The following is a 113,287-nucleotide window of genomic DNA, read 5'->3' on the forward strand; positions in this document are numbered from 1 at the left end:
TTACCGAGGGAACAAGGGGTAATATTAGTCACAAGGTCAGGAGACAATCCATATCTCAAGAAAGGGGATCAAGACTAAGCAGTTTTGTCCTAAAGAGAATGCTTACTAAAGGAGACCCAAGCCTGCCTCACACAATGACCTCAGTCCCTGGGAGCAGCGTGCTGTTCCGCTTGAAGAGGGACAAAGGACTCATGAGACAGCATATAGGAATCCTCCCGTCAAACATTCTCTGACATTGGAGAAGACTCTTGAGAGGCCCTTGGACTGCAAGGAGATCCAACCAGTCCATCCTAAACGAGATCAGTCCTGGGTGTTCACTGGAAGGATTGATGTTGAAGCTGAAACTCCAATACTTTGGCCACCTCATGTGAAGAGTTGACTCTGGAAAAGACCCTGATTCTGGGAGGGATTGGGGGGCAGGAGGAGAAGGGGACGACCGAGGATTAGACAGCTGGATGGCATCACCGACTCGATGGACTTGAGTTTGAGTAAACTCCGGGAGTTGGTGATGGACAGCGAGGCCTGGCGTGCTGTGATTCATGGGGTTGCAAAGAGTCGGACACAATTGAGCGACTGAACTGAACTGCTAAAAAACTATCTTGGAGCAACATATTTAATAGATTATCACTATGTAAGGGGTGTACACTCACAGATATGTACTTCAACTACATTCAAGGTGGCAAAAACTGCAAAAATAAATCAATAAAGAAGTTGCTGAAACAGAATTTAAAATATATCTGTATTTTTTAAATAATGAATAATTTGAAAAATTAAAAGTAGCACATTATTACAGAGAAGGCAATGGCAACCCACTCCAGTACTCTTGCCTGGAAAATCCTATGGACGGAGGAGCTGGTAGGCTGCAGTCCATGGGGTCACTAAGTATCAGACATAACTGAGCGACTTCACTTTCACTTTTCACTTTCATGCTTTGGAGAAGGAAATGACAACTCACTCCAGTGTTCTTGCCTGGAGAATCCCAGGGACGGGGGAGCCTCATGGGCTGCCGTCTATGGGGTCGCACAGAGTCAGACATGACTGAAGCGACTTAGCAGCAGCAGCAGCACATTACTAATCTTAGATTTCTAAGAGGAGTGCTAAGTGAGAAAAATAAAATGCAGAAACTTGTATGATCCTATTTTTCTAAAACGTAACAAAGATGTGTACATTGTATTTCTATGCTAACATCATTAAATTCACTCAAGCACTGATTATATGCACATGGAGAAAATCTAGGCTTTTATGACCTAACTCAGCAGAGATGGAAGAGTTATATAAACAGAAATTATATAAATCATAAGAATAGAACAGAGAAAAGAGGAAGGAGAATCTAAGCAAATGAGAGGGGAAAAAAGTGCAAGACATTACTATACCTAAAAGTGAGTGATATCTTGATTCGCTTATGTTAAATTATATATGTATCATATATATATATATATATATATGGTATATGTATAATATCAAGTAGCTTCAAAAAAAATCTACCATTACTTTAGGCACCTGAAATATTTTTCCTTAAAAAAGAAAAAAACAAGCTTAAAAACTAAGAGAAGATAATTATGGGAAAATGGGATAATTAATGGGAAAATGAGTAGAAATAAAGAAAACTAAAAGGAATTTAAGTCATATAGGACTAACCGCCACTAGATGGCAGTAAAACCCTCCGAAAATTATAGAAACATTTTTCTTAACTGCTAAGCATCTTTCTTTACCTCATTAAAAACATTCAAATTAGATGATTACCAGGAATGAAGTTCCTTAAAAGACAGACTATAACCTTTATTAATAAAGCAGTTAATGTGTGTGTTAGTCACTCAGTCATGTCCGACTCTGTGACCCCACGGACTGTAACCTGCCAGACTTCTCTGTCCATGGAATTCTCCAGGCAAGAATACTGGAGTGGATTGCCCTTCACTTCTCCAGAGGAACTTCCTAACCCAGGGACTGAACCCTGGTCTACTGTATCACAGGCAGATTCTCTACAGTTCTGAGCTACAGGGAAGTCCTAAAGGAGTTAATAGTCATATATAACTCTCCATTTCCTAAGTCATCTGAAACATTCACATTTTTTTAAAACTTATGAATTATGTCCTCTGAAAAGATGAGACACTTAGTATTTAATCAATATGCATTTATCTCAAATCTATTATGTAAAAAATAATGAGACAAACTGAAAGAATCATTTATTGAATTTTTAATCAAGCAGAACAAAATGAAAACTGAATAGAATGTTTACAAATAAACCAGTACACACTAATGCACAACAGCACAAGAATCATCTAGAACTCAGACAGAGGCACATGACGTAGTATCCTAAAACCAAATAACTGAATAAATGAGCCATCAGGCAGCTATGTGTGTGTCATTAACATTTTCACGGAAACTCATACATTACTAAGCATCTTTACCACATCTATACACCAAAAGGTCTTAATGATTCTTATAACGTATTTAAGTTATCCAGTTGTTCTAGTTACTACTTCAGAGTTTAATACATAAAACTACTGTTTTATCAAGTTCATGCATCCTGCAGCTTAGAAATCTGGGCATGATGGAGTTGACTTGTCTCTGCACAATGCCCATGGCCTCAGCAGGAACAACTCAAATGCCTGGGGTCTGGAACTGCTGACAGGAATCTTTGTGTAGCTTGGGTTTCCTCCCAGCCTAGATGCTAAAATGTAGATTTCTTTCATGATGGTCCAGGGCACCAGGTACAAATGTTTCAAAAAGTAAGGTGAAAGTTGCATCGCTGTTTACAACCCAGTCTTCTAAGGTCACACTGCATCACTGCTACCCTATGCTTCGATCAAAGCATTCACAAGCCTGTCCAGATACAAATGGTAAAGAATGACAAGGGGCACACCGGATAAAAGCAGGTAAGAATGGTAATATTACATGTGACAATATTAAATGTTAAATGGGAAATATTACATGTGACAATTTTTGGATAATACAATGTAACACAGCCTTCACTCTGGCCACAATTCACATCATTCCCACCCTCCCCAAGACCTGCAAAGTCTCAATCCACTATGGCATCAGGACAATCTTGAACCTCATTATCTAAATCAGGTCCAAGGGTAGATTAAGCTCCCAAGAAGTGGTTCTTTAAGTACAGCTCCTCTCGACCTGAAGATCTACAAAACAAAGCGGCAAGTTACCCCACATACATTTAACATACAACTACGGAACAAGCACAGGTTAACTTCTGTATGCACTCTCATTCAAAGGGAGGAGAGCCAGCAGGAATACAGTGATTGCTTAGAAATCTCTTTAACCTTGCTAGCCAGATTCCTCAAGTTTGTTAGCTACATTTTCAGTTTTCCATATTGTGGCAGTAACCATTTTGCTAAATTTTCTTGACTATATCTAACAAAGATTTCCAGTCTCCTTTCTTTCAGCTTCCAACATTTTCCTCAACTTCCTCAAAGCCCTCATGACAGTCTCCTTGAAGCCTGGTCATGTTTCCTCTCTTCAAGACCCTTCCAGCTTCTGTCCACTGCTCAATCCAAAAGTTAGGTCAGCCTCTCACTTCTGGTATCAAAATCTGTTCCAGTTATCATTTCAACTTACCCCAAAGCCTAGTGATAAAAATAATGGTATTATCATGCTCACAGATCCTGTGATGCAGAAATTCAGACAGGGTGGAGCACTGCTTCATAATGTCTGAGCCTTATACAGGGATATTAAAATAATCAAAAGCGGAAACTATCAAAAATGTACCTAAACATTTCTTCTCCTTGTAGCATGGGTTTCCTCAGAGTGGCTAGCTCAAGGTAACTGGCCTCCTTACATGGCAGCTCAGCATTAAGCACAAGTATTCCAGTGAACAAGTTAGAGAAACACAGCTTTCATGACCAAGCCTTGGAAGTCACACAGCATCATTTTCTACAGTCTTTGAAGAAGAGAATAAGGACAGGAAACCGCACTGTGGCCATTTTTGGAAAATCCCCTATACCAACTTATCAAGAAATAAATGGTGAAGAAGACCAAAGTACTATTGTCAACCATGCATAATGACAGAAGGAAGAACTAATGGCTGCAACACATTATCTGTGCTGCCTCTTAAAGCCCTATTAGAATAACAGAAAAAATAAAAAAGATAAATCCAAAGGACAAAAATAAAAACAGCAATGGAAAGAGAAAATTAGTTGATACCTATTCGAACAGTCAAATAGTCTGACCTAGACAGATTTTACTAAGAGACGGCTGTGGAGATAAAGACACACTGTCTCGTTCTAGCTAATAGTTTGTCTGCCATCTTGTTCCAACTTTCCCTTCCTCTCCAATTCCAAGATAATAACTTTGGCTCAACTGCTCTGAAAAAAGAATCGTGGTAGAGGATGAGAGTCAATCACTTAATATCTGAAACAGCATTTCCAAGGACATACCTTACAGCAGAGCTTTATTTTTATGAAGGGGGAGGTAAGCAGGTAAAGCTCAAAAACAAAAGGATTTACTGAGATTTTGTATAGAAGAATTAAACCAATGACCTCAGGCCAACCCCAAATGCCTAGGTGATTACCTCTCTACTACTCAGTAAAAGGTATATTTATTTATTCTCTAAAGCAGCAGTTCTCGAACTGTGGTCTGGGTGCTACTACTGGGGCCCTGAAACCCCTTCTTACCTTACAGTCGATAAAGATAAGAACTATTTTCATTATTATACTAAGATGTGCTTTGCGTTTTTCATTCTCATTCTCTCATGAGTACAGAATGGAATTTTCCAAGAACTATATGACACATGATATAGAAACAGACTAAATACAAAAGCAAGTATGAAAATCCAGCCATCCTCCATGAAGGCAGGCATTAAATTTATGAAAATTTAGAACAATGACATTGTTCTAACTGATTTTTTTAATTTCAGAAGTATCTTCAAAGAATTAGGCTAATCTTAAAATCACAATATAAAATTAAAATATAATTAGATTGCTATTTTTCAATGAATTATTTTTAATCTTCAATTTTTAACATAGTGAATTTTGATAGATATAATCCACATAAACAAAAGCTCTTTGGGATCTGCACTAGTTTTTAAGATTATAAGGAGAACTTGAGAATAAAAGTTTGCAATCTACTGCTCTAGAGAATTTATACCGGAAATAATAGAGGCTCCTAATTTGGTGATGCCAAGCGCAACAGAAGGCATGGGTAACATATTTTGCTCAAAATTTAGAGACAAAATGAAATACTATACATAGAATTCACCAACCTGTTTCCTAATATAGCTTCCAGATTGACAACCTGGCATATACCCACCAAGTAGTAGATAAGAGGACTGTTAGCAGGGAAAATGAAAGAAAGAGAAGCCAACATAACAAAACGCTTTGCTCCTGTCAGATCACACCTCAGCATATGAACAGAGAAGTTCCAATCATTATTTTAAGTCTCTTCACTAACCAACATGAGTGGACCAAAAAAAAAAAAAAAATATTTGAGGAAAATCTAGGAGAACAAAACCAACAGTGCAAAGAGCAAAATAAAACTTAAAAACATTTTTGCATCACTAAAACAGAACACAGATCTATAAAAAAAAAATAACCCCAGGGATACGAAAGATTCTCTCTCAGATGAGTATGTGGCTCTCCTAAGTCAAAGGGATCTCACATGTTTTCTGATGGGTCACAATTTAAGTACAAAGCAAGTCCTGGGTGACAGAGAAAAGTTTTCATATGTTAGCCTTTGCTTACTTTCTCCTGTCACACTGTATCTCCAACCTTCATTAAAGTATTTTATGAGTATACAAGAGTCTTGTGAACCCTTTCAATTATCTCATCATGTTGTCACTGTTGCAATGTGCTAAGTAGCTGAGAACGGTTCCAACAGCTTGCTCACCTGGCTGAGTAAAATGTGGACTCAATGGTGTTACACATGAAAATCGAGATGTCCAGAATTCTATTTGAAAGTGAAAGTTCCTGTCTGACTCTTCACAACCCTGCTGATTGTAGCCCGCCAGGGTCCTGTGTCCATGGAATTCCCTAGGCACGAATACAGGAGTGGGCTGCCATTTCATTCTCCAGAGGATATTCCCAACCCAGGCTTCTCCAGGGTTCTATTTGTATAATGTAAAACAATTCTCAAATGATGGCCCCCCCAGACCAGCAACACCACCATTATCTAGGGATTGTTTAAAATGAAAATTCTCAGGCCTCCTTCAGAGCTACTAAATCAGAAATTTTGGCACCAGGACCCAGAAATCCCTGTTTTAACAATCCTCCAAGAGACAGGATATATGCACTTTGAAAACCTTTGATATAGAAGAAATTCATAGGGATATAACAATGCAAGTGTATTTATTATGTGACTTGTTCACTAATTCCCTAGTTCCCAAGGAACATTCAAAGAATGTTTTCTTCACAACTGATTTAACAAATACATTGGGATAACTCAGGGAACTCACACCAGGGCTCTGTAACAACTTAGAAGGGTGGGAGGGCTTAGTGGGTGGCAGGGAGGGGACATATGTGTACCTATGACTGATTTATGCTGAGGTATGGTAGAAACCAACACAATACTGTAAAGCAATCATCCCTCAACTAAAAGGAAAAAAAAATACACTGGGGCAAAGGCTCTGTAGTGACTATTATCAGCATGCCAGGAATTAAAGCGAAACATGGGACTTCCCTGGTGGCTCAGACGGTGAAGAATCTGCCTGCAATGTGGGAGACCTGATTCAATCCCTGGTTTGGGAAGATCCCCTGGAAAAGGGAACAGCTACCGCCAATACTCTGACTCGGAGAATTCCATGGACAGAGGAGACTGGCAGACTACAATCCATGGAGTCGCAAAGAGTTGGACATGACTGAGCGACTTTCACTTTCAATTTTCATGCTACCTTTATTATGGGTTCACTATAATCAGTAAGAATGATGGGCATTTGTTGAGGACAGGTAGCTAAGATGGCAGGGCAGGAAGACACTGAATACCCTCCTTCCATAGACACGCCACAATTACAACTACTTACAGGAACAACCATCTATGATATCTATGATACCATATGATAGGATATCAACTAAAAGACAAGCAGAAAATATTTTCAACAACTAAAGACATATAGGCAGAAACATAATAATACAGGGCAGGAGGAGTGGAGAAACAGTGTAGTCAGGACCCACATCCCCATTTCAGCAACAAACAAGCAGAGGAATATTGCAATATTTTGCATTTGGGGCCAAAGTAGAGCATAAGGACCCCAAAAAACAACCTTGGCATTCAGTTCAGACCCAAGAAAACTTATGCCATAGAAGTGGGGGCCATGAACAAAGTGGAGAAACAAAACTGAAATAGATCTTTCCTTAAAACAAAACTGAAATAGATCTTTCCTTAAACTAAATCTTGATAGGATTCACGTGATGCATTTGCAGTTTATCTACCTATCAGAAAAAAAACTTTAAAATGTTAAGAAGAAAATAACATAACCCCAAAGCTACTACAATATATATTCACACCATCCATCATGTAATTTTTTTAAAAAGGCAGGAAACACTGATCAATAACCAAGAGAAAATAATTAGTTAAATCTGGCATCTGTTCATGATGAAATTCTCAATAAACTCAGAATAGAAAGGATGTGCACAACATGATTAGAAGTTAAGATACCTACCACAAATATCATACCTAATGGTGAGAAGACAGAAGGCCTTTCCTCTATGATAGACTACAAAGTCTGGATGCATGCCCTCACAACTTTTCAACATTATATTGAAAGTTCTACCTCATGTAATCTGATAAGCAAGGCATCTAAACTCAAAAGGGAAGATTATTTAGTTGTAAATGACAATATCTTCTATACAGAAAATCCAAAGGCACACACATACGCATATAGGCACATGTACAAATTAGAACCAATGAAAAAGACAGAAAGGTGACCAGACACAAGATCAAAATTCAAAATCAACTGTATTTCTATAGATCAACAATGAATAACTGGAAAAATAACTTAAAATTAGTATTAAAATATTTAGAAACAAAATAAGTTCAAGACTTTTGCACTAAAAATTGCAAACACTGCTGAGGGAAATTAAGTAACAAATGGAGAGATACTCCCTGTTCACAAATTGGAAGCGAAAATACTGCTAAGAAAGCAATTCTCTCCAAACTAATCTACAGATTCAACCAAATGCTTATAAAAATTCTGGCTGGATTTTTGTGGAAATTTACAAGATGATCCTCAAATTCAAATAAAAATGCAATATACCAAATGGAGCCAAAAAATTGGAAAAACAAAAAAACTATGGAGACTTACCTTTCTAACATTAAAAATACTCCAAACCTGTAATAATCAAAGCACTGAGGTACCAGCATGAAACTAGTCATATAGATCAGTGGAATAGAATTAAAAGTACCCAAATAAATCCTTACATTTTTGGTCAACTGATTCTGACAAAATTTCCTCAACAACTCAAAGAATAGTCTTTTCTCAATAAATAGTGCTATAAAAACTGGAAATCCATCTGCAAAAAAAAATGCAGACCCTACTTTACACCATAATAAAGTTAACTTAAAATAGATCAAAGATCTAAACATAAGAGCTAAAATTCTAACTCTTAGGAAAAATGTGTAAATCTTCATGATCCTGGATTAGACAATGATTTGTTATATATGACACTGAAAGCAAAAGTGACAACAGAAAAAACAGGTACACTGAACTCCAAAATTAAAAACTCTTATGCTTCAAAAGAGCATCAATCAAGAAGTAAGAAGATAACCTACAGAACAGGGAAAAATATTTGTAAACCATATATAGGATAAGGGGCTTGTATCCAGAATATATTAAGAACTTTAATTATTTAACAGTAAAAAGACAAAACTATTTTTATGGTGAAAAAGTTTGGACATATTTATACAAAAAAGATATAAAAATGACTAATAACCATATGAAAAAAACACCCAATATCATTAGTCATTAGTGAAATGCAAATTAAAACCAGAAAACAGCATTTCACATAATGTGGCAAGAATAAAAATGGCAGTAACAAATATTGACAAACATACAGAGAATCAGGTGCATACATATAACTAATAGAAATTTAAGAATGGTGCAACCACTGAGGAAAACAGTTCAGTGCTTCTTTAAATGTTAAACATAAATTTACCATATGATCCAGTAATTCTACTCAGATATATGATCCAGTAATTCTACTCAGATATATAGCCAAGAGAAAGAACACATATATTCACATAAATGTTGATAAACATATCTTTTTAGCAGCACTAATCATAATAGCTGAAACTTAGGAACAGCTAAAACTTAAGTGTAGTCACACAATGAAATGCGGGGATTAATGTGTAGCAGAAATGATAGTGGATGAGAAAAATGTTATAAAAATTATTTCTGATGACAGTTCACAATTTTTTAATTACCAAAAAAACACTGAATTCTACACTTGAAAAGGGTGTATGATATGAAAACACGCCTCTAATTAGTTTTTAAAGTAGCAAAATAAAAAGTCACAGAAAGACAAAAACTGAAAAAATTCATTGTTATTAAGAGCCAAATTAATATAAATTAAAATATATTTTTAAAATAACTTCAAAAATGAAAACAAAACAAAACAAAAAACACTTCAAAATTTATAAGATGCAGCTGAAGAATACTTAAAACAAGTTACAGTATTAAATACTTCTATTACAGAAAGATTTAAAATAATCTAAGTTGCTTACAATTGCCAAGCAAAAATTTTGAATAGGGGGTGAACTGCAGTTAACAGCAGTCAATTTCAGCTCTTAGCACAGAAGTTCTATCCACTCTCCACAGGCCCTGGAAAGGAGCCCCTACAGTATTTCCTAGAGCAAATTTATGTAAACAAACTAGATAATGTGGATGAAATGAACAAATTCCTAGAATGACACAAATAACCAAAACTGACTGAGAAAGTAAAAAAAAATACATATATATATATATATATATATCTGAACACACCTATAACAAGCAAAGAAACTGAAGTAGGAATTAGCACTTCTTATAAAGAAAAGCCAGGTTCAAAGACCTTTATTGGTAAATTCTGTCAAATTTTAAAGGAAGAAATAATACCAATCCTACATAAAATTCTTCATACAATAGAGGAGGAAATATTTCCCAAGTCATTTTTTTACCCTGATGGCATATCCAAACTAGACATCACAAGGAAGGGGGAAAAAAAAAAAAAACCTACAGACCAAAACTCCCTATTAACAAAATTAATCAAAAACAGCATGGTACAAAAACCATGGTACATGGACTTCCCTGGTAGCTCAGCTGGTAAAGAAGGAGACCTCAGTTCAATTCCTGGGTCAGGAAGATCCACTGGAGAAGGGTTAGGCTACCCACTCCAGTATTCTTGAGTTTTCCTGATAGCTCAACTGGCAAAGAATACACCTCCAATGTGGGAGACCAGGGTTTGATCCCTGGGTTGGGAAGATACCCTGGAGAAAGGAATGGCTACCCACTCCAGTATTCTGGTCTGGAGAATTCCATGGACTGTATAGTCAGGTGGTCTTAGAGAGTCAGAAAGAACTGAGCAACTTTCACTTTCTTTTGTATGGTACTGGCACAAAAAGACAACACAGATCAATGGAACAGAAAGGAGTTCAGAAATAAACGAAAGCACTAATGGTCAATCCATCTATGACAAAGAAGGCAAGAACATACAATGAAGACAGCTTCTCTTGAACAAGCCGGAAAACTGGGCAGCTACATGTAAAGAAGGAAATTTGAACATTTTATCACACCATATTCAAAAATAAACCCAAACTGACTAAAGACCCAAATATAATAAGACACTGTGGCATAAATTGTCACACTATTTTTAAAAATCTGTCTCCCAAAACAAAGAAGGGCTTCCCCAGTAGCTCAGCTGGTAAAGAATCCACCAGCAATGCAGGAGACCCCAGTTTAATTCCTGGGTCAGGAAGATCCCCTGGAGAAGGGATAGGTTACCCACTCCAGTATTCTTGGGTTTCCCCGGGGCTCAGACAGTAAAGAATCCACCTGCAATGAAGTAGACCTGGGTTCAATCCCTGGGTTGGGAAGATCCCCTGGAAGAGGGCATGGCAACCCACTCCAGTATTCTTGCCTGAAGAATGGACAGAGGAGCCTGGCAGCTTACAGTCCATGGGGTGGCAAAGAGTTGGACATGACTGAGCGACAAAGCACAGCACAGCAAGACAAAGAAAACAAAAGCAAAAATAAACAAATGGGACCTGACTAAACGTAAAAGCTTCTTCACATAAAGTTATTAGCAAAAAGACAAGCTATGGAATAGGAGAAATATTTGCAAATGATATGACTGATAAAGGGTTAATATCCAAAATAAACAGCCCATTCTACTCAACATGAGGAAAGCAAACATGATTAAAAACGTGCAGACGACCTGAACAGCCACTTTTTCCAAAAATATACAGATGGCCAACAAGTACATGAAAAAATGCTCAACACTGCTAATCAGAGAAATGCAAATCAAAATGACAGTGAGATCACACTACAACTGTCAAAATGGCTATCATCACAAATACAAACAACAAACATCGGTGAGGATGTAGAGAAAAAAGAACCCTTGTGCACTACTGCTGGGAAGGTAAACTGGCAGAATTTCTATGGAGGGTCCTCAAAAAACTAAAAATAGAACTACCACATGATCCAGGAATTCCACTGCTAGGTATATATCTGAAAAAATAAATATAGTTCAAAAAGATATATGTACTCCAATGTCCACAGCACCATTATTCACAATATTCAAGATTAGAAAGCAACCCAAGTGTCCACCAACAGAATAACAAATAAAGAAACAGTGGTATGTACACACATACACACACAAAAAAACCAAAATATGGAATATTACTCATTCATTAAAAGGAATTAAAATTCTGTCATTTGCAAAAACGTGGATGAACCTAGAGAGTATTATGCTTAGTGAACTAAGTCAGAGAAAGACAAATACTTTATTTCTTCTATGTTGAATCTAAAAATTAACACAAATGAATGTGATGACAAAACAGAAACAGACTCACAGATACAGAGAACTAGTGGTTACAATGATGGGGGGGGGGAGATAGGGGTTGGGGATTAAGAGGTACAAATTACAATGTATAAAAGTATGCAAATATAGCCATTATTCTGTAATAACTTTAAATATAATCTATAAAAATACTGAATCACTATATCGCAAAACTGAAACTTAATATTGTAAATTAACTACAATAAAAATTGCTCTGAAAACAAATTTGAAAAAGAAAATGAATGAACCATAGCTATACACGAAATGGATGAATCTTAACATCTAAAAAACTGCAAAAGCAAACTACAGATACAAAAACAGACCATGATTTCCATACATAACCATTAAAAGAAAAAAAGCAACATTACTTCCTTATTGTTGGCAATATTAGGTGGTAAAACTTTTTAAAACATAAAAAGTAAGAAGGGAAATACACAATAGTCAAGATAGCAGTTCAGTTGGAAAAGGCATAAATATCAAAAAGGAGAGGGAAAGAACTTCTGAAGTTTTGGCAATGTTCTATTCTTAAATATGTAGTAGTTACATCAGAGTTCAATCAGAAGTAATCCTTCGAACTGCATAATTCTGTTTGGTGCAGTTTTCTTTATGCTACATTTTAAAATAACAAAAGTTTAAAAATGCATTATATGCCAATAACTAATGATGACACGCAAAGAATGCTCTTGGTTCAGGATGCTGTGTTCCCTCTCCTGGGTCTTAAAAAAAAAAAAAAACACCTTGAGGTTTGATATTTCATTTAATTTTGAAATCCTTGCAACAGATAATCAGAACTATTCATTACATTTCTTTCTTCAACAGTTTCAAAGGATAGCTTACTTAATTCATAAGCTATACATATGTATTATACACGTAATTTAAGCAGTTTACCTAAGATTTCACTTGTCATAAAATTTACCTTCTTTAAAGTGTAAAATTCAATGAATTTCAGTATATTCAGAGTAGTGCAACTGCTATCATCAATGAACTTCAGAACATTTTTCATCATCCCAAAGAGAAACCCCATACCCATCAGCTACCTCCCCTCAGGCCTTGGGAATCAAACCAAAAGTAGTGTGTTTGTAGTGAGTCAGCGTTACTTGGCTGTACTATGCTTTCTAAAATTTCCTTCCCTGTACTCCTGCCCAAGTTCCCTAGCAAATTATACCACACCTTTTAAGAATCAGGCTCACACATTATACTTCTCTAAGTCTTTTAACTTGTTCCTCAACCCTAGGCAGCTAGATACACCATCCTCTGTGGATGTAAAACACATCTTATATACCTTTATTGAATTCTACATATCAATCTTTATAATAAATGTTTATAAATTCGTTTCCACCACTGTAATAGACATATCTTTAAGAAGTAGAATTTGACTTATTTTTCTATCTCCTATATCTAATAGAGTGACTTTCAAAACTTTTGATGAATGAAGGCACCATAAGAAGAATATAATGAGTTTAAAAAGGATGATGATTTAGTAATGAGAAGATATTCAAAGATCATTATGTTCAAGGACATAAAGACATAAATAAATACACTGTGCTACACAAAAGCATTATGACAAAAGTAGCTTTAGTCAGCAACTGATCACTTTATGATTGCTAAAAAATTATGACAAAACTAAGGAAATATATTAAAACTATTACTTAGGGTTCACACGAATATGTTAATGCATCACAGCCAAAGGGGAATGACTATTAGAATCTTAAACAAATCTAGGTTATATTATGATATCCATATAAAGAAAAATTATTCTAAAAGTCAAATAGAGATAAAAATACAATGCTGGAGACTTCTGAAAATGGATGAGAATTATATTCAGAGTAGAAACCAAAAAATGTTTTAAAAGAGAGCTTCAATTTTAAAAAGCCAGCATTCCCCTTAAAAGTGAAAAGGATGAAGAATATTTTTAAAAGTCTGTTTTCTGAGAAGACAAAACTATTTTTAAACACATGAAACTATAATGTGTTTGAGTAAGAGCTATTTTTGTAAATAAAATTAAATGAATTAAATTTTTCATCACAGTATGCATATGGCATGATTTTGTTAAAACATATACACACACATATACTGTTTAGGAAGTACCACAACTATTTTACAGTGAAAAAATTAAACTCAAAACATTCAATACACAAAACAAAAATAATTTTTTTGGGTGTACGCAAATAATATTCATTAATAATGTGAGAAAGTTTTATTATTTAAAATATTAGAGCTCAATATTTTTATTAAAATCAGAAAAAGTTATGAAGTTAATAACACATAGACAACTTAGCACTATTTATCTTAAAAAAAAAAGGAAACTTGATTTTAATCATATCTTCAGTTACTTTCTGTATTGGGAAGTAAAAATGAAAGTTGCTCAGTCATGTCCAACTCTTTACGATCCCACGGACTATGTATATATGGACTATGTATATATACATTCTCCAGGCCAGAATATTGGAGTGGGTAGCTGTTTCCTTCTCCAGGGGATCTTCCCAACCCAGGGATCGAACCCAGGTCTCCCGCATTGCAGGTGGATTCTTTACCAGCTGAGCCACAAGGGAAGCCCAAGAATACTGGAGTGGGTAGCCTATCCCTTCTCCAGTGGATCTTCCCAACCCAGGAATCAAACTGGGGTCTCTTGCATTGCAGGCGGACTCTTTACCACCTAAGCTATCAGGGACTTCTGTCCAAATAGAAAAGCAATCAATTAGGAATTAACTGAAATGCAGACTTGAAAAAATATTTTCTACAGGATTTATTAATTTAAATTCTGTGAATAAGTCTGTTCATTTCTGATCATTTCCAAACATAAAATACTATACAGTAAGACATAAATGAAGTTAAAAGAATTCTAAAAATCTAAAGGAGTATGCAGCCCTTCGTGATTAAATTAGTACCCCAAAATTCATTATTACTACTTTATCTTACTTTAGCATTCAAATTCTTTAAAACTAATCAAATCATTAAAAAAAAAATACACACAAGAACAAAAGCAACCCAGAGATACAACAGTCATAGAAGTTATGTAGAGTGAATTACTTTTCCAATAGAAGCACTCTTCTAAACTGTAGTAAATAATCTTTAAGATCTGGTGAGGTTTGAGGGCAAGTAATACAAAATTATTTTAAAAAAATTAGGTATGAATGAGTAAATGTTAAGACTCTAAAATAATCACTAGATATTAACTCATAATGTAAAAATATATACATAATGTCTGCCTGCCTTGAATAAACTAACTTTCAGGATACCAAATTTAAATGCCAATATATTCATAAATAGTATTTCTGGAAATTATTTCCTAGTCTCAAAAAATAATATCAACACATATTCAACACTCAATATATATGTACAAATGACAAAGTTTATTGTCCTTAGCCAGTTTTGAAAATTTAAATTTTTCACAAAATTCTTTGTATCCCTAGATCTCTAGTTTTTCAAAACTATTTGATTTACACTGACTCTTAAGCACACTTTTATAATTTTAAGGTTCTATCTTTGCACCAAAACACTGAATTTGCCTAATAAATATTTGAACTGAACATAGTCATACAGCTGTGTCTGACTCTGCAATCCCATGGACTGTAGCCCGCTAGGCTCCTCTGTCCATGGAATTCTCCAGACAAGAGAAATGGAGTGGGTTGCCATTTCCTTCTCCAGGGGATCTTCCCAACCAAGGGATTGAACCCAGGTCTCCTGCACTGCAGGCAGATTCTTTACCAACTGAGCAACAATATTTACTTGCAAAATAAATTCCAATTCACACGTGAATACTCTGACAATATCTATACTCCTACCACTAGAGAAGGATGTTCTTTAATGTCACAAATACCCACACATCACAAATATCCACAATCAATAAACCAAACCCAAACTAAAAATAGATATAATGATAAAATGAAAGGAAGCAAAACACCATAATAATAGCTAAAAAGATGGGAGGATAGGATTAACTCTGACTTTCTTATAAATGTCAGTCCTATAAGCACCTCTACTTCCCACCGAATACAGTTACACAGCATTAACTCTGCATATAACCCAGGACTGCAATTAGGACCCTACAAAGTAGCAGCTGAAACACAGACAGCAGTCAGGCAAAGACAGCTGAAAAATATTGAAGTGATATTATCTAAAGACTGTAAAAGCATGTGTAAAAATTATTTCTCAAAAAAGATTTTTTCAAGATACTTTAGAGGTGAACCACATTTCCTAAGTAACACTTTTTACATAAAATAACAATTCTTGCTGTCAAAAAATTTCTCTAACATTCTAGTTACTGTCTCCTGAGAAAATAATCTGAACAATCTAGATTATTTTAACAGTTTTAATATATTAGAAATTGTTCTACACTTACAACTTTTAAAATATATCTGGAACATCTAAGTATAGCAATTACTGTGTATCTTATGTATCATCTGTTGCCAAACTGATGCATAAACCATCTGAACTTTCTTCTCCCTCTACTGAAAAAGCAAACAAAACATGAACATGATGAATACAATTTTCAAAGCATTATGGGTTCTGTTAATAGTTACTCAAGATTTGACATAAATAGAATTTCTACATAATTCCTAAAAGTCCCAATATAAAAAGGAAAGATATGAAATACAGCAAAAAAAAAAATTATGCATACACCAAAAGGTAAACAAATAACCACACATATATAAACTTAAAATAGCTTTCTTAAACAATTATAATCACTGTGAAATATGTACAGCCTATTCCAATGCTTATTTAAAACAATAATTATCTCTTAATCCTAAATCCTACCTTCAAAAAGAAATTTAACCATCAACCTATTAAACACTACCATTAATCTCACACTGTTAAGTATGATGTGTGCACATGCATACATTGTCCTAAACATTTCTTACAGAGTAGCATCAGAATTTTTTCAAAGTTACCATTTCCCGATATATTTTCAAAGTAAGTATAGTAGCTTTATTATAATGATCACTGGCTAACAATAAGCATTTACTATGAACCAGGTAATAGTGATGCTGAAGAAGCTGAAGCTGAACAGTTCTATGAAGACCTACAAGACCTTTTAGAACTAACACCCAAAAAAGATGTCCTTTTCATTATAGGGGACTGGAATGCAAAAGTAGGAAGTCAAGAAACACCTGGAGTAACAGGCAAATTTGGCCTTGGAGTACAAAATGAAGCAGGGCAAAGGCCAATAGAGTTTTGCCAAGAGAATGCACTGGTCATAGAAAAACACTCTCTTCCAATAACACAAGAAAAGACTCTACACATGGACATCACCAGATGGCCAACACCAAAATCAGACTGATTATATTCTTTCTAGCCAACGATGGAGAAGCTCTACACAGTCAGCAAAAATAAGATCGGAGGCAGGCTGTGGCTCAGATCATGAACTCCTTATTGCCAAATTCAGACCTAAGCTGAAGAAAGTAGGGAAAACCACTAGACCATTCAGATATGACCTAAATCAAATTCCTTATGATTATGCAGTGGAAGTGAGAAATAGACTTAAGGGACTAGATCTGATAGAGTCCTGATGAACTATGGATGGAGGTTTGTGGCATTGTACAGGAGAAAGGGATCAAGACCATCCCCAAGAAAAAGAAATACAAAAAACCAAAATGGCTGTCTAAGGAGGCCTTACAAATAGCTGTGAAAAGAAGGGAAGCAAAAAGCAAAGGAGAAAAAGAAAGATATACCCATTTGAATGCAGAGTTCCAAAGAATAGCAAGGAGATAAGAAACCCTCCTCAGCAATAACTGCAAAGAAATAGAGGAAAACAATAGAATGGGAAAGACTAGAGATCTCTTCAAGAAAATCAGAGATACCAAGTGAACATTTCATGGAAGATGGGCTCAATAAAGGACAGAAATGGTATGGATCTAACAGAAGCAGTAGATAGTAAGAAGAGGTGACAAGAATACACAGAAGAACTGTACAAAAAAACATCTTCATGACCCAGAAAATCATGATGGTGTGATCACTCACCTAGAGCCAGACATCCTGGAATGTGAAGTCAAGTGGGCCTTAGGAAGCATCACTACAAACAAAGCTAGTGGAGGTGATGGAATTCCAGCTGAGTTACTTCAAATCCTAATAGATGATGCTGTGAAAGTGCTGCACTCAATATGCCAGCAAATTTGGAAAACTCAGCAGTGGCCACAGGACTGGAAAAGGTCAGTTTTCATTTCAATCCCAAAGAAAGGCAATGCCAAAGAATGCTCAAACGACCGCACAATTGCACTCATCTCACACACTAGTAAAGTAATGCTCAAAATTCTCCAAGCAAGGCTTCAACAGTACATGAACCGTGAACTTCCAGATGTTCAAGCTGGGTTTAGAAAAGGCAGAGGAACCAGAGTTCAAATTGCCAACATCCACTGGATCATCAAAAAAGCAAGAGAGTTCCAGAAAAACATCTATCTCTGCTTTATTGACTATGCCAAAGCCTTTGACTGTGTGGATCACAACAAACTGTGGAAAATTCTGAAAGACATGGGAATACCTGACCTGCCTCTTGAGAAACCTGTATGCAGGTCAGGAAGCAACCATTAGAACTGGACATGCAACAACAGACTGGTTCCAAATAGGAAAAGGAGTACGTCAAGGCTGTGTATTGTCACCCCGTTTATTTAATTTATATGCAGAGTACATTATGAGAAATGCTGGGCTGGATGAAGCACAAACTGGAATCAAGATTGCCAGGAGAAATATCAATAACCTCAGATACACAGTTGACACCATCCTTATGGCAGAAAGTGAAGAACTAAAGAACCTCTTGATGAAAGTGTGAGAGTGGAAAAGTTGCCTTAAAGCTCAACATTCAGAAAACTAAGATCATGGCATCCGGTCCCATCACTCCATGGCAAATAGATGGATAAACAGTGGAAACAGTGGCTGACTTTATTTTAGGAGGCTCCAAAATCACTGCAGATGGTGACTGCAGCCATGAAACTAAAAGATGCTTACTCCTTGGAAGGAAAGTTATGACCAGCCTAGACAGCATATTAAAAAGCAGACACATTACTTTACCAACAAAGGTCCATCTAGTCCAGGTTATTGTTTCTCCAGTAATCATATATGGATGTGAGAGTTGGACTATAAAGAAAACTGAGTACCAAAGAATTGATGCTTTTGAACTGTGATGTTGGAGAAGACTTTTGAGAGTCCCTTGAACTGCAAGGAGATCCCACCAGTCCATCCAAAAGAAGATCAGTCCTGAGTGTTCATTGGAAGGACTGATTTTGAAGGTGAAACTCCAATACTCTGGCCACCTGATGCGAATAGCTGACTCATTTGAAAAGATCCTGATGCTGGGAAAGACTGAGGGCAGGAGGAGAAGGGGACGACAGAGAATGAGATGGTTGGATGGCATCACCGACTCAATGGATGTGAGTTTGGATCAACTCCGGGATTTGGTGACAGCCACGGAGGATTGCATGCTGTGGTCCATGGGGTCACAAAGAGTCAGACATGATTGAACAACTGATCTGAACTGAGGTACTAGTGAAAACACTTTGTGTTCTATTTAATCCTCCACCAGGCAATGGAGTAATTATCATGATCTCCATTTTACAGATGAAGAAGCTGAGGAACAGAGCAGTTAAAAGCTTACCTACATTTTCAATTAGAAAAGGATGGAAAAGGATATCAAACTCAGGGAATTTGGCCTCAATGCCCATATTTTTCACTACCATGCTAGATTTAATGCAAGTGATTTATGAATATATATCACTTATTAGTGTTATATTTTCAAAATTCCATCTGACATTTTGCATGCCTGTCAGCCACTCCCCTTTGGATGTCCAGATACAATCTCAAATGTAAAATGTCAGATGATATTCTTCTCTAAAGCTGGGTTGCCATTCCATATTTCTTTCAAAGATGTCTTCCAGGTAAATAAATAAACTGTACAAGACATACTCATTGGCAAACAGCTGAAAGCATTTCCTATAAGATCAGAAGCAAGAAATGAATGTTCACTCTTGACAATTTTATTCAACACAGTTTTAGAAATCCTAGCCATGGCAATCAGAGAAGAAAAAGATAAGTAAAAGAAGAAGCAAAACTGTCACTGCTTGCAGATGACATGATACAATATATAGATAATCCTAAAGATGGTACCAGAAAGCTATTAGAGTTCATCAATGAATTCAGTAAAGTTGCAGGATACAAAATTAATATACAGAAATCTGTTGTATTTCTATACACTGACAACAAAATATTAGAAAAAAATTAAAGAAACAACCTCATTTACCATCACATCAAAAAGAATAAACTACCTAGGAATAAACCTACCTAAGAAAACAAAAGACATGTACTCTGAAAACTACAAGATGCTGATGAAAGAAATCGAAGAGTACATAAACAGATGGAAATATACACTATGTTCTTGGACTGGAAGAATCAGTATTTTCAAAATGACTATACTACCAAAGCAAACTACAGATTCAATGCAATCCCTATCAAATAATGAAAGGCATTTTTCACAGAATTAAAACAAGAAAACCTTAAAATCTGTATGGACACACAAAAGATATCCAATAACCATAGCAATTTTAAGAGAAACTGAGCTGAAGGAACCAGGTGCCCTGACTTAAGACTACACTACAAAGCTACAGTCATCAAAACAACAGGTACTGGTACAAAACCGGAAATATCATTGTAACAAATATCACTGTTTTTCTTAGAGTAAAACATAGGCAGAACACTCCCTGACAGAAATCACAGCAATAGCTTCTTCAAGCCATCTGCTAGAGAAATGGAAATAAAAGCAGAAAAACTAATGGGACCTATTTAAACTCAAAAGCTTTTGCACCACAAAGGAAACCACACACATGAAAAGATCCTTAACATCACTAATTATTAGAGAAATGCAAACCAAAATCCCATGAGATATCACCTCACACTTATAATGGCCATCATCAAAAAAAAAAAAAAAAAAAGTCCTACAAACAGTAAATGCTAGAAAGGATACAGAGAAAAGAGAAACTTCCTACACTGTTGGTAAGAATGCAAATTGATACAGTTACAGATGAATGGATAAAGATGTAGTAATATATACAATGGGCTATTTCTCAGTCATTAAAAAGAATGAAATAATGCCATTTACAGCAACAGGAATTAACTGAAATTTACCATAAGTAAGTGAAGTAAGTCAGAGAAAGACAAGTATCATAAGGTAAAGCTTACATGCAGGACCACAGGTGACGCCAGTGGTAAAGAATCTTCCTGCCAAAGCAAGAGACACCAGAGATGCAGGTTCGATCCCTGGGTCTGAAATATCCCCTGGAGAAGGAAATGGCAACCACTACAGTATTCTTTTCTAGAAAATTCAACAGGCAGAGGAGTCTGGTGGGTTACAGTCCATGGTGGTGGCAGTTGGGGTGAGGAGGGGTGGTATCACAGAGTCAGACAAGATTGAGCACTTTTTACTTCAGAATCTACTATATAGCATAGGGAACTCTACTCAATATTCTGTAATAACCTAAATGAGAAAAGAATCTGGCTCAGCAGTAAAGAATCTGCCTACAATGCAGGAGCCACAGGAGATGTGGATTCGATCCCAGGATCAGGAGATTCCCCTGGAGGAGGGCAAGGCAACCCATTCCAGTATTCCTGCCTGGAGAATCCCATGGACACAAAGAGTTGGACATGACTGAAGCAATTTAGCACGCATGCATGCACAGTTTTCATGAAGATTCTTTTTGAAATAACTGTTACAGGACTCCCAGAGAAAAATAAACAAGTAACCAACCAACCAACCAACCACAGCAATAAAACAAAAACAAAAGAACTCTGTAAAAACATCCTGGAGAAGGACTAGTAATTTTTATTTTGGAGAAAACAATCTTTAAATAAAAACAACTGCCTTGCATATTTAAATATTCATATGTTATAGTAGGCTAAATCTATGACTAAGTTAAGACAATTGTCTAAAAGGCAGCAACTTCTATAAGCTAATGGCGGAAAGTAAACAGGAACTAAAGAGCCTCTTGATGAAGAGGAGAGTGAAAAAGCTGGCTTAAAACTCAACATTCAAAAAACTAAGAGCATGGCATCTGGTCCCATGACTTCACAGCAAATATATGGTGAAAAAGTGGGAAAAGTAAGATTTCATTTTCTTGGGCTCCAAAATCACTGCAGATGGTGACTGTAGCCATGAAATTAAGAGATTTGCTCCTTGAAAGAAAACCTATGGCAAACCTAGATAGTGTATTAAAAAGCAGAGACATCACTTTGCCAACAAAGGTCTGTATTGTCAAAGCTATGGTTTTTCTAGTGCTCATGTATGGATGTGAGAGTTGGACTACAAAGACGGCTGAGTGTTGAAGAATTGCTGCTTTCGAACTGTGGTGCTGGAGAAGACTCTTGAGCGTCCCCTGGACTGCAAGATCACACCACTCAATCCTAAAGAAAAGCAACCCTGAATATTCACCAGAAGAACTAATGCTGAAGCTGATGCTCCAATATTTTGGCCACCTGATGCAAAGAGCTGACTCAGTGGAAAAGACCTTGATGCTGAGAAAGATTAAGGGAAGGAGGAGAAGGGGCTGAAAAAGGATGAGATGGTTGGATGGTATCACCAACTCAATGAACATGAGTTTGAGCAAATCCAGGAGATGGTGAAGAACAGGGAAGCCTGGTGCTCTGCAGTTCATGGGATCGCGAAGAGTTGAACACGACTTAGCAACTGAACAACAACAAACTTCTATTAACTAAAACAATACCTGAGCGAGATGAAATAAATGCTTTATATACTTATAGGCCATTTCTAATACAATGTCCATTACTTTAAATTAAGTTTAGCAGAGGATTACTGTGACTTATTATGTATAGTCTGGACTCCAAATACAAAAACAAGTCTAAACATTTTCCCCACATAAAAATACAAAATTACTATTTTCTCCCACAATATAATTCAAGAAGCTATCCATAGTAATTTCTAGAATAGTGATTCTGTTCCTTGGCTATACATCAGAATCATTTGGGGAGCTTTAAAATCCTAATGGCAAGGCCACAGTTTGACCAATTAAAACAATCTACAATCTGTAAAACTGACACACAGGCATCAGAATTTAAAAAAAAAAAATCCTTTCTTAACGCCAATGCAAAGCCTACTTGAAAAGCATGAATGTTAAGAGTCCCTCTGCTAACATTTTTAATAGTCAAGAAAGTTTCTCAAGTATTGATTATCTTAAAATAAGAACTACTAAAACTATTTTGCTCTAGACTCAGACAAGCTACAGCCAATAATAGCAGCAAACAGCAGTGGTTACTATTGCCCTTGCACAGGTAATATAGGTAGAAGGAACCCAGATGGCATTCAAGGCAATGAAATCAGTTTGTGTTGTTTTCTCATTTTTGTTTTAAAACTATGATGATAGCAAATTTATCACCCTATTCTTTGTCCATAAAACCATATATTTTTGTCTCACTGAAGTTATGACCTTTCCTTAAAAAGGGCTTCAAATTTTTTAGAAGTATAATTTAATGTTTGATTCTCTAACTCCTTTTATAACTGTTGCTTTCAACACTTTAAGTTTTTTACTCACTGTGTGCTAAGGATACAGGAGGTGGGATAGACATAGTGACCAAAAGTGGGATCTTAAAGAATCTGATGAGCAAAACAAAAAAGGCAAAAATGTGCACAGGTAAAGGAACAATAAAAGATATGTAAGTGCCAAAATGAATGATGGTCAGGAGTTTTATAGAAAAACTCTTTCTAAAATAAACTGTTTTTTAAAGTATAAATAATGGACAAAAGTAGACTCTACTTTTGGAGAAATCTTAATTTAAAAGTTCAGTTCCTCAATTACCAGCTCTATGTCCATGGGCAATTTACTTGTTTCCCTGAGTCTGAGTGTAAAATATTTATAATAACTCTGGGGGAGAAAGACACTCCTAGATTAACAACCCTCTGGTCTCATTCCACCCTTACTCATACACGAGAAGTCGAGGCAACCTGTTTCATTTACAGTGAGAAAGATCTATGTTTTATTAGTCTCTTCCTCCTCCCTCTCTCCCTTTATAGATATGGCTACCTCAAGCTGTAAATTTTACATGGGTAAGCCCCCATGGAGAAACTCTCCTCTGTGACTATATGGGTTAAGCCTAGATTACAGGTTCGAGTATTGGTAAACCCGTACACCCATGTGTGTAAGCCACATTCATCAAATATTGTTTTGTTTTTAATAAATGTAGTATGTTGCTCAATTGTCTTTCTGCTTGTCTCTATAAAGTGGTTCTGAATTCAGGCAAAGAAGTAGGATACTAGTTACTAGTTTACATTTTAATAGAGTTGTGGAAAGCTTTAAATAAGCTAATACATATAAAACTCCACCTAGTACCTGGGAACATAATAAGCATTCTACCATTACTGCCACTACAATAAAAGAATGATTCAAAAATTAGGGGAAAAGGGCCCATATTAAAGCATTTATCAATTCACTATAAAACATCTAATGTTAATTCAAATGAAATATTCTTCCTAAAATATATTAATTAAAAACAAGATACCTCCATTAATTGAAACAATGTAACCTGTTATACTAGTCAGAATATGGAATAATGTACAAGTTGGAGCATTCATTATGCATAGAACATTCTTTATAACCTATAAATCCTCACTAGTTCATACATAAAATGAAATATAACACACATAAGCAAAAAAAGACAATACTCCACACAGAGAATATTAAAATTTTAACTCCAGCACATAGGCTATTAAAAATTTAATGTTTATAAACAGCTTGAAGTCTAAAAGTTTTCAGATGAATATGCTAGAGTCAGTTAATTCTACAAGTTTAATTACATTGTCAATATGCTAAAAATCACACTCAAAAAAACCTCAAGATTATATTTAATCTGATAAGAATCAAAGTATAATAGAAAATTGATTCTTCAAAGTGCACCCAGGAAGCTCTCTAATAGTAGCAAGATCAATCTGAGATCTATGGACCTTCAGGAGTTTTGTGAAACCCCTGAAGTTTGCAAAATGTCATGCACGTGTTCATGCATATGTGGTTCAAATCCTCTACTTTCATTACATTCACAAAGCATTCATAAAAGGTAAAAATAGCAAAGCATCATTTTATAATTCAAGTGATCTCTTCTAGTTATCCACTTATTCAAATTTTTAGTAAAATCTTGCAGGGTATTTTCAACTTGAATAATTTTAGTAAATAACAAACCTTTAAATAATCAAAAATAGAATCTACAAAATCTACAGAAAAGAATTATTTCTTTAAAAATGTCCACTTACCTTTCAAATGTTTTGATACATTACTTCATTAACATGCAATGCTTTTCTTGTTGTTCTTAAGTCCACTGTATTATTTTCCTGTAATCCTTCACTTAGCTTTGCAAAAATGTTTTCAATGCAATTGGTGTTATTCTTCAAACTATTAGGTAGTTCCCCAAATGAAGCTGTTGCACATGTATCAAATGTAATGGTACTTCGGGGATTATATTTTCCAGTATCAACCTTCTTCCTCCTCAGTACTGAGTTTCCAGACTGTAATCTTCTACTAATATGGCTTTTCCTTAAGAGGTGTTTATAGACATCTTTCCTCTTTATAGTTTTCTGATTTTTTAGCACTTGCTTCTCAGTGCATGTACAATTTATATTTTCTATTTTGTAATTATTTCGATCTAACAATTGGCAAATAGGCTTACCCTCTGACTTATATTGGACTTCAACAGATCCAGTAGTAGTAACTGCGTCGAGATGAACTGAATCTTTAGAATAAATTGCAAGACCAGAAGCAACTAACATGTCTGCCAAATTGTTTTTCTCATGAATGATGTCTACCTTCAGTTTTGTTTCAAAACTGTATCCCCTAAACTGAAAAACTAAGCCCGGTTTACTCAGGAAATCTTGAAAAAATCTTTTGGCTTCTTCATTCCAATGTGTGCCTTCAGCAGGTAAGACACCATGTAAGACGCAAGAATAACTTAGCCTCGGCAAATTCAGAAGTTCTTCAGAAACAACTTTAAGAATTTTTATATCTGAATAAGGTATGTAAACAGAAAATCCATAGTCAATCAATGTAAGAAGTAAATTCTGATCAGAGACTTTGGAAATTTCTACTCTATCCCACTGATCTTCCGATTCACATTTGAACAAACAACTAGAACCGGGAATTATATCATCCTGAGGCACTGTTTGTAAGTCTTCTGGTAGATCAGAAAGCAACATAAAGAGAGATTTCATTGTGTCAAAGAAATCTTCTAACTGAACACAGAAGTCTGATGGATCAGAAACAGCAGTGGCAATACCAGAATATTGCCTACCATTTTGAAGCTGTGTCCAAGTAAATGATCTTATGGTACATGGTGATACAGGAGTCTTAGATTCAACACTACAAGTAATTCCTGAAGATCTAAATTTGTTTTCTTCAATATGAACTGTATTTAAGTTTAAATATTCCAAAAGTAACAGACCATCTATCAAAATGTCTACTTTCCAAGCAGAGTCTAAATATTTCAGGAAAAGGATGTTTATTTCCAAATGAGCAAACAAATCCACAACAGACTCAAACGGCATCTTCCTAAAATTTTCAAACCAAATCCACTCACAAGGCACAGCTTGTCTTGGAATATTTCTGATTTCATTACTAAGCACCTTAGTATTACATAAAGGCACTATTTCATACCTACCACAATCTACTAAAAAAACAAGCACTTTCTCATCAACATACTTATCTACTTTTGATCGATACCACTCAAAAGTGTTTTTAGATTTTGCCAAGCATTCCAAGCCTTTCTCAATATTTTCCACTGATAAAAAAGCAGGGTTTCTTACTTCTTCAGTAATTAATACCGTTAAATCTGATAAAATTTTTTTATTTTTAGATAACTTCACATAAAATGTTCCATTTTTGGAAACATGAAGTATTTCAGCCTTTTCAAGTTGTCCAGGTTTTAACTCTTCAAAAGGAATACTAACCAGTTGTTGGTAGGATGGCTGAAGGATCACAGAACCTTCATATCCATTTGATCCTCCTTTCTTCATTTCACTATCAACAGGGCCCACCTTTTGAGAGACAACCTGAGGCATCTGTAATACTGTTCTCTGTAGTTTCGAGCACGCTGTCCATTTCACTAGTTCATTAATGACACATTTTTCATCACAAATTACATCTACTTCCCATTTCTGTTCATGCCTTTTCAAAAACTCACAGGAAATTGCTTTGTTACTTACTCTTGAAGCAAAATAATCCACAGTTTTTCTGTCCCATATTTCATTAGGTTCATTCCACTTGACTCCACTAAGGAAAGAATGAACTCCTAGCTGAGGAATGGTTAAGAACTCCTCCTTAATTTCAAACATTTTAGATGCGTTTACTACTGCAGTATTACCATAGTCAATAAATTCCACTTCATAAGAATTTCTTGACAAAATTTTCTTAATAACTGCTCTGTAAATGGCATTGTCACCAGAGTATTCTGCAACTACAAGATCTCCCACCATGGGTTTAACTGATTTTCTCTCTCTCACTATACTGGCTCTTCTTGCATTTAGAGCAGCCGCTAGTCTGATGATTACATTTTCATGCTCAGCAAGCTGAATATGGAAACTCGCTGGATTCCTTATATTAGAAACATATCCTCTAACTTTGGCATTCAAGTAAATCTTGGGTTGAGGAAGGTCTTTAATTTGTGGTCTGGCATGACTATGTATGTTTTTTGAGGTTTCTTGATTTAATTCTCTAATAGAAGACTGTGATACAACCCTTACTGATTTTTGGCCCACATTATGTTCATCAAGAATATATGTAAGTCCAGGGACAATTTTTACACCTTTATTTTTAAGTTCATTTTGCAAAGACTTCTTCACCTTGTTTTTTGACACAGGTTCCACTTTACAGCAAACTGATGGTTTCAAAACCCCGGCATATATACTTCTGGGATTCATTGGCTGATCTGTTTTGCTTTCAGAATGTGTTATTAGACTAGTTTTACTTACATTATGGTGATAGTTGTTTTCTATTTTGCCTTTCAAGGAAACAGCATTTTTTTTATTCCCATTTGTTTTATGATCCTTTTTCAAACACTGCGCTTGGTCACAATGCTTTTTTCCATAAGCATGAAGTAACATTTTAATTTTCTGATTTATATGTTGATATCCATCATATAAGTCCACACCAAACTGGCCATCTGGCTCCCTGGACAGTATTTTTGCCCTTAATGGTTTTCCAAAAAATTTACCTGCAAACCAGTTATTGATTTCTGCTGGAATATCTACATCGCTAAGATCTGACAAAAAACATTTAATAGCTTGCATAGGTGTAAACAGCAACTCTGGAAACTCATCTGAAACAGCCCTCAACATACTTTCTTCTACTAATTGCTTATTTCCAAAGTCCACAAAATACACCAGGAAGTCAGATAATGAATCTGTCGGCATTGATAAAGCTCTATAAGAGAGACCATCCTCCACATACTTAGATATACATAATCTCATTTTACTAAAATTATATTTGGGGCAATCACTGGGGTAACTAATTTCCCTGATTTTTGTTGCTATCATCTCTAGGTCTTTACTATTTCTACTAAGTTGACAATAAAACTCTTGAGGACTATATATGTGAGAGATATATATTTCTTCCTCACTTCCAATTTTTATGTTGAAGGAAGAGTAACAGTAACTGTAAAGACTAACTGAAGATGGAAATGGCTTTGATACTGTACAATATTGTGCAGAGCCATGACGAATAAGAAATTCTTTTGCACTAGTAAATGAAGACTGTAAATCCACTAAATTACTTAAACAGTTTGGATATATAAGAACTATGGCACAGATGACACAAGTCAATAACCCTCTAGATGAAGAAATAAAATTCTCAAAGTCTCTGCATGCTTCTATCGACCAACTGAATATTCTACAACTAATGGGTTCAACTAAATGGTTAAGACTACATCTGAAGGCCTGGGCTTCCAAAGAAAGAAAATGTGGCTTAATAGCACAAAGATCTCTAATTAAAACTCTTTCCTGGTAACCATAATCAACCAGTATTATATCAAATTCTTTTTCTGATATTTGAGTCAAAATAGCAGCTCTATACCACTTTCCATCTTTAGAGGATTTAGCAACACAAGCCATCTGCCCAACCTGATAAGGATCAGAATGAACACTATAATAATGCTGAAGTTGTTCCATTAGTAATTTTAAGTCTTCTAACTTACATTGCAGCTGGCATAAGAAGTCACCTGGGCCACAAGAATAAGAACACTTAACTTCAAGGACTGTTCCTGGTTTAAACACATATTCTTTATAACGCCATGGTGACTCAGGTCCCACAGACAAGGTGAAAGGGTTTTCAAATTCAGAGAAATTAACAGGTGGGGACTTTAACAGAGACAAGTTACTTTCTTTTAGCTTACTTGAATGGTACCTTTTAGATTGAGGTCCTTCAAGAAGGGCAGATATGACTTTCTTGCTTTTAGATTTTAAATTTAACACTGAATATTCATTTACAAATTTTGGACAACATTCTGGTTCTACTTCCCAATATTCTGCATATCCAGCTTGTAACATAAGAGAGACAACATCATTATCTTCTGAGGCTTCAATACTCTGAATATTTACAGTATACTTGTCATCTTTTTTTGCTATAACCTGAAGCAAAACTGCTTTGTTCAGGACAATTTTTTTAAAATAATCAACAGCAGCCTTCACCCATAGATCTTCAACAGGAAATACATGTGCAAGTGAACAGCACATGGCTAAAGCAGGCAACTCACAGAACTCTGGAAGCAAAATTTTTACATCAAAAAATGGTATGGAATCAGTATTTCCATAATCTAAAAAATAAACATTAACTTTATAACCATTAATTTCAGTGATGACAGCTCTATAAAAATGTCTATCCTTGCTATATCTAGCACAACAAAATAATCCAGGTTCTGGATTTCTTAGAATCAATTCATCATTTTCACACAAATCATAATATTTGTTTATATTTTTAATTGTATCTTGAAATTCATTCTGATGTTCATTAGTACGTACCCAGAAATTTGATGGGTTTAATACATACACAACGAAACCTATGTAGGCAGCTTCTATCTTCATTTCTACAGTTTTAACAGGAAAATCTATTTTTAAAGTATCTTTTTTACTTAGAGAGTCTATCGGCTGCTCAGTGTTTGCAATAAAACTCTCAACTGCAAAGCTGTTTACCTCAGAAGCTCTAGTTGCCCTCAGCCTATTATAAATTTTTGAATCAGACACTGGACAAAGTACTTGTGTGCCTACAGTCTTCAGCAGACACTTAGAACTAATTGTAGACTCTTGAGTTTCTAAGGTTACATAATACAAATGCTCATCCTTATTGAACCGATCAAGGTGTGCATATACTACCTGTCCTAACAAGGCTTGTTTAAATATACTCAGTTGAAATTTTCTTATATCTCTGTCTGGACTGTGTAAACATGTTAGAGAACATGGAAATGAAAATAATGGTACTAAGACAAAATCTTGTTTAAGTTTCTTTACATGAACTGAAGGTATAGTCTCACTACTGCCATAATCCATAAACCAAATTCTCACTTGATTATTAGGCAAAAGCTGCTGAAGAATTCCTCTATGCCACTGTCCATTTATTCTTCTGGCAACACAAAGTAGTCCAAAATTATCACATGTGGGAATACTTCCTTGGCTGGTAATATCATAATGCAAAGTCATACATGTTGTAAAGTTTTCCAACTCTGGAATCCATTTAATTAATTGGCAATAAAATTTACTTGGGCTCAAGGCAGATGATACTTTTACACTTTCAGTACTGCCCACTGACAAAGATGGTTGCAAATTATCCAGAATATGCTGAATATCAAGTAAAGTATCGTTATTAATTAAAGATGATTCAGGTCTTTTATGGTGTAATGAATCTGGCATTTGTTTGGGGAATCCTTTTACCATTTCCACAATAAGACGAAATGAATCTCCATCAATGAGTCTCCCTAATTGTAATTCGAGAACCTGGGATATAATGTTTGGCACTTCAAGAACAATCATCTGAAGAGGCAAAACAGCTTGCACACAACCTTTCACTTGTAGTCCTACTAATGACTTGAAATAATTCAAAGCCTTGGGAGACCATTTTTCCCCAGCTGGTAGTATGTTGGCCAAAATGCCAAATGTTACCCGTGGTGGTAGCTCAAATAGGTTGCCACAGGCTGAAGCAACCTGCGTACTGTCTACTCTCAGTTCCTCTCCACGGTCTATGAGGAGCACAGTATAGAGTTCATTTTTCTTTTCCACAACTCTTCCTCTCTGCCATTCTCCTGATACTCTTTCTTCTACCAAACAAAAGTCATTGATGTCTACATTATTGTTTCCTTTTTGAACATGCTGTATTTCCCTCTGCAATATGTGGTAGTCAAACTCACATTCAATATTATTTCTGCCTTGAAATTTCACCAGAATGTCCTTAGGAAGACATTCTATATGTGATATTGTCAGATCCACATTTAAAAGGGTTGGTAACAGAGATGTAGAATCCATTTTCTAAAAAGCAAATAATAAGAACCTATTAGTTTCTGGACAGACAGTCGTCAAAATTAAATGAAATTAGTCTTATATGTATGTAAACATAGACCAAACTAGCCTTAAAAGTATGTAAACATATATTAAATATCAAAATAATTCCATGTCTGTATTTACCAAACTGAACATGTTGGTAAAAATTATATATATTAGACAAGATGAAGAAATAAATAAAATGCATCTGACCATTCACTGCCTTTCACACTTTCAAAAAATTCTACTGAAATAACCAAGAGAGCATTTAAAAATAGGGAGAATGAATATAATCACTGGAAAACAGAAAAAAAGAAAAAGGCAGTATTTTTCAAGAGACTAACGAATTTCTAGTAGATATTGGACTAATAGTGTGTAATGGAAGAAAGCCAAATAAAGCCTACTGGAGAACTACACTCCTTCATGCAGACTTCTTCCAGTACCTATAATTCCAAGGGGTGAGTGCTAGAAGCAAGGGTGGATGATTACCCAACAGGGGACTCACTGTTTATAGTCCCTACTCTGTGTCAATTAGCAGTATGTGGTCCCTATCAGCATCATTATACAACTCCAGGTTCCTCCTCTGAGGGCAACAAGTTGAGACAATAGGTTGGGACAACAGAAAGGAGAGCCAGGCATGGAAAGACCCTTAGACAGGTTAAGTACATCCACGCTTGTCGCTAGCATGTGTGTGTGTCAAATCGCTTAGTCATGTCTGACTCTCCACAACCCTATGGACTGTAGCCTGCCAGGCTCCTCTACCCATAGGGATTCTCTAGGCAAGAATACTGGAGTGGGTCACCACACCTCCTTCAGGGGATCTTGACAACCCAGAGATCAAACCTACATCTCTGTTTCCTGCATTGGCAGGCGGGTTCTTTACCACTAGCACCATCTGGGAAGCCTCTGTCACTGGCACGCGTACCCACAAAAAGTGTGGAGGGAGGGGGAGAGGAAAATAAATCTTTAGCAGAGAGGCAAAGCTCTCTACTCTAACTATGGCTCCACCTAAGTTTCTCTGGATTGTTAGAATTCTAAAAACTGTAAGTCAAATATTCAAGAAGCATAAAACAGCCCCCAAATTCAGGTAAGAACCAACATCTATTGTAGTAGGATACAGCCTAACTCCAGCTTGATTCTAATAGTTGACAATTTTTTTTCTATTAGAATGAGAAAGAAACAGAGAGAAAAAAACACTGGAGCTAAAAAAAATGAGGGAACCACTTAAAATAAACCAAGGAAACCCTCACATCAGGAATAAACATTGCATTGAAGGAATAGCAAAATATTGTTTTTCAACAGTTCGATTCCTCTTTTTAAAAAGTCCAAAAGAGGATAATGCATTTTTATATGACTAAGTATTCATTAAGATGCAACAGCTGAAATCAGGGAACCACACATAAGAGTCAATGGGAATGTCCCTACTGCAATGAGGAAAGCCAATGCAAAACACAGATGAACGGAAGATGAGAAAATTTTGAGAAAATACCCCCAAAACTCAGAAGGATAAAAAGATGAAAAAGAAGCATGAAGAACAGGAATATAAAATCTTACCAAAGTATAAATGTTATCTCAGAGATAAAATAAGAGAAGAGAAGCCCTTTCTTAGACTTAAGACCCAAGTCCACACAGTGAAACAGGCCACTGGAAAGCTAGAGGAATGATTTAGGGTCATCTGGGTGCTGAGTATGATTCTTATTTCCTCCCAGATAATTAACTTGGTGTGATAATCAGCATGGCTTGATCTACAGAGATTCTAGGCAATGCTCACTTGACCCTGATGTCCTTAAGAATAAAAATCAATGAGCAATACATTAAAGACTCTCATTAGACTAAGCTGCCTTTAATTAAAGTCACAGGCCTCTACTCAATTACCAGACTTTAGTCAGTTTATAAATCTATAATACCTTACATGAAGAGAAGACCAAGTATTATTAAGAAAGGATCCTGTGTTTGATTATACCAAGAACATTCCTCTTGGTATTCACCCAAAGGGTTACCTGAGAAGATAGGAAAAGGAAAAAAATACTTAAGTCTTCCAGGAATCACACACACTTTAGATATAAAAAGCAGAAGCAGCCAGAAGGATTCCTTGATGAAGCGAATATAGTATATACAAAATAGACCAAAGAAAAGCCCAAAGGAAGTTATGCAATGAGGTTACCCCAAATACCAGAAGCCTGCTCCTCCACACTGCTGTCCCTCCTTCAAACAAAACAAATGGCCTCATGGAGAATTTCACAGAGAAAGGGGGAAAAAATTCTGAGCTTGATCTGCACATGTTCTCTCACCTAATGCCAGTAACTTCCAGAAATGGACTGCAAAAGTACTGCATCCCAACCCAGGACAGTCCTTGCCAAAGAAACAAAAGGAGATATTCAAGTTGACAGGACTACCAGTACATCTACTTTGCCTGAAGAAAAAACTGTTTCAGTTAAGAAACTGTGCATATTAGTAGGCCACAGCTAATAGTTTCTGCAGGATGATTAGCAATTCTAAAGGAACAAGACTGGAGGATTTGTTACAAAATAAATCTAAAGAAGAGGCATATGGATGAGCCTCTCAGATTTGGCACATGAAGAAAACTTGTAGGTCGCATGTGATGTGCATTGAAGGGCTCACTATGGAAAAGATTCTTAATCAGGTAGACAGAACTACTTATTCAATGACTATGAATCAGCCTCCTTCACCTGCCTCTCCAATGCTTGCTCAGCAGGATCATGAAGCAGGTTCACTGGGTTATGGATAAAGCTCCTACCCTTGTCTATCTGAAGATCATCAAACTATAACAATTCAGAGAAAATTAGGGGAAAAAAATCAACAGGAAATTTAAAACTAAACCATATACAAGGGACAATTATTTAAGGATATAACTTAAAGATGTTCTAGATCCAAACTCTATTCAGTATTATATTCCTTATAATATTACTACACTGACAGAAAGTACTTACACTTTGTACACAAGTTTAGGAGATCAAGAAACTTGAGTTTTACTTGAGACTCAATTAACAGTATGAAGTTTGGAGAACTGTTTTCTCAGAATCAGATTCCAAATCTGTAAAATGAGAGGGCTGAATTAAATTTGGGTTTTTCAAACGTGGGTTTTTTGGTTTTTTTTTTTTTTTTTTTGCAATAGCAGAAATCCTTCTTAATCTAAGGTGCAAAAAGTAAATAGAAAACTTCAAATATCTATCAGTTAGATTCATAAATGGTAGTCTAATAATTACACGTGCTGTGCTGAGTTGCTCAGTCATGTCCAACTCTTTGCCACCTCATGGAGTCCACCAGGCTCCTCTGTCCATGGGGATTCTCCAGGCAAAAATACTGGAGTGGGCTGCCATGCCCTCCCCTCCAGTGGATCTTCCCAACCCAGGAATCGAACCCAGGTTTCCTGCATTGCAGGCAGATTCTTTACCTTCTGGGCCACCAGGGAAGCCCCAATAATTTCATAAATTTATACAATTATAAAACCAGTAAATGAGAATACTAAAATCATTCTGATGAACACAGTCTTATAGCAGCTCCATCATTTAATTTGCCTTAATACTGTATTTGGTAACAGTACTGGGGAAAAAATCAGGCTCAAACATTTGTAACAGTTTCACAATTGTACATGATCAGATACAGGTAAGTTCAAACAAAAATAGAGCAGATAGTTACCAAAGGGGAAGGCAGGAGTGGGATAAATTAGGAGTATGAGATTAACAGATACAAACTCCTATACTTAAAATAGATCAAGCAACACATGTTTGCTGTGTATGACGAGGAACTATATTTGATATCTTATAACAACCTAAAATGGAAAATAATCTGAATATAAATAAACAACTTAATGATTTTGCTGCATACCTGAAACACAGTAAGTCAATTATATGTCAATTAAGAAACACACATCCATCTTATTTTGGATTCAAGGATGACACTAGGAATTATTTAAATATGAAGATCACTTAACCCATATAGTGTTTTTTTGGGTCATGCTATCTGCCTCTTAATGAGACTATTAGGAAGTTATCCAAGCATTTGTTGTCACCTCCCCATTTCTTGCTGTTTTCAATTTATCAGTTCAATAAATCTTTTTTCTTAATCTTAAAAAAAAAAGATGCAGTAGAGCCTCAATTTAAACAAATTAATCGTATGGCACCAATCAGTGCTCATTACTGCTTTTAAGTTTAATATATCATATTGAACAATTTTATTTCTTCTTTAAAAAGTAGACTATTTTTAAAAATTAAATTCAAAGTTCACAAACTCATGAATTAAATTTAAGTCAAAAATTCAAAGTATCGCTGTTTCCCTAAGGTTTGTGAAAATACAATCTACAACACTATTAAAATTGATATGGAAACCCCTTCCTACACTAAAATCCCCTGATTCTACAGAATACATATTAGAGATGATGCCACTCTTAATGAGTCATGTAACTTAAATTTTTGTAAATTTTCTAACAGAAATTTGAATTTCTTTCCTTACATTAAGAGCTTCTTATAACGCTTTACATTTTTTTAAAAAAGTTTTCTGCACATTACTTTAACTGATCTTTGCAATAAGATTTCCATTTTTCAAATGAAAATAACTTAAGATAAAGGAAATACAGGAGCGAGCTTGAATTTTCATTTTCTGATTCAGTCCAGTTCTCCTAGTTCTCCTCCCACATTACTCCCAGTGTTTCACACTGCTCTTTCAACTAACCCATGTAATCATGGACAAGAAATAAAAAGTGAAAGATACAAATCGAAAACCAAAAATCTAAACAAACCAACCAAAAAAAAAAAAAAAAATAGGGAAAGCACCCTTATGGGATAGAATCAGCTTATTCTTCCTTTTTCAAAATTTAAAATAATTCTGGTTAAACTCTGACTAGCATTCTGGCAAGGTTACCATGTGCTAGAAGACTGGATCAAGTTAGGCATCTGTGCTTTGGTTTTCTCCTCCTATATTCTCCATATATTCAAAATGGTTTCTAGGTTTAGGTCTTTAAGGATACTGATAGAGAAGAAATCAAACAGCATAGAGTACTTTTAAAATTGCATATTTCAAAATCAGTGCTTCAATTTTGCTAACATTCTTTACCGAAGTAGTTCCTTAATCAAGGACAATGTTGTCCCATAGGGGACATTTGCTACGTATGGAGATATATTTGCTTATCATAACTGGGCCAGGGTCGAGGTTCCCACTGGCATATACAAAGCATATGCCAGTTCTTTGTTAGTCACTAAGTTGTGGCCGACTCTTTTGCAACCCAATGGACTGTAGCCCTAGGCTCCTCTGTCCATGGGATTTCCCAGGCAAGAATACTGGAGTGGTTGCCATTTCCTCCTCCAGGGGAATCTTCCTGAACCTAGGACTGGATTTGCCTCTCTTGTTTAGCAGGCAGATTCTTTACCTGAACCACCTGGGAAGCCCAGTATATGCCAGAGATGCTGCTAAATATCCTATAATGGACAGAATAACCTCCCACAAAAAAAAAAAAAAAAAGCGATCATCCATACCAAAATGCTGGCTGAGAAAATGCTTCACTGAAAGTAAAAACAAACCCCAGGGAGATAAAAGAATTCTTTAAAATCATCTAAAGAATTAGTCGGAGAAGGCAATGGCACCCCACTCCAGTACTCTTGCCAGGAAAATCCCATGGGCAGAGGAGCCTGGTAGGCTGCAGTCCATGGGGTCACGAAGAGTCGGACACGACTTTGCGACTTCACTTTCACTTTTCACTTTCATGCATTGGAGAAGGAAATGGCAACCCACTCCAGTGTTCTTGCCTGGAGAATCCCAGGGACGGGGGAGCCTGGTGGGCTGCACAGGGGTTGCAGCAGAGCAACAACTAACATCTATGGAGATGCACAGAGTCAGCCACGACTTAGCAGTAGCAGCAAAGAATTAGTAGAAAACAATCTAATCTTAAAGCTTTCCTCATGAGACAAAAGAGGCTACCAGTGTTTTTTAAATTTAAAATATTACAAGAAATAAAGCTGTAACAAAATTGAAATCAATTAAAAAATATATAAAAATCAATGTAATTTATCACAGTTTAAAAAAATGATTTTCCCAGTCCAAATATCTTCTGTCACCTTTGACTCCACCTTTTTCCAACTGGAAGCCATCCAGTTTCCCTGATGGCTCAGCTGGTAAAGAATGCGCCTGCAATGGGTAAGACCAGGGTTCAATCTCTGGGTTGGGAAAGATCCCCTGGAGAAGGAAAAGCTCCTCACTCCAGTATTCTGGCCTGGAGATCCCATGGACTGTATAGTCCATGGGGTTACAAAGAGACGGACACAACTGAGCGACTGCGACTTTCACGTTCACACACAATCTATCAAGGAATCTTACTAGATTCATCTCCAGAGTACAAAAAAACTCCGACATTTCTTCCATCTCTGCTGCTACAACCCTGGCCCAAACTCCTATCATCTGTAAAACTGAGTCCCTAACTTATCTTCCTGCTGTATCTTTAACCCTACCCTACTCTCAGTCCCAAAGAATGCTCAAACTACTGCACAATTGCACTCATCTCACACACTAGTAAAGTAATGCTCAAAATTCTCCTAGCCAGGCTTCAGCAATATGTGAACCGTGAACTTCCAGATGTTCAAGCTGGTTTTAGAAAAGGCAGAGGAACCAGAGATCAAACTGCCAACAACTGCTGGATCATCAAAAAAGCAAGAGAGTTCCAGAAAAACATCTATTTCTGCTTTATTGATTATGCCAAAGCCTTTGACTCTGTGGATCACAATAAACTGTGGAAAATTCTGAAAGACATGGGAATACCAGATCACCTGACCTGCCTCTTGAGAAACCTATATGTAGGTCAGAAAGCAACAATTATAACCGGACATGGAGATGAAAACCAAAGATGGCAGAGGAATAGGACGGGGAGACCACTTTCTCCCCTACAAATTCATCGAAAGAACATTTTAACGCTGAGCAAATTTCACAAAATTCATCGAAAGAACATTTTAACGCTGAGCAAATTTCACAAAACAACTTCTGATCGCTAGCAGAGGACATCAGGCGCCCAGAAAAGCAGCCCATTGTCTTCAAAGGGAGGTAGGACAAAATATAAAAGATAAAAAGGGAGTCAAAAGAGCTACGGACGGAGACCCGTCCCGGGAAGGGAGTCTTAAGAGAGGAAGTTTCCAATCACCAGGAAACCCTCTCACTGGCGGGACTGGGGGAAGTTTTCGGCAATCTAACTGGGAGGAAAAATCAAACAAGGCCCACAGATTACGTGCCTAAAAGCAACTCCCAGCAGAAAAGTACCCCAGACGCCCGTACCCGCCAGCAACAAGCAGAGAGGGCGGCATTGCTTAGGGTAAGGACCGCCCGAAGACCCTGAGAGCAATCGGAGGGAGCTTTTTTAAACTGTGGGATAGCAAGGGTCAAAATTAACCGGCCCGAACACACTGCTGGCGGTTCGCAAAACAAAGGGACTGAGAAACTCCAGAGAAGAGCCGGCCCATCCCCGATGGAGGTAGGAGGCAGGGGAGAAGCCACCCCCTCCCACACTGCAAACAGGCCCCCGGTTCCTATTTAAAGACTTCCTGAGACCCGACTGGCAGCGCGCGCTGGGGCCGCGGTGGGAGAAAGCGCGCCGTACCCGGGGAGAGTGGGCCCAAGCCTCTAGCTGCCTGAACCGCTCAGGCCGGGGAAGGCACAAAATGCAGGCGCTACCGAATCCGCGCTTTTGTGGAGTACCTGAAAACTGGAACTGCACTCAACGCAGGGCCCGCTCCATATAGAGCAGCCGGGAGCCTGAGCAGTGTAGACGGGAAAAGCACAGACACCCCTGTACGGGGCAAACCCAGTGTGACCGGAACATGGTGAGCGCTATCCACACTGAGCGGTATCTGTCTGCAGCGCCCCGCCCTCCCCGTAGCAGGACTGAACTGAACTAGCGAACCTAAATAAGAGATCACCTCCGCCCGCCTGTGTCAGGGCGGAAATTAGATACCGAAGAGACGGCAAACAGAAGCCAAATAAACAAAGGGAACCGCTTCAGAAAGGACCGGTGAAACAGATTAAAATCCCTGAAGGTAACACCGACTACACCGGAAGGGGCCTATAGATATCGAGAAGTGTTAAGCTGGAAAGATGAGCTATCTGAAATTGAACTGAACCTACACTGACCGCAACAACTCCAGAGAAATTCCTAGATTTATATGTATATATACATTTTTTAATTTAAAAAAAAAATTTTTTTCTTTCCTTTTTTTTTTAATTTTTTCTCTTTTATTTTCTTTTAAAATTCCCTATTACTCCCCCATTACCCCTCAACTTTCATTTTCATATATTTTTACGATTTTTTTAATTAGGGGAAAAAATTTTTTTCTTTTTTTTTCTTTTTCTTGTTTTTCTCTCCTATTTCCTTTTAAAGTCCTCTAATACTCCTCTATTATGCCTTAATTTTCATTTTCATTTCACTATAACCTTGCCAAAAAAAAAGAGAGAGAAACCCTATTTTTCAACTGAACTTCATATACATGTCTAAATTTTTTGTGTTTTTGTTTTTAAATATTGTATTTCAAAGAGTCTAACCTCTACACTAGATTTTTAATCTTTTTTTTCAGTATGTGATATAAATTTTGGACATTTAAGAATCCAATATTCAGTTCCCATTTCTATTCAGGAGTGTGGTGATTACTCTCCCACTTTTGACTCTCTGTTTTCTACCTCAGAACACCTCTATTTCCTCCTTTCCCCTTCTCTTCCCAATCCAACTCTGTGAATCTTTGTGGGTGTCTGGGCTACAGAGAACACTTTGGGAACTGAGAACTGCGTAGATCTGTCTCTTTCCTCTTGAGTCCCCTTTTTCTCCTCCTGCTCACCTCTATCTCCTTCCTCCCTCTCCTATTCATGTAACTCTGTGAACCTCTCTGGTTGTCTCTCACGGTGGAGAATCTTTTCACCATTAACCTAGAAGTTTTATTATCAGTGCTGTATAGTTGGAGAAGTCTTGAGACTATTGGAAGAATAAAACTGAAATCCAGAGGCAGCAGACTTAAGCCCAAAACCTGAGAAAACCAGAAAACTCCTGACTACACAGAACATTAAGGAATAAGAGACCATCCAAAAGCCTCCATACCTATACCAAAACCAACCACCACCCAAGAGCCAATAAGCTCCAGTACAAGACGTACCACGCAAATTCTTTAGCAACGCAGGAACATAGACCTGAGTGTCAACATACAGGCTGTCCAAAGTCACACCTAACACATAGACCCATCGCAAAACTCATTACTGGACACTCCATTGCACTCCAGAGAGAAGAAATCCAATTCCACGCACCAGAACGCTGACACAAGCTTCCCTAACCAGGAAACCTTGACAAACCAATCGTCCAACCCCACCCACTGGGTGAAACAGCCACAATAAAAAGGAACCACAGACCACAAGAATACAGAAAGCCCACTCCAGACACAGCAATCTAAACAAGATGAAAAGGCAGAGAAATACCCAACAGGTAAGGGAACATGAAAAAAGCCCACCAAGTCAAACAAAAGAGGAGGAAATAGGGAATCTACCTGAAAAAGAATTTAGAATAATGATAATAAAAATGATCCAAATCTTGAAAACAAAATGGAGTTACAAATAAATAGCCTGGAGACAAAGATTGAGAAGATGCAAGAAATGTTTAACAAGGACCTAGAAGAAGTAAAAAAAAAAAGTCAATTAAAAATTAATAATGAAATAAATGATATCAAAAACACTCTGGAGGGAACCATGAGTAGAATAACAGAGACAGAAGATAGGATAAGTGAGTTAGAAGATAAAATGGTGGAAATAAATGAAGCAGAGAGGAAAAAAGAAAAAAGAATCAAAAGAAATGAGGACAACCTCAGGGACCTCTGGGACAATGTGAAATGCCCCAACATTCAAATCATAGGAGTCCCAGAAGAAGAAGACAAAAACAAAGGCCATGAGAAGTTACTCGAGGAGATAATAGCTGAAAACTTCCCTAAAATGGGGAAGGAAATAGCCACCCAAGTCCAAGAAACCCAGAGTGTCCCAAACAGGATAAACCCAAGGCGAAACACCCCAAGACACATATTAGTCAAATTAACAAAGATCAAACACAAAGAACAAATATTAAAAGCAGCAAGGGAGAAACAACAAATAACACACAAAGGGATTCCCATAAGGATAACAGCTGATCTATCAATAGAAACCCTTCAGGCCAGAAGGGAATGGCAGGACATACTTAAAGTAATGAAAGAGAATAACCTACAACCTAGATTACTCTACCCAGCAAAGATCTCATTGAGATATGAAGGAGAACTCAAAAGCTTTACAGACAAACAAAAGCTGAGAGAATTCACCACCACCAAACCAGCTCTCCAACAAATACTAAAGGATCTTCTCTAGACAGGAAACACAGAAAGGTTGTATAAACATGAACCCCAAACAACAAAATAAATGGCAACAGGACCATACCTATCAATAATTACCTTAAATGTAAATGGGTTGAATGCCCCAAACAAAAGACAAAGGCTGGCTGAATAGATACAAAAGCAAGACCCCTATATATGCTGTCTAAAAGAGACCCACCTCAAAACAAGGGACACATACAGACTAAAAGTGAAGGGCTGGAAAAAAATATTCCACGCAAACGGAGACCAAAAGAAAGCAGGAGTTGCAATACTCATATCAGATAAAATAGAATTTCAAATAAAGGCTGTGAAAAGAGACAAAGATAATGATCAAAGGATCAATCCAAGAAGAAGATATAACAATTATATATGCACCCAACATAGGAGCACTGCAATATGTAAGGCAAACGCTAACGAGTATGAAAGAGGAAATTAATAGTAACACAATAATAGTAGGAGACTTTAATACCCCACTCACAACTATGGATAGATCAACTAAACAGAAAATGAACAAGGAAACACAAACTTTAAAGGACACAATGGACCAGCTAGACCTAACTGACATCTATAGGACATTTCACCCCAAAACAATCAACTTCACCTTTTTCTCAAGTGCACACGGAACCTTCTTCAGAATAGATCACATCCTGGGCCATAAATCTAGTCTTGGTAAATTCAAAAACACTGAAATCATTCCAGTCATCTTTTCTGACCACAGTGCAGTAAGATTAGATCGCAATTACAGGAAAAAAATTATTAAAAATTCAAACATATGGAGGCTAAACAACACGCTTCTGAATAACCAAAAAATCATAGAAGAAATCAAAAAAGAAATCAAAATATGCATAGAAATGAATGAAAATGAAAACACAACAACCCAAAACCTATGGGACACTGTAAAAGCAGTGCTAAGGGGAAGATTCATAGCATTACAGGCCTACCTCAAGAAACAAGAAAAAAGTCAAATAAATAACTTAACTCTACACCTAAAGCAACTAGAGGAGGAAGAAATGAAGAACCCTAGGGTTAGTAGAAGGAAAGAAATCTTAAAAATTAGGGCAGAAATAGATGCAAAAGAAACTAAAGAGACCATAGCAAAAATCAACAAAGCTAAAAGCTGGTTTTTTGAAAAAATAAACAAAATTGACAAACCATTAGCAAGACTCATTAAGAAACAAAGGGAGAAGAACCAAATTAACAAAATTAAAAACAAAAATGAAAAGATCACAACAGACAACACTGAAATACAAAGGATCATAAGAGACTACTACCAGCAGCTCTATGCCAATAAAATGGACAACTTGGAAGAAATGGACAAGTTCTTAGAGAAGTATAACTTTCCAAAACTGAACCAGGAAGAAATAGAAGATCTTAACAAACCCATCACAAGCAAGGAAATCGAAACTGTAATCAGAAATCTTCCAGCAAACAAAAGCCCAGGACCAGATGGCTTCATAGCTGAATTCTACCAAAAATTTAGAGAAGAGCTAACACCTATCTTACTCAAACTATCCCAGAAAACTGCAGAAGAAGGTAAACTTCCAAACTCATTCTATGAGGCTACCATCACCCTAATTCCAAAACCAGACAAAAATGCCACAAAAAAAGAAAACTACAGGCCAATGTCACTGATGAACATAGATGCAAAAATCCTTAACAAAATTCTAGCAAACAGAATCCAACAACATATTAAAAAAATCATACACCATGACCAAGTGGGCTTTATCCCAGGAATGCAAGGATTCTTTAATATCCACAAATCAATCAATGTAATACACCACATTAACAAATTGAAAGATAAAAACCATATGATTATCTCAATAGATGCAGAAAAAGCCTTTGACAAAATTCAACATCCATTTATGATTAAAACTCTCCAGAAAGCAGGAATAGAAGGAACATACCTCAACATAATAAAAGCTATATATGACAAACCCACAGCAAGCATCACCCTCAATGGTGAAAAATTGAAAGCATTTCCCCTGAAATCAGGAACAAGACAAGGGTGCCCACTCTCACCACTCCTATTCAACATAGTTTTGGAAGTGTTGGCCACAGCAATCAGGGCAGAAAAAGAAGTAAAAGGAATCCAGATAGGAAAAGAAGAAGTGAAACTCTGTTTGCATATGACATGATCCTCTACATAGAAAACCCTAAAGACTCTACCAGAAAATTACTAGAGCTAATCAACGAATACAATAAAGTTGCAGGATATAAAATTAACACACAGAAATCTCTTGCATTCCTATACACTAACAATGAGAAAACAGAAAGAGAAATTAAGGAAACAATACCATTCACCATTGCAACAAAAAGAATAAAATACTTAGGAGTATATCTACCTAAAGAAACAAAAGACCTATACATAGAAAACTATAAAACACTGATGAAAGAAATCAAAGAGGACACAAACAGATGGAGAAATATACCCTGTTCATGGATTGGAAGAATCAATATTGTCAAAATGGCTATACTACCCAAAGCAATCTATAGATTCAATGCAATCCCTATCAAACTACCAACGGTATTTTTCACAGAACTAGAACAAATAATTTCACAATTTGTATGGAAATACAAAAAACCTCGAATAGCCAAAGTAATCTTGAGAAAGAAGAATGGAACTGGAGGAATCAACCTGCCTGACTTCAGACTATACTACAAAGCCACAGTCATCAAGACAGTATGATACTGGCACAAAGACAGAAATATAGATCAATGGAATAGAATAGAAAGCCCAGAGATAAATCCTTGAACCTATGGTCACCTTATCTTCGACAAAGGAGGCAAGGATATACAATGGAAAAAAGACAACCTCTTTAACAAGTGGTGCAGGGAAAACTGGTCAACCACCTGTAAAAGAATGAAACTAGAACACTTCCTAACACCATACACAAAAATAAACTCAAAATGGTTTAAAGATCTAAATGTAAGACCAGAAACTATAAAACTCCTAGAGGAGAACATAGGCAAAACACTCTCTGACATAAATCACAGCAGGATCCTCTATGACCCACATCCCCGAATTTTAGAAACAAAAGCAAAAATAAACAAATGGGACCTAATGAAACTTAAAAGCTTTTGCACAACAAAGGAAACTGTAAGCAAGGTGAAAAGACAGCCCTCAGATTGGGAGAAAATAATAGTAAATGAAGCAACAGACAAAGGATTAATCTCAAAAATATACAAGCAACTCCTGAAGCTCAATTCCAGAAAAATAAACGACCCAATCAAAAAATGGGCCAAAGAACTAAACAGACATTTCTCCAAGGAAGACATACAGATGGCTAACAAACACATGAAAAGATGCTCAACATCACTCATTATCAGAGAAATGCAAATCAAACCCACAATGAGGTACCATTACACGCCAGTCAGGATGGCTGCTATCCAAAAGTCTACAAGCAATAAATGCTGGAGAGGGTGTGGAGAAAAGGGAACCCTCTTACGCTGTTGGTGGGAATGCAAATTAGTACAGCCACTATGGAAAACAGTGTGGAGATCTCTTAAAAAGCTGGAAATAGAACTGCCATATGACCCAGCAATACCACTTCTGGGCATACACACTGAGGAAACCAGATCTGAAAGAGACACGTGCACCCCAATGTTCATCACAGCACTGTTTATCATAGCCAGGACATGGAAGCAACGTAGATGCCCATCAGCAGACGCATGGATGAGGAAGCTGTGGTACATATATACCATGGAATATTACTCAGCGGTAAAAAGAATTCACTTGAATCAGTTCTAATGAGATGGATGAAACGAGCCCATTATACAGAGCGAAGTAAGCCAGAAAGATAAAGACCATTACAGTATACTAACACATATATAAGGAATTTAGAAAGATGGAAACGATAACCCTATATGCAAAACAGAAAAAGAGACTCAGATGTATAGAACAGACTTGTGGACTCTGGGAGAAGGCAAGGGTGGGAATGTTTCAAGAGAACAGCATTGAAACATGTATATTATCTAGGGTGAAACAGATCATCAGCCCAGGTTGGGTGCACGAGACAAGTGCTTGGGCCTGGTGCACTGGGAAGACCCAGAGGGATCGGGTGGAGAGGGAGGTGGGAAGGGGGACCGGGATGGGGAATACATGTAAATCCATGGCTAATTCATTTCAATGTATGACAAAAACCACTGCAATGATGTAAATTAGCCTCCAACTAATAAAAATAAATGGGAAAAAAAAACTCAAATGTGAAAAAAAAAATGAAAACCAAAAAAAAAGAACTAGACATGGAACAACAGACTGATTCCAAATAGGAAAAGGAGAACATCAAGGCTGTATATTGTCACCCTGCTTATTTAACTTCTATGCACAGTACATTAAGAGAAACGCTGGGCTGGAAGAAGCACAAGCTGGAATCAAGACTGCTGGGAGAAATATCAAGAACCTCAGATATGCAGCTGACACCACCCTTATGGCAGAAAGTGAAGAGGAACTAAAAAGCCTCTTGATGAAAGTGAAAGAGGAGGGTGAAAACGTGGGCTTAAAGCTCACATTCAGAAAACTAAGATCATGGCATCTGGTCCCATCACTTCATGGGAAATAAATGGGGAAACAGTGGCTGACTTTATTTTTCTGGGCTCCCAAATCACTGCAGATGGTGATTGCAGCCATGAAATTAAAAGATGCTTACTCTTTGAAAGGAAAGTTATGACCAACCTAGATAGCATATTAAAAAGCAGTGACATTACTTTTTCAACAAAGGTTCGTCTAGTCAAGGCTATGGTTTTTCCAGTGGTCATGTATGTATATGAGTTGGACTGTGAAGAAAGCTGAGCACCAAAAAATTGATGCTTTTGAACTGTGGTGTTGGAGAAGACTCTTGAGAGTCCCTTGGACTGCAAAGAGATCCAACCAGTCCATCCTAAAGGAGTTCAGTCCTGGGTGTTCATTGGAAGGGCTGATGCTGAAGCTGAAACTCCAATACTTTGGCTACCTCATGCAAAGAGTTGACTCATTGGAAAAGACCCTGATGCTGGGAGGGATTGGGGGCAGGGGGAGAAGGGGACGACAGAAGATGAGATGGCTGGATGGTATCACCAACTCGATGAACATGAGTTTAAGTAAACTCTGGGAGTTGTTGATGGCAGAGAGGCCTGGTGTGCTGCAATTCATGGGATGGCAGAGTCGGTCACGACTGAGTGACTGAACTGAACTCAATCATGATGATTCTCAGCACTGTAACCAGAATGATCTTTTTTTTAAATATAATACACAACGTGCATTACTGGTTCTCGAATATTTGGCCTCAGGACCCTTTTATACACCTATAAGTTAAAGAAGACTGAGGTGTGTCCTCTCCCCCTAAATTCATATGTTGAAACTGTATCTCCCAATGATGGGATAAGACTATCTCATGAGAATTGAGCTCTCATGAATGTGATCAGTGAAACAATGAAAACACAGCAATTATCCATACCAAAATACTGGTCGAGAAAATGCTTTGCTGAAAACAAAAACAAATCTCAGGGAGATAAAAGAATTCTTTAAAACCATCTAAAGAATTAGTAGAAAACAATCTAATCTTAAAGCTTTCTTCATGAGACAGAAGAGGCAAAACATAAATATCAATGAAAAAGTGTAAACCAGGAAGCAGGCTCTCACCAGATATTAAATCAGTAAGAACCTTGATCTTGGACTTCTCAGCCTGCAGAACTATGAGAAATAGATTTCTATTGTTTATAGGCCATTCAGTTTAAGGTATTTTGTTATAGCAGTCCAAGCTAAGACAGACCCCAAAGAACATATACATGGCTTCTGTCAACATTTACCATATTATAAATAATAGCAAATTTTAAAATACTCAGTAATTCACTTTCAAATAACAATAAACCCATTAAATGTTGATATTTTCATGAAGATTATTTTTCAGAACCAAAAAATTACCATTTTTGAAAACCTCAATGTCTGCTTAATGAAAATAGCTGTATTCTCACAGCTGCTTCTGCATTCAGTATGCAATAGGTTGTTCTGGGTAAAGTATGTGAATAAAAACTGACCACATACAGATAATGTAGTTAGAGAAGGGAGGAGCACTTTAACAGCTTTTTCATATAACTGAGGAATTTTTAATTTTCACAAAAGCTCTATGAGAAGTCATTTCTCAGAAATTATTTACAAAATGGAATATTAAACCATATTAATAAATTTTTGTACTCCCTTACCCTAAACTCCCTTGGTCTATCATACACCTTGAATGAGATTTTCAAACATAATGATTTTAAAGATACATTGATTTGAAAATATTGATTCAGTTATACAAACTTCCATACATAACACATTAACCAACATCAAGTTAAATTAATATCACCATCAACTTTATTAGAAAATCCAAATACTGGTAAGGCATCAAGCTTGCATTGACAGTCCACATATATTCCAACTTTTCAATTTTGGCTTTAAAGCTTAAATTTTATCACTGACAAATGCCATCAGGTGTTTTCCTTAAAGTGTCAAGCTCACTTTACTCATTCTCAGGTAAATGTCTGCAAAATACCCAAACCTGAAGGACCATAGTTTGTTCTTGAAGTAAAAATGGAATCATACAATGACTATATGCCACACAATGAAAACTAAACAGCAATATAAAGGAGCAAAGTATTGGTACACAGCACAACAAAGACAGATCTCAAAAATAATTACCCTGAGTGAAAGAAAGCTGAGACAACATTTCATTGTTTACACAAAACTTCTAGAAAATGTAAACTATAGTGACAGAAAGTTGATCAGTGTTGGGGGGGGGCAGAAGAAACTTCTGGGGGTGTCCAATGTATTTATTATCTTGATTATAATCATTTCATGGTCACACACATTCTGTCAGGTGTCAAACTACACACTTTACATGCAAGTTTGTAGTACCTGAATTATACTTCAGCAAAGCTGTCAAACACACACACCCTACAAACACACAGCCTAAAGTTTATTAATGGGGGAAGAGTAAAATTATGGCGTCTCTATTATTTTAGTTACTACTAAAAAGCAATAAAGTCAATCTATTTTTATTGACTGGGACAGGTCTTAGGAATACTGTTAAGTTGGGGTGGGGGGAGGGGCTCAGAGTAACATAAAAAACAAAAATAATATCCTATATATGTACAGGAATGTGTCTCTCTGCAAACAGTTAAAGAGAAGGATAAATTAGGAGATGGGACTGGTAAAATGGGGTGGGGGTGGACGGGGGGATGAACTTCTATTTAGCTGCTATTCTGCAAAAGGCTTGCACTTCTTTTTCTGAATTCCAAAAGGTAACACGTTATTTTTGAATGTGTATTAAACTGTTACAACAATGGGGTGACTCAGCAAAGCTCAATCTCTTCAAAAGAGCAACGTCACACTCAGACTTGGTATCTTTTGACCTCTGCAGGAAAAAAAACGCCTCAGCAATACTAAACCAACCTGGAGGGTACACCTTCTCTGAAAATGGCATTTTTCAGGGCAAGGACACGGACGCCCACGAAGTGGCCGAGTAGCGAACACCTCTAGGAAGTCGGGAGGTCACAGAGCTGAGGGGATCCCGACGCGGATCGAAGGCTGTGGGCCGGCGCCCGGGTCCTCTGGAGCAAAACCACAATGGTCAAGGAACAAAGCGGAAAGGGGGCTGCAAAGGCATCACCTTCAAAAACAATACCGCCTACCGAGAGCTGACCATTTTATAGATAGCGACTTACGGAGCCCTCAGAGGAGGTCCATTTCTTCCTGACGCCAAGTCAGTTTCTTCCCGACGCTCTAGCCACAGCCCAAGATGGCGGCAAACTTGAAGCGGGTTCTCGCCCCTCGTGCGCTGCGGGGCGCAGGCGCAGGGCGTGGAGGCCGGGGCATCACGGGAAGCTCGCGGCTGCAAGCTGTTCCTCCAGCCTGAGAACGCCAGCCACCGGGGTCCTGGGAAGCGCGCTGTTCAATCTGAGGTACCCACTCCAGGTGGGCCCCCTCCCAGCCTGGTCTTTTAGGGCCTGGCTAACACCTGGGTTAGAGCCTTGTAGGAGGCCTCTGGGGAAGGGGGCAGGGCTAGGGTGCTGTAAAGGATGTTGCTTGCCTGGTGGATGTGGCGCATGGGGTGCAGTCACCCCTCGTATCTGGTTGTGCAAAGCCTTCAGAGCACGCAGACGATCCCCGTTGTGGCTCCCCAGGAAAGAAACCCGGGCGCCCCTAGTCTGTAGACTTTACAGACCAGTGAAAGTAACAGCCACTTACTGAGCCCCAATGAATCAGGTCTTTCTGTACCTTATTGCGTTTTCTTCTGTTTCTCTGTGTTGCAGAAACTTGAATCGGATCCCTGCAACAGATAGTGGTCATTTGTAAAATATTATTAAAGATCTCATTGCTACCAGCGTCTTTTTGTTAAAAAGCCATTGACCTGTACGCTTGAGTACACTTTAGCTTATACCTCAATGAAAAAAAGAAAAACACAAACTTTGAAAAAATATAGGAATTAATAATATTTTTCTTGAGTTTATCTGTTAAGTGAGTCGCATCTAAGAAAAAGAATAACACATGTAATTCGGCAATTTTTGATAAGGCCTTTTTATGAAACTTCCCAGACACTAAGAAAGATGATTCAAGTCAAGTGGTCTCTAATTTTAGCACTTAAAAAAAAGAGAGAGAGAAATTAAGATTGAAGAATTTAGTCAATTCCTCAATCATTCAGTCATTAGAGATACAGGTGCTTTAACAGCATGATAGCAAGAAGGTTTAGGAACCACTGAACTATTTTATTTTCTCATAGCAAGCTGGACTTTCCCCTTAATAATTATAGTGTGTAAATACGTGGTTCAGTTCAGTTACTCAGTTGTGCCCGACTCTTTGAAACCCCATGAAACGCAGCACGCCAGGCCTCCCTGTCCATCACCAACTCGCAGAGTCCACCCAAACCCGTGTTCATTGAGTCAGTGATGCCATCCAACCATCTCATCCTCTGTCATCCTCTTTTCCTCCTGCCCTCAATCTTTCCCAGCATCAGGGTCTTTTCAAATGAGTCAGCTCTTTGAATCAGGTGGCCAAAGTATTGGAGTTTCAGCTTCAGCATCAGTCCTTCCAGTGAACACCCAGGGCTGATCTCCTTTAGGATGGACTGGTTGGATCTCCTTGCAGTCCAAGGGACTCTCAAGCGTCTTCTCCAACACCACTATTCAAAAGCATCAATTCTTCAGTGCTCAGCTTTCTTTATAGTCCAACTCTCACATCCATACATGACTACTGGAAAAACCATAGCCTTGACTAGATGGTCCTTTGTTGAAAAAGTAATGTCACTGCTTTTTAATATGCTGTCTGGGTTGGTCATAACTTTCCTTCCAAGGAGCAAGCGTCTTTTAATTTCATGGCTGCAATCACCATCTGCAGTGATTTTAGAGCCCCCAAAACTAAAGTCAGCCACTGTTCCCACTGTTTCCCCATCTTTTTGCCATGAAGTGATGGGACCAGATGCCATGACCTTAGTTTTCTGAATGCTGAGCTTTAAGCCAACTTTTTCACTCTCCTCTTTCACTTTCATCAAGAGGCTCTTTAGTTCTTCTTCACTTTCTGCTATAAGGATGGTGTCATCTGCATAATTATATGATTATTAGTGTCTGTTTCTCCTGCAACATCAAGTCTCATAGAAATAACACTGAGCATATTATTTTTCCTCAGTGAATCTTTAAGTGAAAAGTTGAATGAACAAATACATTACTGTCCAGGTGGTAGCCGCAGTCTGGGAGTTAGATGAGATTACCTCGAACATGTGAGCAAAGCAGAGGATGGAACCCTTGAAAAGAGCAGTGTATTAACAATTCTGGTTAGGACCACAACTGTGTCATTTGTTTTTGCACCTTTTTTCCTTTCCACTTTTTTCCTGAGTAAGGAGCACAGTGTCTTGCACACAGGAAACATACAAGAGTAAAAGTAACCATGCTATTCCAAACCAGTCTAAGATCCAAAATACTCAACTGCTATTATGCTTGCATGCTAAGTTGTGTCCAACTCTGTCCAACCCTATGAATTGCAGCCTGCCAGACTCCTCTGTCCATGGGATTCTCTGAGCAAGAATACTTGAGCGGCTTGCTGTGCCCTCCTCCAGGGGATCTTCCTGACCCAGGGATCGAACCCGTGTCTGTTACATCTCCTGCAATGGCAGGCAGGTTCGTTGCCACTAATGTCACCTGGGAAGCCAGGGTGTTCTTTTCAGTGAAACACTTAACTCTAGAAGACTGTAAACTGGGCAAGTCTCTTAAATTTTTGTGCCTCCTGGCCTTTACCATCTTATAGGAAAGCAGATATAAAATATAGTCATTTCCATCACCCCTTTTCATGGAAGCTGCACATGATCCATCCTCAGAACATGCCATTTAAACATTCTTTTATTCAGTTTAATCATTTCTGAGTATAGCATGCCATGTATGATACTTCTGGGTAAGAATATTTTTCCTCTAGTTCCCATATCCTCCAATATCCTAAAGTTAGCTCCACTTTTTTTCTATACTTCTACTGCCCATTTTCTAGAACTTTAGCATGAAATAAATTAAGCTTGATGACTTGGGATAATCTCCTTTCTGGTTAACTGGATTTTCTGTCGTGTTGGTTTCTTAGGTGCCACCAGGAGGCAGCACAAATTTGGTTTGTGATCTCACGCTATCTCACCCTTGATGCCTATACATCTGCAGTCATTCTGTCACTTCCTTAAGGTGAGAAGTCTTTTCTACTTAAGATGCAATTAAAACTGACCAATTTTTCCCCCTAAATATACAGTGTTAATGAGGATGTGGTGTAACAAGTACCATCATATACTTGTGGTAGAAGTGTTAATTGAAGCAATTTGAAAACTATCCATCCAAAGCCTTCAAAGGGTGTATACCACTTACCCTGGCACTCCTTCCCACAACCACTCTCCCACCCCTAGTCACTTCTCTTAAAGAAATAATTGTGACTCTGAGCAAAAATACAGCTACAGAGATAATCCATACGACTTTGCTTATAATAATGTGAACTAGAAGCAAAGTAAGGATTCAGCAATAAGAAATTCAGAAATTTGTAGCTGTTAAAAAACAATAGTGTTGAAATGTTTTCCCAAAATGGAATACGTATCACAAGCTCTGTTACACTAGACAATTTTAATTACTACATAGACGAGCACCATTTGCTTCCATTTCCCTAAATCTGCTCCCAGGTCCCAGAAACTTCCCACATAAGTTTTCCACTTCCCATAAGAAAGTTCCCAAAAAGACTTCCCACATAAGTCTTCATTTTCCCCATCCTCCTTACGAGCTCCCTGTCCTATTCCTTTTCCAATGCCCAGGCTTCATCCTGTCATCACAGCCCCAGCACCCTTTCTGTTCAACCCAGCCCTTTGCCATTTGTCAACACAGCTTTCCTTCATTCTGACCTCCAGCTCCATCCTCGTAGCTTTCAAGTCCCTTTCCGTAGTATTTCCTATAACCTCTGTTTTAGGAAATTTCCTAAACAATTCTGTTTCTTCTCCTAAATTCCAGGAGGTGACACTGAATTAAGCCTTTAAGGATGAGGAGGATTTGGCAAGGCAAAGACCAAAGACTTAGTGGCTTGTCAGGATAATATAGACCAAGGCAGAGAGGAGAAAAATAGCATGAAATGCACAGAGCCTAAACTCAGGGCGGTGATACACGGTGGTAAATTGAGAAGCTTGTTCAGAGACATAGCCTAAGGGTAGCAGAAACCTGACTACAGAGGACCTAGCATGATATTTTATAGACAGTGAACCTCATCCTAGAATTGATGGATGAGCCAATTAAGTTCAAGATGTGATTAAATCAAATCACAGAGTGTTGTGTAAAAATGAATTTGTGGGGAGAGGGGTTTTTTCAGTAACAGATGTGAGACATGATAAGGACTTGAGCCAGAACAGAGGTAGAACACAGCTAGAAGATGGATCATATTCAAGATTACTTAGAATGTCAAATTAACAGGACCTTGTGACTATGGACTCTAGACCTAAGGTAAGTTAGATAAGGACCAGAATCACATCTGTCTTACTCACTGCTAATATCTCTTACACCTAGTACAGTGTATTGAACACAGATACTCAGTAGTTTTTAATGAAGGATTAATGTGTGAGTGAGCTAAACTGGCATTACTGTATATGTAGCAAATCCACTTCTAAGAAGCCATCAATTTTAAGGCACACCATTGATTTCATAGTAGTCTTTTCTGAGGGTGGTTAGGTATCAGAAAGGTTAAAATGCAGAATGACTCTGCAGATCTTACAAATGAATAGATGAATTTATTTCCTTTCCCTTGATGGGCTGGCCTTGTGGTTTGATTTGCTTTAGCCAGCAGAGTTTGTGATCAGAAGAGTTAAAATGAAAAGGAAATCTCTCCTAATTAAGCAATTAGCAAAAATTTAAATAATTGCTGATGCTGCATCTGTTAAGTAATTGAAGAGTCCTCAAAATAAAAGTGGAAAAAACAAATTTAATGATTATGTAGAATTAAAATTGTTAGCGATATAAACATAAAAGAAGAGGGGCATAGGTAAAAATAAAGTTGAAACCTACTAAAAGAATTATTGTTTTTTCCATTTTTTAAAATTTTTTATCCATTTTTAAAAAGTACTTCCCATTTACTGATATTACATAATATTAGACATATTCCGCATGTTGTACTTCACTGAGCCTATCTTACACCCAATAGTTTGTGTCTCCCACTCTCTCACTCCTGTATTACTCCCCCTCCACACTGATAACCACTAGTTTGTTCTGTATATCTGTAAGTCTGCTGCTTTTTTGTAATATTCACTAGTTGCATTTTTTAGAATCCACATTTAAGTGATATCATTCAGTATTTGTCTTTTTGTCTGACATTTCATTTAGCATAATGACCTCCGAGTCCATCCATGTTACTGCAAATGGCAGAATTTTATTCTTTTTTATGACCAAGTTGTATTCCATTTTACAAATATGTATCTTCTTTATCCATTAATCTGTTGGTAGACACTTGGGTTGCTTCCATACCTTGGCAGTTTTAAATAGTACTACTGTGAACATCAGGGTGCATGTATCTTTTGAATCAGCGTTTGTGTTTTTTTTCAAATATATACCTAGCAGTGGAATTGCTGGGTCATGCTAGTTCTACTTTTAGTTTTTTGAGACCTCTCCATTCTGCTTTTACAGTGGCTGCACTAATTTACATTCCCACCAATAGTGTAAGAGGGTTCCCTTTTCTCCATTTCATCACCAACATTCGTTCCTCGTGTTTTTGTTTTTGTTTTTATGATAGCCATTCAGATAGGTGTGAGGTGATATCTCTATGTGGTTTTGATTTGCACTTCCCAATGGTTAGTGATGTTGAGCATTTTTTCACGTGTTGTTGGCCATCTGCATTCCCTCTTTGGAAAAAATGTCTATTCGGTTCTTCTGCTCATTTTTTTATTGGGTTTTTTGGTTTTATTTCAATGTCGAGTTGTAGGAGCTGTTTACATATGTCAGATATGGTGAACCTAGCATGAGGTAGGGCCAGCAAACACTTATTGAGTGAATGAAAATGCTTCTACTTCCTTGAAAATTTTCCCAGATCTCTCCAGTCAGAATGATTTCTTCCTCTCAAATTTATATCCTCTCAAAATATTTAACATCTTTTTTCTTTCATATACTTGTGTTTATGTCTCATTTTCCACTACGACCTTTTAAGTTTTTTAAGAGCAAGAACTATTCCCTTTTTGTAATTTATTACAGATTGATAGAAAATGGAAAAGGAAAAAAGTGTCTTAAAGCTAAAATTAATTCATTTATATACTTTTCTAAGTTTAGAAGAATTGTATTGACCTTAAACTATGCAACTTCAAACCACTTAAAATGAATTCTGCTTCTATGTATTAAGTTAGTCAGTAGCAAAGGAATGAATATTAATATGCCATGCCAGACTACCTACAGGGCTGGTATGCATGTTTGCTCATCTGTATCTCATCAAACACCAGTGAACAGAGACAGCTGCCAGACTTTTTCTAGGTCTTTTGTTCTGTTTGTAAACAGAAAGTGTACAATAATTAATGAGATGTAATCATTTGCAAACTAGATTTACACAGAATAAAAGAATTTTTTAAAGAAGAGAGACATTAATGCAACTCTTAAGTGCTTAATGACCCCATTAATTGAGAAATAAGTAATTGGAGAAATTAAACAGAAGAGGTAATAGCCTTGGAGCCATTAATCTATTCTTGGAGTACTGCTCATATTTACCAGGTGATATTCCTCTGAATTAAGAGCTGAGAGTCAGTCGCTTTCACATGATAGTTCTTGAATCTTCTCGGTCATTAGAATCACTTGGAAAGCTTTTGAACAACACAAATTCCTGGATTCTCTTCGGACTTCCTTAATCAGAATCTTAGGGGTGGGACTCAGGTATATGAATTATTAAAAAGAGGACCACTTGATTCTTCTGATGTTTTTGATAAAAAGCTACCCAGGTTTGGACATCCTTGCTTCAGAACAGAGTTTCTCAGTCCTGCAGCTATTGACATTTGGGGATGGCTAGTTGTTGTGGAGACTGCCCTGTGCATTATAGGATGTTTGGCAGCATCCCTGGCCTCTACCCACTAGACACAGAAGCACCCTTCCTTCCCTAAGTTGAAAAAATCAAAATGTCTTCACACATTGCCAGATTTCTTTGAAAGGGGATTAAATCACCACCATTTTAGGAGCTCTGCTTCACAACAACCCTGTCTGATAGAACTTTATGCAATGAGGGAAATTCCCAACATAGTAGCCACAAGTCACATGTGGGTATTAAGCACTTGCAAAGTGGCCAGTACAACTGAGGATATGACTGTTAAATATTATTTTATTTTGATTAACTTAATTGCCAAAGCCACAAAGAACCAGTGGCCATTATATTTCTTATACATCTTTATAGGATTCAGATATGACTCTAGGCAGTGAAGTCTACACAGCTTCTCCTGAAGTACTTCTAAGACATGCCATGTAGAAATAATTTACAGGAATAGAAAATCTATCTACCTTCCTGTTTGAATCTAAAACAAACAAACAAAAATCTTGGGATATTAGGACTACTGGAAAGTTTGCTTGCAGTTTTGCTTTCTGGGTTACCCATGAAGTACTTTTTGTTACTGCCCTTGATATACAGATGATAGACTTAGAGCAGTCTGGCTTGAGGATAGCCTCTTTCAATCACAACCTTGATCTCCTTTTATGGCCAGTCCTTCACATTTTCTTAGGAAAAAAATCCCATTGTTTTCTGGTTTTCTCAATTCCTAACAGGTTAAACATAGAATTACAATAGAGACCCAGCAATTCTACTCGTAGATGTATAACCAAGAGAGTTGAAAAACATATGTCCATGCAAATACTTGAGCATGAATGTTCATAGTGTTGGAGAAGACTCTTGAGAGTCCCTTGGACTGCAAGGAGATCCATCAAGTCAATCCTAAAGGAAATCAGTCCTGAATATTCATTGGAAGGACTGATGCTGAAGCTGAAACTCCAATACTTCAGCCACCTGATTTAAAGAACTGACTCATTGGAAAAGGCCCTGATGCTGGAAGGTTTGAAGGCAGAAGGAGAAGGAGACAACAGAAGATGAGATGGTTGGATGGCATCACCAACTCAATGGACATGAGTTTGAGCAAGCTCTGGGAGTTGGTGATGAACAGGGAAGCCTGGCATGCTGCAGTCCATGGGTCGCAAAGAGTCAGACACAACTGAGCAACTGAAATGAGCTGAGCTGAGCTGCATTTTTTCCATTTTTATTGTGGTGTAATTAACGTGTGTGTGTGTGTGTGTGTGTGTGTGTGTGTTAGTCACTCAGTCATGTCCAACTCTGTGCCCCCATGGACTGTAGCCCACCAAACTCCTCTGTCCATGGAATTCTCCAGGAAAGAATACTGGAGTGGGTAGCCATTCCCTTCTCCAGGGGATATTCTGACCCAGGGATTGAACCCAGGTTTCCTGCATTGCAGTCAGATTCTTTACCATCTGAACCACCAGGGAAGCCCATAATTAACATATTTTATAAGTTTTTACTTATACAATTAATTAACTGCATTGTATAAGTTTAAGGTATACAGCGTAATGATTTGACTTACAGGCATTGTGAAGTGATTACCACAATTGTTTAGTTAGCATCCATCATCTCATACAGATACCAAAGACAAGAAAAAGAGGAAGAAAAAGTTTTTCCTTATGATAAGAACTCTTAGGAGTTATTCTCTTAACTTTCATACATATCACATAGCAATGTAACTATCATCATGTTTTAGATCACATCCCTAGTATTTATTTATCTTATAACTGAAAGTTTGTACCTTTTGACCACCTTCATCCAATCTCCCCCAACCCCACCTCTGGAAACCACAAATATGACCTCTATTTCTATAAGTTTGTTTGTTTTTTAGGTTCTACATATAAGTTAGATCATATGGTACTTGTTTTTGTCTGCCTTATTTCACTTAACATAATGTTCTCAAGGTCCATTTATGTTGTTACTATTGGTAGGATTTCCTCTTTTTTAAGGTTGAATGATATTCCACATCTTCTTTTAAGGTTGAATGATAGTCCACATCTTCTTTATCTGTTGATAGATACTTGGTCATCCATTGATAAATACTTACATTTTCCCCATGTCTTAGCTATAGTACTGCATAGCCACATTATTCATAGTAGCCAAACAGTGGAAATAATCTAAGTGTCCAACCAATGATAACTCAATAAAACAAAGGGTATTATAGTCATACAAAGGAACTTTTTTGGCAATAACAAAGAATGAGCCCTTGTTAGATGCCACAACAGGATGAACCTTGAAAACACTGTGATAAATTAAAGAAGCCAGTCACAAAATATCATAATATTATATAATTCTATTTATATGAAATGTCTGTAGTAGGCAGATCAATCGAGACAGAAAGTAGATTAGTGATTTCTTAAGGTGTGAAATGGGGACATTGGATGGTGATAGCTAACAGATACAAGGTTTCTTTCTGGTATGATGAAAATATTCTAAAATTAGATTGTGGTGATGGCTACACAATTATGTGACTGTGCTAAAAGTTATTGAATCATATCCTTTAATTGGGTGAATTGTATAGTATGTGAATTATATCTCAGCAGAGCTATTAAAAACTATTTCATTTACTACATTAGCAGGTCTGATGAGAAAATCTGCATGATCCTATCAGTTGGTGCATATTTATTTATCTACAAACCGGAAGTGACTTTAGATAATGTTACTGTCTTACTCCAAAAGAGTCTCTCCACTGGCTACCACCACTTTCATTTCCAAGATAACTGAAGTGATCCTGCACTGTGTCCAAACTCAGGGTAAAATCCTAAAGTGTGGCCCTTACTGAACAACAAATCATGCCTCTCTTAAGAAACCCACTATAAGACATCCAGAGGATACACTTGGCATAACCCCAGCCTGCAGTTTGTCTTTTCTGGGCTTATTTTCCCTCTTGAGCCCAGAGCAATAATTGACCCATTAATATTTCCAATTAGAAAAGAAAGAAGGATAAGAAGTTTGTAATACACAACTGAGTTTTTTCATGATTTAGTCAGACCCTGTCCTGGATATAAAGTACTAACCCATGAAAGATAAACAGCTTTACCAGGCAGTTAGAAGATGACATTTAAGAACTTACCTTGTGGTCCAGTGGTTAAGACTCCACACTCCCAATGCCAGAGTCCTGGGTTCAATCCCTGGTTAGGGAACCAGATCCCATGTGCCACAACTAACAGTTCACATGTGACAACTAAAGACTGAAAGATCCCATTAGCCATAACTAAGACCCAGCAAAGCCAAATAAATAAATAAATATATAAAAAAGAAAATGACAGCACACACTTTTATGGCCTTGAGCTCTTCAAGCAGCCAGATAGAGCCCATTCTCCAACGTTCAGCTCACCCAACTCAGATGACTTTATGGGAAATGTAAATGTAAATGTAAAAATGTAAATGTTTCTGTGTATGTACATGCTGTCTTTCAGTCATGTCCAACTCTTTGAGACCCCATGGACTGTGGCCTGCCAGACTCCTCTACCATGGGATTCTCCAGGCAGGAGTACTGAAGTGGGTTGCCGTGCCATGAAAGAGGATATAGAGGAAAACAAAAGAATGGGAAAAACTAGAGATCTCTTCAGGAAAATTAGAGAGACCAAGGGAACACTTTGTGCAAAGATGGGCACAAATGGTATGGACCTAACAGAAGCAGAAGATACCAAGAAGAGGTGGCAAGAATACACAGAAGAACTATTCAAAAAAGATTTTAATGACCCAGATAACCGTGATGCTGTGGTCACTCACCTAGAGCCAGACATCTTGGAGTGTGAGGTCAAGTGGGCCTTAGGAAGCATCACTACAAACCAAGCTAGTCGAGGTGATGGAATTCCAGTTGACCTATTTCAAATTCTAAAAACTGATGTTGTGAAAGTGCCGCCCTCAATAGGCCAGCAAATTTGGAAAATTCAGCAGCGGCCACAGGACTGGAAAAGTCAGTTTTCATTCCAATATCAAAGAAAGTAAATGCCAAATAATGTTCCAACTATGGCACAATTGCACTCATCTCACACACTAGCAAAGTAATGTTCAAAATCCTCCAAGGTAGGCTTCAACAGTACATGAACCAAGAATTTCCAGATGTTCAAGCTGCATTTAGAAAAGGCAGAGGAACCAGAGATCAAACTATGAACATCCATTGGATCATAGAAAAAGCAAGAGAATTCCAGAAAAATATTTACGTCAGCTTCATTGACTATGCTAAAGCTTTTAACTGTATGAATCACAACAGATGGCGAGAAATTCTTCAAGAGATGGGAATACCAAACTACCTTACCTGCCTCCTGAGAAATCTGTGTGCAGGTCAAAAAGCAACAATTAGAACCAGACATGGAACAGACTGGTTCCAGATTGGGAAAGGAGTATGTCAAGGCTGTATATTGTCACCCTGTTTATTTAATTTATATGCAGAGTACATCATGTGAAATACTGGGCTGAATGAAGCACAAGCTGGAGTCAAGATTGCAAGGGAAAAATATCAACAACCTCAGATACATAGATGACACCACCCTTATGGCAGAAAGTAAAGGGGAACTAAAGAACCTTTTGATGAGGAGAGTGAAAAAGTTGGCTTAAAGCTCAGCATTCAGAAAACGAAGATCATGGCATGTGGTCCCATCATTTGATGGCAAATAGGTGGAGAACCGGTGGAAACAGTGACAGACTTTATACTCTTGGACTCCAAAATCACTGAAGATGGTGACTATATGCAATTAATTAAAAGATGCTTGCTCCTCGGAAGAAAAGCTATGACAAACCTAGACACTGTATTAAAGAGCAGAGACATCACCTTGCCAACAAAGGTCTGTATAGTGAAAGCTGTGGTTTTTCCAGTAGTCATGTGTGGATGTGAGAGTTGAACCATAAAGAAAGCTGAGCACTGAAGAACTGATGCTTTCAAACTGTGATATTGGAGACAACACTTGGGAGTCCCTTGGACAGCAAGGAGATCAAACAGGTCAAACCTAAAGGAGGTCAATCCTGAATATTCATTGGAAGGACTGATGCTGAAGCTGAAGCACCAATACTTTGGCCACCTGATGCGAAAAGCCCACAAATTGGAAAAGACCCTGATGCTGGGAAAGACTGAAGGCAGGAGGAGAAGGGAATGTCAGAGGACAAGATGGTTGGACGGCATTACCAACTCAATGCACATGAGTTTGAGCAAGCGCTGGGAGTTGATGGACAGAGAAGCCCTATGTTCTACAGTCCATGGGGTTGCAGAGTCAGACACTACTGAACAACAAAAATAACATTAAAAAAATTTTTTTTTAATTTATTTGGCTGCACTGGGTCTGCCTTGCTACACACAGGCTTTTTCTACTTCTGATTCCTGGGCTTCTCCTTGTGGTGGCCTCTCTTGTTATGGAGCACAGGCTCTAGAAACACAGGCTTCAGTAGTTCTAACAGATGAGGTTAGTTCTCTTGAGGCATGCAGAATCTTCCCAGAATATGGATTGAACCCATGTCCCCTGCATTGGCAGGTAGATTCTTAATCACTGGGCCTCCAGGGAAGTCCCAAAATTTTTATATTTTATCTCCTTTTCCCACTAAACAAGGAACTTCTCAAGAGCTATAGTATTGGCGTTTTTGTGGTTTTCCATTTTCAAGGGCCTCTTATCAGAGTTACTTAGGCAGACGTACTTTCCCACCTATGATGGGTAGTGTTTCATTTTCAGGAGTTCTACAGGCCAGTTGGCTCCTTCCCAAGACTGGGTAATCCAAAGGTTAACACCATACCAGGACTCTGCTGTAAGACCTTGTGGTAAAGTCAGATTGTCATTCTTACTACTGAGTTTCACTCGTATCTGGCCTGGGCTCCAAAATGGATGCCTTTTACAGAACTGCTCATTAGAGTGAGTTTAGTATTATTGCATTGGGTTCATGTCAAATATTTTTCAGATAGTATTGTCACATGGACTTTGGACGTTAGAAGTACATTCCTCCGATTGGACACCTGGGTGAGTTTTACTTGTTATTTCAGCCATGTTCATGGGAGATGCCTAAGAAACAAATTGCTCAGTGACGGCCATAGGACATGAAGAAATTCAAGTTCCTCCCTATTGCCTGTCTTCATGGAAGAGGTGGATGGGGAAGCATAATATAGCCTTTGAAGATTCTGATTTACATCCCAGGTCATGTACCCAGGTCGCCAATATCAGAAGTTTTGTCTTCATCCTTGTGTGTTTAAGACCATCAAACCTAACCCCTGGATCTTGTTGTCTTTTGTGTGTGTGTTTGAACCCATTCTCCTTCTCTGAGTGAAACTCTGCAATTGAAACATTACAGTGGACTGTCTGGATAAGGAGCATGTTTTCACCACATCTTTGGGTTATGATCTTTTCATTTACAATAGACAAATTTTAGATCTTTCATTTACAATAGTTTATTTTTTCTGGGCTGTGTTGGTGTAGACACTATGTCAGTTTGAAAAAAGAGCAATAAATTGCATGAACACCCCTACACAGCACCAGCCTGTGTGAGCCATCTCTGTCTCCAGAGTTTTAGGAACTCATCCTGCCTCGGCTGCCAAGGCTCCTGGGATTAGAGACTAGCAGACAATCACACACTGCTCTGTATTTCAGGCAATACACATAGATGGACTTTGGAGTGAAGGAATCATATTTGTTGAAACCTTTGCCCAGCGTTATAAATCTGTGTGCCGCGTGGCAGGGATGTCTCTGAGTCTGGAACAAAGAACAAAGAGCATTTTGGTTAGTCACACTGAGGAAAGCACAGAAGCAGCAGAAATCACAGGAGTGTTAATAACAATAAGGTGCCCCTGCCCCCTCTCCTCCTGAAGGACGGCCTGCCTTTTATTCACCTCCTCAAGTGGATTGCTAAAGCATTCCGATTCCAGATCTGGACTTTCAAAACAATAAAACTAATGTTGGAATCATGCCCCAGGCCTTGGCGATCCATTTTTAATTATGAGTTTAGAGCTTGCAAAGAATCATAAAACCTCAAGGTGGCCCCAAACCTGGAAGTCAGTGTTTCCTGTCATCACTGGGCTCAGGGGGTGCCCTACAATCCAGTGTCACAAAGCCTCTCAGAGGCCCAGTAAGCCCCACAACATTCAGTGGGATCCTTTAAAACACTGACATGATTCAGAAATATAATTTTTTTTCTTTGTAGAAACATTCTAAGTTATATAAAAGTATTAAAACATTTTCATAATTCCACAACAGCACATTTTGTTCACTATCCTCTTCTGTGATTAAGCTTATAATTGATGTGTTAAATCTTACAGAATAAAAAAGAAAAATGTATATTTCTACTTTTGATGCTTAAATCCTGAATGCTGCCATTTATTCCAGTAAAACATCAAAGCATGCTTGGACAGGGACCTTGTTGGAGATAGCAGTATTTTACAATAGGGTGTAAAAAATTGCAAAATCAAGCCAGCTCCATGAGAATGTGCACAGCATGACGTTCTCTGTGAAGATCCTGGCAGGGCCAGAAAATCCTGCACTCATAATTGCCTAAATCCTACTGTCATCACTTGCTGGGCACAGTCCATAATCAATGGAAGGATTCCGGAGGTGTGTGATATGACCCTTGATTTCTTATCACAGACACTAAAATTCAGACAATTAAATCTGAAAGAAAGCAATCTAGAGTAGGTGAAAACAGAGTGATTGAGGTGTGTGGATTTGTGTTGATCTTGCGCTGATTAGAGCTGCCAACAGAAGGCTCCTGCTGCCCTGAAGAGGTAGAGAGGCAGATCTTTGGAGGGAAGATTCTAATGTTATGTGATGTTATCTGGGCTTAGAAGAGAGTTCTGCCAAGAACGGGGATCTGCTAAGTGTGAAGTTAAACTCTGTTGGCCTTAACCCCACGTACTTACTGAGATGATACTTGGTATGCAGTGATCTTTCATTTTTCTGTAGACTCTGCAGACATGGTGGGCTATCTGAAGGCACATCTGCTTACAAACAGTCACACCCTGAATGTGGGATACATGGATACACCCTTGACTTTTTCACCTTGCTTTTCATTGCATTCTTCAATGAAGAATTTAACTCTGAAATTTAAAAGAGAAAAAAAAAAAACCTGGCTTATGTCTTGGCTTCAGTTTTGTTATCTGCACAGTAACAGGAGTGGTTGAACAGCATCATCACTGAGTACCCCTCCCCAGCTCTGCATTCTCTTCTGTGGACTTCCAGAAGCTAAATGTTCCAGGTTAGGCAGGAGCAGTGTGATCGCTGCTCCAGATTCACAGTGTGGGCCTGTTGGAAAAGCTGGGCTCTTTGCTAAAACTGTGTTTTGGTGACTGCCCCTCTAAACCCAGTTCTTCACTTGTCAGCTACATTATTGGAAGTCAGGGCTCCCAATGAGGGGAGTTCAAAGACACAGGAAAGAAAGGATATGTGGGTGAGAAGCAGTGCTTTTTTTTACAAAATGATTCTCTTTTTTATCTTTTTGAGTTTCAGATGCACATTACTTATGAATTGATTACCACTTTTGTTTGCATATAATGCATTACCTTAATTTTTAGGAAGTATTTTGTTAGATGAGTTCTACAATAGTTTTTCCTTAATTTCGATATTCTCTTGAAAGGGTCTTTAAAGTGGAATGCATGACACCCTTCAGAAAGCTCCATCACTTAACTCTGTAACACTGTGAGGTGGGAAATTTTAATTCTTCTTTTTGAATAAAGAGGAAACTAAAACAGGTAGATTTAAACACATCAGGGAAATGGAATTAGTTTCCTGGTGACTCAGACAGTAACAAATATGCCTGCAATGCAGGAGACCTGGTCAGAAAGATCTGGTCAGACCTGATCAGAAAGACCTGGTTAGACATGAATCAGAAAGATCCACTGGAGAAAGGAATGGCTACCCACTCCAGTATTCTTGCCTTGAGAATTCCATAGACAGAGGAGCCTGATAGGCTACAGTCCTTGGAGTCACAAAGATTCGGACATGACTGAACAACTAACACAAATTGTACAGGGTCATTTGAGCACTAATGGTAAACAGAGTTCAAGAAAAACATCTATTTCTGCTTTATTGACTACGCCAAAGCCTTTGAATGTGTGGATCACAATAAACTGTGGAAAATTCTGAAAGAGATGGGAATACCAGACCGCCTGACCTGCCTCTTGAGAAATCTGTATGCAGGTCAGGAAGGAACAGTTAGAACTGGACATGGAACAACGGACTGGTTCCAAATAGGAAAAGGAGAACATCAAGGCTGTATATTGTCACCCTGCTTATTTAACTTATATGTAGAGTACATCATTAGAAACACTGGGCTGGAAGAAGCACAAGCTGGAATCAAGATTGCCGGGAGAAATATCAAGAACCTCAGATATGCAGATGACACCACCCTTATGGCAGAAAGTGAAGATGAACTAAAAAGCCTCTTGATGAAAGTGAAAGAGAAGAATGAAAACATTGGCTCAAACTCAACATTCAGAAAGCTAAGATCATGGCATCTGGGCCCAATACTTCATGGCAAATAGATGGGGAAACAGTGGAAACAGTGGCTGATTTTATTTTTCTGGGCTCCCAAATCACTGCAGATGGTGATTGCAGCCATGAAATTAAAAGATGCTTCTTATTCCTTGGAGGAAAGCTATAACCAACCAGATAGCATATTAAAAAGCAGAGACATTACTTTGCCAACAAAGATCCATCTAATCAAGGCTATGGTTTTTCCAGTAGTCATGTATGGATGTGAGAGTTGGACTAGAAAGAAAGCTGAGCACGAAGAATTGATGATTTTGAACTGTGGTGTTGGAGAAGACTCTTGAGAGTCCCTTGGACTGCAAGGAAATCCAACCAGTCCATCCTAAGGGAGATCAGTTCTGAGTGTTCATTGGAAGGACTGATGCTGAAGCTGAAACTCCAATATTTTGGACACCTGATGCAAAGAGCTGACTCATTTGACAAGACCCTGATGCTGGGAAAGATTGAAGGCAGGAGGAGAAGGGGATGACAGAGGATGATTTGGTTGGATGGCATCACCAACTCTATGGATATGAGTTTGGGTAAACTCCGCGAGTTGGTGGTGGGCAGGGAGGCCTGGCATGCATGGTTGATGGGGTCGCAAAGAGTTGGATGCGAATGAACTGAACTGAGCTGAACTGACTGGTAAAGAAGCTCCCCTGGCAGTGCAGGAGGCATAGAAGGTATGGGTTTGATCCTTGGGTTGGGAATATCCCCTGGAGGAGGGCATGGCAACCCATTCCAGTATTCTTGCCTGGATAGTCCCATGGACAGAGGAGCCTGGCAGGCTGCAGTCCGTGGGGTCGCAAGAGTCAGACATGACTGACGCAACTTAGCATGCACAGGATCAATTTAAGATATACAGATGACACTTCTGTTGAGGAGAGAAGGGACTTTCCAGCATGAATGAAATCACATGGATTTAATACCCTATAGATGCTGCTCTAAGGCAGGTATCTGATTGTGGCAGCATCTGGATAAATACCAGATAATTTTATTTTTCCCACTAGGTGTCTTTCTTTTAGGCTTACTGTCTTAAGCCAGCTACCTTATCCTTTCTTTATGCTTCAGCACTGACATCCCATAAGTTCAGTTCAGTTCAGTTTAGTCGCTCAGTCGTGTCCAACTCTTTGCAACCCCATGAGCTACAGCACGCCAGGCCTCCCTGTCCATCGCCAAGGCCTGGAGCCTACCCAAACTCATGTCCATTGAGTCAGTGATGCCATCCAACCATCTCATCCTCTGTCATCCCCTTCTCCTTCTGCCCCCAATCTTTCCCAGCATCAGGGGCTTTTCAAATGAGTCAGCTCTTCGCATCAGGTGGCCAAAGTATTGGAGTTTCAGCTTCAGCATCAGTCCTTCCAATGAACACCCAGGGCTGATCTCCTTTAGGATAGACTGGTTGGATTTCCTTGCAGTCCAAGGGACTCTCAAGAGTCTTCTCCAACACCACAGTTCAAAATCATCAATTCTTCGTGCTCAGCTTTCTTTATAGTCCAACTCTCACATCCATACATGACTCCTGGAAAAATCAGCCTTGACTAGATGGACCTTTGTTGACAAAGTAATATCTCTGCTTTTTAATATGCTGCCTAGGTTGGTCATAACTTTCCTTCCAAGGAGTAAGCATCTTTTAATTTCATGGCTGCCGTCACCATCTGCAGTGATTTTGGAGCCCAAAAAAATAAAGTCAGCCACTGTTTCCACTGTTTCCCCATCTATTTGCCATGAAGTGATGGGACTGGATGCCATGATCTTACATGATCTGACATCCGATAAAGGTTGGAAATTGAACCACACTCAGGCCAAAATTGTATCTCCTTAAAATCTCCCTGGGGTGCGGAGTGAAATCAAATCAACAGTGGTATGGAAAGCTATCTGCCCAGGAAGCAGCTCAGGACCCCAAGTAAGTTAGGTCATCTCTGACCTCTTCCCTGAGGCCTTAACCCTGAGGGTATGAAATGGAATTGAATAAGGGGATCTGTATTCTCCAGAGATCACAGATGAAGGTGTCAAGAAAACAAGACCCATCCCCATACACCAGACAGCAACTTTCAGTAGTATAAATCCATTTGGTAGAATATTTGTTATAGAATCAGAGAACTTAAAGAAACTCCATTAAATCATCCAATTTATAAACTGCTTTCAAATAATTCACACGTATTCATTGAATTACTTCTTGCACCCCCAGGCATGTACTGGAATGGAATCCAACCCGTACTGTTTTTTCAAGACCGATTATCTCAAAGTATCCTTTGGTCATCTTTTCTAGTCTCATCAGCATCAGTCACCCAGTTAATATCTAACCTAAATCACTCCTGCTACTTATTTAAGCCTTTATTTTCTTTGATACCTATGAGATATGGGAAAACAGCAAGTATCCTTTTCTGGAAACTTCTCAGTGCTGTGATTCAGAGTGAATAGAGCATGTAGGGAAGAATCTCAAAGAACATAGATTGTTTAATTCTCCCATTAAGAACTGGGAGTAAATTAATGTATTTTACTTTCCCATTGATTAGCTTTGTGGTCTTGGGCAAGTGATATACCACCCTTAAGCTTCAATTTTTTCTCTCATAATAAAAATATAACTTTTAAGCTGAAGATTATTATAATGGATTAAAGGGGTAATTTATGCAGAAAAAATGTATCAACTGTGAAGTGTAATCCAGATGCCAGATAGAGTAAAAATTGTTCATTTGTCTTCTTTGGAGAAATGTCTATTTAGGTCTTATGCTAATTTTTTTATTGTGGTTTTTTGGTTGGTTTTTTTTTTTTTTTTTTTTTTGATGCTGAGTTGTATGAGCTTTGTGTGTTTTGGAAATTAAACCCTTGTTTGTTGCATTATTTACAAGCATTTTCTCCCATTTCATAGAATGTACTTTCATTTTGTTGATGGTTTCGTTTGCTGTGCAAAACCTTCTAAGTTTCATTAGGTCCCATTTGTTTATTTTTGCTTTTATTTATTTCACCTTAAGAGACTGATCTAAGAAAATGTTGGTATGATTTATGTCCAGGAATGTTTTGCCTCTATTCTCTTCCAGGATATTTATGGTAATATCATATATTTAGGTCTTCAAACCATTGTGAGTTCATTCTTGTATGTGGTATATGAGAGTGTTCTAATTTCATTGATTTACATGTAGCTGTCCAGCTTTCCCAGCACCATTTATTGAAGAGACTGTCTTTTTTCTGTTGTGTATTTTTGCTGCCTTTGTTGAAGATCAATTGACCTTAGGTGTGCGGGTTTATTTCTGGACTCTATTCTGTTCCATTGAGCTATATGTCTGTTTTTATGTCAGAACCATGCTGTTTTGATTACAGTAGCCTTTTAGTGTTGTCTGAGTAGACAGCATCCTTAAACACCTGTTTGAAACTGGAAGCTGAGATGCATGGCGTAGAGAAAACCAAAGACTGAGTATTGATTGACACATTATCTGGGGTAAGCTGAGAGAAGCAAGAATAAATCATTATGTCATCAGATACCAACAGTTTAATGTCAATACAGAGGTGTACACTGCTGGATAATTTTCAGTATTCCAAAAGAAATACTAACCACTCTGCTTTGGTGAGGGCAAAAAGAGGTGATTGTGGTGGGTTTTACAGAGAGAGGTAGCATCAGGCTGAATGATGTAATGAAAAGAGCATGACTTTGGTGTCAGACAGACCTGGATTCAAATCCCAATTCTGCCTCTTACTGCTTTGTGAATTTGAACAGTTATTTCATGTTTCTTAGTTTTTCTTACGGAGTGTAATGATACCTACATCACAAGGTTTAGGATAAGATTATGACAATTTGTAGAATGTTCCTTAACATAAAGGACACTCTAATAATGAGAAGAAAATCAGCAAAAGATTTTCAGAAAGGTGCCTGTGATTTCTCCTATATTATAATAAAAATCAGTTCAGTCACTCAGTCGTGTCTGACTATTTGCGGCCCTATGGACTGCAGCATGCCAGGCCTCCCTGTCCATGACAAACTCCTGGAGTTTACCCAGACTCATCTCCATTGAGTCAGTGATGCCATCCAACCATCACATCCTCTGTTGTCCCCTTCTCCTCCCACCTTCAATTTTTCCCAGCATTTTTTAATTTATTTACTCTTCACAGTAGTCATATTTTCCCCAGGAATGTTCTAGTAACTTTTCATTTTGAACTCTTAACCCTTCAAAAAATCCTATCAAGCAGATAGCATATTTATCCTCACTTTACATTGAGGGATCTGAAATACAGAGAGGTTAAAATGCTTGCCAAATGTCACAGCATTGTGACCAATAGGCCAAAGTCCATATTCTGAACTGTATGATATAGACCAGAGATGATATTAGATAGCCTCCTAATAAATGAATTCACTTTGCATAAAAATATGTAACTTTGGTTTTAATAATGAGATGATTAGGAAAAGTAAAAGAAAATGCATCTTTAAATCCCTATAGCAAGTCATATAAAGGTTACTTTATGGTCATATCAAGTTTCTATTCAGCAGCTAATTCCAAAGATACAGATAATCAAGAAGTGTAAATCACTATGTCATGTTAATAAGACACTTCATTTTCACATATAGCTACAAAAGATGAGATGTTGAATAGCACCAGTGACTCAATGGACATGAGTTTGAGCAAACTTCAGGAGATAGTGAAGGACAGGGAAGCCTGGCATGCTACTGTCCCGTCTGATAGACTTAGTGACTAAACAATAACAAAATTAAAATATTTAAAGACAAGTTTGCCAGTTTCTATTACTTAATCTCTCATATTTGTGATAATTTTAGGATTCAGTAGTTTTAACATGGATAAGTTCAATATGTACATTTTTCCAATTAGTAAAAAAAAAGGATGTAGGTTATCTATAAGAACCCAAGTTCCTTTTTATCCACAGTAAGACTTAAGTTCTAAAACACTTAAATAGGTAAAATTGTACATCAAGAATACCAAACATATTGTACAGAAATACAGGTTTGCTTTCAGTTGCTTGCTCATTAACTCGATATAAGTTGGAAAAACCATGGCCCAAAAAACTCCAAAGTAGAAAGATGTTTCACTTGTAAGTAACTGGGTTGACCAATAATCATAGAGGAAATTAGAACTATAGTTTTAAAAAAATGTATTTCCCAAAAAGACAGGCCCCAGTGACTCATGACATCAGTTATTCAAGACCAAAGAAAAATCTGAAAAGCATCTCAGTTTGTATTTGGCATAAACTCAATGTGGAAAGTGAACAAAGGTCAAATAAAACAAGAAAACAGTAAGCCAATGAATTATTTGGAGAGTTTTAACAAATTATAAGCAAAGTCATTTCCAGAACTGCTTTTAAAAGAATACTATGCCATGAAATTATCTAAATATGATTCTGTTTTAAGGACTGTCGGGGCTTCCCCCATAACTGAATGGGTAAAGAATCTGCCTTCAATGCAGAAGACGCAGGAAATGTGAGTTTGATCCCTGGCTTGGGAAGTCCCTCGGAGGAGGAGATGGCAACCCACTCCAGTATTTTTGCCTGAAAATCCCAGGGACAGAGAAGCCTGGTGGATTACAATCCAAAGTGTTGCAAAGAGTTGGCCATGACTGAGCACAATACCATTCGTTTTAGGGACAATATTAATATAACACTTGTAACTTATTATGTTTTGAAATTTAAGGGTAAGATGTCTATGATACCCTTGATAGATGTCAAAACTGTATTAACAAAATGTAACACAGAGCTTTTCTGGTGGTCCAGTGTTGACATCCCACCTGCCAGTGAAGGGGACATGGATTCGATTCCTGCTCCAGGAAGAGCCCAGAGAACTGGGCCCACGTGCCATAGCCACTGAGCTCATGCACGGTAAAGCCTGCGAGCCACAACTACTTAGCCCATGGGCTGCAACTACTACTGAAACCCATCACCTAAAGCCTGTGCTCCACAACAGGAGGTGCCACTGCAATGAGAAGCCACCGCACTGCAACACGGGGTAGCCCCCGTCCTATGCAGCTAGGGGGAAAGCTCACACACAGCAGTGAAGACCCAGCACAGCCAAAAACCAAATAAATAAATACTTTTTAAAAAAATTTAATAACCATTCCTGATTAAACAAGAAAGTCTCTTGGTAAATTAGGTAAATGGAAGGAAACTTCCCTAACTGGATACAACATATCTACTAGAAACCTAAGTCTTCTGTCTTAGCTTAGGCAAATAACCAAAGAAGCTTATTTCTTACTTAAGTCCAAGGTGAGTGTTTCTGGTTAGCAAACCCTATGCACAGTCTTACAGGTACTCAGAATCCTTGCATCTCATGGCCTCATCTCCTGGAAATGCATCCTTTATATTCAGCCTTGAAAAGGAGGATGGAGGAGTATAAGTGAGAGTTTTTAGAGGCCTGGCAGAAATACTGTTCACATTACACTGGGGAGAGCATAGTCCCATGGCTGTACCCAGTCGTGAGGGAAGCAGGGAGATGGATTCTAGCTGTGTGCTCAAAGGGAAAACTGGAAAATTGCTTCTGTGGATGCCCTGGCTAACTGTATCTACAGATCCTGCTTCTCACTCACCTTGTCCCGGAGAGAAATAACCCCAAATCTTAGGGAGTTACTAGATTCATCTCAAAGGGTAAGAACTCTCACTGTGGTACAATCCAATTCATCAGATACTTCAGATCAAGTATGTGATTCCTTATGGTTTGGTGAAAGATGAACTAAAAATATTAACAAATGTTCACAACTCCCGCATACCCACCCACCAATACAAGGTAGCAGAGCGGAAGGGGACAACAGCAATAAAAGGCTCCATTTGGAAAAGGGATACACACGAAACCTCAGACCAAATACAAAATTAAAATCCTGATGGATCTGTATCTAAACATGAAATATCTAATCACAAAAGACTGAACTATTGAATATTAAAAGTCACTGTGTAGTAAAATAGGTTTCAGTTTGGATTAGGATGGCCTCTTGAGCATGACACAACACCCAGAAATCTTGAAGTAAAACAATGGACAGATTTGTCCTCATAAAAATGTAAAATTTCTGTATCTCAGGCAGTACCTTAGATAACATTGAAAGACATATGTGATAAGTATTTACAGCATAACTAACAACTGGTTAATATCTCTAATATAAGAAAAAGACAACCAACCCAAAATAAAATTGGAGGTTTTTGCCTTTCTGTTGGGAAACTAACTGCACACAGGAATGTTTCTCCTTCCCCAACCCTCTCTGTCCTTCTATTCTAAGCCTTGGCTTTCTTTTTGTGAGTATGGGAATATATACCCCATTCTGTAAATTCAAAGGGAAAATTTTGGCTAATGAAAATTATGAGAATTTCTGAGAGTCTAAGAAAACAAAGGATAAGTGTGAAGAGGGTAATTGCAGTCTGGAATTTGTGCTGGACCATTTTGGAAAGTACTGCCACAGCACGTGGGGGCTTCACGAGGAATTCTGCCGGCCTGTGGGGAGAAGAGCCGCCCAGGTGGCTCAGTGGTAAAGAGTCCAGCCACCAATGCAGAAGGTGCAGGAGACGCGGTATCGATCCCTGGGCCAGGAAGATCCCCTGGAGAAGGAAATGGCAACCCACTCCAGTGTTCTTGCCTGGAAAATTCTGTGGACAGAGGAACCTGGTGGGCTAGAGTCCATATGGTGGCAAAGAGTTGGACACAACTGAGCATACATGCCTGCAGGTAGAAGACAGGAGCAGAGAAGAGGACTCAGCGCAAATGACAGGGAATGCGTTGGGATCCCCACAGTGGCTGTGCCTCTCCACTCATTCAGACCTGTCTTTGGCCAGGAGCCATGCTGAAGGAGAGACAGAACCTGACAGTCCCAGAGAGAATGGCTCAGCCCAGAATACCAGCCTCTGAGGAATCCCATCCAGCATGCATCCCACCTTTTCCCCATTTCAACAGAAAACAGTGGGGAGCACGAACCTCAATAGCCGTTTCTCCAGCTCCCACAAGGATGGCTGAGGGCCTGGCAGTGTAAAGGATCCAGCAAAGGATCCAAACCACAGAGGTGAGCTACAATTAGAAATCACCAACATCTGGCATGCAGCCACCATGAAAAAATAACAACCCAACCGAGGTACAACTATGCAGAAGTTAATAGAGTGATAAGAAAAGGACTTTAAAACCAGTTTAATTAGTGTGTTCAGATATAGGATGGAGTCACAATAATGAATCAGGAACTATCTGTTATAAAACAAACCAAAGACAGACCTTGGAAGTAAAAAATTATTGAAATTAAAAATTCAGTAGATATAAGTAGAAGAATGGGCGCAGCTATAAAAGAAATTGGATATCTGAAAGACAGCCTGGGAATGAAGGACGTGGTGAGAAAAAGGTGAAAACTTAAGACATGGAAGAGAGTTCTGAAAGCCATGGTATCTACCCAATAGAAAATAATGAAAACAGAGGGAAGGTAAAATCTGAAGAAATAATAGGATGAAATTTCTTATAGTTGAAGAAACATATAAATCCTCAGATTCAAACAGTACCAACTATAGAGCAGGATTGAAACTAAACACACAACAAAGATAAAAGGCAGCGTACAAAAGTAATAAAAGTTTAGAACATGAGGTATATAGTCAGTGTGCTAAAAACTACAAGAGAAAAGACAAACTGCTGAAGCCTCCAGAGAGGGTTAGAAAAAAGGTTGTTCAAAATAAGTGGCTTTACATGTGTCATCAACAGTATTGGATGAAAGAAGATGCTGAACAATATCTTTAGTTTGCTGAAAGAAAAGAACTTGAAATCAAAATGATTAAGATGGAGTCGAAAATCTGAATAAATAAATCTCTATTTAAATACATTGAAAAAAGTGTTTCTCAGCTGTGCTGTGGAGAGTCAACAAAGTGATCTGTATACCTGCTTAAGTGAAAAAACAGTGAAATCACTTAGTTGTGTCCAACTCTTTGCAACCTAGTGGACTGTAGCCTACCAGGTTCCTCTGTCCATGGGATTCTCCAGGCAAGAATACTGTAGTGGGTTGCCATTTCCTTCTCCAGGGGATCTTCCTGACCCAGGGATCGAACTCAGGTCTCCCACATTGTGGACAGACGCTTTTTCCTCTGAGCCACCAGGCAAGCTTAGGCCAGTGTAAAAAACCACTTAGGGGCAAGTAGATCTCAAGGATGAAAGTCAGAGTTCTGTGATCCAGCTTCCCAACCTGTGTGGAGACCTGCCATTTTATTTTTTGAAGGAAGCTAATGAGTTTCATTATAGATGTATTCCTTTTCACCATATTTCCATTCCTATTCACAACTACTAATTCCTCTCCTATTTTGTGCAAAGATTAGGCAAAATAATCAGAGAAACCTAGGAGTCAGCCTATGACTTGAAAGACAAATGTAGCCTCACTTCAACCAGCTACATATTGCAGAATCCAGGCAAGCAGTTACCCTTAGGGCCTGTATTTCTTTTTCACCCACCAGATGGGAAGGATACCATTTACCCATCTATCTTGTAGATTTGTATTTGAGGATTAAAAGAGGGTGAACATCTGGTAATGGATAAAAAGAGGTATACATGGGAGATTTAGTGTTAGTTTAAAGGGTATGTGTGGAACAAAAATGAAAAAATATGAAGACACACAAGTTATGACACATTTATAACCTTTTCCATCTCCAGGCAAGCAATCACTTGTGTCCTGCTGCCCCAAATATGCCCCGAACATGTCTCCTTGTACTTAAGCCCTACACGGACTTAGTTTAGTAGCATCTCTAGCAATTTGTTCAATGTATGCTTATTAAATGATTCTGAAGTAAAAGAAAAAGGTTGAGGATAACCTTTAATCATAAAGAAAACACTGAGCTCTGTCCATTATTCTCTGAGGAGGATGCTCTGATTATGGAAAATTTTTCTTTAAGATGACAAAGTGCGTAAAAATGTTGGTGTTAAAAAGGATAGCTATAGAGAAAGCAACTATCTAGGGTAACACCATTCAGAAAGGGCTAGGAGAGTTTAGAATTTGATATAATTTTCATAAAGCCTGGCAATAACTGACTTTATTCCAATATTTCAAATGATTTGTGAAAAAGAAATAATGAAGTAATTAAGATTGTAAAAAAGTTAAATTTAGTGATAAACTTTCAACATAAGAGTAGTGTGCTGTATGAAAGATCTTTGAAATAAAAGAAAATGGAGAGAAAGTGATTCTAATGAAATTTTAAATCTCTAGAGACATATATCGTCAAACTCCTCCAGTAGAAATGCTTTTTATTATACTCTCATGTCTTACTCATTTTTATGTATTCAGAGTATTTTATTCTAAGATTACATATATGGCTGAATAAATTTCTTAGTGTCCACAGACTTTTTATTTTAGAGGAATATTTGTATATAAATGTTTTCAGCAAATTACCAGATCAGTGACAATTTATGGAACATGAACTGAATTAATAAATTCATTTGAAGAGAAGAAAAATATTTCATTGCTCCTGAACTCTTAAGTATTGAATTTTACTTTTTATGAAGTAATATAAAAATGTATTTCTAATGGTCAAAATATATGAATATACGAAAAATAAAACTAGGTTTATATCGAGTTAGAGAAGATGAGGCTTGGAAGATAATTTAAAACCAAATAGTGTAAGAGTCTGTTGAAGCTTAAACTCTAATACTTTGGCCACCTGATGTGAAGAGCTGACTCATTTGAAAAGACCCTGATGCTGGGAAAGATTGAAGGCAGGAGGAGAAGGGGACGACAGAGGATGAGATGGCTGGATGGCATCACTGACTCAATGAACATGAGCTTGGGTAAACTCCGGGAGTTGGTGATGGACAGGGAGGCCTGGCGTACTGCAGAACCACCTGATGTGCTGCAGTCCATGGGGTCGCAAAGAGTCTGAGTGACTGAACTGAACTGAGTGTAAAAGTCTTGAAAAGTTTGGCTTGGGTGGGATATCAGAGGTCATCTGGTATTTAATTAACCTGTTAACTTTATGTTCAGAGAAATTAGGTCCCAAGAATCCCTCCAATTTCTTTTTTATTGAAGTATAGTTGATTTACAATACTGTTTTATGTTAGTATCATGTATACAGTAAAGTGAGATATATATATTCTTTTTCAGATTCTTTTCTATTATAGGTTTTTACATTATCCTTAAATATAGTTCACTGTGCTGTGTAGTAGTCTTTGTTGTTTATCTGTTTTATAAACTGTGGTTTCCATTCTGTCTTCCCTCTGATGGATAAGGATAAGAGGCTTGTGGAAGCTTCCTGATAGAAGGGACTCGCTGTGGGGAAATCTGGGTCTTGTTCTGATGGGTGGGATATATTTTTTGCATCTGAAGATGGAGAAGCTCTATACAGTTAGCAAAAGCAGATCCAGGAGCTCACTGTGGCTCAGATCATGAATTCCTTATTGCAAAATTCAGACTTAAATTGAAGAGAGTAGGGAAAACCACTAGACCATTCAGAAAGTATGTGAAAAAAAGTATGAAGTCACTCAGCTATGTCTGACTCTTTGCAACCCCATGGACTGTAGCCCACCAGGCTTCTCCATCCATAGAATTTTCTAGACAAGAGTACTGGAGTGGGTTGCCATTTCCTTCTCCAGGGGATCTTCCCGACCCAGGGATTGAACCCAGGTCTCCTGTGTTACAGGCAGGTGCTTTACCATCTGAGCCACCAGGGTATCTGACCATGCAGGTGTTACCTAAATCAAACCCCTTGATTATACAGTAGAAGTGACAAATAGATTCAAGGGATTAGATCTTATAGACAGAGTGCCTGAAGAGCTATGGACAGCGGTTCACAACACTGCACAGGAGGCAATGATCAAAACCATCCCCAAGAAGAAGAAATGCAAAAAGGCAAAATGGTTGTCTGAGGAGGCCTTACAAATAGCTGTGAAAAGAAGGGAAGGGAAAAGCAAAGGAGAAAAGGAAGGATATATCCATCTGAATGCAGAGTTCCAAAGAATAGCAAGGAGAGATAAGAAAGCCTTCCTCAGTGATCAGTGCAAAGAAATAGAGGAAAACAATAGAATGGGAAAGACTAGAGATCTCTTCAAGAAAATTAGAGATACCAAGGGAACATTTCATACAAAGATGGACTCAATAAAGGACAGAAATATTATGGACCTCACAGAAGCAGAAGATACTAAGAAGATGTGGCAAGAATACACAGAAGAACTGTATAAAAAAGATCTTAATGACCCAGATAACCATAATGGTGTGATCACTCACTCAGAGCCAGATATCCTGGAGTGGGAAGACAAGTGGACCTTAGAAAGCATCACTATGAACAAAGCTAGTGGAGATGATGGAATTCCATATTTCAAAGCTATTTGAGCTATTTCAAATCCTAAAAGATGATGCTGTGAAAGTGTTGCACTCAATATGCCAATAAATTTGGAAAACTCAGCAGTGGCCACAGGACTGGAAAAGGTCAGTTTTCATTCCACTCCCAAAGAAAGACAATGCCAAAGAATGTTCAAACTACCACACAATTGTGCTCATCTCATACACTAGCAAAGTAATGTTCAAAATTCTCCAAGCTAGGCTTTAACAGTACATGAATCAAGAACTTCCAGATGTTCAAGCTGGATATAGAAAAGGTAGAGAAACCAGAGACCAAATTGCAAATATCTGTTGAAACATAGAAAAAGCAAGAGAATTCCAGAAAAACATCTACTTCTGTTTCATTGACTACACTAAAGCCTTTAACTGTGTGGATCACAACAAACTGTAGGAAATTCTTAATGACATGGGAACACCAGACCACCTTACCTGCCTCCTGAGAAACCTGCATGCAGGTCAAGAAGCAACAGTTTGAACTGGACATGCAACAACAGACTGGTTCAAAATTGGGAAAGGAATATGTCAAGACTGTATATTGTCACCTTTCTTATTTAACTTATATGCAGAGTACATCATGTGAAATGCCAGGTTGGATGAAGCACAAGCTGGAATCAAGATTGCCGGGAGAAATATCAATAACTTCAGATATGCAGATGATATCACCCTTATGGTAGAAAATGAAGAGGAACTAAAGAGCCTCTTGATGAAAGTGAAAAAGGAGAGTGGAAAACATGGATTAAAACTCAGCTTTCAAAAAACTAAGATCATGGCATCCGGTCCCATCACTTAATGGCAAATAGATGGGGAAACAATGGAAACATGACAGACTTTATTTTCTTGGGCTCCAAAATCACTGCAGATGGTGACTGCAGCCATGAAATTAAAAGATGCTTGATCTTTGGAAGAAAAGCTATGACCAACCTAGACAGCATATTAAAAAGCAGAGACATTACTTTACCAACAAAGGTCCATATAGTCAAAGCTATGGTTTATCCTGTAATCCTGTATGGATGTGAGAGTTGGACTATAAAGAAAGTTGAGTGTCGAAAAATTGATGTTTTGAACTGTGGTGTTGGAGAAGACTGTTGAGAGATCAGCAGGACAATCAAACCAGTCCCTCCTAAAGGAAATCAGCTGTGAATATTCATTGGAGGGACTGATGCTGAAGCTGAAGCTCCAATACTTTGGCCATGTGATGTGAAGAACTGACTCACTGGAAAAGACCCTGATGCTGGTAAAGATTGAAGGCAGGAGGAGAAGGGGACGACAGAAAATGAGATGGTTGGATGGCATCACCAGCTCAATGGACTTGAGTTTGAGCAAGCTCCGAGAGTTGGTGATGGACAGGGAAGCCTGGTGTGCCGCAGTCCATGGGGTCGCAGAGTCAGACAAGACTGAGCAACTGAACTGATGCTTTCAATTACAAATTTTAACTAAACAATGCTTGATATTCTAGACAATAGTGTTTTCTGGCCGTCGTTGAGGAGCATGTCCTACCAGAGAAATGTGGCCCACTTTTTTTGTTTCTCTCTCTCTCACATGCATACACACACTTGCAAAAGTCTGTAATTAGGTTACTAAACTCTTGACTCACTTGTCAGCGAAGCACATTTATCCAGAAGAGTGAAAATATCAAGCAATAAGGCAACAAAAGCAAAAATTAAGAAGTGGGACTACTGAAAAGCTTTGGCACAGCAAAGGAAACAATCCATGGAATGAAAAGGCAACATATGAAATTGGAGGAAATATTTGTTAGTTATATATCTGATAAAGGGTTAATATCCAAAATATATAAAGAACTCATACAACTCAAAAGCAAAAACAGACAAGTTGAATTAAAAATGGGACAGAGGAACTAAATAGACATTTCTCCAAAGAAGTTATACAGGGAGCCAACAGATACATGAAAAAGTGCTCAACATCTGTCATTATCAGTGAAATGAAAATCAAAACCACAATAAATCATCTCACACTTGTTAGAATGGCTGTCCTCATAAAGACAAGAGTTAAGGTTGATGAGGATGTGGAAAAATAGGAATCCTTGTGCACTTTTGATGGGAATGTAAATTGTGTAGCCACTATGGAAAACAGTATGGAGGTTCTTCAAAAATTAAAAATAGAATTACCATATAATCCAGCAATCCTACTTCTGAGTATATATCCAAAGAAAATGAAAAGAGAATAACAAAGAAATATCTGCACCCCCATATTGTCAGCATCGTATTCACAACAGCAAATAATGAAACAACCTGAGAGTTCATCAACAAAAGATGAATTCAGGAAGGGGGTGGTGATAGGGACACAAAGCCAAGTGGACTTTGGCCACAGGATAATTTCTGCGACATGTAATTAAAGTGTCTTAGGCTTTCTTGGCAGATTCTATCCAGGAGCAGGGAAACACACCACAGTTCTTTTACATATCTGCCTTCTTTTGATCTGAATTCAGTCACCTTGGTAATAATGAGAATTTTCTATTAGAATGACTTGTTTTAATACCCAATTCTAACTTTAAGGCTCATTATGAGGAGCAAAAGAAGTCAGATACAGGAGTACCAACCATGTTTCCATTAAAATGAAGCCCTAAAATAACAAAACTCATCTATGATGAGAGAAATCAGCCCTGTGGTTGCCTCAAAGAGGGCAGGAATTGAGTAGGAAGGGTCATCAAGGAACTTTCTAGAGTAAATATTCTATAGCCTGATATAGGTGAGAGCTTATGCATTTGTCAAAACTCACAAAAAAAAAAAAAAAAAACAACTCACCAAACTGTGCATTTAAGATCTGTTCATTTCACTGTAAATAACACCTGTTATTAAAATGAATGTATGCATTTATACTATTTCATATCAAATTAAACATAACTATGAAAAATATATGTGTTTTTCCTTGCGAAGGTCTGTCAGAAATCTAAATTCAAGTCTGTATGTAGTTGTCAGTAGCATGCACAAGAGTATGAATAGGACAGAAACCATATGCCCCTCAGGAATTCTCCCTGGATTTCTGTAGCCATGCCTAAAACAGAAATTCTCACTGGGAAGAGGAAAACAGTGGGAAATTACACCTCCTGATGGTTAAATCAGAACAACCAGGCTGAGTTTTCGAATGTAGAGATGAACTAACTCTCTGGTTCACCCCCAAAGTATTCTCTCAGGATGCTTCCCCACTTTAAGAACCATCTCAGAAGGAGCCACTGTGATTAAAAAGAGCCTTGTAACCCTTGGTTACATTGGGTGTAAGCTCTTGATCCCATGAGGTTAGGTCATTCAGGTTTACCAACCTCTACCTCACTTTATTACTGTCATCTACCAACTTCCTAGGATATCCCCCCTCATTAACTGGCAAATAGGACCTGAATCTTTCTTTCTACCCCAGTTCTTGTCATAATTCTGGGTGATATCAAGGTCGTGTGTTAATAGATGAGCCATCTAGAAAATGAGCCCAGACTCATGATTCTAGGGTCTTTCACATCCACTCTGCTTTAGCCAAATCACACCTAGAATCTTGTCATCACCTGGAAAGCAACCACATCTGAAAATCTGAAGTGCACTATCCCGTTATGAGTCTCACCGTCTTATCCTTCTACTTCTCTTGTGCCTTCAGTCCCACTGTACCTACTTTCAACACTAGAGAGACCTCCAGTTCTTTAACCCCCGTAATGTTTCTCTGTCTGTGAGGACTCGCTAAGGCTTCCGTGCCAACTTAGACTGTTATAACAGGATAGGTTGTCTCAATTTTTTTTTTTTACCAGTATCTTTGACACTTTTTTTAACATACTTTCACAACAATACTTGGACAGTAAATCTCCAGCCAAAGATCAAAACAGTATTACTGCTTACTGTTATCTTTATTCTTGTGCACACATGACTAAAGAATGGTTCTAATTGACAAATTTTATGGTTCTAGTTGATAAGTTTTATGGGCATTTTTAATCCCAATTTCACTGAACTGTAGAGAAGTTATAACTGATCATCCTAAAAGAAACACTCCACAATCATAAGAACTAATAAACAAGGTCAGGGGGTTTACAGAATATGAAGTCAACATACAAAAATCAATTAGTTTATGTTAATATCCTAGCAGTGAAAAATCCATAAATGAAACTTAGAAAAAACAATTTCAATTGTAGTAGCATTAAAAGGATAAAACATTCAGGAATAAATGTAACAAAAGTATAGTACTTGTAAACTAAAATTATAAAACATCATTGAAAGAAAAAAGGCCTACATAAATGGAAAGACATCCCACATCTAAGAATTAGAAGACAATATTGTTAAGATAAGCAAAACTTTCCAAATTGATGTAGAGATTCAATGCAATTTATTTCAAAATCCCAGCTGGCTTCTTTGCACAAGATGACAAGCTAATTCTAAAATTCATAGGAAATGCAAGGGAACTAGAATAACCAAAACAATCTTGGGGAAAAATAATGGATTTGAGGGACTCACACTTCCCAATTTCAAAACTTACTACAAAGCTACTGTCATCAGGACAGTGTCATACTGGCATAAAAGTAAACATATGGGTCATTTGAGAATAGAATTGAAAGTCCAGAAATAAATTCCCATATTTATGGTCAAATGATTTTTGATGAGGATGCCAAAAGGTTTAGTATGAAGAGAACAGTCTTTGCAACAAATGGTGCTGGTATAAGTGCAGATCCAAATGTAAAAAATGAAGCTGGAGCTTTAGGTTTCAGTCCTGCATGTAAAAACCACAATCTTACCCCCCAAAAAAGTAAAAAAAAAAACACTAAAAATCAGGGACTTTCCTTGGATTCATGAAGCTTAGGTAGCAGGGCAAGTGACCACCCCAAAATCTGGATGGATAGTAAGGTCACTGAGGTCCACTTCCCTGGAGTGGGAATCACTGGAGCCAGACACTGATAGCAACACTTTTGTGGTAATTCTGACAAATTGCAGGAGCTGAGTGTGGACTAGTGTGGACTAGAATGGGAGAAGGCAATGGCACCCCTCTCCAGTACTCTTGCCTGGAAAATCCCATGGATGGAGGAGCCTGGTAGGCTGCAGTCCATGGGGTCGCTAAGAGTCAGACACGACTGAGCGACTTCACTTTCACTTTTCACTTTCATGCATTGGAGAAGGAAATGGCAGCCCACTCCAGTGTTCTTGCCTGGAGAATCCCAGGGACAGGGGAGCCTGGTGGGCTGCCGTCTATGGGTTCGCACAGAGTCGGACACAACTGTGGCGACTTAGCAGCAGCAGCAGTAAGAGAGTGAGAGACTCCTGGAATCTCTGATCTTAGGGGGTCACTCTCACCTTCATGGACTTTACTTCTAGGAAACCCACCAGGTTCTCACAGTGAAGAACTAAGAAAGATCACCTCGTGGCTCTGACAGGTGGTGGGAAAGTTTTCCTTATTTGAAATAAATCCAGAGTGATTTCCATAACAAAGCCCTGCCCTTCAGCAGAAAGATTCTACCTGAGTCTTTGTCCATTTGGGAGAAGTACTCTCCCCTGCCTCCAACCCGCAATGTGTTTCCTGTCCTACCTAACAGAGAAGGGGTCTAAGAGACACTTGTGAAGGTTGCCTACCAGGGACCAAAGCATTTAACTATAAAACTACAGAACGCTTTCCCTCCCAGACGCCTCACCGCCACACAAACAGGGCTGTGATATAACAGTGGGCTACAGTTGAAAAGGCAGATTCTGTCTAAGGAGGACTTCTCAGGGAATCATCCCTGGGCAGCAGGGGAGATGAACAGAGAGGCACTGCAGAGACTTGACGCCTCCCGCACCTACACCTCCAGCTACATTAAACAGTAAGCACAGCCCAGCTCATAGTAGACCTGCCTAGTTTCATTTATCCTAGTCATTTTATAAATGTACTGACCTTATCAAAAGTTATTTTACCAAACTTCTGATTGGTTGTATAGCAAAAGATGACTAACCTTTCTAATACTTTCCATATCGTTAGGTATTTGTATTATTGTATCATTTTATTTCTGCCTATTTTGCTGTTTCAATTTCAACCAAAGTCCTTTAAAGACAAAGATTGCATTTTACTTTTCTGTACCTTTCACTGATAGCCTAACTCAGTGATGGGTGAGTGGGTGAGTGAGGGAATGGGTGAGTGAGTGAATGAATGAACGAACAAACCAGCTTAAGGTTAACTTTGGGGTGACAAGGGAGCCTCTGGAGGAGGTCTGGCAGTTCTGGTTGTCGTTATTGCTCTGATGGAACTTTCTTGGTCCTGGACATCCTCCCCCAGGGAAAAAGTGTCCAGTGGAGAATGGTCTGAAGTCAGCAGTCTGATTTCTAGTCCTGAGTGTACCACTAGATATCGGGTGACCTTGAAAAGCTCAATGCTCTGGGCTTTTTACATCTCTGTAAAATCAGCATTCCTTTCAGATCTATTATTCCAAGATTCTTAAAACCACTGGTCCTTATAAAAATGCAGGGAAAAAAACCTACCAAAATAAACCACAAATTTAGCAAATAATATTTATTTTTTATATCCTATTCATATCCAGGATTTAATGAATGCCTGCTGTATTCAGGCACTGTTTTAAACAAGTGCATCACCTGTATCATTCGTATGAAAACCATTTCATTCACTTTCGCATAGGAGGCATAGAAAGGTTGTGTAACTTACATAGCTGGTAGTGGAACCAATTTCAGATCCAGGCTGTCTGACTCCCACAGCTGTGCTCTTGATCTTAATGTTTCTCCCAGCACAAGGGTAGAACCAGCCTTCCCTTCCGCCCGTGGAACCACTGGCCTCTTCTGAGATTGTATACTTCATTTGAAAGATTAAAACCGCTGCCTCAATACAGAGTGATAATTCAGAAAGATGTTGTGAGAGAACAGAACTCCCAGCAGAGCAAAGAGATATTTGCTAATGACTTCATTTGGGACCAAGGCCTTTGTTTTATTTGGTATTAAAGATCTTGGATTGAGAAATCGGTGTGTGGATAAGCTTTTGACCTGACTTTTGAACAGAATGTCATTCTTTCCTCCAAACCTTATCAGTCATGAGGTTGAAAGGTGGGTCTTGTCCTTGCAACATCACCTATTTTTCTCCTACTGAGAGGGTTCCATTTGATGTAATATTAGGATAGGTTTCTTTCACATGAACTAGGTTTCTTTCATATGAACTAGATGTAGGAAGCCATCTTAGTCTGCTTCCTCCCACTCCTTACCTCAGCTCACAGGTATATCAGCTACAAGAAATATATTGCGATGGTCAAACAGCCTTTAAAGCTGGGTCAGGAAGAGTAAGTAAACAGGGAAACTTTCCACCATTTGAAATGTGTACTTTGAGTCCAACAAAGTATACAGAGTAACAAGTAAGATAAAGATGATTCTAGAACTAACAGAGATGTGATCAGTGCTCAGTGTTGCTGGGCCTTCTTCCTGCAATTTCAGCCACATTTTCCTCGCATTTTTTTTTCCCATTCCTCCCTTCGCTTTTCTCCATTCAGCTATTCTTTCCCCAATCCTTTTCTTTCCAAGTGCCCCCAGGACTGGTATTGTCACACTTCCTGCTCCTAGAACATTGAGGAAAACAGGCTAGTATGAGGACATATAAAAATCCTGAATATCCACATATGTGTAGCATATATTCACACTTTGATTTTTCACATTCATGCTCTCAATCAACAGGTGAGTATTTAGTGCCTATTCAGTCTTTACAAGTTCTTACCTACCTCCACATACATATGTGGATATACCTTAGGACAGTGTATGTGTGTGTTTCCCTAAGGACTTTGCATTTTAGCTGGAGAACCCCAAAGGAACTGAAATGGGGGCTTATTCTTGATAGTTTACCGTTGATCATGGGTTCAGAGTCTGCCAGGTCTGCAAATTATAGCCGTAGGAAAGCCATTTGGGAAAACTAGCAGAAATAAAGACTTTCCTGTCTGGTGCTTTTATTGGTCTTTCTGGAACTTCTCTTTGAGCTCTGGGGAAAGCTCAAGGACAGGTAGGAACCAGTGACCCTCTCTCATAACCTTCTATCTGTTCACTCAAAAGGTCCTACAAGCTTGGGAAACATTGACACATCGGGTATCATAAATATGATACAATCTATGAAACATAATCATTCCTTTTATGAGGTTTGACTCTAAAGCTTTATAAAAAGTTTTGGCACAAAAATGCCCAAAATACAATATCAAAACCAGAACATGGCTTTTGACCAACCTTATTATACCTTTCTGTTTATCACTGAGCACAGCACCCCTGGGGTGCCCAGCATGGTGTTAGGAGCATTCATGGTCTTTCGGGCCCTTACAACCAAGTTTTGGAGGCTAGGCCGACACTAATCAGATCATGAATCTGGCATGATAAAGTGGAAATAGCCTTTGATTTGGACACTTAAGACTGGCTGTGGCTCTAAATTTCATTACTTACTGGATGTGAAACCTAGTTAAGAAATGTTGTAAAGCTGCGCTTCTGAGCTTAGCTTATGTAAATTATGTATGAATAGAAAATATTTTTATGGTTTTTAGAGAAGAGGGCAAAGCAGAGTAGGGTTCCTTGCCAGGTTTAATATAGTCCAATGAAGTAAGCCAGTATTTTGAAAACAAATTGCCACTCATTGGTAGATCAGGAAATCAATTTAATGGGTGGTAACTAGCTCTTTTCTTATTTTTTTTATGAAACAGAATTTTAAAAATCAGTGTATCACATGTAGTAAGGATAAGAGTAAGTTTTGTTTCAGGTAACTTTTATCTCGTGTGTGTCTGTGTATTCTGTTGGAATGGTAAAGTAACTATAAGTCACTTTCAAGAAGTTTGAAAAATGCCGATAGAGATTTCATGCCCTCTCTACTTGAATACTTATAAAATTATTTGGACTAAGCCTGGTTGCTTCTTTAATAATTCAATAGTTAGATTCTTAACTCACTCAAGCCAGTATTTCTTGATTTCTACACCTGCTCAGCTCCATGGGGTGGCGCCTACAGACATCTTGTTCCCAAGGACATAATCAGGAAAGAAGAATGACCAAAAATTATAGAGAATATTAGGAATATTTAAATGTCACACCAGGTAATCAATACGCTTCAGTTAACAGAATGGCACTGAAGCAGAGGGGAACTGAGATATCCAGGAAGATTTCTAATAAGTCCACCGAGAGCAAATCCTAGGGGCAGCACCATGTAAATGGGGCTGACATCTTGCCAGTCTTCTGTGCCCATGAGCTCCTGCCTGGCTGGCTGAGCCCAGCTACCAGCTCTCAGCAAGCATAGCCCGGGTTTCCCTCCCTTGCATCATCTTCTCTCAGCCCTAACCCTGGCCAGTCACCACGCACAGTAACTACAGGCCAGGAGAGGGCAAGAGACAGGCAGCAGAACAACGTGTCATCTGAGATTTACGACATTTGTATTCTTGAGCTTCTGCACTTGAGAGGAACCTTTGCAAGTGGGGTGTTCTCACAGAAACCTGATCTCTGCACTGACGAGCTATATCAACACATCACTGTCCCACACAACCCAGTGTGGCTCCAGTATTGAGGCGCTGTCCAGGTACAGTGGGTCTTTGGGACAGCACCAAAGGCTTTGGCTCAGAAGTTAAAGCGATGTCACAGGTCACATGTACTTTAGGAAGGTGAGCTGCAAAACATCCCTGGAAGCATGGATTGAGTCGCAGCTTTGGGACTTCCTTCTCTGCCTCCTGTCCCCATCTCTCTCTCTCTTTCACACACACACACACACACACACACACACACACACACAGCAACACCCAGAGGAAAACCTGATTCTAAGGCTTCGTGGACTCCATTTGAAGCCTTTCTCTGCATTCTTTCCATAGCGTACATTTTCCCTGTCAAGACCATCATTTCTGGACCTGTGGCTCAGCACACTCATTGGCTCATGCCAGGATTTCTTGATGACACAAGAGCAGTTAACTGTACCATTTATTGAAGGATGGTGTTATTCTAGCATCTGATATCACGGGCCAAAGCACCAAAAACCACAGTCATCCTGACAGCAGTGACCTCACTCATAACTTGCCCAGTGTGGTCAGGCTGGGGTTGCTGGTGCCAGCATGTGGGTGTCCCTGACAGCCAGCACTCACCCAGCGCTGCCCAGGCTTCCCAGTTCTCCTGAAACCCTCTGTCCTGAATGCACAGACAACGGGCTGCAGTGGGGAGCACTCGACCTCTGGAGATGCAGGCGGTAGTGCATTGAGATTCTCAGAGCCTTCCTCCTGGTGCTCTGGGCCTCCCGGTGTCTAAGAGCACCAACTCCAACCCCTGGTAAATCATTTATTGCCAGTAAATCTGAAATCCTGCTCCAGGCTAGTCAATGCACGAGGAAGTCTAAAGATACAGGGACAAATTAAGTCTGAACCTGATCCTCTAGTTGTCACAGTAAGCAGCTAAGGCATTGTTGGGGTCTGGATGGGTTCCAGGGACTTCACAACCTCTTGAAGTTCCGTGCAAAACTTGCTGGCAATTTGTAGCTATTTATAGTAAGAGGATACTAGCTAGGATCAGATCATCAAAGGGCAGGGTTCTGTGGCCCCCAAATGTTTAAGAACAATCAGTTTTTTCAAGTATAATCTTTGTATGTTCTTACAGTAAGAAGAGTAGTTTTGTAACCCTGAGTAAAATGGAGACAAAGATCTTTTGAGTAACAGAAACTGGTGTCTGTATGATTTACTGTCCCAGCATCTACTTAGTAAGTGGTCAGTTAACAGATTCTAGTGGCCAGAGTGTTACTGCCTCAGTGGGAATGCGTACCCTGTGGAAGACTAGCTAGAAGCACTTTGACCAAATCTAAGGGCTGATTTCCTTAAAACGCAGTGTCATATGTTACTAATCCCTGTGCTATTTGTGTAAGCATTGGTTTCTGATCCTACCATAGCAGCATGTTCAAAAACAAGTAAATAGAAGATAGTCCATTTGTTATGCAATACAGCAGTCCCCCAGTTTCTGTCATCAGTGTGAAGAGGGTAGATTTCCCCACAGTGGATTCTGTTCCTCCAATTGCTGCTATTAAAAATACTGAGGGCTGGTGCGCTGGGAAGACCCAGAGGGATGGGATGGGGAGGGAGGCGGGAGGAGGGATCAGGATGAGGAACACATGTAAATCCTTGGCTGATTCATGTCAATGTATGGCAAAAACCACTACAATACTGTAAAGTAATTAGCCTCCAACTAATAAAAATAAATGAAAAAAAAAGAAAAAAATAAATAAGTAAAATAAAATAAAAATAAATAAAAAATAAATAAATAAAAACACTGAGAGAGCAGGCTATGTTGACTCTACTGTATCCAGCTAGGCCATGATGTTTCTTACTGAGCTGGCTTGTTGCAACTCAGAGTCCCATTTGGCTAATTGTTACCTGATCACATTGTGTATTTATAGCCTGATTTTTAAAAATTTGAATCTGGCTGATTCATGTCAATGTATGACAAAACCCACTACAATATTGTAAAGTAATTAGCCTCCAACTAATAAAAATAAATTAAAAAAATAAATAAAAATAAAAATTTGAATCTAAGAAAATCTAAAAATGTATCCTTTGAAACTAGGATATTTATCTTTCATTCTGGAAGAGACATTCTTTATTGCTGAGTATCTGAGAAAAAAGTTTACCTGATGTCCTCTAAATGACTAAATAACTTTTACACAATTGTATAATTTAAATCAAGGTGTTTTTATCAGAAGATTAACTATGGCCTAATTTCACAGCTTGTAGCTTTCCTGAGCTCCAAGAAGGTTAATCCCATGCCTAAATTGGGATTGTTTCTTTCTCTTTTTATGAAAATACCTAATTATTTAAGTATTAAGTTTCTTACAGATAATTAATGTCAGCAAAATTAATTCATTCACTTTTAAAAGCAGGGATCTGCAACAAGAGAAAAATTGGGGCTATAAAAATGTTGTTGTCTTCTATTCATTCTTTCCAGTGTTCTAAATCAATAACTATCTCTATCATGACTGAGTCATTACTGATAGAATAATGAAAAAATAGAAAAAGTTAACAGTTAACTATTCCATGTTACTTTAGTTATATAATGTTGATTTTGGAGAGTTGTATAAAATAAGTTCTAGTTGGCTGCTAAAATAATAGAAAATAATATCAAGCGGCTTTATGACCAGTGAAAATCTAACATGACAATTTAAAAATATCCATTTACTTTATGATGCTGCATTTCAAATATACATTTAGATGGTAATGGGAAAGATGATTAAAGTTGGCCCAGTGACATTTTTCAGATAGCTGAGAAATGAGAAATATATTCTTCCCTTCACAGCTTTATGTTTCATTGGTGTGAATTGATAGGTTCTTTTGCTGAAGAAGTGAACCAGTGGTCCATGTACCAGAGCGTTTATATTTCCAATTCTAAACTACTTCATTTTTCTAAACCCCAAAGAATTTTACTAGAGTGAAAATTATATCTCATTACTGAATCATAAAAAAAGTAAAAAGTAGGCTCTGTTCTTTTGCTCAGAGTAGAACAATGTTTCATAAAGTGTGGAACTAGAAGGAATTTCACATGACACAAAGGAAGAACATTTTCTAACTCTGACCAAACAGATAGTAGAAATTGCTAAAAGCCATCGATTCCTCTAAGACAATGTGAATTATTTTTCCTTTTTTATTCATTAATTGTTTTGAGGTTTATGAATGAAGTGTGTGTATTTTTGTACACAAACATAACTTTTGCAAATGATTCTGCAAAAGAAATTATCTTTCTCGATTTTTTTAAATGCAAGCCAGATAAAAAGGAAGCTACACTCTTGAAATACCAGTGTTCTGTTCAAATCCAACTGTGCATCCAGTAAGCATTCCTATTAACACTGTGCTTTAATTCAAACGATGATCTTTGTGTGAAACAATGGAAACTTCATTGGAGTTTAAAAAAAAAAAATGTCTGTATTACACCTTATGGGAAACTGCCACTTGAGAAGGGAACAGATTGTGAATGGCAGATGAGAACCAATAGTCTGTGAATCTCCATCACTTAAAACATAGGATTAAATATTTGCCACCAAAGATGATGAAGATCCTCACGCTTAAAGTACAGAAGATGAAAAGAAGTATATTCAACAAATTTCATGCATTCAAAAAGTCATGTCAGATATTTGTGGGATGTCCAAGTGGAGACGTTTTGGTGTGCCTGGCAATGAGCTGACAAAGTGAAAAGGCAGGACCTCTGCCCTTAAAATGCTCAGAGTAATGAAAAAATGGATGGACAAATAGATGATTACAGTACAACCAGAAATTTCTATAATGCGAATATGTTCAAAGCACAGAAGTAGCATTAAAAGCAACTACTAAATTTGCTGGGTACATCATGGATAGCAATAGAAAGGACTTTAAGTTTATTTGTCAAACTGATGGGAGGAGAGCATTCCAGGCAGAGAGAATGGCATCTTCAAGGACCCCAAGAAGTGAAAGATGTTGAAATATTCAGGCAGCTACAAATTGAATTGTATGGCTGTAGATAGGGTGCAGGATGGCTCTTGCAGTGATATAGAAGAGGCATGCCCAGATCAATGGCAGTAGAGAACTGGAGGGAAAAAGTAATGGAGATATTTAGAAAGTATACTAGACTTGTTTTTGTGATTGACAGGGCTCAGAAATACAGAGGGAAGAGGCCCTAATGACTCCTAGGGTTCTGGTTTGGGTATGTGGAGAAAACTGTTTCCTATCGATAAATTAGGGAATGTACATGGTGAAGAGATTTAGATTCAAGGATGGGTAAGATGATATATTCAGTTTCAAATGTGTTGTGTTTGAGATGCCTACAGGATGTCCAATTGGATGGGAATTATATATGTTGGTGAGGATCCCAAATAAGAAAATTGGGCTGCAAATATAAATGAGAGGCCATCAGCATGTCAATAGAGGTGGAAGCCACAGGATAGGTGAGATAGAGGGTGACAAGAACAGAGCCTGAGAGAAGAGTGACATTTAAAGAACAGATAAAGCAATAGTTGGGTAAAGCAGGTTGCTCTATGGAGGATGGGAGGAGAACTAGAAGATTGTAATGACATGAAACTCATCAGAAGAGTGGGACTTCACAAACAGGGCAACACATATCAGTGTCAAAAGTTGAAGTTAAGTCAAGCAGCAAGAGACTGAGATGCTGACATGGGATGTGTTAAATAAGCTTTGGCACCCTTAATAAAGCAGTTGTCATGGGTTTTAGTGGCTGAGAGGGTCTACACCAGATTGCATTGAGCTGAGACGTGCATTGGAAGTGAGAAAATGGAAGCAATGTTTATGTGAACTGCATTTAGGAAAAGCTGTGGGAAAATCAAGGAGGAATAGAGGGTGGTAGTTAGTGATTCAGTATCAAAAACATTTTTTAAGTTAGTAGGGATTTGACACGTTTTATATATGCAAACAGCATAGCATGTTTTATATGCAATTTTAATCATTTTAGATACACACTCTTGGTTAATTCTCAGAATAATTCTGAGATGATAACAATCATTTAACATTTATTGAGTGCTTCCTGCGTTCTAATATAGGAAATGGACACTTTACATGTATTACCTCATTTAATCCTCATGACAACTCTTATAGGGTAACTGGTATTTTCATTTCACTTTCATTTTGCAGATGAGAAAATTTGAAGGACAGAGAAGTAAAGTATATCTCCAGGCATACAGTTATAAAACAGCCAGGTCAAAATTGAACCAGAAGTCTAATGCCAAAGTCTGTGAAATGATAAAATTGTTCCTACCACCCTTTTAAAGATGAGAGGCAGAGTCTAAGAGGTTAAACAGTTTGCCTACTGTGAGGTCAATCAATGAGTTTCAGAGCAGAGGGGAACAGAATGCCTTACTCCAAAGCTTGAAACAACTGTGCTGCTGACGGAGCAGAGTCTAGAGATAAGAGAGAGAGGGCACAACAAGTGGAATAAGAGCCCCCAGAAGGAGAAGAGGATAACAACGCAGGTGAAGCAATCCATCTGTTATCTGCAACATGTGAGCAAATCCAGGAATGTGCAGATCACAGGATTGGAAAGAAACTCTTCAAGGCCAACCCTGCTGCTTTCTTAATACACCACAAACAAAAACAGACAGTAAATGTATTTCCTGCCCAGAGAAGGAGGTCAGAGTCCAGGGGCAGGTGTGAGGGATGAAAGTAGCTCTCTATCATTCACAATTCTCTTTGCTATCGTTTAGCACTGGTGACCACCAAGAATTCTCAGTCCAAGCAGAATGTCTTCCTGTCTCCACATGCGAACACCTCTCTGCAGGTTCTCAAAGCCTCAGGAGAATGTTTACCCAAGCATCCTTTCTGACATTTATCTCAGAGAAATGAAAGCTTGTGTTCCCACAAAAACCCATACACAATGCTTATAGCAGTTGTTGGCTTAATAACCAAAAATGTGAAAACCAGCCAAAGGTTCTTCAAAGGGTGAATGGTTAAACATACTCTGATCAATCTTCACCATCCGATACTACTGAGCAATAAAAAGGAACAGTTATTGATACACATTGCTATAGATTTGTAGGCAATTGTGAGTGAAAAAAACCTCAGAAGTGTGTATACTGTATAATTCTATTTATATAACATTCTTGAAATGACAAAATTATAGAAATGGAGAACAGCTTAGAGGTTGCCAAGGGTTAAGGAGGAGCACTGAAGAGGAAAGTAGTTGCAGTGATGAGAGGGTAAAAAGGTGTTTGTGAGGGAATAGATTCATGTCTTGACTGTGGGGGTGGCCACACAAATCTGCATTTGCAATGAAACTGCACAGAACTATGTGCACACACATCACGCACAAATGCATGTGAAACTGGTGAAAATTACAGTCATTGGATTGTATCAGTGTCATTTTCCTGGTTGTAATACTGTGTTATTCTTCTACAAAATGTTCCTCTTGTAGGAATCTAGTTGAAGGGTAAACAAAACCTCTCTGTATTATTTCTTACCACTGCATATGAATATGCAGTTATCTCAAAAAGTGTTTAAAGCCTTGTAAGTAAAAGCCTTTAAAGATTGCTACATAGGCTGTCACTTTTTATGCTTGAATCACTCCAGAATAGATCCTAGACAAAAACTGATACAGTCAAGTTATTTGAATGTCCTTAAGACTAAGACAAATACATACCGATCAGTGTTTGTTGAATAAATCCAGGATGAATGAACAAACAGACCAAATTATTTTTTCCTTTCCTGCCAACTTTTTAATAATGTTAGTTTCTAAATCAGTGACTCACCCGTACTCTAGAATCAAAGGTCTCTAAATCACCTCAACTCCAGTGACCTTCACCTGTATTCCAGCAACCCACATTCATGGTCACATTCCAAACTATCTCTTTGTCCGGAATCCCAGAGTTATTCTTCTTCTGAAAGCTTAAACTCAGAAGACCAACACCTGACCCTAACATCCACTAAGCTTTCTTTTCACCTTCACGCAGAGCCTCAGCCCCTTCACACCTTCTAATCTGTCTACACTTCATGACGTCTATGCCCTCTCATCTCTAGATTATGTAGTGAATCCCTCTGAAGACTACCACCCTTGATTACCTGACTCCTTTGCTCTTCTTCACATCCCTCAGTCAGGCCCAAATCCAGGCTTACTTTGACCATCTAGTATCTACAAGGGATATACAAGGCCATATAGAGAGAAAATTCCCACTGAGTTCTCAGGATCATCTTAAATGTTATTTCCAACATCAATTAGACACTGAACTCACCTTGAGAGAGAGTTTATTATCCTATTTTCAGTTTCTTTTCCCCGCTGAGTTATCTATTTTCAATCTTTATCACATCCTCTTCCCCCTTATTTCCCAACTCCATTGGGAAAATCCTCCTTCAGTTACTCTTTTTATACTATCAGCCTTTTCCTTCATAACCTCAAGACATATTCATGTTTCCATCTTGCCAAATAAAGGCTTTTCTATGCTCTTCTCTTCAGATCACCCTTTTTTTTCCTTATAAGCTAGCTTTTCTGAGTCTCTTCCTTTTTATCTCCCATTTACAATCCCAGCTTATTGTGATCTGGCTTTAGGCCTCACACTTTTAACAGAAACAAGACTTCAAATAATTTCCTAATTTCCAAAGCCAGTGGACATTTTCCATCCCTTGATTCCATTGGACCCTTCTTAAAATTCTCACTTCTCTTAGCTTCTGTGAGGCCGCTTGTTATGCCATATGATAAACTCTTACAGTTTGGGGTTGTGGTAAAAAGAAGATAATAAAAATAAATGAAAAAATGAAAAAAAAAAAAAAGAAGATCGTTAGAGACTCAGAGACTTGCTCAAGATCTGAAAGTCCTTTTGCCTTCTTTCTTTCCTTTTCATGGTTGTATCAGAAAGAATCACAGCTCTAAAAAACTTTGGAACAACTGGTTGGATTACTGGAAACCTGAATGCATTTTACCCTCTAGTATTAGTCTTTCATGAAACTAAAGTTTTAGAAAATACCTGTCCATGTAACAAATCACAAGATCATGAGTCTCAATTCTGAGTTCTTCAACAGAAGAATATTCCTTATCAGATTTCACTATGAGGCTTTACTTTCCTCCCCTGACCAGAGATCAGAGTCATGGGCAGTCCATTCACTCCTACCCTGTTCAGAAGGTTCTAAGGTAACTCAGCTTTCAGCCCAACCATGGATATTATAATTGTATTGCAAACTTCATAATGATACTTATGAAAATATTTTTACAAATTGCATGGGAAAAGAATTACTTGCTTTTCATAAATGTTAAAGCTAGATGAAGAAACAGCCTACCAAACAAATAATTTGAGAGTTTCCAGATTTCTGAGACTCTCCACTAAATGTGTAAAGATACCAAGTAAGAAGCTAAAACTCATTTTACCAAATGAGACGTTAGTGTTTCTACTTCAAATGAAAATCGCACCTAATAAAGAAAATGCCAGGAATATATTTAGTAAAACATAAATATCACAAAAAAGTCAATTGGCCATTCAGCTAGCATGCAAAGGAACTTATTGCAAAACCCTTCAAAGGTTTGGATCTTTCATCACAGCATATTGTCTCCCTCCACCACCTCTGGTGACCTCAGCTGCATCTCTTCTAGAGCAATAACGTCTGGTCTTACAACCTGGCTGTTCTTGTAGGTCTCACTTCCTCTTTAAGAATGTAAACTAACAGAAAAACTTTGTATTCATCTTGGGAAGATAACTGAAGTAGACATTATATGTGCACATCAGTAGACCACAGACATTGGCGAGAAGGAAGGAATCTGAATGTGAAAGGATATATTGACAGACCAATGATAGTAACTAATATTTAAGGACTATTTACCATGCATAAGAACTATGTGCAATACCTTAAATTTTATTAGGTAGGAGCAATCTATTATGATCCCCTTTTTACAGATAAGGAAACAGAGCCACAAGAGATTAAATAACATGCCCCCAGTCACATTACCTGTGAATGACAGAGCTGTAGTGCTGACTTTAGAGTGTGTGCTCTTAACCATTCTACAAATGCACTTCCTGAAAAGAAAAACATGAGCAAGGGAAGTATCGGTACCCAGCTCTGAAAAAAAAATGGACTTCTGGGTCTCCTGGGATCAGCTTGTTTTGCAAGAATAAGTTGCTCAATAGATTGTCCAGTCTGAAAGCCCACCTTTATTGTTGGGCCATATAGTTACCCAGGGGCAGCTAGTGGTAAAGAACTCACCTGCCAGTGCAGGAGACATAAGAGACGCAGGTTTGATCTCTGAGTCAGGAAGATCCCCTGGAGGAGGGCATGGCAACTCACTCCAGTATTTCTTGCCTGGAGAATCCCGTGAACAGAGGAGCCTGGTGGCTACCGTCCATTGGGTTGCAAAGGGCTGGACACAACTGAAGCAGCTTAGTACGCACACACATGGTTACTTCAAACACAGTTTGGCTGACCAAATGGATTAATGAACACATAAAAATCTCTAGAAAGGGAGGTTATAAATATTTCAGCATATCATCATGAGCCCATACACACTGATTTCATACATGACATAAACTCCCAGTTTTATTAACTAAATCCATATCTTCTTTCTTTCACCACCCAGTGTAAGGACTAAAGAATGCTGAAAATAATAAATGCTCTTTTGCTGATTAATTGACTTATTGACTGACTGATATGAGGAAGCCTTATTCTTTTTGTGTCACAGCTCCAGTTATTGTCAGCTAGTTCAACACCCCACTCTCAGCATCTCATAGAATCAATAGACAAAATCAACAAGAATATAAAAGAAGGCAACAACACCATCAACCAACAGGATGTAATGGACATGCATATAAGTCTATACCCAACACAGTAGAATACACATTTTTTCAAATGACTATTGAAACATTCACCAACATAGGCCATATTCTGGGCCATAAACAAACCTCAACAAATTTGAAATAATTAAAATCATACAGAGTAAATTCTCTGACCATGATGAAATCACTTTTGGTTTCAGTGAAACTACTCAGCTAAATAATTTAATGTTATTGTTGCCTTATTTTTGTGATTTTACCCAAATGTGCTATTACCATGCCTTTCTCATAGGCTGGTTGATGTTAATAGTGTCACTTAAAAAAAAATTTTCATAAATGATTTCTCACATTTCCTTAAGAAGCCTAGTATTTCATGTAAATGAGTCTTTTCTAATCTGCAGATTTTTGCACCTATTTTTTTCTTGCAAGAGACACTTTTATTTCTCTGTTCTCCACCCAAAATACTCACAGTATCAAAGTATTAATCTGCCCTTCCTAATCAGGTTAAGGCCACCGCTGCTCTGCTCCTGAGCTAAGAAGACTGCTGGCCCACAGGTACAAGGGAATCCATAATTCCCCAGGAATCTATCTTTAATTCTCTTAGAGATGAGTTTATTCTGCTAGAAGAAAAGGGAGAAAAGTAGTCCTTTAAGAGCAAAAGTCAGGACTACCTTAGTGGTCCAATGGCTAAGACTCTGAGCTCCCAATTCCAGGGACCCAGGTTCAAACCCTGGTCAGGGAACTAAAGCCCAAATGATGCAACTAAAGACCCTGCATGCCACAACTAAGACCCAGCACAGCCAAATAAATCAATCAATAAGTATTTTTAAATAATAAAGAGCAAAATAATGAGTTCTATTATTATTATGGGTTATTTTGTTGTTGCTGATAGGCTGTCTTCGTGTCCCAGGCCAGTTGTTTTCTGGATTTGTCCTACCACTGAAATTACCACAGGATCTCCTGGCTCCCCAGGACTTCCAAAGTGGCACTAGTGGTAAAGAACCCGTCTACCAATGCAAGAGACTTACGATATGTGCAGGTTTGATCCCTGGGTGGGGAAGATCCCCTGGAGAAGGGAATGGCGACCCACTCCAGTATTCTCGCCTGTAAAATCCCATGGACAGAGGAGACTGATGGGCTACAGTCCATGGGGTCACAAAGAGTCGGACACGAATGTGCAACCAAACACAGCCCCTGGCTGCCCAGAAGTTTGCTCTAGAGGCACTGTTCTCCCATAGTGGCCTTCCACTGAAACAATCACATCTGCAAAGCCCATCTCAGGACTCTGAGGAAGCCATTTAACTCAGTGAGGCAGTTCCAAGCCCATTTGGACCCTAATCCCTAGTCAGATACTCCACTAAAAGGGTCTTTTTGCAGCTTTCCAGAGTCCTTCTCAGGAAAGGAGTCTGCATAACTGCCAGTTGTAGGGAAGTCATGTACTTCTGTTTATAAAGCCCTTCTAACTATATTGTATAGTCACTGAGTATAGGGTTCAAGTGTAGCCCCCCAAAATTTGTATGTTGCTATGAACAGGATTGTGTTCCCCTCAAATTTGTATGTTGAAGCCCTAATCCCCAATGTGATAGTGTTTGGAAATAGAGCTGTTGGAGGTAATTAGGTTTAGACAAGGTCAGGAGGACAGGGCTTTGATGGTGAGATTGGTTCCCTTATAAGAAGGAACATCAGAGCTCCCTGCTTCTCTTTCTCTGTCTCTCTCTCGGCTTCCTACCCCTCCTCCCACTCACCCCCCTACCATGTGAGGACACAGGGAGTAGGTAGCTGTCTGCAGTCCTAGCAGAGAGCTCTTACCAGAACCTGACCACGCTGGCACTCTCATCTCAAACTTCTAGCTTCCAGACTATGAGAAGATAAATTTCTGTTGTTTAAGGCCCCAGTCTATGGTATTTTGCTATAGCAGTCTGAGCAGACAACAGCATACTTTGAAAATCTTAAGCTCCAGCATCTCAGAATGTGACTGTATTTGGAGATGGGGCTTTTAACACAGTGTTTAAAATGAAATATTAAGGTAAGCATGGTCCAATAAGACTGCTGTCTTTGTAAGACAGACTGACAGGCAGGCAGAGAGAGAAAACCATGTGAAAACCGAGGGAAGAGGAGATAGCCATCCACAAGCCAAAGAAACCAGCCTTGCCAACACCTTGATCTTGAACTTGTAGCCTCCAGAGTTTTGAGAAAAGAAATTGCTGTTGTTTAAGTCACCCATTCTGTGGTACTTTGTTACGGTGACCTGAGCAAACTAATACACAGGCTATGTTGGGAGTCGTGACAACATATTCACTTATATGGCAGCCTCTCAATCCATAAAATAACTCAAAATATCAATTAATTCAGAGATAACAAGGTGCTAAATTGGTGGTGATTATAAAGCAAATGTGAAAGAGGAGAAAGAATGTGACAGATAACCTTAATAAAGAAAATGGAATTTGGGGCTGGGGTTTGGTGACCAGCGCAAGAGAGTGAATTTGCTGAGGCAAGAGTGAGAAAGAAAGTGAGGAGAGAGTGGAGGAGTAGAAAGTTGCTCCCAGGAGTTTCCTCTCCCTGCCTGGAAGGAGTTCAGGGAGGGACCATCAGAGAGGTGGAAGCAGGACAGCTAAAGATGGTGGCGTTCTCATCCATGGGATGGCCCTGGAAGCTAAGTTGTCTGATTGCCCACCCCTCGACCTCCCTCTTTTCAGGAAGGTTCTAGCTTCTTTGAGCAGTAAGGATGCAAACAGCACATCTGCCCTCTAACAAGGAGACACAGTTCTGTTATTAATGATGTGAGGATGAAGTAATTATCTGGATAATTCAGACATCCATCACCATATTCAACTAAGAAGACCAGGTAAAAATGGTGTAAGAGTCAAGAGGAATATATTGATTTGAGTTAATTGCCTCAAGGTTTCCCAGTGGCTCAAGCAGTAAAGAGTCTGTCTGCAGTGTAGGGGACGTTGGAGACACGGATTCAATTCCTGGGTCTGGAAGATCCCCTGGAGGAGGAAATGGCCACCCACTCCAGTATTCTTGCCTGGAGAATCCCATGGACAGAGGAGCCTGGTGGGCTATGGTCCATAGGGTCACAAAAGAGTCAGACACAACTGAGTGCCAGCACTTAGACCATTTTATATTGGACTTCTCCAAATTAAGTTATTTCAATGACCATTAACTTTGCCTATGGGTTGGCCAGTGATGGAGAATCTTGTAAGCCAGTGTTCTGCCAAGGGACTCTCCAGTCCCAAGACCTGGTCTGGAATAAGAGGACAGACACATCATTTCATACTGACTCATTCTCAGATTTTCTGAGTATGAGACAGTGTCTCACATTCTCACTCATAGGAATATCCATGTGAGGTCATCATGTGCAAGATAAGTATGGAAAAAGAACTGAGTTGTCTGAGCCAGCTTCTTGTTTACCTACTTAGAGGAAATGCATGAAGGCATTGAGAAAGGAAAAATTGCAAGAAACAGCATTTACATTAAGAACACATCAAAGGAGCGGCGACCACAGGTGTTTCAGCACATCGTTGCTTCTCGCCTAAGTGTGTTTCAATAGAAAGCTGGATGTTATCAAAGGCGGCCCCTCGAAAGTACCACCAAACCCCCTCTCCTCCTGCGGCAGTGGATTGCTCCTGTATTTTCATGCTGTCTCTCTGAGCACCGCTCTGGGAGCCAGTGGAGGCTCAGAACCCCTGTGCCTTTTTCCTCTACCACATTCCATAAAAAGTCTTGGATTCCCTAATTCTCTCATTAAGATTCAGGATGGTGAAATAAGTATGAATTCCTGGGGATGTGAAGTCAGAACACCTAATCTTGAGTTCTCGCTCAGCTAGTGACATGCCAGGTGCACCCAGAAAGTCATTTAACTCCAGGGAGCCTCCAGAGCCTCACCTGTAATATCTAACATAAAACTCAAAGGGTTAGAAATTTCATGGCAGTACAGTGGTTAAGACTCTGTGCTGCCTCTGCAAGAGGCACAGGTTCGATCCCTGGTTGAGGAACTAAGGTCATGTATGCCGGGAAACACAGCCAAAAAAAAAAAAAAAAAAAAACAGGTTGAAAGGTTATTAGAAAAAATAATTGACACCAAAGCCTTTAGCAAAACTGAAAGCAAGATGCAATCGCAGCTCTTATTGATAAGACAGTAGCTTATTTCTCCCAGATCAATGGCCACTTGAGTATATGTGCCCAGATGAATTGAGATGAACCTTGGTGTTCATTTGACCCTTTTATACAGCCATTGTTGCCTCTTCTAGGGATCATGAGGAAGACCTTGCACACTGCCTGCAATGCAGGAGACCTGGGTTCAGTCCCTGAGTCAGCAAGGTCCCCTGGAGAAGGGAATGGCTTCCCACTCCAATATTCTTGCCTGGAGAATCCCATGGACAGAGGAGCTTTGGCGGGCTACAGGTCCATGGGTCACCAAGAGTCAGACACAACTGAGTGACTAACACTTTCATGATTTATGAAAGTTAACTCTCACAGTGATTAGTACATTTTGGGTACTTGAGAAATACTATTTTTTTTTTTTAACATTTGTAGTTAGGAGTGTTGTTCTGTTATCACTCAAGAGGAGACATGACTGTTCCCCCTCCCAGTCTCTGACACAGTTATTGGTCTGCAGGGGTCCTTGTCTTATTGTCTTGGTTTATTTATTTCTCATCCTAACTCCTCATTCCCACCTACAACTCCTGCTCTTCTCCCCTTTACCCCCCAAGCAGTCATTCTGAAGTGTTTGATGTCACTTCGTTTAATTTCCTTGTTTGTCTCTAGTTTTGTATATTTCCTTGTAGAACATGTTGAGCTGTCTTGGGTACAGAAACGCCTCATTTCTCTAACTACTGGATACTTTTGGAAGGAAAAAGGAGGCATGGTTATCAGAGACCCTCATGGACTTGAGAAGGAGCTTGGAAGTTCAGCTTCAGAGACCAAAAACATCTTTTTTCCTTCTGAGAAGACAAGGGCTCAGGGCCTGTCCCCTCAGAGACTGTGGCTCCTGGTCCCTGGTGACTGGTGACTGCCTGGAAAGCACCGGGGAGGAGTAACACCGATAAGGGGCTGACCCTGCGCACTGAGCAAGCGGCCTGAAGTCATTCTCCTGGGGAACACGCCACACCCTATCAGCAGGAAGGCGGGAGAGGTTATGCAGAGTCATGTGCAAGCTCTCAGGACTCAGACATTTCCAAAAGCAAGGCTTGAAAGGTGACCTCTGTGTACAAAATTTAATTCTAAATGGATTGCACACATAAATATAATACCTAATACTATAAATCTCCTTGAAGAAAATATAGGAGTAAATTTTCTTGACCTTGTTTTAGGCATCATTTTTAGGCAAGACACCAAGAGAACAAGTAACAAAAACAAACGAAGCAGACTTTACCAAAATTAAAAATGTACTTCAAAGGACACCATGAAAGTGAAAAGACAGTCCACAAAATGAGAGAAAATATTTGCAAATCCTATGTCTAATAAAGGTCTTGTGTCTATCATATGTAAAGAACTCTTGTTTTGCTGTTTAGGCACTGAGTCATGTCCGGCTCTTTTGTGATCCCATGGACTGTAGGTCACTGGTTCCTCTGTCCATGGGATTTCTCAGGCAAGAATGCTGAACTGGGTTGCCATTTCCTTCTCTAGAGTATCTTTCTGACCCAGGGGTTGAACCCACATCTCTTGCACTGGCAGGCAGATTCTTTACCACTGAGCCACCTGGGAAGCCCCAAAGAACTCTTACAACTTAGTAATAAAAAAAAAGTTTGAAATCCAAAGGGTTTGAATAAATGTTTCTCCAAAGAAGATATACAAATTGCCAGTGATAACACAAAAAATATGCTCAATATCCTAGCCCTCATGGAAATACCAATGAAAACCACAATGAGATACCAGTTCACACCCAATGGCTGTAATCAGCAAGTGCTGTTGTTCATATTCTTAGGAGAAATGGAAACGTATGTCCACCCAAAAACTTGCACACAAATATTCATAGCAGCGTTATTCATAGTAGCTACTAAGTAGAAGCAACATAAACGTCCATCAACTGATGAATAGATAAACTGTGGTAAATCCAAACAATGGAATATTATTTGGCAATGAAAAGGAATGATGCTACAACATGGATGACCCTTGAAAACATTATGCTAAGTAAAAGAAATCTGTCACAAAAACAATATATTTATGACCCCATTTGTACAAAATGTCTAACATAGGCAGTTTGTGGCTGGACAGAAGAGCCTGACTGGCTATGGTCCATGGGTCACAAAGAGTGTGACATGCCTAAAGCAACTTAGGACACACGCATAGGGCTGAAGGAATGGGGAGTTTAAGGGGTTGCTGGCTAATTGGCACAAGATTTCTTTTAGGGATATTAAAATTTTTTCTGAAAACCTGTTGACGTAATGGTTGTACAATTCTCTGATTACACTAAGAAACATTGAATTATACACTTGAAATGGGTGTATTTTATGGTATGAATCTTATCTCAATAAAGCTTATTTAAAAAATTCTTTTCCAAGTTAGATCTCAAAATAGCTGAAGGTGGCCATTATTTTTTAAAATAACTATTAAAAGCTAAGTGCCACCATTAAAAAGAAGAAAGGCAAAGAATCCCAGATACTAAACAGCACATGTGTCTACCCACTTTCTGTTTTGAATAACAAAACACCAAAGCAGATTGGGTTCTGGGAATGGCCTGACTCCTCCCTCTAAACTAATAGACAGCAAAGGAGGTACAGATGAAAATAATATCAGCCAATCTGATAGTTATTTGCTCTTCACATCAAAATACAGATAAAGACTGTATCAGAGAAACTTCCATCCCCAAATGGGCACCTTTCTCAGTTTTCCCAGTGATGGATGGTCTGACCTGGGCAGAGGCCAGAAATAGAAGAGATCTGAGATACAACCACAGGCATTGCTGTCCATACATAGGATCCAGCTGGTCCTCTGCAGATAAACAGGCTGGGGGAGTGTCCCTTTAAGGGAATTTTAATTGCTCTGCTAACTAGAGCATTTTTAGGCAATTTGCTAATGGGCTCCCAGGTATTTTGAGTTTGATGAGATACCCATGTTGGGAGATGAGTTGGATACAATGACTGTAATAGCCCTGTGAAACCCTAAATTGCTGTGATTCTATGTAGTTTGTTACATAACAACATTTATTCTGAATACAAACCCACAAAAATATTAATTAAGTTTTTCACTTTTAATGAGCAATAGATTACAACGAAGTACACTGAGATCGAAGATTCATTTTCATAGAGCGTCTTCAAGCAATTTTATGTAGTCAGCATAGATTTAGTGCAATTAGAGAATAATGAATATTCTAGATTATAAATTAGGAGACCCAAGTTCTTACCCTATCTTTGCCCTTGTCTGGAAAAGAAAAACAAAAAAGAACCTCAGACTGTCAAGGCATCAGTTTCTCTATCTATAGAGTAAGAATATTGTCTGGAGTCACCCTCTAATATATTCTGTGCCTTTACACTCTAGGAATCCCTCTTCCTCCATTTCCCTTCACAGCTGTGGACAGGAGAATCCAGCCCAATATAATCATTGCATTAACACTAGCTAGAGTTTTAATGCCATGTGAAGTGAAGTGACTCAATCATGTCTGACTCTTTGCGACCTCATAGACCAAAGCCCACCAGGCTCCTCTGTCCATGGCATTCTCCAGGCAGGAATTTTGGAGTGGGTAGCCATTCTTTTCTCCAGGGGATCTTCCTGATCCAGGGATCAAACCAGGGTCTCCTGCATTGCAGGCAGATTCTTTACCATCTGAGCCACCAAGGAAGCCCCACTTAATGCTATAAGTACCATTTTTAATGACAAATATATAGTGTTCCATTTAGACAGTAACTCACAGTTAAATCAAAGATTGAATTAGCCAGCCAGCTGTCTGTGTCCGGGGCACAGTGCCCTGTGTTCCATCCTGATCCACATCCCACTTTTCCCCAGCCTTCTCCATGAACTCAGCTGGCTGGCTGGGTTACAGACTGTCAGTCACAGCAGAGACTCAACTTCTAGCCATTGCACTTTTAGTGGTACCCCCCAGTCGAGGTACCCAAATCCTGTCCATCATCCAAAATCTACTCAAGTCCCACCTCCTCCGGGACCTCAGAGACCCACATTGGACCACTGCAGCCTTGCTGTGTAGATCCCACACTGGGCTCTTTAGCTTTTTCTTTCTTTTTATTAGCTGTGATGTGCATTCAGACCCTTCTCACCTGTAAGCTCTCAGATGTGCTCAGAGGCTCCCTGAATACTTGAAGAGAACCTGCAGTTGTGTGGGTGGGGCTGGTGGGATTTGTTTAGCTAGCCAGCCATTTCTTTATCATTAGTGCTGGTCAGCTCTTTGAGGGTAGCATGTTATAAACCTTGGTCTTGTGAGAACACAAAACTTAAAAAATAAAATAAAATCAGTAAAGAGCAGCTGAACAAAGCTAGCAAAAAGTCTTTCAAAGGAAAAGCTAAGGTATATCTAAAGAAGACAAGCGACTTCCCTGGTGGTCCAGTGGTTAAGAATCTGCCTTCCAAGGCAGGGGATATCAGTTTGATCCCTGGTTTTGGAACTAAGATCCCACATGCTGCCAAGCAACTAAGCCCATGCACTGCAACTATGGAACCCAAACACCACAATGAGAGAAGCCCACGCACTGCAATGAAGACCCAAAGTAGTCAAAATTTAAAAAAAAAAAATGCAAGGCAAGCCTAAAATTATACATGAGGAAGGACTTCCTAAGAGTCCCCACTACCCCCAGGAGGGCTGGACCTCTCCTTATTTGGAAATCTGTTTAAAACAGATGAAGGGTTATATTTCTTGCACAGTATGAGTTCAGGTCTCCTGAAAATGCATCCTGCTCAGTGATTCCAAATCCTCAGCCTCAGTTCCTCATCACAGTGAGGTCGAAACCCAGGATAATTTGTAGGTTGTTTTCTTTAAGTTCCAAAGTATTCACAGAATCAAGTAGTCAGAGCAGTGATGAGTTTAAAAGGTCACCTAATCGTGTTGACTCACGATTCTCACAGGTGAGGGACCATACTCAGTCTGAGACTGTCCCATAATCCTGGCTCCAAGATCCTGCCTATCTTATGCTGATTCAGATCCACCACTCATTCTGTTGGGTTGGTCAAAAAGTTTGTTTGGGTTTCTTATGGAAAAATCCAAATGAACTTTTTGGCCAACCCAATAAATTAACATATAAGCATATGCAGCAGCACCCAAGAGTAAAATTGAGTTGTAGGTATGGAAGAAAAAAAAAAAAAACCAAACCTGTCTCACAAGGACCATCTCACTCACTTAGCAGTCACAGGGTTTACTCTTCACCGCTACCGGCCTGGCCCTCTGCGAGGTGCTGGTGAGGGAGAGGGAAGAGGAATACAAAGGTGAAAGCAACACACAGTCCTTGTCCTCCAAGCTTATCTCCAGTTGGCAAGATAATATGCAAACACATAAAAAGTTAAATAATATCACCAGAGACAAATATAGATTCAGGGCAACAGGATGTCTGTATGGAGGCCCTTGAGGAACTGTTGCCCTATAAAGAAACTGACCCTTGTAAGACCAGGGTCAGAAGCCAGGAGGTCTAATAATGGGAGCCAGAGAAAGGCTCCTGGAAGTAGGTGGGGCTGGAGCTGCCCTGGCAGGGTGGAGGACTGAGATCTGCATGGTCATGGAAGGGATAGCTACACACGCATACAACCTGACCACATACTGAACCATGCTGACTTCGGACTTTTCTCTTCGGTAAGCACTGCTGCTCCACAATCTGACCTTATCTCTTGGATAGCAAAATAACTGAGTAGGAAGGCTTCTTTTTGCTTCTTCACCAGAAATGAATCATCCATCAGTCATGTCTTCATCTGATTGATGCTGGCCCTTCCCACCATCTTTCATTTACATCATTTAGCACTGCTTTTTTTTCCTTGACATTTATCATTTCTGTATGTGTTTGTGTATATGTGTGTCTGCACTCTGTTATCAGCATGCACAGACCATACTGGGAATGGCCCCTTCTACAATTCTTTTTCTTCAATTTATCTATTTATTTATTATTTTTGGTTGCACTGAGTCTTCATTTCTGTGTGGGCTTTCTCTAGGTGTGATGAGCAGGGGCTACTCTGTATTGTGGTGCACTCATCTCTCATTACTGCAGCTTCTTGTTGCAGAGCATAAATTCTAGGGTTTTGATCTTCAGTAGTTGTAGCATGTGGGCTCAGTAGTTGCCCTGTGGCATATGGGATCTTCCCAGACCAGGGATTGATCCCATTTCCCCTGCATTGGCAGACAGATTCTTAACCACTGGACCACCAGGGAAATCCCTCCATCTATAATTCTTGAAGTTTACTTTCAGCTCCTGGGCATCATTTAGCAATTATAATGCTGTCATAGGCAGAAAAGAAATGGGCCAATTAATCATTGTCAATTCTGGTCCCTATTTGCCAGATGAGTGATTTGAACAGTATAGCTGGGAATAATTTGTATCAGATTGTATTTCCTTGTTTTATGTCCCTGAAAAGATATATTTAACATCATGGTCATTGTCCCTGAATGTCCTGGAAGCAACAGAGGTAAAACTGAATGTCATAAATTCATTCATTTGTTTTCAGCAAATATATATTGAACACATTTCAGTAGATAAACTATGCTGAACTCAGGATAGTGGGCTGCTGAAGGACCTTGCATAGTTCCTATAGGTCCCTGAACTTGACCAGGACCCTTCTGGTCACCTGCAGATAAACAGAATGCATAGTTTCGTTTCTGAAGACTGTAACTGGGATATTCAGCATTATCTAATTCCTTGAAATTCCATTCATCAGATGGCTTTCTAATGGGGACCCTGAGCTCTATGATACTCAGACCAATGGTTCACCCAATGGGACTTTGCCTTCACAAACTGATAAATCATAGATACTAGCTGAGAACAATCTCCACAACTTCAGAATCTGTGTCTGCTCTAGTCACTCAGTAGTCTGCTTGCTGTAGAAAGGCCTCCATTCACTCCAGAAAAGACAGTGATTTCAGATCCCCAGCAAAGTTAGGAATCATCAGTGGCCAACAGATGCTCTATGTCTGCTGTACACTGCCCTCAAGGATGCCCTGTTTTGTTTCTGCTCTCTCTCCTTAGCCTGATTTCCTATTTTTGTTCTATTTATTTCTGTCTCTATATCTGTTGTGGTTAGCTAGCTCAGTAGGTACCCTCCAAATATACTTCCACTCCAGTGCACACACATATTAAATGATAATTTACCATATATTGTCTTCTTTGTGGGACATCCTGCTATCAATGCAATCATTTACATAATTGTTTCACTTAATTCTCACAAAGATTCCTCTGGGGGGGGGTGTATATTTTTAATCCTGTTCTAGGGAAGGCTAAACAGAAACTTGGGAAAGTCAAGTCACTTAGCCAAGGTTACAAACCCCACAAGAAACCAAGATAGGACTCGATCTCAGGTCTTCCTGAATCTAACACACACACTGCTTTCCTTTACATCAACTGACCTCTCAGGACCCAGGTTTTCTCCATTCAGTGAATAGATTATAATAGAAGATTTCCTGACTCCTGACACAATTTGATGTCTGTGAAAACAGCTTGCTGTCCTTTGAAACTTCAAGTGTGTTTAGGAGAGCAAACTGAGAAATGTTCTACTTAAAGGGAAAGAGATGAAGAGTGATAGCTATGGTCACAGATAATGCTGTATTTTAAAATAGTGTTTTACGGGCTTCCCTGGTGGTTCAGTGGTAAAGAATCTGTCTGCCAATGCAGAAGACACAGGTTTGATCCCTGGTCCAGGATGACCCCACATGCCCTGGAGCACCTAAGCCCATGCACCACAACTTGCTTTGCAGCAAGAGAAGCCACTGCAATGAGAAGCCCTGCAACTAGAGAATAGCCCCCACCCATGCAACTGAAGAAAAGCCTGCAGAGCAATGAAGACCCAGCACAGCCAAAAATAAATAAACAAATAGTGTTTAAAAAGTGAAATAGTGTTTTACACAGGTCTAAGTGGATTTAGTAATTTAAGAAACGTCTTCACACTAATCCTTACAGTGTTTCTGTGAGTGTACCCAAATCAGCTCAACAATCAACACTCCCTCTGTCGTGCTTGTGTCCCTGACCCTGTCAGGGCGTGAGTACTGCTGGCTGAAGCCCAGCACTGGGGTGGCATTACAGAGAAAATCGGGGAAAGAAACAGAAGCTGAGCCCAGTGCTCAGCCCAGTGCTTCCAAGTCTTAGGGTTTCTCCTTTAGAGATGACAACAGTCAACTCAGGGTATAGAAACAACCCACAGGAGATTTCTTAAAAAGCTGGAAATAGAACTGCCATATGACCCAGCAATCCCACTTCTGGGCATACACACCAAGGAAACCAGATCTGAAAGAGACACGTGCACCCCAATGTTCATCGCAGCACTGTTTATCATAGCCAGGACATGGAAGCAACCCAGATGCCCATCAGCAGACGAATGGATGAGGAAGCTGTGGTACATATACACCATGGAATATTACTCAGCCATTAAAAAGAATTCATTTGAATCAGTTCTAATGAGATGGATGAAACTGGAGCCCATTATACAGAGTGAAGTAAGCCAGAAAGATAAAGACCATTACAGTATACTAACACATATATATGGACTTTAGAAAGATGGTAACGATAACCCTATATGCAAAACAGAAAAAGAGACTCAGATGTATAGAACAGACTTGTGGACTCTGGGAGAAGGCGAGGGTGGGATGTTTCAAGAGAACAGCATTGAAACATGTATATTACCTAGGGTGAAACAGATCACCAGCCCAGTTTGGGTACACGAGACAAGTGCTCGGGCCTGGTGCACTGGGAAGACCCAGAGGGATCGGGTGGAGAGGGAGGTGGGAGGGGGGACTGGGATGGGGAATACATGTAAATCCATGGCTAATTCATTTCAATGTATGACAAAAACTACTGTAATGATGTAAAGTAATTAGCCTCCAACTAATAAAAATAAATGGAAAAAAAATAAATTAAAAAAAAAATAAAATAAAAAAATAAAATTAAATTAAAAAAAAAAAAAAGAAAGAAACAACCCACAGAGTTTTCCTGTATCCAAGTCAGCAGATCCATTTTTGAGTCTCGAATCATAAAAATTATGTTCTCTGCCTTTTCTAATAGAATAATCCAATGTTTATACACATTGCAAAAGGATCACAATAAGGCAGCCTCCAACACTATACTCCATTACCAAAAATTTTTTCTTTTCTTGTGATCCTTTTATAATCTACTCTTTTGTGTGCTAAGTCACTTCAGTCATGTCCAACTCTTTGTGACCCTAACGAATGTAGCCCTCCAGGTCCTTTGTCTATGGGATTTTCCAGGCAAGAATACTGGAGCGGATTGTTCTGCCCTCCTCCAGAGGATCTTCCCAACCCAGGGATTGAACGTGCATCTCTTATGTCTCCTGCACTGGCAGGAGGGTTCTTTACCACCTGGGGAGCCACTTGGGAAGTCCCATCTATTCTCTTAGCAAATTGAAAATATGCAAAGCAGTACTATTAACTACATTCGTAATGCTGTACATTAATCTCCAAGACTAATGTTTTCCACTGACATACTATAAGACAGTGGCTTCGTTTGTCATCCAGCAGAGAAAGCCTGGACTTGTGTTCGTAAACTGAAGTTAACCATCTCCTTTCAGTTCCTTTGTACCTACATATGTTTGCACATTCTCCTTAAAGTAAAAATGTATGGGACCAGGACCATTTCCTGAAATTCTGACAGCAGCTCCTCCTGTGGAGCGACACTCCACATAAAATAGTTCAAATAAAATACTCAGAGAAATGGGATTTGGGGCCAGTTTTTTTGTCCAGATCTTGTAAAACTCAGTGGTGTAGGTATGACCAGCCTTGAGTTGAAGACTTTGTAATATCCACTTTTAACAATATGAATATACCTTGGATACAAAGCAGCTAATCACTGAAGGGATTTTAGCTGCTCATAGAGAGTTCCTGGCTAAGGAACATGAATGAGGAGAAATGTGTAGGCCCAGGTTCCGGGAATAAGACAAACCTTCAACTGTCCTCTGAGGAAATGGGGGTCTTTATACACTATTTCAGAACTGTGGGATTCCCTTGGACTGCAAGATCAAACCAATCAATCCTAAAGGAAATCAACCCTTCCAAGAATATTCATTGGAAGGACTGACGCTGAAGCTCCAATACTATGGCCACCTGATGCAAAGAGTTGGCTCATTGGAAAAGACCCTGATGCTGGGAAAGATTGAAGGCAGAGAGGGGTTGACACAGAATGAGATGGTTGGATGACATCACCAACTCAATGGACATGAGTTTGAGCAAACTCTGGGAGATGGTAAAGGACAGGGAAGCCTGGCGTGCTGCAGTCCATGAGGTCGCAAAGAGTTGGACACAACTTAGTAACTGAACTGAACTGTTTCAGAACATGACTCTTCTGGAACTGTCAGTCCTGGCACCAGAAAATTTAAATGACTCCACATGTGGTTCATTACATCTGGATGCATCTCATAAATAACAGATTGTAACAACATATACTGACTTGTGCCTCAGGTGCTCAGTGTCCCCTTCAGTCTGTAGTCTCACTTCATTGCTTGCTGCCCACCCCAACCTCCTCCCTTGGCTCTCCCCCAGCAGTTCTACACCCTTGAGCATTGCTTGCAGCCTGCCTGCATTGCTCACCAGCTTTCTCCTGTCTACGCAGCTTGTCTCCCCAGTCAGATTGCAGTGCCTTGTAGACACGGCCAGTCTCAGACATTCATCCATCCTATCACAAAACCACCCCAGCCATCGCCCTTTATGATAGTTTCTGGGTCAGGAAGACATCAGCGTGTGAGTGTGTGGGCTCACTCGTGTCCACCTCTTTGCAATCCCATGGACTGTAGCCTGCCAGGTTCCTCTGTCCGTGGGATTTCCCAGGCAAGAAGGCTGTAGTGTGTTGCCATTTTTTTCCTCCACAGGATCTTCCCGACCCAGGGATCAAACCCTTGTCTCCTGCATTGGCAGGCAGATTATTTACCACTAGCCACCTGGGAAGCCCAAGACATCAGTGCTGAAATGCTCATGCTGTGCCTGATTGCCTATGGCAGGACAAGGAAGAGTATAAGGAGAGCCTTGGTGAAAGTTTCCTGTGGGAAATAGACAGGACCTAGAGGGGAAGGGACGGATTCACGGAGAAGGTTCTGGGATGTGTTAGGAGAAATATGCTGTGTCTAACCACTACTCTACTTCTCCTCACTGGCCTCCCCTGTCCCTGAGGAAACCCAAAGGCAGTTCATGTAGAGAAAAGCTTCCTCCCCTCAACTTCCCAAGAAGAAATTGGGCCTTTGGGATGGGCAGGGGAGAAGGAGGAGGAAGCTGGCCTTTTCCAAAGGCCCCTCCTCACTGGGGCTTCTACAAGATCCCAGCTCCTGGATTTCTGCTTTGACAGAAATGTGGTCCCTCAGGTCGAGAGGGGCTCAGTCCATCTGACACCTCTCTCCTTTCCTTCTCTCTGCTTCCTCCAGATGGACTGAATCCAGGGCAGGTGACCCAGAGCCTTGGGTACTGATCTGGGTTAGAGGCCCCTCAGTTCAGTTAAGTTGCTCAGTTGTGTCTGACTCTTTGCGACCCCATGGACTGCAGGATGCCAGGCCTCCCTGTCCATCACCAACTCCCGGAGTTTACTCAAACTCATATCCAGCCAGTCGGTGATGCCATCCAGCCATCTCATCCTCTGTCGCCCCCTCTCCTCCTGCCCCCAATCCCTCCCAGCATCAGGATCTTTTCCAATGGCACCCTCAAAGTCCACCAAGGTAGGAAGGAAGTGGGGGGTGGGGGGGAGGTGGAACGCCTCCACCTAGACGCTGGGAAGGACTAGCCATCCAGCGGCTACAGAGTCCCTGCAGGGAGCAGGAGCAGGCTTCATCCTGTGCTCGGTCTTCTACGTGGGTCAGGGCAGGCTCCTCGGGCCCTGAGACCCCCGAGGACAGGCCAGGTGAGAGGCCAGGCCCCAGTGGCTCTGGGGGAGTCTGGGCTGAGCCCCTCGCCGGCCCCTCCTCAGGGCTCAGAGCCGGGCC

The 113,287-nt window shown here is 38.9% G+C and overlaps 1 protein-coding gene across 4 annotated transcripts; it reads right to left on the reverse strand.

Annotated features, from left to right (window-relative positions):
• Positions 1–2,179: 2,179 nt before the first annotated feature.
• TDRD15 (tudor domain containing 15) lies at positions 2,180–85,003 on the reverse strand. 4 transcript variants are annotated; one of them, XM_020898263.2, is made up of 7 exons: positions 84,692–85,003; positions 64,208–64,384; positions 49,521–63,047; positions 49,249–49,406; positions 34,425–34,528; positions 25,216–31,461; positions 2,180–3,137 (listed from the first exon to the last, which is right to left on the reverse strand). In XM_020898263.2, the coding sequence occupies exon 6, from the start codon at positions 31,456–31,458 to the stop codon at positions 25,219–25,221; it is 6,240 nt and encodes a 2,079-aa protein (XP_020753922.2). In that variant the 5' UTR covers positions 31,459–31,461; positions 34,425–34,528; positions 49,249–49,406; positions 49,521–63,047; positions 64,208–64,384; positions 84,692–85,003; the 3' UTR covers positions 2,180–3,137; positions 25,216–25,218. The 4 variants fall into 4 exon arrangements, 3 of the variants coding, with proteins under 3 accessions (XP_020753922.2, XP_020753923.2, XP_020753921.2); XM_020898264.2 differs by lacking the exon at positions 49,249–49,406 and having other exon boundaries at positions 2,180–2,823; XM_020898262.2 differs by lacking the exon at positions 49,249–49,406.
• Between the last annotated feature and the right edge of the window lie 28,284 nt (positions 85,004–113,287).

This window comes from Odocoileus virginianus, chromosome 2 (genome assembly GCF_023699985.2).
Source record: "Odocoileus virginianus isolate 20LAN1187 ecotype Illinois chromosome 2, Ovbor_1.2, whole genome shotgun sequence".
Taxonomy (NCBI): domain Eukaryota; kingdom Metazoa; phylum Chordata; class Mammalia; order Artiodactyla; family Cervidae; genus Odocoileus; species Odocoileus virginianus.

Coding starts and splice junctions, on each gene's coding strand:
- TDRD15 (XM_020898264.2), bottom strand. CDS start 31,458: ATGGATTCTACATCTCTGTTACCAACCCTTTTAAATGTGGATCTGACA.